Raw genomic sequence first — 144,179 nt, 5'->3', positions numbered from 1 at the left:
AATTAAATTAAATTTGATTTTTTATAAAGACAGGGTCATGCTACATTTCCCAGGCTGGTCTTGAACTCCAAGGCAAGGAATCATCATGCCTTGGCCTCCCAAAGTGCTGGGATTACAGGTATGAGCCACCATACCTGGCCTTCTATCTGTTTTAGAATCATGTATTTTAAAGCTTTTTTGGAATTCAAAGTATTTTTTAATGGAATATAATAAATGGTGGATTTATATGTGGATGCATTAAAAATAATAGAATATATACAAATGTGAATATCTAACTATGTGTGTGCATATATAACATTTTTTCTCCTTTTGCCATTCTTTTAAATATGTTTTTCTATGGCGAATATTAACTACATGTGTTAGAAAATAAGATCATTATCACCATCAAGAACGTTGGTGGGAAAGCTATGTTGTAAGGGCAGGAGGGTATTTTAAAGTCTCGCACACATGGCAGTTACTGAATGACACGTGGCACAGTGTCCTTGCCCTCTATATACTTACTAGTATTTGGCTTAAAGTATGTCCAGCTTCTTTCATTCATTGCCATTTTTTCTTCACAATGTCACTTTACTGATATTTTTAATTATAATTCAGTGTGCTGCTTAAACTACCACACAAGAGAAATTGTAAAATAGGGCAATATTTTTGTTTTACCATATACATTTACTTAGTTACATAAATAATTTAGTATACTGTGATGTAAGGCACAGGTAGAGAAAGATGTGAATATAGTAATTTGAATATGAAGTGTATATATGCATTAATAAACATGTTTTCATACAATTAAAAAAATACATATGCTTATCTGGACATCTAGACATTATCTAGGCATATACATTTTATGGTACAATGTCAGTTATTTTTATTATAAAATTATCTCCATTTAATGCAGTATTCAATATATTTTAAAGTATCATATGTATTACAGACGTATATTTGTACATGTATATGTTTATGTGTATGTATATATATATATTTTGTTTTTTTCCTAGATGTAAATGTAGTCTTAGTTTAAATCTGGAATATCTTGCTAGGCTGGTTCTTTTCTTTCCTACATATACGAACATGATATAATAAAACAGATCATCTTGTTGACATACCTTTTATTTTATTCAGAAATAAAAAATCATTTATTTACATTGCTCTAAAGACATTTATGAGTATTTCCATGTGATGTTATTTTAAACAGAGAACTTTTCTCATTGATTGTGATGAAAGCTATTGTCGATAACCTTTCATGGACTTGATTTAGTGTTATTGGCAATCGCAGAAATGTCAAGAAACACTGTGGTTCTGGAGACCTAACAAGGTGGTGATGGTATTTTATAACTGTGTGGTGTACACTTGAAATTTACTAAAAGAGAAGTATTTACTGAATTTACTAATTTGCTAAAAGAGAAGCATTTTAATCACCAAAAAATTAAGTGAGGTGATATATTAATTAGCTTGATTGCAATAATCATTTAACAAAATAGATGCATATCAAAACATGTTGTACACCTTAAATATCTATAATTTTTATTTGTCAATTATATGTCAGTAAAGTGAGAAATAAAAAAGCCACTTTGGTCACTTCTTTCACTTCTTATGCCAGATTGAGACAGTTTCTTCTATTTGGGTAATGAGTGCAAGGGAGGTCCTCTATAATTTTGTGAAGTAGAATTAGTTTGGAATGTTGGAAGATGAATTTCCTGCAGCTTCTTCAGTCACTTTTCTTCAAATCAAGGAGTAATTTTATTGAAGAAAGTCCAGGTTACCCAGAGCCAATTGATTACTGAAGAGTTCAAGAGGTGAACTCTTTTTCAGTCTGTCCTTTCCTAACAGCTTATTTGAAATCTAAATATTTTATATATATGTAGATGTTTTTTCCAGTTATAAGATCAATATGTTTCTATTACATAATATAATATGCAGTTGTCTCTCAGCATCCACTGGTTCTAGGATTCCCTACAGAGACCAAAATCCACCGTTGTTACAGTCCTCTTTATAAAATACTGGCAGCATATGTTTCCTTCTAGCAGCATGTGTTTAGAACAGTCTCACGCCTGTAATCCAGCACTTGGGGAAGCCGAGGTAGGCAGATCACGAGTCAGGAGTTCAAGACCAGACTGACCAACATGGTGAAACCCTGTCTCTACTAAAAATACAAAACTAAGCCAGGCGTGGTGGCATGCACCTGTAATCCCAGCTACTCGGGAGACTGAGGCAGGAGAATTGCTTGAACCCAGCAGGCAGAGGTTGCAGTGAGCTGAGATCGCATGACTGCACTCCAGCCTGGGCGATAGAGCGAGAGCCCCATCTCAAAAACGAAACAAAACAAAACAAAAAAACAGTCTATCCATTTTGTCTTTTTTATTTTAGTTTCTATTTTTAAATTTAATTTTTTATAAAGACAGTGTCATGCTATGTTGCCCAGGCTGGTAGTATTTGCATATAACCAACACACCTTCTCCTTTTAAATCATCTCTGGATAACTTATAATACTAAATATAAAGTATTATTTAGTTTTTATAGAGAATTTTTAAATTTTTATTGTTCTATTTTTTTAAATATTTTCTATCCACAGCTGGATGAATCCACAGAAGCAGAATCTGTGGATACAGAGGGCTGACTTTAATACATATAAGCCAAAAAAGAAACATGAAAGAAAAAAGAAAGATAAAAGAAGGAAAAATAATAAAACATACAGAGAAAAGGAGAGAAATCAAAAAGTCGAAACAAAAAGAGAGAGGAATAAGGAAATAGAGAAAACTGGGCAGAGGAGATGAGGAATAGAAGGAAGATGGAAGTTAGGAAAGATGGAAAATGGAAAGAAGTGAGGAAGAAAAATGAAGAGGAAGAGGGAAGGAAGGAAGGCAGGAAGAAAGGGAGGAAGGGAGGGAGGGAAACAGGAAGAAAGGGAGGGAGGGAAGGAAGGAAGTCTTTATACGTGTTATGCATTTAATAATACCATAACTTGTGCGTCTTTTTCCAAGTTCAATTTGTTTCCAGTCCAGTATGTGTTTCCTTACTCATGGATATTGAGCACAGAATGGGTTTTGTAATATGCAAATTTCTGCTATTTCACCCCAGTCATTTCCCCCAGTTTTTATTTTTGCTTGTTTATGTTTACAGTTTTTTTTTTTTTTAACTAGGATTTGTCTTCCTATAGAAAAATGGAGATTGTCAGTGGAGAGAAACAGAATAAGAGGCATAAATTAGAGGTTGAGGAGTTGCTATTACCTGTCTCAGTGCATCACCCAATGGATTTAAAGGGACACATGACTGAAACAGACCCCAGGTATTTGAGCCAGGAAGATGGACAGAAAGGATATAATCATATGCTTGTGTTTTTGTCTTTTAAAAAAATATTCTTTAGTTACTTTGAGGTGAAGACTCACTGGATAAGTTCCATTGTAGCTGTCAGGCAGAGATGTCATTTTCAACAATTTTGGAACTTGTGAGCGTACTTTGCAATAATTCTGACTTGCACTTCTGGCTATAGAAATTTCTAGGTTTAATATAAATATTCAGTACCCATTTCTGCCTCCTGCAGCTGTCAGCTTCAACTCATCTTTAAAAGTTTAACAACTTAGATTTGTATAGCACTTAACTGTTTTTAAGTCAATTTCAGGAATAAAATTTCATTTTGTTCTCAAACAACCTTCAGATGTCAACATTAATATCCTAATTTTAGAGAGAAAGGAACTCAAGTACACAGAGATGAACTGTTCTTTCCTGGGTTACCTGGACAGCCCCAGAAAGAAAGAAGGTTACAACTCAACGTTTCTACTGCCTGCATTAGTGAAATGAAGATGATTCTGTTTTCCTTTGCTTTTCATTTTATTTATTTATTTATTTATTTTTATTATTATACTTTAGGTTTTAGGGTACATGTGCACAATGTGCAGGTTTGTTAACATATGTATCCATGTGCCATGTTGATTTCCTGCACCCATTAACTCGTCATTTAGCATTAGGTATATCTCCTAATGCTGTCCCTCCCCCCTCCCCCAACCCCACAACAGTCCCCGGAGTGTGATGTTCCCCTTCCTGTGTCTGTGAGTTCTCATTGTTCAATTCCCACCTATGAGTGAGAACATGCGGTGTTTGGTTTTTTGTCCTTGCGATAGTTTGCTGAGAATGATGTTTTCCAATTTCATCCATGTCCCTACAAAGGACATGAACTCATCCTTTTTATGGCTGCATAGTATTCCATGGTGTATATGTGCCACATTTTCTTAATCCAGTCTATCGTTGTTGGACATTTGGGTTGGTTCCAACTCTTTGCTATTGTGAATAGTGCCGCAATAAACATACGTGTGCATGTGTCTTTATAGCAGCATGATTTATAGTCCTTTGGGTATATACCCAGTAATGGGATGGCTGGGTCAAATGGTATTTCTAGTTCTAGATCCCTGAGGAATCACCACACTGACTTCCACAATGGTTGAACTAGTTTACAGTCCCACCAACAGTGTAAAAGTGTTCCTATTTCTCCACATCCTCTCCAGCACCTGTTGTTTCCTGCTTTTTTAATGATGGCCATTCTAACTGGTGTGAGATGGTATCTCACTGTGGTTTTGATTTGCATTTCTCTGATGGCCAGTGATGATGAGCATTTCTTCATGTGTTTTTTGGCTGCATAAATGTCTTCTTTTGAGAAGTGTCTGTTCATGTCCTTTGCCCACTTTTTGATGGGGTTGTTTGTTTTTTTCTTGTAAATTTGTTTGAGTTCATTGTAGATTCTGGATATTAGCCCTTTGTCAGATGAGTAGGTTGCAAAAATTTTCTCCCATTCTGTAGGTTGCCTGTTCACTCTGATGGTAGTTTATTTTGCTGTGCAGAAGCTCTTTAGTTTAATTAGATCCCATTTGTCAATTTTGGCATTTGTTGCCATTGCTTTTGGTGTTTTAGACATGAAGTCCTTGAGCATCTGTAGGAGGAAATGGACGATCTGGCTAACCTCTCCTTTCCCTAGGCAATGCACTGGGTCTTCCTGTGTTTATCAATCCCATTCTAATTATGCCTGTAAGTGCCTTGAGTGGGAAGATTTTTTTTTTTTTTTCTCTGTCCTTCCACACAGAAGTGCTCAACTTCTAATAGCAACTTAGATTGTCAAGTGACTCTGGCCGTAAAAGGAACCTGGTAACAATCCCTCTGACATGCGTTAATACCTGAGTGTTATGGTTTGGCTGCGTCTCCACCCAAATCTCATCTCGAATTGTAATCCCCATGTGTCAAGGGAGAGGGCTTGGTGGGGGGTGATTGGATCATGGGGGGCGGTTTCTCCCATGCTGTTCTCGTGATAGTGAGTGAGTTCTCACGAGATCTGATGGTTTTATAAGGGGCTCTTCCCCTTTTGCAGTCTCTTAACTGTCGCCTTGGGAGGAAGGTACTTGCATCACCTTTGCCTTCCGCCATGATTGTAAGTTTCCTGAGAAACTTACAATCCTCCCCAGCCATGCTGAACTGTGAGTCAGTTAAACCCCTTCCTTTATAAATAACCTAGTCCTAGGTGTTTCTTCATAGCAGTGTGAGAACAGACTTAAGAGCTAAGATATCTAAGTGGTTAGAGAGATTTAGAAAGTCCCATCGCACTGAAATCAGTACCCATTTCATTTGATACTTTCCCATTTTTCACTCACTCATGCATTCATTTCCTTATTCAAATGTGTTTGCTGAGCTCCTGTTTCTTGCTATGTATAAACCACTGTTCCCAATCCAGCTAATGCATAGTGAAGTAGCACCCCAGATTTCAGGAACATTTGCCACCAAAGGACAGGGTTTTTTTTTTCCAAGATAAAATAAGACTGAAGAAAATAATGTTTAAAGATTCAGAGATAAGGGGGAAAATATATTATGTAACCCTTAACAATACTTGGAGGGTGGGAGACTCAGCTTGCAAGAAATGGTTGAATTCTCATTCCTATTTGTAAGACATCCCTGTATCATCCCTGTGGTTAAGGCTTTTGGGTGGTGAATGAATCAGACTTTCATATGCCTGGGTAGTTAGGCTGTTTTTGTTAAATGATTCATTAAACTCTGTAAATCCAGAAAGAAGAGCAAGTTAGAGGCAGTACAGTATTTCATGCATGCTTGTTAAGCTCTTTCTTCACATAATGAGCAGAGTTTCAAAACTTTTGACTACACTGCCACTAGCAATGAAATACTTTCCTGAGATAAGTGTGGTGCAGCTTCCTATTTCGAGAAGATATTTGCTGTGGAATAGAGAAAATGGGCGAGAGCCAAGTTACCACATGTGCTCCATTGTCTGCAATGAATTTGTGTTGAGCATCAAAAATTATTTCTTATCCTATTTTGACAACTTTACTGTTTCCTTTAACTCATCAAGTTGTAATTCATTATGACAAAAAGTTCAGCTCTTTAAAACATGTTTGCAAGAAACCTTAATGAAGTATGGTTTCTACTTATTAAAAAGAGAAAGTGCAAACACAGTTCTTAAATGTGCATGTACATTTGTGTGTGCTTCTGCTTTACATTAATCCCTGTGAAATATAGGATTAAGTTTACCATAGAAGTTACATTTTGAAAATAATGTTTTTGTGTCATACTTTAACATACATATAGATAATACTGACAGTAAAATGCAGGAACTAACAAATCATAGCATTACAAAATATAATTGAATTTGACTGGCTGTTGATAAATTGGAATTTCATAGATGGCTTTACCACTAATTTAATCTATGATCTTAGCAATATTAAGTAAAAATATGTCTGAATTTTTCTGTTAACAGGAAAGGCAAATTATACACTAACATAGGGATATTTCCATAGGTAATTTATTTCTTTTAATCAATTCACTGCAGTCTTCATTAAATCTGTAAGAAAATTACATCTTCAAATCTGTTTTTCATATTTATTACAGTGGCCCCACTTTATTCTTTAAAGAGATGTACATTATCTGCTACCATGGCCTATGAAATTAAAGCACATCAGAGAATAGAAAATGTGTTCTTACATTGGAAGACTTTGTCGGTTGCTATGGTGAATTGCTATGATTTTTATATTGTCTTGTCCTTTATTTTGAATATAGTTCTAACCTTTTCAGACCAGAAGCAGGTCTCAGTTACCTGTGACACAGTTTCCAGTTCTCTGCCACGCCCAAATGGCTCAAGCTGGTGGCCAGAGTTAAGAACTTCGGGCATCTCTCCCGCCTAGCAGGTGGGGGCTCCCACTTTCCCACTGCCTCCTTTAAAGGGACCATTCACACGTTTCCCCATGACCTTAAAGTGACCCACACCCTATTGCTTTACATATACACTGCTGGTTGCCACGCGTATTCTTTCTCTCTGTCTGCCTCTTCATTCTTGCATGAATGACTCGTTACTGCTCTCCTAACTCATTACACTCTCCTTTCCCAGAATCTGAAAGTAATAAATCCTTGAGCTCATTTTCTGCTGTGGTGGTGGGTTGATTTTGCACCTTCCATCCGAAGAAAAAGGGACTTCCCTAGCTGTGGAGAACACAAGGTCAGGCTCCTGGCACCAGAGGGAGAGCCAGGCAGGCATAAACTGCACACGGGTCAGACAAGAGCGATAAGGGCATCTGCTGGTATAATCAAGTTTCCCTTGTGAGTCACCTTCTGGTCGTGGGTGAGACAACCAGACATTAGGCCATCCACCAGGTAATAGAAAGAGCTGTGAAAGGCACACTGTAAACACGTGGATCCACCTCCCCTTCATTTCCTAGTAGGTCAGGGCTGCTGGTGGATGTGGTACTGAAACCCCAGTTTAGCTTAGGGCTCTCAAAATAGTTGCATTACTGGGAACTCCTCCTTACAATATGAACATTTAAGCTTTCTGTATTAGGTCTTAAATAGAAGTGAAAATATTTGATTTATATATAATTATTTAATTTCCATAATTCACCCTCTGAATTGAGATATTCTGCACTGGTGCAGGAACTTGTGGCTAATGTTAGAAAACCTGTTAATATTGTAATGATGTAGGAATAAAAAAACTATAATTGATTCTAAATTTAAAATATTAAATTTAAAGAAGGCTTTATGCCTTTTGCTTCCCATTTACAGAAATAAAATTTTAAAATATCTGAATGAGAGATGTAATCGTTAGTCAGTTTTCAGTATATTATTCTATGTAAGCAACCTAGAAATATTTCTGATTTCTTTTATAGTAATAATATTTGAAGTTTCTTCAGTTGCCAAGTATTTTCTAATTGAGATCTCTCTCTCTCCCCTCAACCCTAAAAACCTCTAACATTTTCTATGGGTAATTTCTATGTTTTACCTTTTCAATGTCTGGGGAAGAAGTTGGGATTCTCTTCACCTTTTTGTTAATGGTTAAAGATGTCAACATAATTTTTACTTGTCATTTTTAAAGCCTTTTTAAATACATGTTGGCACTACAGGTGATTGTCTAATTGCTGGCAGGCAGCTGGTCTGATGTCCAAAGCATTAGATTAGGGGTCAGGACACCTGATTCTCATTATGTGTAATACTATACACCTGTGTCCAGGACCAAATTGCTGCTATTCTCTGGGGATTATTTACCTCATCTGTAAAAAGTTTGGAAATAATTGATTATATCCTTTCTACTCCAAGATTGCATAATTTTTTCTAAGGAATACTACCCATTAGTATGACTATTGCTTCCTATAAAGGAGCTCTATGAGGAAAAAATTAGTGATTTTTTTTAAAAGCACATTACTTGCCAGATGTCCATGGAATTTGCCACATATTTCATACGTTGAGGCAAATTCTCTTAAAAGTGTAAGCTCTGAGACTTAATTACAGAAGGACAAAAAGAATAACATGGATCAATTTCACATAAAAATTCAAAGACCACAAATTTGAGCTCATGAAAAATAGGAAGGTGAATATGAGCAAAGCCATTTCTACCCATTGAAACTGTAAAATCAATAATATATGAACCATGGAAGCTTCCATTAAACTGATATGCAGATAAATCATATCCATCCACAAATGGTTTCAAAACATGGAATTCTGGCATCAAGAAACAATCTGATTATTTTAATCTCTCTAATGTTTTCTTTTATTACTTTTCCGTGCTTATGTTTTAAATGCCTGCTTTTATCTGAACAATGAAACTAGGGGTAGATTCCTTATATTTGCTTATTTAGATAGTGAAAATGAGTCAAAAGTGTATTACTATTAGGGAACAAATATTACTCTATTATTATTTACAAAAGCAGGTGAATCTAAAATTACCTTAAATTAAAAAAAAATTAAAACAATAAAGCAAGAGAAGCCTTTAATAGATTTCTGTGCAAAACACACTAATTCAGTTCTTAATACCATGTGGTTGCAAGCTATGTAGGGAAACTTAGACATGTATAAAGATTGATTCTAGCCTACTGCTTCCTCCCCTCCCACCCGCACCACCCAAAAAGTAGAGGCGATCTAATTTTTAACAAATTCCATATGTAGTATCTGCATATATAAATCAGAAGGCTTGAGGCTCTTGAGTATTAGGCAGCTGTTCCAATGGGTACACCCTCATCTTCTAAATCCTTCCACATAACCTCTAATTCCTACAGGTCACGGACGCTTTTCCTGCTTCTTCATTGAATGCTGGGCTTTCCCGTATCTCTTGACAGCACTGATGTTTTCAACAGTCTATTTTTTTTTCTGTTTTGTGATCATTTGCCCCTACTGGTCCCTGAAGGCTGCTTTCCTCCATCTTGACTTCTCAAGGCAGAGTCAACATGGATGAGTTTTTCACATATACACCAATTGATAACTCTTTGAGTAGAATGAGCCCACAGGATTACTAATCATAATGTAACCAACGCTCACTTTGCAGAATTGTTTTCAGGACCGAAAGTAAGCTTTATGTGCCCCTGTGATGTGGAGGTATGTTCTCTGAGGTTGAGCTTTATCTTTTGGGATTTTGAAAAACTTGTTTAGAGAGGCAACATAGTTTGTGAAACGGTGCCCTTCTATACTCCTTGAGTACCCTGGACCTGGGTCTCCACAAGTGTCATAATTCTTTTGAAACTCTTCTGCTTTAGGATACGTTGTTTGACCTGGTGGCATAAAACAATAAAGTAAATTTAGCAATGGCAAGGCTGTGTCTTTCTTGTTTAGATTACTGAATGTGCCATAGGTGCTCATTAAATAGTGAATGAATGCATATGAGCATGTGTATTTGTTTAGATTACTGAATGTGCCATAGGTGCTCATTAAATATGTGAATGAATGCATATGAGCATGTATGTATATGATGTACCATCACTCGTCTCTCTTTCCACAACTCTAGCTCTAATCCAGTTTCTAAAGCAATACCTTTCTAGCTCCAGGATTGCCTTAGGAAATCTGTGGCCTAGGAGTTTTAGTGCTTTGCACTTAGATCAAGAGGGAGTTAGAGTCCATATGTAATAAGACCTTCTATCCACCTACATCTGATTACAGACAACTTCTGATACCAAGCATTGATTAATCATAGTTTGTAACTGAAACCACACACCAGGTCACTAAAATTCAAAATTATAATCAAAGCTTCTTAATAAACCAAAGCTAAGTAAAAGTCATAAAAACTGTCAGAGGATAATTCTGTCTAGGTTGTATTCCCTACTTTTGTACATAGGGTCTTTTCAGATATTCCTGAAAAGCATGTCTCTAATTATTAAGGAAGCATATAGCCACAAGGACTTCCCATTTCATATATGAACAATCTGAACTTGTTAGGCAAAATTTTCTTTAAAGTAATCACAAAGGTTTTTAGGACAGAATCTTTATGACATTCTGAATCACCTGGAAATACACACACATGCTCCTTATAAACACATGTGCCCGTGCACAAACACACTTAAAACCTATCACACCTTAACATGTGACCCAATGTAATACAACCTTAAGAAATTTTTATTTAAGTTCTATAAAGCTAGGTGGGATATTTAAGTAGAAGTAAAAAATAGTATTGAATTCTAGATGCTATTATTCAGAACATGATTCCAGATAACCATTTCTCTTTAATGAGTCTCCCCATATCAGAAAATAATGAGCCTTTTTAGAACATTACGAAAAATCTTCACCCATCATTTTAGGATGGAAGGTCCTTCAGATACCAACAAAGTGCATTCAGAAAGGTGGGCTTAATTCTTCCCCTCTCCATTTTATTTTCTGATAAAGTTAAAATACCCTTGAGATCTAGCAAAGTGTTGAGCTGTGTTACATAAGAAGGATCCAGGGACATCTAACAGGTAACACTGATTGCTCTCTTACACCGTGCTAAGAATTTCTGTTAGCATGTGTTATCTGCCTTCTGTAGTTTAGGCAACTCAGGCATGGTGAGTTTAAGTGACTTAAACTCACCACTTGCTTAAACTCACCACTAGTTAAGTTCAGGTCAAACCCAGGCAGCCTTACTGGAACGCTGAACTCAGATGGCAGCAATCTGACTGGTGATTGCACTGAGAGACAATGCACATGGCATAAGAACAGCTCCTTTACACTCTCTTGATGAAGAAGAGCAGGTGGAATACTTCATGTACTTTAAATATTGATATCACTATAAGCAGCATTGACTTTGAGTTCAGAAAGCAATTGATGGGAATGCAGGCTCCTAGAAGTATAGCTGTCACACAGACTTAGGGTCTGAAAGCAGTTTTCTGGTTTACCTTTTGGTACACAAAAGTCCCTTCTCTGGTAAGGGACTGAACTTAATTGGAGTCTAAGATCTGGTAGAGAGAGCCATATTGATACTTACATGAATTCTAGAGTTTTGGTGAAAAAAAATCAAAGGTAAGTAAGTGCAAAATAAATAGTTTTTCAGGCATAAATATTCAAACATAAATATTATATGTCAGGTATAAATATACATATTAATATATGAATATATTATATATAATATAGTCAGATATAAATATGTAATCATCGTAGATTTAGACCCAAGGAGGACAACATAAAGAACATTACTCATTTCTTTGAGTTGCTGGGTATAGCTCAATGATGGTGGAATCTTGGGTACCAGAAGAAAATGCTGTTAAATGGGGGCACTTGAGTGGCAGCATGTCTGGGCCGTGCAGTCCAGGCTCTGTAACTGAACAAGGCTTATGAAAATGTCCCATATGTCACTCTCTGATAATATGAGATCAGAGAAACTTACCTATTCTTAAACTGATGAGGCTTTGACTGCGGTTGCCCAGTGGTCATGATTTGAGGCTGGAATTCAGTTCTAGTATAAAAGCAGTTCTCAATGTAAGGTTTGCAGAGAGCTAGGGCTGCTTGAGACCTTTTTAAGGTATTCTGGAAATAAAACCTATTTTCATAGTGATAATAATAATATTAAACTGTTAAGCTTTTCAGAAACTACATGACAAGTGATGTTGCAACAAATTGAATGCAGAGGCCTGTGTGAGAATCCAGCTGACGTTAAAGGATTTACCAAAACGTAAAATAATGACACACTCCACAATATGTATTTCTAAAAAATGTAGTTATGCATAAAAATGTTATTTATATTAAACATACTGATTTTTTATTTTAAATTAATCAATTTAAAGTGTCTTAGTTTCTAATATGGTAAATATTGATAACTATAACTCACATAAGAAAACTCTAGGAAGGGTTCTCAATAATTTTTAAGAGTACAAAGTGGCCCTGATACCTAAAATCTTGAGAATACTGAAATTTGAGAAGAGATCAGACCAAGTGTTTTTGCAGTAGTTCTTTGCTGTTTTTGTTTTATTTGTCTTTAGCCCTTTGTTGTGTTATTACTTCAGTATGTGGAAGCAACTTAAAAGTTGAGTGGCAGAAAGGACAACAGGAGATAATAAGAATAAATCTTTTTCAGTACTTTTTGATATTTAGCAAAGGATACCTTTGGCTGTAATGGCAATAAGAGTGAAGTGATAGTTGAACTTAGCAATGAATTTGCCTTCCAGAGAAAGGAAAAGGTAAATAATTTATTTACATATAAATAAGGTATTTTGGAAAATTTCTCTCTATAACTGTTAGATGTAAATAAACAAAGTGACAACTTATAAAACACATATAACTTTCAAATCATAGCACAGGTTGTTTTTCAAGGTCCCAGAAAAATGACTGTAGTAAAGTGAAGCATATTTTTTGCAGGTAGACATTAATGATATAATTAGTTAACCAAATACAGAATAAAGGACACCCTACATACATACTGACTGAAGCTAATACTAGATAAGAAACACCTTTAATGAGATTTAAATGAAAATTAATTTTGATGAAAGAATTACGTATGTAAACATAGGTAAATACTAATAAAACTTTGAGATTAGCCAATGTCTTACAAATTTGAACAATATGGCTATTTGCAGTTTTTCCTATTCCTGCATGTCTGAAGTCTTCGAGTTCTTATTTTGTGCATATGAAAGTTATCCTAAAATGCTCCTGGTAGCATGTTTGACACTTTACATTTTGTCTTTGAACATATACTGCCTCAAATTGTTAATACTTCTTTTGTCATTTATTTTACCAGAAGCATTTCACTATCTTGAACTCTCTTCTCTCCACAATATCACTCAATACTAAATTGATTATATTTTTAGCAATAATTTAATATGTAATTGTTGTAAACAAGAATCATGGCTTATACCATTTCGTGGTTGTATTTATGTGGTTGAGTACTTCATTTTCCAAATCATGGTGACTATTGAGATGATACCAGAAGTAAAAAATCACTATGGTTTGCAAGAGGTGGACAGTGGGGTTTATATCACCTGAATCACAATGAAAATGTATACATATTTTATAGCTTAAATATTTAGTATGAATGATAAACTTTTCTGAAATCCACTTTTGTTATGTTGAATCTTACCTTAAACTAGTTTAGAAATAAATAGCATTATCCAACTATTAATTAGAAAAAATATTTCCCAAACAAACATAACCATAGTTATCTCCAAAAATAATTTAGAAAATGTATGCAGCATTTTAAATAGAAAACTCCTTTTGCTTTGACATCTGGGAATAATGCAAAAGAGCAGATTGTCAAATCAGGCTTGAAAGAATAAGGTATCCTACTTAGAATTGAGCTCTACTAATAATTTGCACCATTCAGGTAATGACAAGGGGCACAGTGAAGTTGAAAGAGGCCCAAATCTATCAGCACAGTTCTTCAACTACTCTTCATTTCAAATCTTTGCCCTACATATTGCATATAAGTTTTTTCATGTCTGACGTCTCCAAATAATGCATGCAGTCACTTTACTTACACAGAAAGCAAATATTATATTATGAATTAGCACCATTTATAGTTACATAGTCTAGTTGATATTTTTTGGATGGCTCATTTAATCTTGTGAATGGGAGCTATCCCTCATAAATCCATAATTTTCAGGTTTCTTTACTATGAGCAGCTTAGACAGCCCAGGTATATCCTGTGAATAGTGTTCCATCAATAAGGACTCTCCCACAGCAAATACCATTGACTCACTGCCCAATAGTCTGTAATTAGTATATCTACAAGAGATTAAACTGTGATAACTTTATTTTTTTCTTTTCCAGAGTTATTATTTTGATAAAATGAGAGAGTGTTTATTATTATTATTATTTGAGACAGCATCTTGCTCTGTCACACATGCTGGAGTGCAGTGGCATGATCATAGCCCATGGCAGCCTTGACCTCCTGGGCTCAAGCAGTCCTCTCACCTCAGCCTCTTGAGTAGCTGGGACCAGAGGCACATGCCATTATGCCTGGCTAATTTTTAAATTATTCGTATAGACAGTCTCCTTATGTTTCCCAGACTGAGAGAGTATATTTTAAATTGTTACTAACCATCTCTTTCCTACTTCTATTAATTCTTAAATTGCTTAAGTTTTGATCAAATATTTAAATAGTCATAATAGTGTTAATGTGATTATTAGAAAGTCATACCCCAGATGTTTCCAAAATTCTCAAAGGTGATACACATTTTTTATCTGAGTAATAAATATTTGAGGCCAGACGTGGTGGCTCACGCCTGTAATCCCAGCACTTTGGGAGGCCAAGGTGGATGGATCACCTGAGGTCAGGAGTTCGAGACCAGCCTGGCCAACGTAGTGAAACCCTGTCTCTACTGAAAATACAAAAATTAGTTGGGCATGGTGACATGCACCTGTAATTCCATCTACTCGGGAGGCTGAGGTAGGAGAATCACTTGAACTGGGGAGGCAGAGGTTGCAATGAGCCGAGCTCACACCATTGCTCTCCAGCCTGGGCGACAGAGCCAGACTCCATCTTAAAAAAAAAAAAAAAAAAACTTAGAAAAATGTTCTTATTTACTTGATTGTGACAAGATTTTGGAATTTTGATGTAAAAGGTAAGAAAATTAAAGCTGAAGACCTTAAGCAATTTTCCAGGGTTTCACATGTGTTTAGTACAAATGCTTCTTTCACATATAAATCACAAGTCAGTATTTTGTTCTCTCTACTATTATATATCTTTACTTTGGTAAATCTTATTTGTAAAGTTAATTTTGACTTTATTTTCGGTTATTTATTTCTTCCCATTGAGTTGTGATATTACTAGATAATTTATTTTTTTCGCAGAGATGTACGTTCCATTTTGTAAGAAAAGTAAATTCATTGGCACAGGAAATTACAGAGAAAGCTGAACTTAAATGAGCATATAAGATCATCACAAAAAAATGATGCTATGAAACAACATTTTCATAATTGCACTTTGCCTAAATTTAGATTCAGATAGCTGTAAAATCTAATCTGAAATAATTCTGATATCTTTAATATAATTTATCATAAAGTACTGAGTGTTATTTTATAGAAAAATATTATTTTTTATAGATGAATAAGAATTGTATGAGAGGATATAAATGTTGAATTACCTTTATTGACATGACTGATGGCAAAATTTATCACTGAAGTCCTTAGAAATATTTGCCAATCCGCTTCTTTTATAATTGGGAATATTTATAAATAGATTAGGACATTGACAAATTACATGAACATCCATTGGTAAGAATAAACAAGGTAAAAGACATGAAAGTTTATATTTATAATTGAAATTTTTATGTTTATGTCTGTCACGCCATTCCTATCAAAGTGGTTGCCCCTTATACCAGAGAGAGAGAATAACTTTTATGTCTGAAATCCTGCTTATAAAGATTTTGAGCAAAGCATTTTGTGAAGATACCAAGAGCAGTTATCAAAATAGATACTGAAATTATTGTGACTGCAATGTGCCACTCAAAGATGCTGACCACTTAATTGCTTTTTATAGTGGAATGCAGTTTTTTAGAGTGAAAATAGAGATTGAATATTTTATTCATTCAACGTGAAGCATTTTTAAATTAACATCATAAAATTTATTGTTTGTTATTTAACCAGATCAAGATGAAAACACATTCAAACATCTTTTTTTCATTCTCAAAAACATTCTTTCTTAACGCTTACAATATCTTAAACATTTAAAGGGGATTGGACATGATCTCTGAGAGCTCTCTGAGGTGAAAGCTCTCTGAGAAAGACCTTTAAATTTTCACTGTATCTTTGCTTTTTAAACTATCATGATAATATTTTTTTAAAAAGTTCTAGGCCAGCCATTTCTGCCTGGCTTTCCATTTTGGCTTTCCAAAATAGAGAAAAAATAGAGAAATCCAGGTAGAGATATAGGGCAGTATGTGTAAATTCTTAGGCTTTGTCCATTGTGGTAACATTGCTTCACGGTCCCATGAAGCCTGTACCATTTGTATCCAAAATCATACATGCAAATACTGCATGTGTTTCCACTGAAGAAGCTGACCTCAGTTTTCTGTTAGTCCTTTAACTATATACACTAAGCAATGGTTTGTCTGGCTGCCCATCTATATTGCCCTTAGGAATATCATAGTCTATTGGCCATCACCATATATTCCTGTAAGGACCTGATGATTCCAGACTGACTGCCATTACAAATGTGTCACCCTCTGTGGTAATTACACCCACCTTGCGTCTGCTTATCTGGTATCTATTCATCCTACTGGCAATATAGAAACCCTCATTTTTTACCATCAGCTTCAAGCATTAGAAAAAGACAATCTATTGAGTTAGTAACAATGCCAGTTGCCTCTCACAAGCATATTTCTTAGACAAGCTCACAAGAGCCAGAGGAATCGAGACATTTAGGATTTTGTCCAGATATCCCTATTTCTAGCTTCGGTGTAGACATGGGGCATTTGCTGAGCCTGAAAATGTTGCCTTCCCTGAAATTTGATCACTTATATCATTGAGTTCTGTGCCTATTTTCTGTTATATCAGTTCTCCAGCTGCAGGTGACGAGGGTCTCTTAAATGCAGTCATGGAACCCTTTAAGCTTGTTTCAAGGTAATAATAAACTGGCTTGAATCTACTCTCTATAATGCATCAGCGGCATTCAGCAACAACTACCACCCAGTTTCATAGTCCTTATAGTTACTAGTTACTCATACCTCTCAAGTGTCAAAGATACTGCACATGTGAGTGCATCACCTTCAACACATATTATGCCCCAGTTCACCCAGTGTAGACCTTCTGCAGGATGGAGCCAGGTAGGATGTGATATGCCAATGTTCAACTAAGTTGCCAAATCCATATAGAATAGCTGCACCACACCCCGAACCTAGGGAGGTGAAAGCTGTCCCTCAGCTGTTGAGCCTGCTGAAATCCCTCTTCGTCAACATAGAACTGTCCAGGGTGGGTGCAGTATCTAACTCAAATGCTGTGGCCTCCAATTGTTCTCGTCTAGCTCTGCAGATTTTGTTGAACAAATGCCTCTCTGTTTGCCATAAGCTCTTTGGTCAATCTCCAGGAAGAATTGACCTGGAGGATTCTCTTTGCTAAGTTTGACTAATTAAATCGATTTCTCTGGAAGAGAGGTTTCCTTGAGCTCCTCATACCACCATTCTGCAAGTCCTGCCTGCCCAGGTCAGCGTTGATCCTTTTTTATGAACTTTGTGTGTCCATCATCCCTGCCAAGCTCCTGTGTGTTTTACTGCTACTTGGACCTGCAGCCTTCTTCAGGGGATAATTTCTGGCCACCAGAGCCCCCTTACTCATATGGAGAAGTCACAAGTGTCTAGGACTTTATGTCGTTTCTGTACTCCTGAGGAAGCCTGTAGCCAATAATTACTTATTTGGAGTGCAAACACGGTGCTCATTTGTCTTAACACAGAGCAAACTCAGGGGCATAATTTACATTCCAGAGCTCTCCACAGCATCAGGCAGATTTGGCTTCTCCTGCTTCCCTATCCTGTTTCTTATTCCCTTGCCACTACTTCCTGGGAGCATTTCCTTAATAAATCACTTGCACTTGAATTCTTGGCTCAAAATCTGCCACTGTGGGAACCTGAATTAAGACAAATATTTTTATAACATCCCCATGACTTTGCAAGAGCAGCACCTCACAGAAAGCAGTGAGTCCATAAAAGAAATGGGCTGAGACAGAAAAAGGACAGGACTCAGTATTAGAGTCTTAATAAAGAATTTCTCTTCAGGAGGTAATAAACAGCAAGGTAACAGAAATTTATTAAATGAGTCAACTGACTGTGTCAAGTTTGGGCTGCAGGAAATTCATTGTTGTGGAACAATGAAATGACAGCTTGCATTGTACATGATTTAAAAAGAGAATGGAGATGGGGCAGGGCTACACATACTGTGTTCAGTTCATTCTGGTTTATGTTCCTGGTCAGTAAGTGACAACAAAGGAATTCAGACAAGCTCTATTTCATGAACCTTCCCTAGAACTTTAGGAGAGTTATCTCAGTTATAAAGACTTGTCAGTTCCAGGAACATGGTAGCAGAGTAAGTCTCCGGATATTTAACTAACAATAAAAAGGAGAAAATTTTCCCTTCACTTCTATAAATGCTTATTTATTTTCTTTGTTAATGTACCAATTTAGTAGACTTTATCAATTAAAATGTGATCCTTCTCTATGTATGTGTGTGTATCATTCTAATGGAGGATTCTGCAAAAATATATGACATTTATTTTATAACAAAAAAATTTGTTATGAAAAAGGGCTTGAAAGGAATACTAACGTATTTTCAGGATGTAAGTGGGGAAGGGGCTTGGGCAGGACAATAGCCCATGGATCGAATACAAATAGATGGCCTAACGGATATTTTTACCCGTGGGGGGAGCAGGTGGGAGAGGAAGGTGAAGATAGGGCAACATAAGAAAGATTATAGGCCAGGCACAGTGGCTCACACCTGTAATCCCAGCACTTTGGGAGGCCGAGCTGGGTGGATCATGAGGTCATGAGTTCAAGACCAGCCTGGCCAACGTGGTGAAATGCCATCTCTACTAAAAATACAAAACAATTACCCAGATGTGATAGTGCACGCCTGTAATCCCAGCTACCTGGGAGGCTGAGGCAGGAGAATTGCTTGAACCTGGGAGGCGGAGGTTGCAGTGAGCAGTGAGCCAAGATTGTGCCATTGCACTCCAGCCTGGCGACAGAGTGAGACTTTGTCAAAAAAAAAAAAAAAAAAAGCTTTTATATTTTGTTGATTTTTTAAAAGTAATAAGCTTAGCAGAAGTTATCCTTTCATCCGCAAAAGCCTGGGAAGTACATACAGCACTCACAATTGTAACACAGAATAGAAATAATAAGCTAGTCTCTAATGTTCATGACCAGTTGCAACAAGAGCATTTTTCCAACTGGACAGTAGAAAGGAGATATAGTACTGTCTTATTTTAAAATGTTCATAAGTTGGATGTTAACTGTGAGTCTATCCTTGATGGCAAACTAAGAGCATAAATGTTGGGTAATTTTATATGAAGCAATATGTAAGTCTCTAATGCTAAAACACTATCTCAGATTCCAATAACAATGTTTCATTCTTGCCTGACTTTCTCCAGGTTATTGGGTTTCCCCAGGTATTGAGAAGATAACTTATAAGACACCCCAGGATTAAATTAATAAATTTAATTAACGTAATGCATCATTAACTCCCTTGTTAGTATGAGAAACTGGCATATTTCTCTCCTGTTATTACCAATTTCCTGAATTTGTGTGGGTTTGACCTAGTTTATAGTTGCTTAGTATTTGAGAATCATGGCATTTTTAATTCCATGTTGCCCTGCTAACTTTTGCAGTACTCAAATGCTACAATTCCCTGGGGATTTCACACTTATGCCTGGACCACAATACCAGGCAGTGGCGGTCTCAGCAATTAGTTGGCTTGCCTTTCTCACTCAGAAACCTGTGGTTCCCCCACCAATCAATCACTAGGGGAAGTAAACACATTTCTTATCACTGGCCACCATATCCTTTTCTATCCTCTTTTCTTGAAGTCTTTTCTTTTTTCCCTAGTGTCTCATACCCTATTTTTTTTTTTCAACCCAAGCATAGTATTCTTCTCACCCTCTGTGGAAACATTTTCTCTTCATCTAACCTATAGGATTGCCTCTGTTTGCATCTTCCAGAATACATCATTAGCTCTTCATTCTTTACTCCAAGGTTATAGAGGAAAGTGACAACGTGGCTTTAATTAATATGTTGCACCAGTTAGCTCGAGCGACACTGGAAGAGCAGTACATGATACGGATATGGTTTAGCTCTGTGCCCCCATCTAAATCTCATGTTGAATTATAATTCCCAGTGTTGGAGGAGGCATCTGGTGGGAGGTGATTGAATCATGGGGGCAGACTTCCTCCTGACTCATGATAAGAGTTCTCACGAGATCTGGCTGCTTGAAAAGTGTGTGGCACTTCCCCCTTCTTTCTCTCTGTCTCCTGCTCCCAGTATGTAAGACATGCTGGCTTCCCCTTTGCTGTCTGGCATGATTGTAAATTTCCTGAGGCCTCCTCAGCCACGCTTCCTGCACAGCCTGCAGAACTGTGAGTCACTTAAGTCTCCTGTCTTTATTACTTACCCAGTCTCAGGTAGCAGTGTGAGAATGCACTAATACAGATACCATGTTTGATGATGGCAAAAGGGAAGACGCTATGCAAGCCAGGCAAAGCCCTGCCCATGAGCTCACTCTAACTTAGTGTTATGTACATTTCCTGATAAACATAGTTTGTCATTAATCCACATCACTATAACTGTGAACAGTAGTTATAGTGGTATTTTATGTTTAGAATATATATATGCTTGTGTATGTATATTTATGATTCAAGTGACTGACTTGGAGTCTCTATACATTTTAATCAAATATATTATCAGTAATTTTCCATTATCTTTATTTCACTGTAATGTACTGAGTAAGTATTCTCCTCACGTCTTGATAAAAGTAGTTATATAACTGGATGGGCCCAAAAAGCAATTGTAATAAAGTTCTCATCTGGTTTCTTTACATGAAATTTAGTGGCCAGATTTTGGCAATGGTTTCTCTATTGTCACATATAAAACTTTTTCAGCAAATCTCATTATCCTTAAGCAGATGACACCATTGACCTTTTTATTAAAAATTCCAAAAAATGTGAATTTTGTAAAATCATTCCATCCTGGTTCTTCCCTGTCACTAGCCATTTTTCATCTTTTCTCCCTCTCTATCCTATTATTCTGATTCGATGTTAAATGTTTATGTTCTTCAGCTTTCTCTATTCTTGGCTTTTTTTTCCAGATATTCTTTCAGTTGAAGTGCCTTTTCCACTGGTTGTACAAAAAGAAAAATTACTGGCTGAAGTAACTGAAGAGTCCCGGGGTGACTTAGCTTCACTGCAGTACCAAAATGTGTTACCAAGATCCACTTTGGCTCTCTGCAGGGCTGACTCTGCCCTCCTGCCCTGCGTGGAGGCTTCATTTTTACACAAAATACGCCAGCAAGTGGGCAAGAACAGAGCCAAACTGCAAGTTTCTGGATGCAAACCTAGGGGAAAACCCAAGCTTCCCTCTCTGTAAAGCCCCAGTGGTATTTGACTGAAAAGAGTCATTCTAATTACTGTCTAGAGGATCCTAAGAATCAGTGGAGTGTGCTAACTAGCTTAGGTCGGCATTTGGCACTGACATTTTGGATAGGACAATTTCTTGTGCAATAATGTCTGGGCCTTTGGTGGTGCTTAACATCCCTCAATCTAGGGAAATAAATACCTGTAACATCCCCCTCAGAATGGAGAACTACCGGGTCAGACCCATCAGGGCCCTTAAATTAATAATTCTGAATTGGGTAGAATCCATCTGAATCAATGCTGTGGGCTCTGAATACAGGAGGATAGATTTCTGATAGGAAATGTATGTACTGTTTAAGGAAAAAGGTGTGAATTGTGGCTGCAGTGAACAGATGTCCATTGTAGTGTTTTTCAATTTCTATACCGCCTTCTCAGGTATTGTCATCCTTACGACTCTAACTCTCAATGGTCAGCTAACAGCAGGATTCATCTACTGAGATCTAAGCCGGTGTTTGCAAATAACCTCGTCTGATACTGCAGCCCCATGGGGTCTAGTCTTGAGCTTCTCATTTCCCCTTCATCCTAAGTCTGTTCTTCCACATTACCTCACTTTCCATTGCCTATTCCGTGGTTCAGCACATACTGTATCCCCTGCCACGTCACATTGATTATGTCTCCTAAATATTGTTATAACCCATTCTTTCCATTCAAATATTTTTGTAATGCCTTGAGTAACAAAAGAGAGTAACTTTATTATTGCAGAAATGATTTCTCTAACTCATTCTAGCATCTCCTTACTTGTCCAATACGTAACTGCCAGAATATTCTTTCAGATATTAAATATTATTGTTTCAGTACATTGATATTATTCAGTGATTTCTGATCCTTTGTTAGAGAGATTGAACTGTGACTGTTCAATTATAGTTAAACAATTATATGGCCTATGGATTAAATCTGCCCTACTGTTTGTTTTTTTGTAAATAAAGTTTTATTGGAAGGCACTCACGCACATTCATTTACACATCGCCTATGACAGCTTTCATGCTACAAGAGTTGAGTAGTTACCTTTTATAGATTAAATGTTTTGACAATTGCCCCATAGAATAAAATCCTAGTCTATTAGAATGCCATGCCCTCTAACATTTTGCTTCTATTATCGCATCCTCAGCCATCCATATCTTGAAAACCATCTTACTGTACTTCTAAATACCAGATTTGATTGGTTCATGGAACACAGCATGCTATTTCACTAGTTCTTTCCTTAACCCCTGCTGTCTTCTTCATTTGATCTAATTTCAAATCTTATCCAAATACAATTACACTTTATTTCAAAACATTCATCTCAGACATAACTTCTTCAGAAAGTCTTCTGTGATTCCAGGTAGATAAAATATTAATAATTTCATTTTTGTTTTACTTCTCTACATTAAACTTTATTTGATTATTACAATTATTTTTTGATTATAAATTCATTTTTTGCAATACCCTGTGAAACTTAAAAATAGGTGTTATGCATCATTAATATTGTTATCCCAAATCTCCAAAACATTCTCCTTTATATGGTAGAATCATAATAAATATTTCGCAAGTGTATAACTGAATCATTTTTAATTCTAAATTGGGGATACCAGATAAACATTATCCATACAATGGGCTTAACATAGCCTAATTTTGTTTGCATACATCTCATTGTATGCTGTGTTACCTGTGGAGTTTCTATGATTCATGATGTTAATAAAAACTAATGTAGCTCTAATATTAGTAAAGTTAGCTACCATTTAGTATGAAGAATTAAGTTTGATTTAGATAGGTAACGCGATGATGTTAAGGAGTTACTCTCATAGGTGGACACACATTCTCTTAGAAAGCCAGTACTGTTAGAGAGAGGTATGGTTGAAATGCTGTTAGGATTTTTGTAGCAGTTTCCTTAGCAATGCAAATACTGTCTATTGTAATTTACTAAAATAACAGCTAATGCTCATGGTTCGTTATTACAATGGTGATAATACCACTCTCTAACATTGTGACATGTTTTTTTGAAGGATGATATGATAGAAATCATATGATTTCTATGATTGCTTTAATTATAGAATACAAATTCTATAGTGTTTGAGTAATTCTATAATGTTTGAGTAACTCTTTGGCAGTCCCTGCCTCTGACTCCCCAACTTCTCACCACTACACCCTAGGATATACAAGGTTCAGTGTCACTCACTTTACTGAGCTTTTATTGATAAAGGCAGGGATGGTTTTGCCTTTATCTATGATCTATAAAAGCGACAAAGATTGATAATATTGATGTATTGTACCTCACCTCCACCATCTTGGTTAGATTATAATCAGTTTACTCATGGAGATAGCAGAAAGTTTTGTACTCTTGGAGACTGCACTTGGGAAGAATGACATTCTGGGTGCTTATGTTGCCCTTAACTCAGCTCTCCTCTTCCTCTGCCCACTCCCTTGGTCCAATCAATACAGATCCCTTTCTTACATGTCCGCTATCCCATGTTTGTTACTCTTGTGTAGTTTGGCTTGAAGACTAGGGACCTGGCCAAATTCCCATTCTGTTTCCTTGGGGCTCTGTCATCCTTAGAACAGGAGCACTTCTGTTTTCCAGTCGTTGTTTGGCAGACTGACTCCTATGCAGATATCTGTAGAATGTGTGCCACAGCTTCTGGAATTCAACATTAACATTCCACAAAAGTATGCCTTGTCTGGTCATTGAATCTTCGTTTTTAAAATATTGCTTAAATCATCATGAAACTTGTTAGATCAGTTAGCACCATGCACATCTGAATAGCTTAGCTCTCTTATTCTAATGGTATAGGCTGATCCATTCCCCAAACTGAGTTTGTAACATTTCCAGTTGGATCCCAGTGTCTTCTGATTGAACTCTGCTGGAGTATATTATGATACGCTTAAACCTAAGCTTGAGTATTGGAAATGGAGGGAAATGAAAAAGATGAGTAATATCCAGTTTTTCTCAGAAAATATTTTCGTCTTAATAGAAAAGGCAGTTTGGCCAGGCGTGGTGGCTCATGCCTGTAATCCCAGCACTTTGGGAGGCCGAGGCAGTCCGGTCACCTGAGTTCAGGAGTTTGAGACCAGCCTGGCCAACATGATGAAACCCCATCTCTACTAATAATCCAAAAAAAAAAAAGAAGCCAGGCGTGGTGGCACATGCCTGTAATCCCACCTACTAGGGAGGCTGAGGCAGGAGAATCTCTCGAACTGGGAGGCGGAGGTTGCAGTGAGCCAAGATAGTGCCATTTGCACTTCAGCCTGGGCGACAAGAGTGAAACTCTGTCTCAAAAACAAAACAAAACAGAAAAGGCAGTTAAAGGAAATGATTATATGCATTCTGTAGTGAACAGAATTGAGTGCTGAATGGAACTATACGTGAAAATACAGCACGAGTTTATACAAAAAAGTAATTACTTGTTACTAATGGGATCTAGGGAAATTTATCCTAGGCATGTGACTTGAAATTCAGAGTGAAAATAATTATATATACATATAATTACATGTTGATAATTAATGGAGAGACTTTCTGTTCTGAATAAATATCTTGTAAAAATGTACAGATATGAACATAATGTCAAAATCGTATTACACATTTGTCATATAAGATGTGTATGTTGAAATGAACTAATTAAGAATGGGTTAAATGCAGAAAAACAGGTGTAGAGAAATGGTGATTCATGCTAAGGCAGTATATGGTAATAGAGGCTTTAAGCTGAAGAAGGATATATTTCCTAGAGTGAATTTTTATTTCACAGCAGAAAAGTAGGTCGATAACATTTTTAATTTTAATGGCTCATGAATGTGGCAAAACTTTCAGATTCTGGGCATTAGAGCATTCCTCTTTGGTGATCTTAGTAAAAGTAGTCTTAAAAAAGATCTCTGAAAAAAAAAAGTAGCCTAAGGAGGTAATTGAACAAAATTTTTTTTAAAATTAACAACCATGATATATATGTATCTATTTCTCCTTTCAAAATTAGGCTTAGATTCTGCTGAGCTCTGAAACTGGCTTTCATCTCTAGGCAAGCATGGCAAGTTTTCTCTTGTTTGTTACTTTCTCAACTTTCCCCAAATTCCACCCAATGTACTATGTCAGTCTTTTCAAGAAACACACTAACATGATTTTGAAGAGATACTTATTGATTGGGCATATTTCAATTAGAAACCATTACTAGCAAATTTGTATTCAAGTATGATGCTACCTTAGGGGTTTGTAAGTGCTCAAGCGTTCCTCTTTGAAGCCAGTGATTTCCATATTTTTTATATTTCTTCAGTTTCATAGAAAGCAAAATAAGAAAGCGTCTCTCATGTGCATTATGACGTGGTGGAGTGAGTGTTCAAAACGTGTTAGTTTTACTCCCGTGGAAGACAGTGAATTCTGCCATTGCTGCCTCTGGTTACATGGGCTTGACTCCAAAATCCTATTCTTTCTAAGCACCACTTTGCAATCCGAAGACATAAAAGATGTCCTACCGGAACAGAAGAGCTGGTCCTATCCTCACTCTCTCCCTTCACTTAACGCTTTACTCTCCAAGTAAAGAGATATTTCCCTCAGGTTTAATGCATGTAGCTGCTGAGGTTGAGTTTTATTAACATATAAAAACCAGTTAGTCAAATCCCTCAAATGAGCAGACTTTAATTTTCCCTAGGCATTTTTTTAGGAAGCAAGTGTTTTCATTTGAAATGAAATTTATCACGGATTCTAACACTGTATGGAGAGCGTTGCAACTCCTAAGAGCCAAGTCGCTTTTAATCTGTTTTGTGGGCCCTCGGGATATCATGTATTTTCTAGAAAATAGCTTTACCATGGCACAGGTACTCACTACTTTCACAGGTGTTTTAGATTTTAAATAATTGTGTGTGTGTGTGTGTGTTTTTTAATATATATTAGTGGATTTGTATGTGCTGGAATACATCAAGGCTTTATTTCCCACTACTTGTGCCAATCCTTACTGAAGCCAATTAAAATGTTTGGCAATTGGCTTGTTCACTTAAATACTGATGAAACAGACTATACTGAGAAGGATATTGTTCACTATTCTTGGACCATGTATAAGAATTTCTTTATGACAATTGTTCACCCATGATCTATAAAATCGACAAAGATTGTTAATATTGATGTATCATAGAAGCCTACTGAGTCTTCAGAGGGAGTATGAGAGTCTTAGATCAAACATTTTGAGAAAAGAATGAAAATTAGTCTCTCTGGAAACATTGTCATCACTAATTGTTTAGTGTCATCTTTCCTTTTTAATTTTTCTAAAATCTGTTGAGCATCTACCATGTACCAGACAGTGTTCTGAACTTCAGGTTAAATAGTGAAAAAGCATACAAAATTTTCTACCCCATGCAGCTTATGGAACTCAAACACTCAGGGCCTGCTTGCAGCTTTAGAAAGAAATGCATATTTTCCTTGTAGTTACGACTCACAATTTCCAAACATTTAAAATGTAGTATCAGAATAACATAATGTATATCTGACTAGGTAATGCTACTAAAACAGAGACCAAAATGGTACCTAATTATAATGAGGAAACATATCATTAGTGATGGTGGCAACTAGTAATATAAAATTGAATAAATTTATTTTATCAAAATGCAACTTCAAAATTAAAAGCAGTCTGGGAAGTTATTTCGTTACAAATGTATTTTGAAAGTATTCAACAACAAATAGCAATTTGTTATTGAAAATCTTCTTATTCAGTATTAATAGGGACCTATGATATGAATAACCAAGCAAATTCAAGAAAGCATGATTAAAGTCCAAAAATAAACTTAATATAGTGAAGATTAAAGGGCACATTTAAATAGTTGATACTATCTGAAAAAGATAAAAGTTTTGCTTCCATGTCAGTTATAATATTGATGCAAGGGAGGCAATTTAATTCATATAATGACTAATAAGCATATTGTGTTACAAAAATATATTTGTGCATTCCTTGCAAGCTGAAGAAAGTAGCACTGTGAATATTTTTCCCTATTGGAATAAGCAGTTTCTATTCTGGATCTCTCATGAAGTGGTTATCTTCTGGAAAAAAAAATTAAATATTTGTGGGAATTATTTATCACGTAAAAAACTCTACATAAAGCATTAAAGTTTGAAAGAAAAATAGGACAGATAATTTAGTTCTAATTTTTGCCTTACTTTTGCATGTGTTGCTAAGCAAATCACTTAATCTCTTTGCATCCCAGTAGGTTAGCAGGTTGGAGAAAAGGAAAAAAAAAACAGGGTAAGGTGGTTTTCAGGGGTGGGTTTGAGGCACAGTTAGGTGCATTACAGAATATGTTAGAGAAACCTCAACAAGAAGTTGGGAACGGAGCAAAGAACCAAAGAAGGTGATGGATGAAGGCCAACAGTATTTTACGCAATACTAAACCAGAAATAAGGGATTAGGGTGAAAATTTAGGCAAGATAGGTAAGGATTTGAAAAGGAAGTAAGTGAGAAAATTAGAGATAAAATATAGACAGCTTAATAATTGACTATCAGATGGTATGGAGTAAGCTCTGAAACCCAAATACTGTGGCAGGGTTGATGATACCAGTGCGCTATATTGAAGGAATGTCCATCATAATCTTCAATAGAAAATATTTTGTCTCAGAATACCACAGAATTTGAAGTTCCACTATTTAACATTTATTTTGATTTCTGAAAGGTTTAGTTCTTCAAATTTCCCTAAATAAAACATAAGTAAACTAAGGACAACAAGCTCTTGTGGGGGTGAGATCCAAAAGGAAACACAGAGAAGTATCATACACTTAAAAAATAAATCCCTTATGTGCTTCTCCAGCTATCTAGTTAGCAGTCTCTTCATCAGTGCTGCCTTGGGTGACTTCGCTGAAGTTGCACTTGGTTCATGTTTCTTCGTGTAACCTGCATTCTTTAACCCTTTGTGTCTTTTGGGCTCCTATTACAGGTTCACTGAAAGTAACAATACTCATCACACATCTACCAAAGTAAAAGGCCACTAAATCCCCAGTCACCTTCTTTTTGTAACCTCCTCTTTCCAGCCATTGCTAAGCTGGGACAGTGGTTTATCATTCCGAGTAACTAAAAAAATTAAGAGGCTAGTATTCCACTGGTAAGGCACCATAGAGAACAAGGCATTCCCATTGAGATGGTTTGGCTCTGTGTCTCCACCCAAATCTCATCTCCAATTGTAATCCCCATGTGTTGAGGAAGGGACCTGGTTGGAGGATCATGGGGCAGTTTTCCCCATGCTGTTCTCCTAATAGTGAGGGAATTTTCACAAGATCTGATAGTTTAAAAGTGGCAGTTTAACTTGAGCTTGCTGGCTCTCTTGTTGCCTTGAGAAGAAGGTGCCTGCTTCCCCTTCGCCTTCTGCCATGATTGTAAGTGTCCACAGGCCTCCCCAGCCTTGTGGAACTGTGAGTCAGTTAAACCTCTTTCCTTCGTAAATTACCCAGTCCCAGGCAGTTCTTTATATCTGTGTGAGAACAGACTAAGGCACTGATTATGATTATGCCAACACAGAATGTGTTGATTTCATTTTACCATTTCTGTTGAACTGTTTTTGATTTCTGGAGAGCTAAAAGTCTGCCATTCAAAATGTATGATAATTAACTAACTAGCCACCCCTAGAATTTGTTCAAAGGTATATCCAGGTTTTGTGAGGCCTATAACTTATAAAATCTGGACAAAAATCCTTTAAAAATGCATATAACACAAGTGAAACTAAATTAGGTGCAAGTCCCTGGAAGGGGCCCATGCCATTGAAAGGCCCTGAAACTTAATCTTCATTAGCTTCAAGATAAGTCAGCCTCTATACATAATACAATTGGTCCTCACTTCTTAGTGAGCAAAGAAGGAATTTTAAGATCAGCAACTGGCTGGACTTAAAGCAGCAAAAGATGTCTAAGTTTGGCTCTGCCATCGGGCTCACTGATGGCTTTCACAGACTCTGAGGCTGAGGATGTTACAACTCAAATATCATCTAAAGAACAGATGAGGTCTAGAGAGCAGCAAATCCCAACTCTTTACTTTTTAATTTGACACTACCCAATGTCTGCATTGTAGTGTCTTTCATTTTTAAAGGTTCAGTCTTACTGGCATACAACACAGGCTAGATCTGCTTTCCAGTGGTTCAAAAATGGAAAACTTTTTGTGTCTGCATCTATTCTTACACTAAATATTTTAAACAGGCCCTTGTATCCTACTGTATCATTTGTCCAACTATTATTTAAGTGTCTGTTTGGGGTTGAATTGTGAATCCCAGAGATATGTTGAAATTGTAACCCCTAAAACCTCAGAATGTGACCTGATTTGGAAATAGGTTGTTGCAGATATAATTAGTTTAGTTAAGATGAGGTCATACTTGACTAAGGTGGGTCCTTAATCCACTATGACTGGTGACCTTATGAGAAAAGGAGAAAAAACAGAGACACGGGCACACAAGCAGAGAATGCTAGGTGGCATTCTCTGCTTGTGAGATTAGACAGCTGCAGCTACAAACCAAGGAATACCCAGAAGTGCCAAGGAACCACCAGGAGTTAGAAAGAGGCAAGGAAGATTTTCTGCTATAAGTTTCAGAGGGAGCATGGCCCTGCCAACATTTTGATGTCAGACTTCAAGCCTCCAGCACTATGACAGAATACATTTCTGTTGTTTTCATCTACCCAGGTTGTAGAACTTTTTATGGTAGCCTCTGGAAACTAATATGGCATCTAATCCCAATTATGGGGCCTCAGTGCTGGGCATACAGCAAAAAATGTGATGATATAAACCCTGTGCTTATGTAGTTAATCTATTGAGAGATATTGACTCTAAACATTATTTCTACCTACCTATCTATCTATCATCTATCATCTCTCTATCTCTATCCATCTATTTAACAAATGCAATAAGAGAGGGAATAATTCTTCAGATCCTACTTTATTTATCTCTAATGTGGGAAAATATCAAATAGGCAGGTCTTGTTCTGATTATTAAAAATGATAATGTATATATGAAACTCTCTTGGCAGCTAGAAAGAATACCAAATAATGGTTGGAAGGCAGTGCAGTGGCATTGAACGACTGGGGTAAGCCCAATGCTTTTGATCACAAATGACAGCAATCCAGCCAATATTTCTTTAAAGTAAAAAGAAAACAAAACAAACCCAGGAAATTTAATCAGAGGCTTGAGTAGCTCCATGAAGAGGAGCTGGCTCAGAAAAGTCATTTGTGGACAGTTGGGAAAAAATCATATATGAACATGTAACACATCAGTAGAATTATATGACTAAGAAATAGAAGTATATTTTGCCTGATGGGCAAAGAATGTTGCTCAGAAAAACAATATTCATGAAAGGCATGTCACTCTGGTCTCTCCACTTGCCCTTGAATCGAGGCTCTCCCACTTGCTGCTAGATCTTCGGCCAGTTAGTACTGTGAACCTCAGCCATTATTTTCCAAGCCGAGATAGATATCGCTATTCTGAAGAGTTTTTGTAAAGATTGATTTGGAAAATATCTATAAAACATATTTATTCATTAGAATAGTAACCAAATTGGTATTGTTTATCATGGCAAGCAGAAAATTCACAAATCCCATCCCTTACCTCTGTTCACTTCCTAATCCCATTATATTAGGCTACATGGGAAAGGGGAATTATCGTATCAGATGAGATTACAGTTGCTAACCAGCTGACCCAAAAATAAAAAATAGGGAGATTATTCTGAGTTATTCAGCTGGCCCCAAATAATCATGGGGATGCTTAAATGAGAAAAAGGGAAGTGGAAGAATCAGTGTCAGAGCAATTTGATGTAAGAAAGACGTGACTAGGCTTTGAAGATTGTGAAAGGACAGACCAAGAAATGAAAAAAGCAGGAAAAAGCAAGAAAACAGGTTCTCACCTGGAGCTTCCGGCTGTAAACGCTTTCCAGCTAAGATGTGCAGTGGGCTGAGTGAGACCAATTTTGAACTTCTGACTTCTAGAACTGTAAGATAATAAATATGTGCTCTTTTCAGCCACTGTATTTGAGGTAATTTGTTGCAGCAGCAATGGGAAACTAATAGAGTTATTTTAATCTTACTGAGAAATATAGGACACTTACTAGGATGCCCAAAGAAAGAGGCTATAGTAATGAAGAGGAAATACATGAAAATAAGTTCATGAAACTTACAAAAAATCTAAGGAAAATGTGGGCATATCATAGGTGATTGCAGTATGCTGTGATTGAGTGATTGACAAAGATAAAATGTTTTCCTAATTGGGACATTAAACTTACGAAAGAGTTCCTGGAAGAGTATAGGTGCTGAGGAGTTTCATGCATCTTGAGATTGTGTGATTTTTCTTACCTTGAGAAAAATTAGGGGGAAAATATAGAAACTGAAAGGAGTTCAGGTTGAATAGAGTTTAAATTCAAAGAGTTAAAAAAATGACAAGGGAGTAAGTCAGATAGGGAAGTACTATACTACAAGTACACTGTACTGCACATATAGTTTGACCCTATTTCCTCCTTTCCTGGCCCATCTTATCCATTTGATATGCTATACTATTATGATACTATTATAACATACCATATCACACCATGCTAGCAGCTGTAGAATAGTGTAGAAAAGCATTAGAATACTTTTGTGAGTCTTGGAACTCATAAGACTCTTGAGTCTAGCAACAAATAACTATTGAGTCTTATAAATAAATTTAATTATAATGATGAGTTAATCATTTGTGTTACCATGTGTAAGTTGGATAACTTCTAGAAACTATTTTTCTTTAACTGATAGAAGAGATAAAATACAAAATTATTTCTTCATGGTTTGTTTTGAAGACTAAATGAAATAATACAGTTCTTAGCACATAGTAATGAATAAATGTCACCATCATAATATAAATAATAATTATTACATTACTGCAATTACTATTATTATGACTATGGTTAGTATCAACTCAGAAAAGATTTTGAAAACCATTTTTAGAAGCTTGAGCTTTATCTTCAATGCAAAAAGGAACCAAAGAGGATTTTCCATGGAAAGAAAATGATCTGATTTGCATTCTACAATAATCACTTCAGAAATAACACAGAGGAAACATGAACACTGATCTATTCTCCCTCCCACTATACACTTAAACCACAGTGAATGAATACAAGGTATAAGCCCCATAGATGGAAAACAAGGAGAAAACACCCTAAGAAAAATACAATTTTGGAAAACAGCAAGACCAGTGCATGAGTAGGAACTGATTTTTCAAGGCAAAGTTGAAATCTAGATGTCTGTAATAAGGAAAACAAATAAGTCAGTCCGCATGTAATAGAACCTTTGAAATGCTCAGAACACTGAGGAAATGTGCTTCTCTACAACCAGATGTTCAGGGAGGAGCTGAAATGAAGAGAAGTTTCTACTCTTTCAGCCACCGCTGCGTTTCCCAAGTCCACCATAGCAAAAAGATGAGAGCCCTAAAGATTCTGGAAAAGTGGAAACAAGACCCAGCTGGGCTGGGAATGAAACACTGTACTGTAGAAGGAAGTTTGACTTATGCCTGCACTTAGACAGGAAAGCCTCTTTCCCCGCTGGACATCTAGAATTTGGGCAGCCAAGCTAGTTCTGTTCTGGTATGTGATTGGAGTGTTTCTCTCTGGGGAGTATTTCTTTTTATTTATTTATTTAGAGACGGAATCTCGCTTTTTCACCAGGCTGGAGTGCAGTGGCAGGATCTTGGCCCCTGAAACCTCCGACTCCCTGGTTCAAACCTGATTCTCCTGTCCCAGTCTCCTGAGTAGCTGGGATTACAGGCACTTGCCACCACGCCCAGGCAATTTTTGGATTTTTAGTAGAAACAGGGTTTCACCATGTTGGCCATGATAGTCTCAATCTCCTGACCTCGTGATCCACCCACCTCAGCCATCTAAAGTGCTGGGATTACAAGCGTGAGCCACTGCGCCCGGCCAGGGAGTATTTCTAATTTGGGGGGGAAAAAAACAACAACTATCATTGATTGTATCTTGTGCCCTTGGAAGAACCTGCCAATTCTGCCATTGTTACCTTATTGTGGGGCTAACACATGAATGCCTTATAACTAATTACTTCTTAGTGCCCTTTATTTTTTTTCTCGTTAGAATTTCCCACTCTTTACAACATTGTTTATATACATATAGGCCCCCTGAATGATTTTGTTTCCTAATGTGTCCCCAGTTCCTGGAATATTGCCTGACCCTATGTATTAGTTAGGGTTCTCTAGACAGATAGAGCTAATAGGAGACATATATATATATAAAGGGGATTTTATTAGGATAAACTCACACAATCACAAGGTGAGGTCCCGCAATAGGCTGTCTGCAAGCTGAAAAGCAAGGAAGCCAGTCTGAATCTCAAAACCTCAAAAGTAGGGAAGCGAATAGTGCAGCCTTCAGTCTATGGCTGAAGGCGTGAGATGCCCTGGCAAATCACTAGTGTAAGTTCAAGAGTCCAAAAGCTGAAGAACTTGGAGTCTGATGTTTGAGAGCAGGAAGCATCCAGCACGGGAGAAAGATGAAGGCGGGAAGACTCAGCAAGTCTGCTCTTTCCACGTTCCTCTGCCTGCTTTATTCTAGCCATGCTGGGGGCTGGTTAGATCATGCCCACCCAGATTGAGGGTGGGTCTGCCTCCCCCAGTCCACTGACTCAAATTTTAATCTCCTTTGGCAACACCCTCTCAGACACACCCAGGAACAATACTTTGCATCCTTCAATCCAATCAAGTTGACATTCAATATTAACCATCACACCCTGTATACATATATATGTAGGTATACACATATACATATATGTATGTACATGTATACTGTTTAAGTAAATATCGAAAAATAAACTTTTACTTTCCCATGTTGTATTTTCTTTACAGGCAAGTAGGGAGATCAAATCAAACAGACAGATAAATAGATCTCATATGATCAGAGGCAATACTTAAAAGGAAAACCAAATAATGAGAGAAAAGATACTGCATGTTACAAGAACGGATGCTATGAAAAAATCAAGTACTCGAAGAAAGAACTCTTGGAAATTATAAAGTATATAATTTTTTTTAAAAAATGAAAAGTGCTGAATGACAGTCTTGAAAATATAGCTTGGACATTAGAAATGATCATCAAATGATGGCGAATAGTAAACGAAATAACTGAATTAGCTCTGGAAGCCCAGTGTCTGAGTAAGAGAAATTTCAGAATAAAACCCCCAAACATAATAAAAATAAAGGAGACATTAATGAAAGGAAGTGAAGGAAGTCAGTGAAGTGAGTTAAGGAAGGAAGGGAAGAAAGAAGGATTCAGAACTAAATAATTTATCCAGATTGCATAGTGCCCGTGGATAGCTCAGCAAAATGAATGAAAATACTATACTTTCAGTAGACAACTTGAGGATTATTCATTTCCTTTGCTAAGACAAGGTAGATAAATAGCATCCTAAATGGGTGTGATTTGGTATTAAATAATGTCTTTCCTTGTTCATTCTTCTGACTGCTTATTTTTTGGTATGCTGTTTTGTTTTAATAATAGAAGAAAACTGAGCATGTTCTACTGTCAAGTCAATGAATCAAGACAGGAAGAACGTGAATATACCAAGAGAGAGTATCCATCACAAATTATTACATCACCATTAGCAACATGTCTGTTTTTTATTTTATCCATATTTGTTGTTACAATTCTGAAGGAGTTTTCCTGACTCTAATATGAAAAGAGAATAAAATTTTTGAAGGTCCTAAATTGAAATGTTTGCTTATACTCTTTTAATTTATCTTGTTTACATATCTAAAACAATCAACACATTTTAAGTAATTTGCCAATTTTTAATTGTAAATCAAATGTAATTAAAAATAAATAATTTGAAATTTGGATAGCTTGATTGTAATTGTAGAAGTTATACATACAACATAAATATTCTGTCATTAAATATTATCTAGTAATTTTCAGTAGAGACTATTACAAACTTAATAAAACCAATACTAAATGTTATAATGAACTAAGTTATTAATATATCTATCTGGTAGAGCATTTTAAAAAATTAATCTATTGAACCTGAACATGAAAATGCAGATGAATAGGGTCAGGCGCGGTGGCTCACGCTTGTAATCCCAGCACGTTGGGAGGCCGAGGCAGGCGGATCACGAGGTCAGGAGATCGAGACCATGGTGAAACCCTGTCTCTACTAAAAATACAAAAAATTAGCCGGGCGTGGTGGCGGGCGCCTGTAGTCCCAGCTACTCGGAAAGGCTGAGGCAGGAGAATGGCGTGAACCCGGGAGGCGGAGCTTGCAGTGAGCCGAGATTGCGCCACTGCACTCCAGCCTGGGTGACAGAGCAAGACTCTGTCTCAAAAAAAAGAAAATGCAGATGAATTTTTTTTCTGGTAGTGACTTACACTTGATATTTTATTTTGTTTAGTAATTGAATAGGGCTGAAAATGGAGAGTTCCCCTTCTTTACCGTAAATCAATGATCATCCTTCTTAAGTCATGTGGACTGATTAACACTCTAGACTGGAGATCCCAATTAGATATATAATTAAAAAATGATTCATTTTGAAAGATGCATAAGTAATTTTAATACATTCACTTTCAGTTTAAACAAATTGTAATGTTTAGTTACAAACATAACACCTGCATTACCATGTATATATTTTACCTTATCTCTTCACTAGTTACTCAAGAAAATGACACCTAATTTAAGAAAGGAATAATGGGCTATTATTTAAGATTGATATGAAAGTTAGTCAATCACACACTTGTCTTATTTAACTTTTTTATTTAATTCACCATCCTGGGTCCTACCAGAAGCTGATGAGCTAATTTTTTTGCTTCTGTGCTTATCAATGGGATTCCATTAAGTTAAATGGCTTTGCAAAGGAAAATCTATAAAGGAACAGCAAATCTACTGGACATGATAATGAAAGGGACTCTGAAAATAATGTTTTACATGAAAGCTACTCTAAAACAGTTCAATACTGGATCAATTAAGCTGTAGAAAATAATTCAGTTGGGATAATTGTGTTTTACTGAAAGTTTAAATGTTTGTTAAATAAAATAATTTATTCTGATTTGTGAAACATCAAATGATAAAGTTAATTATCATTAGTCCACTTTGTAAATCTGAGAATATTTACCCTAGAAGACTATGATAGCAAGGTTAGTAAGCTAAATAGTGATAATGCATGATTTAACATTTCTCTGTTACTTCATACATACTCTTTATTTTGCCATCCTTTCCTAATTAGGTTGGGTTTTGCTCCAATTAATTCTCATCACAGCCTTTTTTCCACTCAAATTAAAACTGAGTTTTAAGGACTTCTTTTCCAGCCATGCTGGTGTAACAAAGTCTGTGTTTACCTTCTTATCTTAAACAATTAGAAAGATTGACAAATTTTATGAATTAACACAACTTAAACATGAGACACCAGGCTGTGCATGTCTGAGATGCCCAAGAAAAGATAAAACAAGTGAGATAAAAATTTTCATCGTTCAAGATTGTTTCAAAAACACTCATTCTGAATCGTGGATCAGGGAGCAGAATCTAAACGAAAGACAATTTTCTTGCTGAGTCGAGGTGACAGAGTATAGAACTTAGAGAATCTGAAGAGGCTAGAAGTTTCAGAACAGAGTTTTTAAGAAGAGATAACTACCCAGAGCAATGGCCTTAGAACCTAAGGAAACCCTTTGAGTCTTTGCTAAATAATGAGAGCTATATGCATAAACTGAAAAAGCTAAGTGGTTGAACAAAGTATGCCCTCAAAACCCTAAACTGAGCAACTCTCAGAGTTCACATAGATACGGAAACTGTTCAGATTTCTAACAAGACCTTCAAAGATCCCTCAGAGCATTCAAGAAGGCCACAGGAAAAACAGTCTTTAGTAGTGGAGACAAACTCTATCTTACTAAAGGAGAAAACTAGGCTTGCACTAATAAAGTTTAAAAACAAGATATAAAAGGTTTTAGCTGAACCACAAGTAACAACAACCACAAAAAATCCATATACTCAGCGTTGGAAAACGCATAATTTTCAAGATGTAATAAAAATTCCTAGGTGTATACCATGTCAAGAAAAAAATCACATTTATAACAGTAATAAAGTAATAGAAGCAGCAGGGTAACAGACACATAGACCAATTGAATAGAATAAAGAGCCCAGAAATAAATCTATGCATCTACAGTCAATTGATTTTTAACAGAGTTTCCAAGAGCACACTTTGGGAAAGAATAGTCTCTTTAATAAATGGTTTCGGGACAAATGAATATCTAAATACAAAAAAAAAATTAGATTCTTATCTCACACCATATAAAAAATCAACTCGAAATAAACACTTAAATATAAGACATGTAAATGTAAAACTACTAGAAGAAAACATAGGAAAGCTCCATTACATTTGTGTGGGCAGTGATTTTTTTTTTTTTAATGTAAGCCTAAAAGCACAGGCAGCAAAAGCAAAGATAGACGAATTTAATTACATTAAACTTAAAAGCTTCTGCATAGCAAAGGAAACAGTCAACAGAATAAAGGGACAACCTATGGAATTGGTGAAAATATTTGCAAACAACACATCTAAGGCTTAATATCCAAAGTATATAAGAAACTCAAACAACTTGATGGAAAGAAACCAAATAACCTTATTAAAATATGGGCAAAGGATATGCATAGGCAATACTCTAAAGATGGCATACAGATGGCCAACAGGTATATGAAAAAATGCTCAACATTACTAGTCATCAGGAAATACAAATAAAAACCGTGGGATACCTGTTAGAACGGCTAACAACAAAAAGAAGAAAGATAACAGATGTTGGTGAGGATATGGAGAAAAGTTCACCCTTGTGTACTGTTGGTGGGATTGTGAATTAGTATGGCCATTTTGGAAAACAGTATAAAGGTTCCCAAAAAATCAAAAATAAAACTACCATAAAATTGGCAAACTCACTACTATGTATATATACAAAGGAAATAAAATCAATTATATAGATGAGATACCTGCGCTCCTGTGTTTATTGTAGCATTATTTACAATAGTGAAGATGTGGAATTGATCTATGTGTCCATCAATGGGTGAATGAAGAAAATATAGCTACACTCCCCCCCACACACACGCACATACTAAAATATTCAGTCTTCAAGGAAATTTTGTCATTTGCAACAAGGAACCTAGATGACATATGACATTATGTTAATAAAATAAGTTCTACTCAGAAAGACCAATACTGTATGATCTCACATGTGGAATATAAAAAAGTTGAACTCACAGAAGTAGAGAGTAGAGTGGTCGGTTACAGGAGCTAAGGGCAGGCAGGGGAGGAAATTGAGATGTTGGTCAAAGGATATGAAATTTCAGTTAGAACAAGTTGAAGAGATCTTTTATACAATAAGGAGATTATAGTTAATCATAATGTATTATATTATTGAAAATTGCCAAGAGAGTAGGTTTTAAACATTTCACCACATAAAAAAGAAAAATATGTGAAGTAATGCATATGTTAATTAGCTTGACTTAGCTATTTCACAGTGTAAGCCTATTTCAAAACAACATATACATGATAAGACTATACAATTATTGTTTGTCAGTTAAAATAACAGAAGAATATGTTAAGATAAAGAATGATACTGAAATGTAAAGAATATTTATTTTTTAATACCTAATAGATTTTATGCTAGATTAGAAATAGATTAATAAAGCTTTTACAAATTAGAATATAGAACTAAAAAATTACCTAAAATATAGGTAGATATTAAGATTAATTTAATATTAAATTTAAAATATTTATAAAATATAAATTTGAAGTCATTAAAATATAGGTTTGAGTTTGAAGTTATTAAAGAAAAATATAAAAGACAAGAAACAATATTTTGTCAACACTTCTGATCTATTGCATATGAATTGTAGTTCAAATAAATGCATTACTCTTGGAAACTCTCATCTGTCTCCTACAATGTCCGATTCTTTACCTATAGTAGGCCTTCAGAATGCATTAATATTTGTACAGTCTATAAACATAAAAGCCTGTTAAATAGACTCAAGTGTAAATAATATTTGTTTCTCATTTCTTTATTTCTATTTTTGTTTTATCTGTTTAGTTTCAGTCTTATAAGAAAGGAGAGAGGACATAAGGGTGAAACATGTTCTTGAAGATAATGGCTGTGTTTCAAAAATGATAGAAATTATGAATCTTGCTGTAAGCACCACAACAATCCACCAGAATAGTTAAAAAAAGTACCTATCTAGCAGAACATAATGAAAATATAGTATTCCAAAGTAAAAGGGAAACACAGTAAAAACAGTAAGAGAGAAAAGAAAGATTACTTACTGATAAGCCTTGGCTCTGTGTCCCCACTCAAATCTCATCTTGAATTGTAATCCCCATAATGCACACGTGTTGAGAGAGGGATCTGGTTGGAAGTGATTGGATCATGGAGGTGAGGTTCCCCCATGCTGTTCTCTTGCTAGTAAGTGAGTTCTCATGAGATCTCATGGTTTTATAAGTATTTGACAATTCCTCCTTCACACACTCTCTCTCCCTTGCCACCATGTTAGACATACTTGCTTCCCCTTCTGCCATGATTGTTAGTTTCCTGAGGCTTCCCCAGCCACATGAAACTTTGAGTCAATTCTACCTCTTTTCTTTATAAATTACTCAGTCTCAGAAAGTTCTTTATAGCAGTGTGAAAACGGACTAATCCACTTACAAAGAACAATTGTTAGATATGCAGCTGATTGCTAATCAACCATAATGAAAGTCATAAGACAATCAGAAAGTATTTTTTAAATGTTTTAAAATATGTAGCTTGGCTTAGGATTGTGTGAACAACAAACTAATATTTTTTAAGTGGTGGGTAATAAATAGACATGCTCATTCAAACATGAATTTCTGACATTGTTTTTAAATGATTGATGCTGTCACTTGGACACAATAAATAATTCCCTCTTCAATACTCCCAATTAATTATTATCACAACTATTATCAAGGCAAATCATAGTTTTTATTTTTTTTACAACACTCTACACTGAGCTTTGTGATATAATTACCATTCAATATCTTTTTTCCCTATCCCATTCAATTGTGATGTATTTATTAGAATCAGGACATTTTTAAAAGACCCCCCACCTTTTCTCCCATATTCCAAATAAAGGAGGTTTGATGCCTTCTTTCTCTTGATAGTTGCCCCTCAAACTCTAGATAACACCAATTTGAACTCCTGTAGGAAACACAGGCAACTACTTAGCCTGAGACACTATGTTTACCAGCTATTTAGTCTGTAGTCTATATTCACTAGATATTTCATGGGCAAAAAGCAATATATCAGGTAGTAGGAATACAGATATAACAATGCGTTTTAACTGAAGGATGAGAAGTCTTAAAGGTATAAAATAAACATTGAAAGCCTAAAAATGGTAGGTTTTATTACAGTCACCTAGAGCGTTATGCCAGGTGACTTTTCAGCCTTATGCCAGCCTTTTTTTTTCACGTGATCACACATTGAAAAATCCAGTGTAGAACCCACTGCTCTCATTCTTTGGATGACACTAGAGTAAAAATGTCTGCATATTCTGTTTCTGAGAGAAATTACAAATTGCAATCAATAGAGTAAAATGGCTAGCGGTAAGTACTCCAAGTCATGCAAGTCTTTTGCAAAGAGTGGACAAATACTATTTTCCTTAGCTATTAACTCAAGACAGAGGCAACTGCATTCATGAATTAATTCAACAGTGATTGAGAACGTATCATTATATTTCCAAGTTTGTGTAACTGAAAAGTACATTAATCAGTTATATTCAGGCTATAACAAACAAATTGTAAGTTGTCATTTATCTTGAAGATTGAATTAGGAGCCTGGAATTAAGGTAGAATCATATTTAACTTCAAAATCCAATCTGGGACGAAGAACAACTCTTTGTTTCAAAAAACCCACTCACAAAAAAAATTGTACCTGTGAAACATGCTTACGTGAGATTATCCTTTCAGGTAAATGGACATTTGGTGTGTTTGTGCAAGTGTACTTATTTATGTGTGTGTGTATGTGTGTGCCTATACATACATGCAGTTGTAGGCTAAATACTTCGAGTACAATCCTATGATTCTTTTCATTTGGTCAGTTCTTTATTTTTTAATAAGGGAGTAACTCAAATTACACTTCTTGAAGAACCGTAGCAATAGGCTAGACAACCAAATTCTGCTGGAGTATGGCTTGTCATTTGCAGAACACTTTGTCTTAGAATGCTAAGTTGTGTTGCTTTTTTGACATATTGCAAATGAACCTTGTTTCAAAGAGATGTATTATTCTTGGTAACTCCAGTCTCCCTACTAAAATCTCTAATTCTTTACATGTAGTAACCCTGCAAAAATGTTGTAAATACAAGCATAGTATATAAGCATAAAAGTATATGCTTATATGAAATATATGCTTATATGAAATAAATGAACCCACATGTTAAAAATAGGTATCTTTTTTGTTTGCTTATTTATATTATTGTTTTATTTTTATTTGTTTATAGTTATTTTTATTGTAGTAATTATAAGTGCTTTATTTTTCTCTCATTACATTGGACTTAGCACATTCCCTACATATGTAATTGAAAAACTATGACATTTATATAATCATATCTCCTTCTAAAGATAGAAGCTGACTTGCTTTGTCAATCTGGGTAACCAAGTGTGGTGCTTTTTATTATACAAAGTTTGGACTTCAAAATGTCAATATACAAAACTGATGTTTGCTAAATCTGTGATTAAACCCATTTCCTCTTAATTTTACTATATTTATATATTACTAATATTTAGCATATTACATATGTTCAGCGTGCAAAATTTTAAGTCCAGCATTTATTTTTCCATTTACAGTAGCGTGAATTATAAAAGCAGGTATGCTTTCCCCTTTCTAAAATCTTGTGACCTCTTCACCTGTATTATTTACTTGCATTTGGTGCTACTTAAACTTTGTTCAAATGTCTGTGTTGGTGATAACAAATTAACAAGAACTTAATGCTGTATTACAAATGAAGATGGACAAGAGAAATTCAAGAGTAAATCATCACCTGCATATCATTATTAGTAGTATTTCATTTATATAATAAAAGTGGAGAATTTATTTACTGTAGCTTTCTTATTTTGATAAGGAAACACATTTATGCCTACTTTTAAAAATAAGACATTAACAGCAATTCTTTCTCTGTGCCATGGTCAAACGATAAATTTTTCTCCTCTTTACAACATAGCATTTGGTTGAGAGATCAGCTATCAAGACAGGGATGACAAATTGATTGATGATGATCAAAACAGAGTGGAATCATACTTGTTCTTTGTGGTTCTGTGGCCACTTTGCTGATATCAGGCAAGTTTAGTAGTGTCAGAAAAATCAGCAAATAGAATTTGAGGCAAAAGCAGTGAAAGGAAAGGTGGGTAAAGAATGTGACATATTTGCCCTGGCACTTTTGGGACAATAACTACCTGGCAAGTTTAACCATGCTCAATCACAGTGACACAGAGGGAGGAATGGGATCTCAGCGCCAGGTGCTCACTCAAATTCAGATTCTGGAAGACATGACCCAGAAGAGCAGTACAACTTGTGAAATCTGCCACTTAGCAAGTAATATTTGGACAGCCAAATACCATGTATAATAGGTGAGAATAGGTTGTCAGTCCCTAGAACCTTGAGGGAAGTTACAAGGAAAAAGAAAGACAAGAACATTCACTATTAGTTTACTTTTGCCCAGGTTCCATGTGAACTCTCCTTGCCAAAAAGGTTTTCATAAAAATTATTCCATTTCACATGAACTGACTCACTTCTGAAACTAAACATTTATCTGTTCAGCATGCAGGAAATTACTTTAAATTTTAGGATACATAATCTTAAGAAATAAGGTAGAAATCACATTTATTAAAAATTTTTCTGAAATAAGAGTTTTACAGTGTTGTTTTATTTATTTTCTTTAGTCATTTTAGTAATCTTCCTGAAATTAAAAAAATTTCAAATGAGTAACTCCAATTTAAAAATTTTTCACAACAATAATATTGTAACCATTATTTAGAAATTTAGGTACTCATCCTATGGCTTATTTAGAAACTATATTTATAATTGACAGTTACCTATTTGTAAATACAGGTTTTTTATTGTACCAAATAAGTAGATAATTATAAATTACAAGATTTACTTAAAGTGTGAAATAGTGTTTTATAAAGAAAAATTTAACCTAGTCAATATAACTCCTGCCTTCCACAAAATACTTAAACCGGAACTATATACCAGTTACAAAACTTAAAATACAATCTGTAATTTAATTCTTTTTTTTTTGAGACGGAATTTCACTCTTGTTGCCCAGGCTGGAGTGCAATGGCCCAATCTCGGCTCACTGCAAACTCCACCTCCTGGGTTCAAGTGATTCTCCTGCCTCAGCCTCCCAAGCAGTTGGGATTACAAGCATGCACCACCACGCCTGGCTTATTTTTTTGTATTTTTAGTAGAGATGGGGTTCACCGTGTTGGCCAGATTGGTCTCGAACTCCTGACCTCAGGTGATCCACCTGCCTCAGCCTCCCAAAGTGCTGGTATTACAGGCGTGAGCCACCGCGCCAGCCCCTGTAATTTAATTATAAACACACACAAGCAGACACACACACACACATACACCCAGACTTTCCAGTTAAGCACACTCAAAAGGAAAATATAACCAACTGTAACCTGTCCACATAAAGATTATTATTAGCACACTAACTTAAAGGTTACAGGTAGATAGAAGAATATGTAGCTAATGATATAAATTTGGCTTTTTAAAAAATTAAAATGTATCATACTCTATATGATATAGGAAACCAGATATTTCTTCTAATATTTTGAATATTTCATAAGTTATTAAATATGCTACATAAAGATATGTGTACACAGTTGTATATCAGTATATTAGTTTGTAAACGTATTTTAAACGTATTTGTGGTTTTATTGATGTCGTCAATGTTTTTCGCTATATTAAAAAATAAATGATATGATTCTTGTTTTTAAAGATTTGTATTCATTAAAAATTAGTTGTATGGAAAAGAATTCCCAGAAGACATTTCTTTTTCTAACAGAAGGTTTATAAAACTTTAAACATTTTGGGACTGCTAAACCTCCCTTCGAAAATATTTTGCTACTTTTTACATTTTTATATACAGTGTACAAGAACTCAAATATCCCACACATTTGTCAATTCTGATTATATAATTTTAGAAACAAAATACACCACATCTATTTTGCTTGTTTTAACATCTAAGGAAAATATCTGAATGTTGTTTTAATTTGTATTTCCTTGGTACTATTAAGTTTTAATTTTGTTTCATAGTTTCAATGGCCACTTTTAGCATTCATTTTTTTTTTAATTGAAAGACTGTGTATCTTTTTTGTTTCATGGGGCGCGGGGGGCAGAGTCTCGCCCTGTCGCCCAGGCTGGAATGCAGTGGCACGATCTCTGCTCACTGCAACCTCGGCCTCCTGGGTTCAAGTGATTCTCCTCCTCCAGCCTCCTAAGCAGCTGGGATTACAGGTGCATGCCATCACTCCCAGCTAATTTTTTGTATCTTTAGTAGAGACGGGGTTTCACCATGTTGGCTAGGCTAGTCTCGAACTCCTGACCACATGATCCTCCTGCCTCAGCCTCCCAAAGTGCAGGGATTACAGGCGTGAGCCACCGTGCTTGGCCTATGTGTATCGTTTTTAATGAAGATTAAGTGTTATAATTGGAGCTTGGTTAGGAAAATGAAAGACGTCCGGAATATTTCGAATGTTGGAGGGCCTTTTCATTTTCAAAAGAAAGAGATTAAAGGAATTAGTCATGTGTAATGGAAATGTCCAAGGTAGGGCCCAGGTGCTGCTTAAATGATACAGTCAGGAATCTGCTATGCTTTGTTTTGCTTCTTTTTTTTAGTTTTTTAAGGGGGAATTGTGGGGGAGAAAGAGGTGTCATTTTGTAGCTCCAGGCTGGCTTCAAACTCCTGGTCTCAAGTGCCTCAGCCTCCTGAGCACCTGGAACTACAGGCATGCACCACCAAGCCAGGGGCGTTTTGTTTCTTAAGGAGGACATTTCTGGTGACGACAAAGACCACCTGCAGCCCCGGCACGATATTCATCCCATCTCTTACCAATTTTGTAGTAATTATATTTATCCTAACTCACGCACTTCCAGATCAAGTAGAAGAGTCTTTTCTAATACCTCTCCCCCACCACACACAGTGGTACATCATATATTTCAAATAGGGGTTGAATTCAATTGTACTTAAGTCCTTTTGTGTATGTGACATGGGTCACATACCAATCACTGAAGCAATCACTGTAGACTGAAGAAAGAGGGGTGGATCCTTAATGAACAACAACGTGCTATCTCTTATAACTTCATTTTTCGTAAAATTGTAGTTTTCACTATACTGTAAATACCAAAGTAGAATATAAACTACACATGCACCAGTGCACACACACTCGTGCGCATACACCCACACACATATTCTCCCAAATACGTTTTGTTAAAAAATAAGAGAATGAATGAATGTTTTACCACTATTTTACAAATAGTAAAAATATCAGGGGAAAAATACTGATATGTAAAATAATAGATATCTGCAATACAGACAAATCTAATAAAATTATGTGTATATTTTTATATGAAATAATCAGAGACTAAGTTACAATCTGACCTGCAGACATACATTTCACTTCTAAGGAACACACCATATTAATGTCCAAAACTCACATGATAAAATCCAGCTTTAGACCATTCATTTATTTTTTAATAGGTATAGTTATTGTACTATTTAGAAAATCAGTATTAAATTATCTCTTATTATTAGTTCGGTATTCACATATTCCTTTTATCATTTGGAGCTACAATAGTTAAGACCTACACTTAACTTTGCTTTCACTGTATGCCTTATTATCTATTCTCTCTAAATAAAATCTCCATTCCATGAAAATAGAAGACATTAAAAATAGTAAGATTTGGGGTTGTCTTGTTACCAAAATTCCAAAATACATATACCAGCAATGCTTTTGGAAATTAAAAAGGGAAAAGTTTATGGTTCATTTTAGGCAAATTACTAGAATAATATGCAAAATCTTGATATTGGCTAAGAATGTTTCAAAATCAAAAAGGACATTAATCCTGATTATGACAATACACTCAACATAATGTAAGCAATAAATAAAAACATATCTATACCTATTCCAATTTATTGAGAATAATGAACAAAAAACCCTTTAAAATTACCAGGGATAATATAGAGACAACTGACGGAGAAGTGATAAATTGGCATTAAACTTATCATCATAAAATAGATGTCACAAGAAGATAGAATTCTATATACACCTGTTAAAATTTATAATGAAAAATATATAAATTTTTAGAGAAATAAAGACTGATAGAATTTAGTATTTTTGGACCCTCATTGAGAAAACTGCATAAATATTTTGTTCTCTTGAAAGAAACAAGTAGAATAACAGAAACAAAAATAGTCTGGTAATAGGTAAAATATATTGGTAATTTAAATATATACTTCAAAAAACATTGCTTGGTTTAAATAATAAATTTAAAAAATAGGATTTCTGTAAAACCATCACAACTAAGACAGAGTAGTGCTATAATCATTGCTTAAAAGATTTTCAGGTATGTTTTCACTGAAATAATAGACATATAAAATAGATTTACACATAGGAAAACATTTTAATAGTTACATCAGAGAAGAAAGGAGATGAAAACTGATTCTCTGTATTATTTTATTTAATCTATGCATGCATACATATGTATGAAGAAGATAATATAATCATTCCAATTTGGGTGGTGGGCACATGTTTTCATTTAAACAATCTCTGTACTCTTTCTGTATACTTGTTAAAATACAGTTTTGAGACATTTTCACGTAAAAATAAAGTATCAAAAACGGTGAATAACATATTACCAGAGTTCCATTTTTATACTTCTCTTTTTATGTCTCAAGTTTGTATATTTTTTGTTTCTATATTTCTCAAGTTTTTATATTTCTTGTTTGTTCACAAGGAGTCTGTGGTGCCTTTGCAATATGTATATTTGCCTCAAACAAAATAATTAGAACAATTAAAAAATTATAAGTCAATATGGTTATGTAAACCATTATAGCATGTTATAAAATTCCACACAATTCATGACTAACTTCCTGTAATACTTCTATTTATATTTCAACTTTGTATTTTACTCTGATAAAAAAATAAGCTAGCAAGTAGGAATTAAAGGATGGAGCAGAATCAGTGTACTCAGGTGAGACAGTACATTTGCAGTCCTAGAGGATGGTCCTCAGTCTGTTGGATCTTGATCACAGCAGGCTTTTCATTAGCAACGGGATTTTCCAGAAGGCTGCGTTAGTAAGTTAGTGGCCTCTTTTCCTTGCTGTTCAATTAATCCAAATTTTACCCCTGGAAGTATAAACCTGTAGAGAAATTTTATGATTAAGACTTACAAAATCATCTTCAAAGCATTAGCGACCAAGATATCTGTACTTACCCTAGAATTTAATTGAACTGTTTTCAGTGAGCTAAAAAATAGTGTTTTTAATTTTCACTTTAATGTGTAATTATGGCCCAACATATACAGAAAGTTACCTGACATTAGTTACTAATACGTAACTATTGCAACCTTTTATACATAAAACACCTAACCGTTTTTTGAAATGCATATTATGTAAGAATAAGTCATCTATGTATACAAGGGTGTGGAGAGTATTAAAACAGTATCAGGGAAATAAATGCGAGACCATACATATAATTATTTGATTTTGTATTCGTTTGCTTTTCCAAAGTTTTTGTGTATTACCCTTAAAAAATATATGTATTCAGTCATTTTGAAAAGGTCATTTTCTCATTTGTTTATAGACAGGTGTCTTCATTGTTGCAAAATCTGTGAGTTGGGCAATAATTAAGGCAACAGCTGCACTTGAGACATGATGGGCAAGACGTAACAGCACTTGTTTTCCGAATAATTTGTCTTAGGAGAATGCCTATTGGTAACAATGCATGAGATAAATTGCACACTTTAGACCACCACACTTACATCCAATCCTCATAAACACTTTCTTAAAAATTATCTACCCGTTGTGTTGCTGAGGTGTGTTCAATTATATTTTAAATCTAAATAGATCTTCTGGATTGGCATTTAGAATAAGAGTTCTACTCCTGTCAGCATTTTATTTTATGAATTTGTAAACCAAAATGAAAATTCTAAGCCCTTTAGTTGACTGAATGGACCCCGCTCTCTATCAAGGGATTCCAAAGAAACCTGAAAAACTAGTTGGGGCCATTGATACAGGAGCTGAAAAGAAATTATTTAGGCAGTTAGTGAGGGTAAGAGAGTCCTCGGTAAGGCTTCCCTTTTAACAAAAAGCAGCCCCCACATCATTTCTTTTTTCTTTTTTTGTTATTATTATACTTTAGGTTTTAGGGTACATGTGCACAATGTGCAGGTTTGTTACATATGTATCCATGTGCCATGTTGATTTCCTGCACCCATTAACTCGTCATTTAGCATTAGGTATATCTCCTAATGCTGTCCCTCCCCTCTCCCCCAACCCCACAACAGTCCCCGGAGTGTGATGTTCCCCTTCCTGTGTCCATGGGTTCTCATTGTTCAATTCCCACCTATGAGTGAGAACATGCGGTGTTTGGTTTTTTGTCCTTGCGATAGTTTACTGAGAATGATGTTTTCCAATTTCATCCATGTCCCTACAAAGGATATGAACTCATCCTTTTTAATGGCTGCATAGTATTCCATGGTGTATATGTGCCACATTTTCTTAATCCAGTCTATCGTTGTTGGACATTTGGGTTGGTTCCAAGTCTTTGCTATTGTGAATAGTGCCGCAATAAACATACATGTGCATGTGTCTTTATAGCAGCATGATTTATAGTCCTTTGGGTAAATACCCAGTAATGGGATGGCTGGGTCAAATGGTATTTCTAGTTCTAGATCCCTGAGGAATCGCCACACTGACTTCCACAATGGTTGAACTAGTTTACAGTCCCACCAACAGTGTCAAAGTGTTCCTATTTCTCCACATCCTCTCCAGCACCTGTTGTTTTCTGATTTTTTTAATGATGGCCATTCTAACTGGTGTGAGATGGTATCTCACTGTGGTTTTGATTTGCATTTCTCTGATGGCCAGTGATGATGAGCATTTCTTCATGTGTTTTTTGGCTGCATAAATGTCTTCTTTTGAGAAGTGTCTGTTCATGTCCTTTGCCCACTTTTTGATGGGGTTGTTTGTTTTTTTCTTGTAAATTTGTTTGAGTTCATTGTAGATTCTGGATATTAGCCCTTTGTCAGATGAGTAGGTTGCAAAAATTTTCTCCCATTCTGTAGGTTGCCTGTTCACTCTGATGGTAGTTTATTTTGCTGTGCAGAAGCTCTTTAGTTTAATTAGATCCCATTTGTCAATTTTGGCATTTGTTGCCATTGCTTTTGGTGTTTTAGCCATGAAGTCCTTGCCCACGCCTATGTCCTGAATGGTATTGCCTAGGTTTTCTTGTAGGATTTTAATGGTTTTAGGTCTAACATTTAAGTCTTTAATCCATCTTGTATTAATTTTTGTATAAGGTGTAAGGAAGGGATCCAGTTTCAGCTTTCTACATATGGCTAGCCAGTTTTCCCAGCACCATTTAGTTAAATAGGGAATCCTTTCCCTTTCTTGTTTTTGTCAGGTTTGTCAAAGATCAGATAGTTGTAGATATGCGGCATCATTTCTGAGGGCTCTGTTCTGTTCCATTGATCTATGTCTCTGTTGTGGTACCAGTACCATCATTTCTTTTTTAATAAAGAGCAGCCTGTAAAAGTGAGCTGCAAACATATATGAGCAAGCTGGAAGCTTGCATAGGTAAATGCAAGCAGCTGTGCCAATAGGAAAAGGCTACCTTGGGGCCAGGCATGTTCAACATGAAGGTTCCTTCGTCCCTTTTCTTTGTTGTCATGTGTGCAGTAAAAAGGCAGGCAACATGGCGCCGGCCAGGTAGCGACTCCATCTGCATGATAAAAGATGAGAGTGGGATGGCCAACTTCACACACTATGCAAACATCACACCTGGTCTGATGAATGTCTCAGGCCCTCTGTAAATCAGAACTGCCTCCTCAAGCTCGTCTATAAAACCTTGTGCATTTCACCACAAAACCGGAAGACCCACTTGGGAGCCCCTGTGTCTCTGCAGGAGAGAGAGTTTTTCTCTTTTCTCTCACCTATTAAACCTCTGCTTTTAAACTCAGTCCTTGTGTGTCCACGTTCTTGATTTCCTTGGCATGAGATGACAAACCTCGGGTATTTACCCCAGACAAAGACGCCGCTTTACTATGACAGAAGATGGAGGTCAGATGTGCCTCATTTTACCCTTTCTCTTTTGGAGTTTACACACAACTGACCAGCATTAACATTCAGATAGAGATCGTAAGCCTGATGAAACAGTTTTGTAACAGTAAGATACCAAATTCCAACATGACTCTAGTATAACATCACATGACAGATAAAAGACATCAAAATATTTTACCCAAAAATATGTTTCTTTGCAATATTTTGAAATGGGCCTGTAAAGCTGTTTTTCTTGTTGTTGTTTTAAATGGGGGAAAGTTGCAACTGTAAAGAATCTCTATTAACATAACTAGATCTTCCCCTTTCAGCCTCTCCCAATCCTGAAGAGATTAACTGAGAATCTAGCAACTTTTAAAGGTCTGAATAGGGAATATTTGCCATCTATCATCTCTGAGGGTGGCCATCTATAAGACTTTACCTGTATAATAATAACCTTGGTCTCCAGGACCCTTTTTTATTTTTTGAAACAGTCTCACTCATTCACCCAGGCCGGAGTGGAGTGGCGTGATCTCCACTCTCCAAAATCTCTGCCTCCCTGGTGCAAGAGATTATCATGGCTCAGCCTCGTGAGTAGCTGAAATTACAGGCATGTGCAACCATACCCGGCTATTTTTTGTATTTTTACTAGAGACGGGGTTTCGTCACATTGGCCAAGCTGATCTCAAACTCCTGACCTCAGGTGATCCACCCACCTCGGCCTTCCTGAGTGCTGGAATTACAGGCGTGAGCCACCTTGCCAGGCCCAGGATCCTTTATCTTAACCCAAATACTTGTTTCTATTGATTCTAGGTCTTTAGATAATAGCTTAACCCTTTCGACTAATTGCCAATTTGAAAATCTTTGAATCCACCTATGACTAGTAAGCCCTCCCAACTTCGATTGTCTCACCTTTCCAGACTAAACCAATGTATTCCTCACACTGATGTCTTATGTCTCCTTAAAATGTATAAAACCAAGCTGTAACCCAGCCACCCTGGGCACATGTTCTCAGGACTTCTTGAGACTGTACCTCAGGCCATGGTCAGTCATATTTGCCTCTGAATAAACCTCTTTAAATATTTTGCAGAGTTTGGCTTTTTCCATTAACAAATTCTTAATTATATTATATTATAATAATTTTTATATTATAATAATAATTTGATGACGTTACCAAAATGAAGTTCAAGGAAAAAGACATGCCGCCTTCAATTTTGCTCTTTCTGTTTTAGAAAGTTTGAGTATTTTAACTTTCACGCGTGTCCGTGTGAAGAGATCACCAAACAGGCTTTGTGTGAGCAACAAGGCTGTTTATTTCACCTGGGTGCAGGCGGGCTGAGTCCTAAAAGAGAGTCAGTGAAGGGAGATAGAGGTGGGGCTGTTTTATAGGATTTGGGTAGGTAGTGGAAAATTACAGTCAGAGGGGGTTTTTCTCTGGCGGGCAGGAGTGGGGGTCACAAGGTGCTCAGTGGGGGAGATTTTGAACCAGGATGAGCCAGGAGAAGGAATTTCACAAGGTAATGTCATCAGTTAAGGCAGGAACAGGCCATTTTCACTTCTTTTGTCATTCTTCAGTTACTTCAGGCCATCTGGATGTACACATGCAGGCTTGGGCCCAGAGGCCTGACATTAACTATGTTGTGTGCTGTATTATCTTCAATTACTGAAGTGGTCTCATTGTCTGGGGTGATATTTGAGATTGGTTGTTTCATGGTCATGGAAAATTAGGACGTGGACACATAAATAATGACGTTCAGAGTAGAAGGTTGATGGGTGAAAGAAAGAGTATAGTTCTGTCTGTTGTAGAGAGAGGGGTCCTGAACAAATTTTCTGTTTTTGTGGTGAAATGTAGGGGGTTTTATAGATGAGCTTGAGGAAGTCGTGTCTGATTTGTAGAGGGCATAAAAGATGGATTGGACCACGTGTGTCATTTGTATAGGGTGTGAAAAGTTGGCCATCCCCACCCTAATCTTTTGTTATGTAGATGGGTTTTGGGTTTGGCTGGTGCCATGTTGTTTGTTTCTTTATCGTATATGCGGTAAGAAAGAGGGAAGATGGAGCCTCCATGTTGGATATGTCTGGCTCCTCCCAGGTAGCCCTTTTTTATTGCTGCGGTTGTCAGCATTCACCCGTGCAAGTTTCCAGGTTTCTTATCTGTGTTTGTTGTTTGTTCAGTCTGTTCTTTGTTAGAACAAAAAAATCATCATAATAATAATTTCTCGGGCTGCTTTTTGTTAAAAGGGAAGGCTTGGCAAGGACTCTTTTGCCCTCACTATCTTTTGCCCTCACTGAATATTTCTTTCTAACTCCTGTATCAGTACTTAAAAACACCAGAAATGAGCCTGGAAGCCTTAAAATCACAGATATTTTCTTGATATTCCCCCTTGTTGACAAGTAGAGTTTGTGATGCCTTTGCCATATGTATATTTGTCAGAGGAGTGTGAACCAGAGCAATGCCATCTTGAACAGGAGCTGGGTAAGATGAGACTGAGACCACCTGGGCTGCATTCCCAATTGGTTACAGCATTCTAACTTACAGGTTGACATAGGAAGTCAGCACAAAATACAAGTCATAAAGGCCTTGCTGATAAAACAGATTGCAGGACCTGGCCAAAACCCATGAAAACCAAGATGGTGATGAAAGTGACCCGTTTGTCCTCACGGCTACACTCCCATCAGCGCCATAACAGTTTACAAATGCCATGGCAATAACACGAAGTTACCTTATATGGTCTAAAAAGGGGAGGCATGAATAATCCACCCCTTGTTTAGCATATCAAAAAGAAGTAATTAAAAAATGGGCAACCAGCAGCCCTCAAGGCTGCTCTGTTTATGGAGTAGCCATTCTTTTATTCCTTTACTTTCTCAATAAACTTGCTTTCACTTACTTTATGGACTCACCCTGAATTCTTTCTTGCGTGAGATCCAAGAACCCTTTCTTGGGGTCTAGATCTGGACCCCTTTCCTGTAACATATTTGCATCAAACAATTAAATCATCAATATTATTTTGTAAACTAATGCGTTATATGTTATAAGATTCCACACAGTTCTTTACTACCTTTATAGAAATATAGTTCTTTTCTTGTATGTCCTTTATCAGACAAACATTTCAATCTAGGAAATCTAGAGTGAATTGAAATCCAGGGTCCTTTTGGCAGAAAAGATACAAAATATAAATTCTCATTTGGGTCCAAAGTTTATTAATGTATAACCCTGGGAGAAAAGAGTACATGAAGTAAAATTGAAGACAAATACAGTACATCTTTTGGGCATGCAACTATCAGTTGAGATCAACTGTGTGTCTTGTAGACACTATCAAGGTGGATTTGGGAAGGATACTCAAGTTTGTTTCTCCAAGTATAAGTCATGCAAGTTGAATGTTTTATGCCTTTTTAGTAAAACAGTGTTGGATTTCTCATGAGAATGTGAATGCCGACAGAGAAGCAGCTTTTAATTAAGAATATAAATAATAACATCCCTCAGGAGGGCTGTGGAAATAAGCCTCAGTGTCAGAATATTAACATTTTACTATTTTTTTCCTATTCAAAGTGTCCCTTACATCTTAATTCCTACATTGTAAGCCAAATTACTAAGGAAGCTGTTACAGGAGAGGGGTCCTGGTCAACACCCCAAGAGAGGGTTCTTGGATCTGGTGCAAAAAAAGAATTCAGGGCAAGTCCACAGAGTACAATGAAAGCAAGTTTACTAGGAAAGTAAAGGAATAGCAGAATGGCTACTCCATAGACAGAGCAGCCCTGAGGGCTGCTGGTTGCCCATTTTTATGGTTAATTCTTGATGATATGCTAAACAAGGGGTGGACTATTCATGCCTCCCCTTTTTAGACCATACAGGGTAACTGCCTGACATTGCCGTGGCATCTGTAAACTCTCATGGCACTGATGGGAGTGTAGCAGTGAGGACGACGAGAGGTGACTCTTGCAGCCATCTTGGTTTTGGTGGGTTTTGTCCAGCTGCTTTACTGCCACCTGTTTAATCAGCAAGGTCTTTATGACCTGTATCTTGTGCTGACCTCCTGTCTCATCCTGTGACTTAGGATACCTTAACCATCTGGGAATGCAGCCCAGTAGATTTCAGCCTTATTTTACCCGGTTCCTATTCAAGATGGAATTGCTCTGGTTCAAACGTCTGTGACAAAACTTCCCATGCTTTTTGGATCTGATATTTGAAAATAAAACAAATGTTTACTTCCTCGAATCATCATCTCCTTTGACTCCATTAATGTCTGAAGAATCTTTTAACTTCTAAAAATTCCCAGTTTTTATTTGTGGGGACCAAGGAGGTTTGCTGGAAAATCATTGGCATGAGGCAGATTGATTAAAAGGAAAAGAAGCACACAAATGTATTTAACGTGTATGCATGGGAGCCTTCAGAATGAACACTCCACATCCCCTCACCTCAGTAAAGTACAAAAGCTTATATGCCATCTATAGATTACAGAAAGAATGTGGGCTCAGAGAATGGCCCAAAACAGGTTTTACTGGCAAGAGGGTTATAAGAGGGAGAAAGGAAGAGGCTTGGCTAGCGAAAGTGGTCTTATTATGCAGATTAAACACCACAGGTAACAGCTCACAGAAGGAATAGATAGTGAATGTTTCTTTTCAGACTTGAAAAGTGTCAGTCTCACAGTTATTCTCACCTATATCTTGGAACAGATGTAAATTTCCTCCACAAAACACGGCATTCCAGGACCGCTCCAGTCTACTGGCCCTGCGGCAACCATTTCAAAATATGTCAAATATATTTTGGGATGAATTATTTTATTTCCTAATTCATAATAGAAGACACTCCCGATTTCTTCTTTTTAAATACTGAATCAGACTGGCATTCCTAGGAAGAGGCTTTAGTGGCCGCTCTTGTGGTAATGAATGTAGATTGTATCATCTTTCTTCTCCAGTCTGCATCCTGATGTGAATGGACTCAAAATGAGACCCTGGCTGAGACCAGGAGACTTCGGCAGCCACAGGGGTAGAGTGGGGCTGCAATTCTTGCATCTGATTTGCTGATTGAGACTCTGCCACCACTCAAAAGCTTTGTGGCTCAAGTTCTAGTAAGATACAGGGTCAACATTAAACAGTCTGCCTATGTGTATTAGTTTGTTAGGGCTACTGTAATAAAGTACCACAGACAAAAGCTTACACAACACAAATTCATTTTCTTACAATGCTGGGTTCCAGAAGGTCAAGGTTTTGGCAGGGTTGGTTTCTTCTGGGTCCTCTCTCCTTGACTGGTAGATGGTTGTCTTCTTCCTGTGTCTTCCCAAGGTATGTGCCTCCTAATTCCTCTTCTTGGAAGGACACTAGTTCTATTGGACTTGGGCCCACTTTAAGGATCTCATCGTTTTAACTTAATTTTCTCTTTATCTCCAAATGCAGTATTATTTTGAGGTATTGATACAGGAGCTAAAAAGAAAATATTTAGGCAGATAGGGAGGGTAAAAGAGTCTTCAGTGAGGTTTTTCTTTTAACGAAGAGCAGCCCCCCAATCATTTCTTTTCTAACAAAACACAGCCTGAAAAATCAAGCTGCCGGCATAGATAAGCAAGCTAAAACCTTGCGTAGATAAATACCAGCAGCTGTGCCAATAGAAAAAGGATACCTGGAAGCCAGGTATATTCAGCATGGAGATTCCCCCTTCCCTTTTCTTTGTCTCCATGTGTGCAGTAAAAAAGATTAGGGTGGGGCAGCCAGCTTCCTTGTGGGCTATGTAAATTGCACACTTGGTCCAACCAATCTTTGGGCCCTATGTAAATGAGACACCACCTCCTCAAGCTCATCTCTAAAACCTGTGCATTTCACCAGAAAACTGGAAGACCCAGTTGGACACGCCCGTCTCGCTGCAGGAGAGAGAGCTATTCTCTTTTCTCTTTCTTTTGCCTGTTAAACCTCTACTTTATTTATTTTTTTCTTTTTTTAGATGGTATTTCACTCTTGTCTGTCGCCCAGGCTGGAGTGCAGTGGTGTGATCTCGGCTCACTACAACTTCTGCCTCCCGGGTTCAAGTGATTCTCCTTCCTCAGCCTCCTGAGTAGCTGGGATTACAGGTGCCCACCCCCATGCCCTGCTAATTTTGTATTTTTAGTAGAGACAGGGTTTCACCATGTTGGCCAGGCTGGTCTTGAACTCCTGACCTCATGTGATCCACCCGCCTCGGCCTCCCAAAGTGCTGAGACTACAGGCGTGAGCCACTGAGCCGGCCTAAACCTCCACCCTGAAATTCACTTCTTGTGTGTCCACATCCTCGATTCCCTAGGTATGAGACAATGAACCTTGGGTATTTAGCCCAGACAACAATGCTGCTTCACTGTGGGCCGACAGGAGTTCAGCATATAAATTTCCCAGGATATAATTCAGCCCATAACACTATGAAGAAAGAATTTCATTCTAATTAGCCTCGTTGTTCGGGACATGTTTGGAATGTCCTGGCCTCTGACGTTATTATGTCCTATAATTCTTCATCATAGCTGACCAGGGCAAGAAATTCGCTTTCTAGCCTTGATGAGGCAAACCACCATGTTGAATGGCTTATGGAAGGGCCACATGGAAAATAACTGCAGGAGACTCCTTGGAACTGAGAGTGGTCCCTAGCCAGAGTCAGCAAATAAACGGCACCTTTCATCCCACAGCCTCAAGGAAAGGAATTCTGACAGCAATTTCAGTAAGTTTTAGAGCAGATCTTTCCCCGGTTGCGTCTCAATGTGAGAATGCAGCCTGGACGGCACATTGATCGCAGCCTGGTGGTATCTGGAGCCCACGGTCAAGTGATGCAGCACTGGGAGGGACTCCCTTCCTATGGAAACTGTGAGCCAGTCAATGTGTATTGTTAGAAGCTGCTAATATTTAAAATAATTTGTTACACAGAAATAGAAAATTAATATAGGAATTTTTTTAAGTCATACAGTAAATATCTCAAACCAGAAATAATCCAAAATAATTGTATATTTGCTTTGGAAATAGAGGTCTGTTATTGTTTCCTTGAAAATGGTTAGGTCTTCCAGGAATCTTAGAATTAATAAGGTCTTACAAACTGTCCTAAAACCCCAGTTAACAACTTAAATCTTTAGTGTCCCCCTCTGCTTGCTTATTTCACTAGGTTTGTGTGGATTTTATTATTTTCAATCTCCTCCTTCCTCCAGCTCTCTCTTCTTGACTTTTCTCCCTTTCTCTACCTCTCACTCTTCTCTGATTCCTTCTCTGTCTCTCTCTCTCTCTCTCTCTCTCAATATCTAGCTCTCAAACTAGGTAAAGCCTTACATGGAAGTAGTCGAAACAAATGCTTGTTTGTTGCTAAAGCAGGTTCTAAATAATGACCTGACAGCCGTATAAAATTGTGAAATATATACAGTATAATGCAGAATTTATACCAGCCAAGGGAGTAACAACGCAATTCATTTATTAGCAAATTTTCAAAGTATTTTTCCTCTGTTAAACTACAGTGAAAATAATGACCCTATTGATAAGAATAATTAGAAATGTAATTGATAATTGGTGAGTTAATTGATGAAAATATCCCTAGGGCAGATATTGAGTCAATCTTTTGCCCAAAGGTATGATGTATGAATGTTCTTTAACAAGTGAAATGAATAACACAACCTTAGGAGTATGTGTGTATATATAATATGTATATACACACACACACACAGAGGCATTTATGTATATGTGCATTTCTGTATTATATACCATTTTATGTTTACTTGAGTAGAGATTTGGCAACATATTTAGATTATAAAAATGTTGAGTGGGTCAAGGTCATTGCTTGGCCTGCCTCTAGTCAGAACTGAATTAACAACCTCTCAATATAAAGTGAGAATGATAGGCTGCCTGTCAGGGGTTGTGAGCAAGGTGATAAGACTGAGATGGTTAATCTGGATAAGATAAACCAGTTTTGTACTCTTGGAATTAATGATTTATGGTGGAGTAGTAGCTGTAAGAGAATGCAATGATAGTTTAAAACAGAGTGAAAGGAAGAAAAAATCCAAAACACTCTTGAAGAAAGAAAATAGGTAATAATACTATAAAATATAAATATAGTAATGTTTATGAGGAGGCTATGTCACAATATTTTGAAGTAAGAAAAATTGGGACACAATTACTATTATCTTTAATTGGTAATGTGTATTTTCTTAAAGTAGTCATCTTCCATTCATATAGACAGAAAAATATATAGAAAGTCTACAGTCTCTATGAAGAAATGTCACATTGTCTTCTCTCTGGAACATTTTTGGGGACATGAGAAAAACATTTTTTAATAAAAAAAGATTATTTAAAATTATTGACCAATAATATCCAACAAGAGTTCAAGAGTGAAATCTATTTTGCCATTAAAAATGATGGCAAAATTGCAGTTAACTTCTGCACCAACCTAATACATGCAGAAGACTTCCATATATAATTTGTCATATCCATTAAAATCAAAAGACTTTTTAAAAATAATATTTTGAAATGACTTAGATTTGCAGATGAGTGGTAAAAAAAATAGTACAGAGAATCCTTGTATTGTCATCTCAGCTTCTGTTAATGTTATTTTGGTAACCATAGTACACATATCAAAATGAAGAAGTCAATACTGTTACATTTTTAACTAAATCACAGACCTGATTTGAATTTCAGTAGATTTTTCATTAGTGTTCTTTCAATCCAAGATCCAACATAGGATACAAAGTTGCATTTTTCCTTCCTGTCTCCTTAATAAAGTGAAGATACATTGTTAATTTTCTGTGTGTTGGTTTTAGTCCTTCTTTGTGTTTCCTGACCTAGACACTTTTGAAGAATATTGACGTGGTATTTTATAGAATGTCCTTCAACAAGAATTGTCTGATGATTTCTCATGGATAGAATAGGGTTCTGGATTTTTTGGAAAATATGACAGATATGAGAACTTTTTATACAACATTTTATCAGGAAGTACAAAATATCAACTTTATTACTAATACGTTAAACATGATCACTTGGTTAAGGCGGTGTCTACTAGGTTTCTCCACTGTAAAGTTACTATTTTTCCTTTCCCATACACTGTTTGAAGCAACATGCTAAATCTAGGCCACTCTCAAAGGGAAAGGAATTAAGAACTACCTTCTGGAGAGAGGAAAATCCAGGAATTTGTGGGCCTTAGTAATTAATAAATATATATTTTTTTGGTGGGGGAAACTTAAGCTGTGCAAATATGCTCTTCTTCCTTTAAGTTTCACCTACTAGGAAAAACTGTATCTATTAAATTTCCTGCGGCATATTTTACTGCAATATTTTAATGATGATTTTCTATTTCCCTTGTTTGTTTTACATTTATTATTTAGAAATCTTTTTGTAGGAAAGATTTGTCCCTTATTTCCCATGTAATTACTAATATGTCATTTATTTCTATCAGTATGGACTCATGGGTATTTATTTTGTACTTTTAAGTTATAAGACTACAATATCATTATTTTGTTGATTTGAATTATTTCAGCTTTAGTCATTGTGAAATTTTTGTTTCATTTCTGAAAAAATAGTTTTTATTTTAAAAATTATGATAGGAAATGAAGTTGATATAGAGGGTGTAATAGACATACAGCCAATGGATACAATAAAGTTCAGCTTCTTAACCACGAAGAATGATTGCACTGATTAAATCACCACACGGGCTCAAACTAAGGTGCTGGTTTTAACTTTTTACAGCATAAACATACTCTTTTAATTAAGTGAAGCTTTTTTTTAAATATTAAAAATGTATACTGGTTCATCCTAGCTTTATTAATGAAATTTCTCAAGGTGGAACAAAATATCTGCCTGAGAAAAGCAAAATCCTGTATCCAAAATTCCTTGAATAGCCATGGTTTCAATCACGGTCTTTTTGGTGATAATTGTGGTGAAAACGAGAACATAAAGTTGATAATTAAGTAAAATTAATAAGAACTAAGTAACAATTAGGTAAATTAAGTAAGAATTAGTAAACATTCCTAAACAACAACATAAAGGTGACAAGTAAAATTAGTAAAAAAAGGATTGCGCCATGTTTTAGAAAATGATACAAAATCATGCAATCCAGTGATAAATTTACTTCTGATATTTTACTTAGGATCGTTGAGCAGTGAACTCTATAAGCCACATGCTTACATAAATCAAAATAGCTGAGTAAATCGGTTGTTTAACATATCAAATATATTTGACCTTCTTTTAAAAACTGAAGAACCTAGAAGGCAATTTTTTCAGGTTACCTTTCAGGTGAATTTGCAAGATTAACTGCCAGTAATTCAGAGGCTGCTTCTCTTATCATATATTGCCTAGTTCTTTCCATTGTGGAGCATTTCTAAGCTTTTCACTTTTAACTTAGCCTTTAAAATCTTGCTTTGGCACAAAATATATGATTTTATTATTTGATTATATTGTGAATTTAAAAATACTGTTCATAATCCCATAAATTATAATTCTTTTAATTGTAGCAGATTTAATGTTGACAAAGTTATAATACCAAGTATAGTTTTTTATTAAATAAATATAGTTTCAGAAGGATAAAATATACATTTAAAAATATAAGTGAATGTAAGATGAATTACATTAAGTTGTATTTATAAATGGCATATCAGAATTCGTGGGTTTATTTAATACCTTCAACAAATCTTGAGTATGTCTCATTTTCTTTTTGTTTTTGTTATAGGACCAGTGTTTACAATGCTTTGAATTTTATTTGAGATATTTGAAATTTTAAGTATACATTAGGAATAATTGATGGCACGATATGTAGAAAAGTAAATTGGAATTTGTTTTTCCTTTTTTTAATTTTTAGGAGTTTTTATAAAGTGTGATACTAGTGACAGCGAGCAAGCCTAACATTTATTTTCGAGTCTGATATTGAGATATCAACCATGCCTCATTGGTTCTTATTTTTCCAGCACTCGCTAAGTATCTAATACGATGTGACTGTTTCTTGAATAAATAAATGAATGGGATCCAGTGCTAGAACAGCAGTGATTGTTGTATGACTTTTAAAATATTTTGACTGCTTTATTTTCATGTTAAAATAATACGGGTATTCCCTGAACTATGTGAGTAGAGGCCAAAGTATAAAATGGAGTAGATTTTGTTGTTAAAGATATTTTATCACATTAAATGTCTCCTTAATATCTTTGAACATTTATGACCACTTTCTAGAAGTGGCTTCTTTAATATACATTGTCTGTCAGTTTGATATGGTCACACTCCCCTTATTACTTGTGGCAGAAAATGAGAACATTTAGTTTAACTTTTAAAGAAGATTTAGGATGAGATTTATTGAGCATTTAGTTGAAATGCTGAAGGAAAAGACAAGACTGGAGAACTCACTGTCAAATAAATACTTTGGCCTGAAGGTGACTCACCTCACTTCTCACAACCCATTGGCTGGAACAAATTGCATGTTTCCTATGAACCACAAGGTGACCATGATCCTCCTGTAACTTTAGACATGTTGAGAAATTGCTGTGGGAGGTCTGAGATACAAGATGAGACAGAATGTGAAAAAGATGAAACTTTGCCAAAAATTATTATTATTATTATTTTTTAATTTTTTTTATTTTTTATTTTTATTATACTTTAGGGTTTTAGGGTACATGTGAACAATGTGCAGGTTTGTTACATATGTATCCATGTGCCATGTTGATTTCCTGCACCCATTAACTCGTCATTTAGCATTAGGTGTATCTCCTAATGCTGTCCCTCCCCCCTCCCCCCACCCCACAACAGTCCCCAGAGTGTGATGTTCCCCTTCCTGTGTCCATGAGTTCTCATTGTTCAATTCCCACCTATGAGAGAGAACATGCGGTGTTTGGTTTTTTGTCCTTGCGATAGTTTACTGAGAATGATGTTTTCCAGTTTCATCCATGTCCCTACAAAGGACACGAACTCATCATTTTTTATGGCTGCATAGTATTCCATGGTGTATATGTGCCACATTTTCTTAATCCAGTCTATCGTTGTTGGACATTTGGGTTGGTTCCAACTCTTTGCTATTGTGAATAGTGCCGCAAAAAACATACGTGTGCATGTGTCTTTATAGCAGCATGATTTATAGTCCTTTGGGTATATACCCAGTAATGGGATGGCTGGGTCAAATGGTATTTCTAGTTCGAGATCCCTGAGGAATCGCCACACTGACTTCCACAATGGTTGAACTAGTTTACACTCCCACCAACAGTGTAAAAGTGTTCCTATTTCTCCACATCCTCTCCAGCACCTGTTGTTTCCTGATTTTTTAATGATGGCCATTCTAACTGGTGTGAGATGGTATCTCACTGTGGTTTTGATTTGCATTTCTCTGATGGCCAGTGATGATGAGCATTTCTTCATGTGTTTTCTGGCTGCATAAGTGTCTTCTTTTGAGAAGTGTCTGTTCATGTCCTCTGCCCACTTTTTGATGGGGTTGTTTGTTTTTTTCTTGTAAATTTGTTTGAGTTCATTGTAGATTCTGGATATTAGCCCTTTGTCAGATGAGTAGGTTGCAAAAATTTTCTCCCATTCTGTAGGTTGCCTGTTCATTCTGATGATAGTTTCTTTTGCTGTGCAGAAGCTCTTTAGTTCATCGCCAAGTCAATCCTAAGCCAAAAGAACAAAGCTGGAGGCATCACGCTACCTGACTTTAAACTATACTACAAGGCTACAGTAACCAAAACAGCATGGTACTGGTACCACAACAGAGACATAGATCAATGGAACAGAACAGAGCCCTCAGAAATGATGCCGCATAGCTACAACTATCTGATCTTTGACAAACCCGACAAAAACAAGAAATGGGGAAAGGATTCCCTATTTAATAAATGGTGCTGGGAAAACTGGCTAGCCATATGTAGAAAGCTGCAACTGGATCCCTTCCTTACACCTTATACAAAAATTAATTCAAGATGGATTAAAGACTTATACGTTAGACCTAAAACCATTAAAATCCTACAAGAAAACCTAGGCAATACCATTCAGGACATAGGCGTGGGCAAGGACTTCATGTCTAAAACACCAAAAGCAATCAAAAATTATTTTTGATAAATGCCTAACATGAATTAAAATATGTCAGTTGAACAAATTAAAATGGCTAGATTTCCATTTTTTTCTCTTTTATATGAATGGTAAAAATATTATGCCTTTATTGATGTCATTGTGCCTTTGTTGTTATGAGTTTTTTTAATTGGCTAAAAATGATCATCAAATAATATTTTTAAGATTTTTCAAATGTATTTTAAACTTACAGGAATCGTAAACCCATTTGAGATTAAAATACATATTTGAAGAAAACAATAAATGTTTTCAATGCATTCTCAACACAAGATCTCAACTAATGATTACACAATAATAGTAGTAATAGGAAGACAGACTGTTTCAAAATGGACATATCGGAAAGAAATACTATGTGCTATGACCAAACAGAAATACTATATGCTATGACCAAAGAGAAATACTATATGCTGTGACCAAAGGGTCTCCATCATACTGTGCAAGGAAAACAAAAAAACACATCATAAAATTATTGAGTTCAGAATATTTGTGTTCTTTTTTTTCTGACAAATGTGGATAATTTTTACCCTTCTTGGCTTGCAGGGTATTTTTTTTTTAAATATTGTAAGTTCTGGGTTACATGTGCAGAACATGCAGTTTTGTTACATAGGTATACACGTGTCATGATGGTTTGCTGCACCCATCAACCCATCATCTACATTAGGTAATTCTCCTAATGTTATCCCTCCACTACCCCCCAACCCTGCAACAGGTCCCCATGTGTGATGTTTGTTCTCCTCCCTATGTCCATGTGTTCTCATTGTTCAACTCCCACTTACGAGCGAGAACATGTGGTGTTTAGTTTTCTGTTCCTGTGTTAGTTTGCTGAGAATTATGGTTTCCAGCTTCATCCATGTCCCTGCAAAGGACATGAGCTCATCCTTTTTTATGGCTGCATAGTATTCCATGGTGTATATATGCCATATTTTCTTTATTCAGTCTATCATTGATGAGCATTTGGGTTGGTTTCAAGTCTTTGCTATTGTGAATAGTGCCGCAATAAACATACATGTGCATGTGTCTTTATTGTAGAATGATTTATAATCCTTTGGGTATGTGCCCAGTAATGGGATTGCTGGGTCAAATGGTATTTCTAGTTCTAGATCCCTGAGGAATCGCCACACTGTCTTCCACAATGGTTGAACTAATTTGCACTCCCTCCAACAGTGTGAAAGCATTCCTATTTTTCCACAACCTCTCCAGCATCTGTTGTTTCCTGACTTTTTAATGATCCCCATTCTAACTGGTGTGAGTTCTGGCCAGGGCAATCAGGCAAGAGAAAGCAATGAAGGGCATTGAAATAGGAAGAGAGGAAGTCAAATTGTATCTGTTTGCAGATGACATGATTTTATATTTAGAAAACCCAATCGTCTCAGCCCAAAATCCCCTTAAGCTGATAAGCAACTTCAGCAAAGTCTCAGGATACAAAATCAATGCACAAAAATCACAACCATTCCTATACACCAATAACAGACAAACAGCCAAATCATGAGTGAACTCCCATTCACAATTGCTTCAAAGAGAATAAAATACCTAGGAATCCAACTTACAAGGGATGTGAAGGACATCTTCAAGGAGAACTACAAACCACTGCTCAAGGAAATAAGAGAGGACACAAACAAATGGAAAAACATTTCATGCTCATGGATAGTAAGAATCAATATCATGAAAATGGCCTTACTGCCCAAAGTAATTTATAGATTCAATGCTATCCTCATCAAGCTACCACTGACTTTCTTCACAGAATTGGAAAAAAACTACATTTTTAAAACACTTATCTTTTTCACCTTCACTGAAATATAATTCATAGGTAATAAAATGATCTTATTTGAAGTGTACTATTTCATGAGTTTTACTGAGTGTATATCCTTGTATCAACCAACTCAGTGAAGACACAGGGCATTTCCTTCTTTCTTTTTAAAAATTTTGGCTTTTATTTTACATACAGGGGAATATTAGCAGGTTTGTTACATGGGTGTATTGCATCCAGGTAGTGATCATAGTGCCAAACAGGTAGTTTTAAGATATTCCATAGCCAGCCGGGCACAGTGGCTCACGCCTGTAATCCCAGCAGTTTGGGAAGCCAAGGCGGGCAAACCACTTGAGGTCAGGAGTTAGAGACCACCCTGGCCATCACGGCAAAACCCTGGTTTCTACTAAAAATACAAAAATTAGCCCGGCATGGTGGCGCACGCCTATAATTATAATCCCAGCTACTTGGGAGGCTGAGGTACAAGAATTGCTGGTACCCAGGAGGGAGAGGTTGCAGTGAGCCGAGATTGCGCCACTACACTCCAGCCTGGGTGACAGATAGAGATTCTGTCTCAAAAAAAAAAAAAAAAAAAGAAAAAAGAATGTACTCCATAGCCACTTTTTGTTTTTGTGTTTGGTCCATGTTCTATTTTGGGTAATCGTTTTTATAAAATGTGCACTAGTAGTAGGAAAATTATGGGAAAAAATAGAATATATTAAACAGAAACAAAACACAATGTACTTACATGAACATGAAAAATAAAAAGTAAATTCTTTCTCAGACAAGAATATGTTTACATATAAAATCAAGGCAAAAATAATAAATAGTAAATTCAAGCAGTTAAAAGGTAGCTGGGCTAATAAGTTTAGGATAGCTGATGTTTTGAGAACAAACAACTCCAAAATATCTGGAACTTAAAATAATTTTTAAAAATGCATTCACACAACATATCTGATGTGGACGACCATGGAGACTGGTCTCATTGCTGTTACTCCAGTATCCAGGCTAGCAAAGCTCTGCTGCCTGAGGATGCTAGCATCTGAAAAGCAAATGTAACAGGGTACCAATGTAGCAAACGAGACTTGCAAGTTAATACATTGGCTCTTAATCCTTTGCCACTTGGAAGTGGCAAAGCATAATTTTAATCAAATTTCACTAGCTAAGGCAAGCCATGTGGTCATACCTCTCTTCAATGTTGAAGGAAAATACGACTCTCTGACACAAGGAAAGGAGAACTAGAACGTTCTCGAAGCATAAATAATATCGACCACAGACACCCCAAAAGAGTTCTCAATATTTCATCTAATGGAGATCTTTATGGATGTAAACAATTGTCAAAAATGTACAATCACCAGTGCCTTTCTATACCCTATAAAAGATACATTGTAAGAACACTGAAATAATTAAAGTCAATACAAAAAAGAGATTTAAAATTCTCTATGAAATCCAAGAAGCTTGAGATTATATTTCTGGGAAATCTTTATTTTGTTAGTTTATATTTGAATTGTTCATTCTAATTATTAATACAAGAAAGAAAACAAACCATGAAAATAATACATGCAGATCAGGTATTTTGCAAGAGAATAGCACTAGTGATGTTTGATATTTATTTAATTGCATATATTGGTCATTTAGAATAACTACTTATGTTTTCTTTGTGTTTTTTTAAATTTTTTCAAGTGAAACACATGTTTGGTAGTACAATTAAAATCCAAACATGAATAAATAAGAAAACCATTGTTCAGTTAAACAATGTAAAATTAAATAATTAGTATCTAAATAATCTGCTGAAACCCTCAGGACATATGGTAGTGCTTGCCAATAAAGCTGACTGCATTTGATTTTTTTTTAGTCAAATAAATTATAGCTACATTAGTAACCTTGGAAATCTCTGCTCCTATTTAAATGCTGAAACAGTAGGATATTTGGACAGACTAAGTAATGCATTTTGGGAGAAAGAATTTGTACATTTTACTTTCTTGTAAGGTAGAGTAAGAATTTTTTGTTTTTCTTTCTTTTATTAAAAAAATTCTTGTAAAAAAAATCTCTTAACCATTCACTTTTATGCGATTAAATAATAATTCTAGGAAAACAGCTAAATCCTAGTCCAGAATCCTTTTGACAGCACATGTATACAAAGCTCCAAGTAACACATTATTTACATGAAATCAACTATTGTTAAGTTAGGGACCAGCTATTTTCTGAGTACCCTGTTACAATGTCTGCTAAGCCCTGGAGTTGCAAAGATAAATAAGTCACACTGTTTCTGCCATCAAGGAACCTGCATATAATGTATATAAAGTGGTAGGAAAGAGATAAACTAACACATAATTCTAACTTACTATCATAAGCCTGAAGAGTTATCCAGAATGGTCTTGGGACATTTTACTCTGAGGTATCACTTTCCCATTTATAAGAGGTGATATACCATCATTACAATCATGCCTTCCTCTATTTACTAACTTTGAGAAAACTGATTATTTATTTGTTTATTTATTTATCGAGACAGGGTCTTGCTCTGTCACCCAGGCTGGAGTGCAGTGGCGCAATCATGGCTCACTGCAGCCTCACGTGATGCTCCCAGCTCAGCCTTCCTAGTAGCTGGGATCACAGGCACATGCCACATCACCCAGCTAATTTTTCTATTTTTTATAGAGACAAGGTCTCCCTGTGTTGCACAGGCTGGTCTAGAACTCCTGAGCTCAAGGATCCCTCCTGTCTCGGCCTCCCAAAGTGCTGGGATTACAGGTCTGAGCCACCACATCCAGCCAAGAAAACTGATCTTAATTGGGGAAAATTTGTATTTTTCAATTCATGAAGGCATTCACCTATTACTTACATTTGTTTACATTCTTTCAGATTTGACCAACAAGGATACTCATATTATTCTTATTTAATAATACATATTTATATTTACATTTAGATGAATCTGTGGATAATCGTATAAAGCCCTTTTTGGTAAGATAGAATAATGACTCTTATAATTGCGAATGTTAATCACGTAGAGAAAGCAACCACTAATGAAGATGGATCAAGTCTGACCAATTTGTTTTGTGAAAACATATTTTTACATATATTTAGTTATTTAATGTAAAAAACTAATAATAGATTAAAACTACAATTTACTTGCTCTAGTCATTAAGTCACTTGAGAAAACAGAAGTATGGAATGAATGAATTACAAATAAAAACTGCAGACGGCTTGAATTTTAAATCTTGCTGATAGTTATCTGAAAATATTCAAGACAGCTGAACATAATATTTATATGGAGTTGTTTTAAAAAGTGAGTTTTATTAATTCATTCCCTGAGTTCATTCTGAGTCCAGGGTTATTCTAGTTGCATAGCTTTGTGTAAACTGTTTACCCTCTCCCACCCTAAACTATATCTTTAGAATATGGTAATAATAATAATAATAACTACTAGGTAGGGCAATTCTAAGAATGGAACAAAATCAAATATCTAAAGTGTTTGAACTATTGACCAATTCATAGAAATATCTCAATACATCTGAACTGTTAATAGTAATGACAATGATTACAAGGAAAGACTAATCACATCTCATGAAGATGAAAGTGGGCTTGCACAAACGCAACCAACAAGATCAATAAAGCCAGAAATCACTTTACGATTTTGATATGATTATCTCACTTTTTGACCCTGTGACTCGTTAGTATTCCAGAAGGATCTTTCTTTCTTTCTTTTTTTTTTTTTTTTTTTTGAGACAGAGTCTCGCTCTGTCGCCCAGGCTGGAGTGCAGTGGTGCGATCTCTTCTCACTGCAAGCTCCGCCTTCCGGGTTCACGGCATTCTCCTGCCTCAGCCTCCGGCATAGCTGGGACTACAGGCGCCCGCCACCGCACCCAGCTAATTTTTTGTATTTTTTTTTTTTTTTTTAGTACAGACAGGGTTTCACCGTGTTAGCCAGGATGGTCTCGATCTCCTGACGCCATGATCCGCCAGCCTCGGCCTCCCAAAGTGCTGGGATTACAGGCGTGAGCCACTGCGTCTGGCCGCAGAAGGATCTTTCAAAACAGGATTTGCTAATATTTATTTATGAAGGACCAAATTCTAAGATTAAACATTGCCTCACCTCAGATGATCAATAAAAGAGAGATCATACGGGAATATGTAAACAAACTTCCTGAACTAATCTAAAACAATCTCAGAGAATGGAGGTCCTTGAGAGCATTTTACTGTTTACAGTGGCAACAAAACTGATGGGCATCTCCCTCCCTCCCCCACTCCCTTCTTTCCTTCCTCCCTTCTTCTCTCCCTCCCTCCCTCCCTCTCCCCTTCTTTATTCCTTTCCCTCTCTCTCTTGTTCTTTTTCTTTCTTTTTATAATTAAGTCTAGAGTTGGCCCATCTCAATCATCAATGCAACATACAAACTTTCTGTTTAGGAATGTCTGTGTGTATATATTTGTGTGGGGTTCCTTCTGGAATAATGCTTCCTAATTTCCAGTGATACATTTTCTGAAACCTTTCTCTAAAAATATCTTACTTTTAAATATTTGAATATCTTTCATGACAGTGATCCCTCTTAAGCCTTTAAAATGGTTCTTAAATATGCCTTATACCCTTACGTTATAATAATTGTGAGTTAAGGGCAAACTTCATAGGTTAAAGTTTAGCCCTGCGTCTTATGAATTAACATAAATTATCAAAACTAATGAACCTTTGCTCTCAAATTATATTAGTTCCTTTTGAAATTGACAGAATCAATTTTTGATATTTTTATATATTAATCATTTACTTAATATACACAAATAATTAGAATGAAGCTTAAAACTCGACATAAATCCCATAGGAAGAAATTAATAATCAAATAAATCAGGGCAAGAAAGACTATTGATAGTTAAGTAATAAATCAAAGATAACATTAACAGAACAATACAAACAATATGAACCCATGTGATAATAGAAGAAGACAATGTTTGCCTCTAAGATTTCTGAGTGGCCGGATCAAAGAAAGGAATATAATGCTTTCCAATGGTTATTGTATCCATAAGATAAAAAGACAACAGATAATCCATTCTTGAGATTTAAGGATGGACGTGATGCAGGAGGATATGATCTTCTTTAAGAACCAAGTTTTCTCTTGCTATTATTATTTTAAATTTGATCATTTGCTACAATTTATAATAAGTGAATAAAGTGATTTAAAATTTGTAATAGTTCTAGAGATAATTCATACAATTATAAAGGCTGTGGTTCTTTTAAAATACATTTTTAGGTAAAAGATTCTAAGTATAAACTAATAAAGTTAATTGGAATTGATACAAATAAAAACTTTTAAGCTTTTTTTGATAATGTAGCAGGAAGATGTAAAACAGGCTTTTATGCCTTACTAACATAAATGGCAAATCATACTAACAAAAGTATACATTATAGTTCTTCATGGTGTATATAAGACACTGTGTATCTAATATGTTTACTACTTCTAAATAATTTGCCCCCAAATTACTGCTTCTTTATTTAAAATAAGAAAATAAATATTTTTGGAAAGTTATTTAAATATTATATCATTGGCTGTGTATGTGTTTAACTCCTAGTTTACATAGTCTGATACTGTTTTCTCAGTTATTAATAATGTTCCAAGTATATGTAGTTCTTATAATTTATAAGATGCTTTCTTTTATATTGCCTAATTATTTATAACATGATTGCATATATGTTAACCTATTAATTCCTCTAATTATAGTGTAGACATCCTGTGGTCAAGAATCACATCATATAGAGTCTTTGATGGGCGAGTATATTTGTAGGCACCCACCCATTCTCATGACATATTTTGTGGTCTAGTTCATGGGACAATAATCAGTGAAAATTACTGGAATTTTAAATATTTTCTGAGATAATTTATGGCCATCTTCTGTATATACTTACAGATCATATTATCAATACATTCTGCTGATTTTTGCTAACATTAGGAAAATGAGAGTTGTTTTCTCTACAAAGAAAGATCCTTTTCTGCCTCCGAACTTTTCAGACTTCTCAACTGTGATGGCACAGAAAACTTCCAATGAAAGATTAAGCTGGATTTGAAAACAACTGTGGCATGCTGGCTGAGGCTGCGACTCAAGTAATCTTAAGCTTCATATTTTATTACCATGAACATAATCTGGAACCGAAGAAGCAATCTCCCCTGTCTGAGTATTTGAATAGCTGCAGACACGGGTACCAGCCAACAACTTAATTATGGATTTAAAAAATTGGCATTAATCTTTTCTTTCCTGTATGTATTCGCTTGTAATGCCACAAGTCACAGTAAATTGCTCATTAAACTTCAAGCAATGCTATGTAATGCTTGCTACCATTTATAGGCAATGCTCTCCAAAGAACAATTAGATGGAGTATTTTGACACAGAACAATGGAGACAATTATTTCTGAAGTTTATTAATGCTAATTAGCATATGGCATCTAAGACAGCTGCTGATACTTCATTGCTAAATACTGAGGGACTAATTAGTGCTTGATGTTAATTAGCTTCTTCTCATGTGCATTGTCCTTAGATGCATATGCCCTGTCACCATCAGGCTATTAAAAATCTGGCCCTGCACTCTGCAAGAACATGAGGTGGCATTTAGGAGTTCTTTCAGAGTGTACGGCATTCTTTCCTAATACATATACCCTTAATAGATTCCATAGGAGCTTTAATAATCCACTCTTTGTTTAAAACCTTCTAGTAAATTGTAATTTTTTTCAATGCTAAAGAGAACTGTTTACTTTATCTTGTAATTTTTCATGTCCTGTCACAAGTGAATTCAAATGCTACAGATCACTGGCATAAAAATATTTTGGTTATAATTTATTTAATAATCAAACTGATTTTGGCTCTGCCTCTCTCTTTATATTTAATCTTTTATTTATCATTAAAATACATTATTAAACCAATAGGTCAAATATGCACACTTTCCCCATTAACTGATTTAATAACATTTTTAGTTTCTGGGTTTTTTTCTTCAATGACAGCCAAATACAGATTTTTTTTCTTTTAAAATCTGGACCAAGAATTTACCCATTAAAAACTCATCTTTTGAAGACAATGTGTAGGTTAAGCCAGTGATCTAGGAAGTGTTTTCATGTCAGTCTTAAAAACTTTTCAATGACACTCTTCGTTTACTTGCTTTTCTTCTGGTTTTGGTGGGTGGGTGACTCACATGATCAATTTGTCCACCAAATTTCTCTAACAGTCAGTATAACTTGTACACATGTTGGACATTTTTTTTTTCAGGCATAAACTTCCCTGTGATTAGTAAGTGAACTTAAAAGTTCAGTTTACAACATGAAGCTCTGTAAAGGGTGACCACAAATATGTAGTAGTCTGATATTCTAAAGATAATCTCTGGTTTAATGACACACAATGTTTTTATGGTGCTATATGTATACATTTTGAATCATTATTAACAATACTTAGAGTTAATAATAATTGTCCAAACATTTTTGCTCATAATTTTATAGCCTTGACATATTTTGGCACTTACGCAATTCGTATGAGAGCATGCCATTCAAAATAAAGGAATGAAACAAAGCTATCTGCAATGGAAATTGTAGAATCACCTGCCAAAGTAACAAACTGCAAAAAATAAGTATCTAATAGGCCAGAAAACATGCAAAAAGAGGGACAATAAAATAACAAATAATGAGGAAAAATAAATTTTAAATACACTTCATTCACATTTTAAAATGCCCGTTACAGCTTTCTAGATTGTAAAAACAAACAAAATGAAGTAGGAACCAAAATTTTATTTAAATGAGTTCCAAAATTGAGATGACTAAATCTCATTTAATTCCAACGTGTAGGGATTTCCCCGAGAGACAGGTTCGGTGTGTAGAAGATATGAATGCCATTTGATTTCTCATTAGGATGTTTGGAGTTAGGAAAACAAGGAATATGCCCATAAAAGAAGCTGTCTTTTTATTTTTCTTCCTCCACTTCCAGCTTTTCTTCATTATCATCTCATTTTTTATCATCTCATTACTTTCCTTCCAGCAGGTGAAGTTTTCAAACAAGTGAGACTTCGAGATCTATAATATGGTTTAGATTTGTGTCCCCACCCAAATCTCATGTAGAATTGTAATCCCCAGTATTAGAGGAGAGGCTTGGTGGGAGGTGAGGTGATTGGATCATGAGCTTAGATTTACCCCCTCACTGTTCTTGTAATAGTGGATGAGAGCTCATGAGATCTGATTGCTTACAGGTGTGGAGCACCTCCCGCTGAAGATCTGATTGCTTACAAGTGTGGAGCACCTCCCACTGAAGATCTGATTGCTTACAAGTGTGGAGCACCTCCCACTGAAGATCTGATTGCTTACAAGTGTGGAGCACCTCCCACTGAAGATCTGATTGCTTACAAGTGTGGAGCACCTCCCACTGAAGATCTGATTGCTTATAAGTGTGGAGCACCTCCCACTGCTCCCTCTTCCTCCTGCTCCAGCCATTCAAGACAAGCCTGCTTCCCCTTCACCTTCTGACATGATTGTAAGTTTCCTGAGGCCTCCCCAGCCATGCTTCTTGTACAGCCTGCAGAACTGTGAGTCAGCTAAAGCTCTTTTCATTATAAATTACCTGGTCCTAGGCATTTCTTTATAGCAATGTGAGAACTGTCTGATATGAGGTGAAATGTGAAAAGTATGTAACGTAAAAATTCACTTACTTTTTAAGAACTCTGAATGTTGCAATATCAAATGCATCAGGTAACCAACACAGTATAATGAAGCCCAAACTTGACTCCTAGTCTATTTATGGTACTGGGCCTCAAAGTCTCAGATTCCTTATCTGGAGAATGAGAATTTTTCTGCTCATACAACCAGTAATTAAGAGTGTGTTCTCTGACTGCCTTGCATTAAGGGGCTCTTCTTTCGAGGGGCTCTGTGGCCTTAGGAAATTATTTAATAGCTGCATGTCTCCACTTTTCCACCAGTAAAACTGGAGTGATAATTTTGCTGGCCTGTCTTGTACCAAAGACTCTAGAAAACAAAGGCTAGGGAAGTATTAAGCGACAAATACTTCAGTTTAGACATGCATATAATCATTTACCTATAACTCTGGGAACATCTTTCACTATATTGAGGGATTTATTCTTCTCAAAATTCTTGTAAGTCAGTGACCCCAAAGGTGAATTTTAGAAAAGACATTATAATGACTTTTTTATAGTCTCAGGACTATTAAATTAGTTTAATTAGCCTTAAATTTGCTTTATTACACTGTGTATCATTTGGGGTGGAGAATAGCAAATGTTATCTTAAGATATTCTGCCTGTGAGAGGCCTATAAAAAACAAACTCTCCTGTAGTTCATATTCAGATATAAACAGAGAAAATAACTATACCTGACCCAATTGGCTGATTTTTGAATAATTCACAGCTAAATCATTTTGCTTTAGAATACATTCCATTGTAAGTTATCCATCCCTTTGAGATGGAAATCATCTCCCAGCCTCCTGTGAGTTTTACAGCCCAGGAATGTCTTTCTCAAGTTCCTGGGAACTATCCCTTTGAAATACAATCAGCAAGAAAGATAATGTTCCTTTCTCCCAGGTTCTGTGGGAGGGTAGGAGCCTAACTCACCAATTATCACCAATTACCAAACACAGGTGGTCTAATTATATTTACCTACCTTCTCCATCCATCCCCTTATATTTTTACAGTAGCTCATTCTTGCTCTTGAAAGTTTTCCTGTCCTTTGATTCAATGAAATTCAATTCAATCCGTCTACCTTACATCATAAGCCTTCTTGAGTTCCTTGCCCGTTTAACTTTGTCCATTGTAATTCTTCTTTGACACCTTTAACACCCTTGAAATGCTGAAATGTTGATGAAATGTTGAAATGTTGATGAAAGCACTGTTGGAAACATCTATATTTTGTCTTTCAAATTTTTTTATTTCAAAAATGTATAAATATGTCTATACGTTAAATATTTTCAACTTTGTCAAGAATACAACTAAAAAGTATTCAATATGAGTGTAAGAAGTGTGAACCAAAAAGTGATACAGGTCTCAATCAATTTAGAAGTTTATTTTGCCAAGGTTAAGGATCGTGACTCATGACATAGCCTCAGGAGGTCCTGAGAACATGTGTCCAAGGTGGTTGAGTTACAGCTTGGTTTCGTGTGTTTTAGGGAGACATAAGACATAAGTCAGTACATGGGAGGTATACTTTGGTTCAGTCAGAACGGTGTGACAGTGTGAAGTGGGCTTTACAGGTCATAGGTGGATTCCAAGATTTTCTGATTGGCAACTAGTTTAAAGAGTTAAGTTACTATCTAAAGACCTGGAATCAATAAAAAGGAGTGTCTGGGTTAAGATAGGGGTTGTGGAGACCAAAGTTCTTATTATGCAGACGAGGTCTCCTAGGTAAAGGTTGCCCTTAAAGGCAACATGGCTAATGTTTCCCATTCATATCTTTGAAAAGTGTTAGACTCTCAGCTAATCTCTTTAGGATCAGAAAAAGACCTGGAAATGGAAGGAGATTCTCTAGAGAATGTTTCCCCATAAGGGACAGCTTTGCAGGGCCATTTCAAAATGTATCAAAAACATATTTTGGGGTAAAATACTTGTATTTCTTTCAGGGCCCTACTATATGTCATGTGATGGTATACTAGAGTCAGGTTGGAATTTGGTATCTTACTGCTTCAAAGAGTCAGTTCTGTCAGTCTGAGAATCTCTGTTTTAATGTTCATGCTGATCAGTTGTGGCAGAACTCCCAAGGGATGAGAGTATAATGGGGCATATCTGAGCCCCCACTTTCTGTCATGACCTATACTAGGGTTTCAGTTCTTGCTGGGTTCCCTTGGCCAAGAAGAGGGGCTGTTCATTCAGTTAGGGACTTAGAATTTTATTTTTGGTTTATAGAAGCTACCATGCTGTGCCCAATATGACTTAGATAATAATGGTTTTGTAAGACTGCTGTCACTTGTGATATGTATGGGTTTTGATTCGTAGTTATTAATGAAGTATGCCTTTAAGAGTGATTGCAAATATAAATGCAAAGTTTTGGTTTGCTTTGCCTTTGCTTTGTGGGGGAAAAAGGTAGGTGTTATTTTGCTTTAGGTTGATATTTCTTGTGCCACATAGTCACATTCGATTAAATAGCTCCTCCCTAAAATCTGTTCTAACCTTTGTACAGAGCTATTATCCTTCTGACAATTCCCAAAGGTTATAGCAATTAGAATATAATGTGTCTTTGCAACTAAAATTCAAAAGGTCTATTTTAATTATTACACTTTACCATAGATCAATAGCCCCCATTAAAATGATACTTTTTTTCTTTATACTGTCTCTGCTTTGACTACCCTTGTAGTGAGTTGCAAATCAGATATAGCTAAAAACTTATCTAATTATTTTCTTCTACTGAAACATCTAATTTAGCTAGGGGAGAAATAAAGAAGCTCACACTTTTTTTTTTTTTTAAGAGAAGAATATGGCCTCTGCCTGATAAAAGTAGATTAATGATTTTGATGAAGCAGCATTGCCAGGAATGGTGCAAATAGAAGCAATGGCCACTAAGGGCTTCCAGGATGCTATGACTACAACCATAGGTGCAGAGACTTGGTGACTTGTGCTTTTAAATGGCCAGAACAGGTTTTACCCTCTGCTATGCTATTGCTAGGCTTTTATTTTGTGTTCTTTCTCCACATAGAAATATATCTTTATAGCTGGATAGTAAAAGGAGATAAAATCTGTTCATGAATTTGGAGAAGGAAGTCATTGATACCTTTGTGAGGACTTCTAAGGCTATAAAGTAACTATTGAGAGGCAGTTTCATCTGCCATGGGTGGTCACTGGGTATTAACTCTTAACTAGTTTCATTTTATAACCATTAAATAACATATAACTGTTCTCACTGAAACTCTTTAAGATGAATCAGTTCTAGAAAAACTACAAATAAAACAAGTAAAATGTGGCAAGAGATGGTGAATATAAAGAGATCCAGTGACACATATTTTGTAAAAAAAAAAATTATCTGACACTCGTATTTCTATACACTATATGAAATAAATAATATTCCAAGATGATTCAGGCTTAAAATAAATCACTGATGCTATCAGACAATCTTGAGCTTATTCTGAAGCACCAAAATGATTAACCTAAGGCACAAAATAATTATTATGTTGCTGATTTATATAATCTTTGGTAATTTTTTTAAGTCCTTCAATTATGAAAGCTTTTAATCGTGATATTGTGAGCAGCAGCAGCAAAGATGCCATGTGTCTCTCTTCCACAGTGTCCTCAGCAACTGGATGTGTCCCACACATAGACTGTCCACAATAAATGTTCGGTGTATGAATGAATCAAAGGATTTTAATTATTTTAATAAAAAGGAATTCTAATTCTCAGTAGATGAATATATTCAAATAGATACATATGTTCATGCATATATATGATACAAGCATACATATGATACAGGCATACGTAGTATGAAATCTAGTAAAGCCATATTGCAACTGGTTGGTGTTTTTAAAGTAACTAAATTATAATTTATATAAAATATATTTTGTCATTTAATGATAGTTTAGAACTAGCTTAATGATGGGGTTTGGCTCTGTGTTCACACCCAAATCTCACCTTGAATTGTAATAATCCCCATGTATCAAGGCTGGGGCCAGGTGGAGATAGTTGAATGATGTGGGCAGTTTCTCCCATACTCTTCGTTCTCACGTGATCCAATGGTTTTATAAGGGGCTTCCCCATTTGTTCGGCACTCATTCTCTTTCTTGCCACCCTGTGAAAAGACACCTTCTGCCAGGATTGTAAGTTTCCTGAGGCTTCTCCAGCCATGCAGAACTGTGAGTCAATTAAACCCCTTTTCTTTATAAATTACCAAATCTCGGGTGTTTCTTTGTAGAGGCATGAGAACGGACTGATACACTGAAGTTTATAATACAAAATATTTTGAAGTTTATATAACCTGACTTATTGTTTATATGTAATTTATTGCTCAGTATTACTCTCTACCATTTTTATAATAAAAATAACCTAAGAAATATGTATAGTTTCTTCCTGTGTAGTTATAATAGACTTACAGTGTTGTGAAAGTAGCTGTATTCAATAACTGAATGGGGCTCTGTGAGTCTTTCTCTCTCGTTACCTGTCAGTTCATTACTAAACTACAGTAAATAAGACATTGCAGTAAATTGGGGCATTTAGAAAGAGTAATATGGAGATTCATTTTAATATTCCATACCTGTACATTATTGTGATGGTCTAGGTTAAAACAACTATTGTGATGATGATATTAAAATGCAGTTCAATCAGATAAACTGTAATATATAAATACTATACATTTCTTGTGTGTGGTTAAAATATATACTTATTTTGAAGAGTAGTTAACGATATTTTATTCATAAGTTTGGAAGAGGCCGGGCACGGTGGCTCACGCTTGTAATCCCAGCACTTTGGGAGGCTGAGGCGGGCGGATCACGAGGTCAGGAGATCGAGACCATGGTGAAACCCCGTCTCTACTAAAAATACAAAAAATTAGCCGGACGTGGTGGCGGGCGCCTGTAGTCCCAGCTACTCGGAGAGGCTGAGGCAGGAGAATGGCATGAACCCGGGAGGCAGAGCTTGCAGTGAGCCGAGATTGCGCCACTGCACTCCAGCCTGGGCGACAGAGCAAGACTCCGTCTCAAGGAAAAAAAAAAAAAAAAAAAAAAAAAAAGTTTGGAAGACTAAGGATATTTTATTCAGTAAGTTTGCAGTAAATACATAGCTTGAGCATGCAATTTTTTTAAATAAAGAATTTTTGAGCACATCATATTATCTCCACCCAAGATTACTTTGTTGGGGCTGAAACAGCAGTACCCCAATATGAAGCAGCCTCAGAAACAAAAGTTTCCCTCTGATCTCCTGAGGGGTCTCTTGTCTCTGGCCCCTCAGTCTTGCCTGAGTATAGCCTTAGAAATTAAAATCCCTGTTCCCCAAGATAGGTCATAGAAACCAGAGCCTCTTTGGCTCTGGTTTATAAGAATATTCCTCTAACTTCCCCTACATTTCAGTCTAAAAACAGGTCATAAAGGAATTATCTGAGCTACTTTGTTTGATTGCATATCATAAGATCCTCACCCCAGAGAGAGTCCCACCCGATACCCAGAAGAAGGAAACGCTGCACAGAGAGGCCAGGAAAATCCAAAGAGTAAGACCTTGCTGGGTTTCTCTACTCAGTCCATTAGCATTAGATCATACCATTTTGTCCAAGCATGATTCTACATAGCTGTCCATACTTCATTGAACCTAAACATAAAAATGTATAGTTTTACCTGTGTCTTTGGGTTTTCATTCTGAAGGCTCTGGTGTCATATACAGATATGATTAAATACATTTTCATGCTTTTTTTTCTCCTATTAATCTGCCTTTTTTTCAGTGAAACTTCTCCATAATATTTCATTATATAATTTTTGTGAAACATTCATTATAGTAAAAATCTTAGCCTTTGAAATCTGACTGCATGGCTTTGGAATTCAGAATCTTTCTACTTCAATATCCTATTTAATGTGTTCAAATTTTTGGTACTTTAGTACATTCAATGGTCTTTTAATCTGTCTGTCACCTACCTTTCTATTCCTATCTACCTACCTCTCTATTCATATTTGCCTATCAATCTCTTTATTATTTACCTCTCTATTGTCTATATCTATCTTCATTACCTACTTATATATCTATCTACCTATTTACCTACCTATCTACCTACCTATCATCATCATTATCATATATCTCTAGCAGTGTGGTCTCTTGATTTATATCCTATTTGCATTGCAGTAGACATTGAGGATGAAAGAGCCCCATTTAGGAATACTAGAAAATATATAAGCATTATAAACTCTGTTTTCACAATAGAATTCCCTGGCAGGGTTTTATTTATTTAACTATTTTCAGTGTGGATGTCAGTTCTTACATTAGCACAGGTAAGAAAGATTATTTGAGAATGGGATTTGTAGAACTGATAAGTTAAAGATCTCCAGAGAGCCACTTTCAAGTAGGGTATAATAGCTTTTAAGAGACTACTGATCTCCCTAAGCACCATTTAAAAATTGAGATATAATTAAAATTTTATCTATTTAAGGCACCAGAGTGTTGAAGGAGCAATAAGGAGTAGAATGGCTAAAATTCTGAAAAGAAGAGGACTTCAGAGAAGTTTGCTGATGATCTGTAGCTATTCTGATCTCTGGGAATATTTACTGGTTCTGAATTCAGGCTGAGAATCCACAGTTGGGGATGAGGAAATCAGAAGAAATCTGGGTGGTTGCCAAAGATTGTATAAAACACAAAACAAAATACAAAATGGATGGTGTAAGGGTACTAAAAACACAGCCAATATTTCCTTCAAGACATTGGTGGAGTTAGGAAGCTCTGCCTGGTAGGGGGCTAAAATCTTAAGCCAGAATTTTCTAAGAAGTAGTTTTCTGCTATCTTACAGTGCTGAGAAAGCAGAAATTAGAATTTGGATTATGGAAAAGGGCCATGTTGAATAAATCTGGCTATTTATAAAAGTCCAACAAATGCAACCTGGAAATAGGAGAGTTTCAGCCTTCCCAAAAGTACAGCTCTGTCAAAGTCAGCACAGTCCTTGTTTTGATAAAGGTGTTCAATCCCATTCTGACTAGCAGAAGAATGGGTGATCCTTTAAAGATGGTTAGTGTCATCTATCTTCTCTAGATTTTTATATACCATAGCTGACATTCAGTTGAAATTAAGAGAAATGCCAAGAAACAGGATTTTATGATTAAAAAACAAGAAGAAAGAAAAACAAGCAAAAAGTAGGAATTAGTACTCAGCTGTTTGAACTTATATTAATGGAATAAGTAGAAAATGACTTTAAAATATGTGTGATTAATTTGTTGTATGAAAGTGATTAAGAGGCTTTACAAATTCATGGGAAAACTGTATGCTATTTAAGAGGAAGATGTATATCATTTAAGACTAAAAATGCAAGGCCTGAAATGAGGTTTAACTACAGAATGAAATAGATTAGAAGTCAGGGTCATGAACTTAAAGACAAGGGAGTAGAAAAACATTCTAAGAGGCAAGTGAGACAATGTGAAAAGACTTAATATGTGTGGAGATAAAATGTAAGGATAAAAAAAAAGCATCAATATTTGAAGAAAATAAAGGCCAAGAAGCTATAAAAAACAATGAAACAATTGAAACCTGTATATCCAACAACTACTTCAAACCTCAATAAATATAAATAATGAGATAATTGCACCTAGAAACATCTTCTTAAAATTGCCAGAAACATAGGCAATAAAAAAATGTTCAGAGCAGCCAGGTAATATGATCTAATTTGGTCATTCAAAGCATCAACAATAGGAGTAGGGGCTGAGTACGCAATAGAAATAATGAAAGTCAGAATACGATTGAATTACGTCTTTCAATTGCTGAATGAAAATAAGCAACCTAGAATTCAACAGCAATAAAAATATCATTTAAAACAAAGGCCTAATATAGATTCTTCATATCCAGCTCTAAACAAGATGGAGTAGACATATTTTTCTTTATTCCTACTATTAAGTACAGCTAAAAGTCCTGGATATTATGCGTCAAACAGACATGATAATATTCTGAAAGATAAAAATAAGGCTGGCTGAAGACAGTTAAGTTCCTTCAGTTTTCTTTTGCTTTATATCTCCTAGACTAGATGCTGGAGGAGCTGGTAACCTGGACATGCCAACAGATACAGACAAAAAATACACCAAGGAAAGTCCACTTTCTCTAGCTAAAGTGCCAGTAAAGAATAGCCCAGAAACACAGAAAACATTGGACAATAGACTTACAACTCTAATCAAACATTATGGGGGAGAAATGGCCTACTCCCACCCCATCAGCAAAGGCTAAGTGGGAGGTTAGACTTTTACTCTCTCAGACTTTAATGAAGTACCCCTACCTGTTCCACTAGGCTGTTGTCACAGAAGGCTGAGTGGGAGATGAAACTTGGAATTATTTGACAAGAATTTTAAAGCAGCCATCATAAAAATAACTCAGTGAGCAAACTAAATACAAAATTTAAGAATAGTCTCGGCAAAAACACAAGACAAGGAAATAGAAAGCGTAAAGAACCAATTGGAAATTTTAGAAATGAAAAGTAATCAAAATTTAAAAAGGAAATCATATAGGGGCCAAACAGCAGAATGGAGACACAGAAAATAATCAATAAACTTAAAAATTAAAACAACAAAACCCCCATCAGAACAACAAAGAGAAACAGACCAAAAAACAAAACTGAAAACAATAAACAAATAACAGAAGTCAGACCCTCAGCTCTATGGCCCTGTGGAGCTGTGATAAAGATGTTTTAGATATGCACAAAGTGAGAGAATTTTGAATTTTACTCCAAAAAAAGAACCAAATTAGAGGAAAAAAAATTAAAAAGGAAGAAAGGCAAAATAAAAAAGACAAATAGTGTGTTTAAATTTGGCATTAGTAATTAATACGTTAAATAAAAATAGACTAAACACCCAGACTCAAATACAAAGACTTTCAGATTTCTTAGAAACCCAGCACTCAGTCATATGCAGTTGAAAAGAAACAAAAGTTAAAATATGTAAATATACAAATGGAAAGATATAAGGAGGAAAAGAGCAGAAAATTATAAGCCATGCAAACACTAATTAAGATGCTGACATTGATATATTATGAGAAAAGTAGACTTTAAGACAAAGTGTTCTGTCAAGGATCAAGAGTCATTTTATAATGACACAGTATAGATTTTTTTTCGGGAAGATGTAACAATCATAAACATATTTGTACGTAATAATAAACCTATAAAATACAGTGTGTAGGCTGGGAGTAGGGGCAAAGGACAGAGGTAAAGGGCAAAAACAGAAAAATTACGATAGATTTTGGATATTTAAACATTCCTCTCTCATTGAGTGGTAGATCACTAAAAAAAAAAAAAATGAATGAAGATACAGAAGAGTAGATCAACTCTATCCACAAATTTAACTGATTTGATAGTTGTTGAGTATTGCACCCAACAAGTGCAGAGTAAACATTTTTTCCCCAAAGTGGACACAGAAAATTCACAGATAGGCCGTATTATACAGCATGAAAAAACAAGTATCAAATGTCAAATCCGTAAAAGCATATAGAGTAAGACATCAAAAATCATCTGATATCTAGAAAAGTCTAATGTATTTAGAAGTTAAGCAATACACTTCTAAACAGCCTTGGGGAAAAAAATCATGAAAATATTTAAATATATATGAAAATATATTTGCTAATAAAAATATTGGGGGATGCAGCAAAAGTATTGTTAGGAGGAAAATTTATAGACTTAAATGCCAATATTAGAAAAAGAAGTTATTTGAAAGTCAGTCTTATGAGTAGATAAAAAGCTGGTGAATTAAACCTCAAAAAGTGTAAGACAAGAAATAATGAATAATTTACAAAAAGTTAATGACATAAAATACAAGCAAGCAATATAGAACATTTTCAAAGCCAAAATCTGGTTCTGTAAAATAATAATAAAATTGGTAAAACTTGGCAAGATTGAATAAAAAAAAGTTCCAACATTAAGAATGCAAAAAGTTGTAGGCCATAGATCTTAGAATTGTAAAAATATACTATATATAATATACAATTACATATTATATTATTAGATAGCATTATATAATTATGTGTATGATGAAATGTATTATGAACAACTTTGTGTTAAGTTCAGTAATAAGTGAAATTGTTTCCTTATAAAATTCAATTCAGAAATTGTTCCAAGAATAAATAGAAAATCTAAATAGAACTATATTTATTATGGGAATTGAATAATAAGTTAGCCTAACATCTATTAAACAATTGAAATTCATAGTCAAATACATTCCAAACATAAAAGGCCAAGCTTGAATAGCTTCACATAAATGTTTTGTCAAATTCTTAAAGAACAAATATTAGCAATCTTACAGAAACTTTTAAAAAATACAGAATGAGTAAATGCTTACCAACTCGTTTTGTAAGTCCAGCAACATCTATATACCAAAAACTGAAAAGGTTATTACAATTAAAAATTTCTAGAGTAATATCCCATTTTAATGTAATTGCGAAAATCTTTGGTGAAATGTTTGCAAATCTAGTCCATTAATATGTAAAAAGATGAAAATCATGACTGAGTAAAAATTATTGTGGATATGCACTTTAAAAAAATTAATATGAGGGCTGGGTGTGGTGGCTTATGTCTGTAATCCCGGCACTTTGGGAGGCTGAGGCAGGCAGATCTCAAGGTCAGGAGTTCGAGACCAGCCTGGCCAATATGGTGAAACCCCGTTTCTACTAAAAATACAAAAAAAATTAGCCGGGCGTGGTGGCACATGCCTGTAATCTCAGCTGCTCAGGAGGTTGAGGCAGGAGAATTGCTTGAACCTGGGAGGCAGAGGTTGCAGTGAGCCGAGATAGCACCACTGTACTCCGGCCTGGGCGACAGAGACTCCATGTTAAAAAAAAAAAAAATAATAATAATAATAGAAAGCAGAGTAATTAACAAAAGAAAAGGGGAATTCATATGATTAACTCAATAGATGCAGAATAAGCATGTAACAAAATTCTATATCTGTTGGTGATTTCATGTCTAAAAATTAGGAGCAGAATAAAATATCCTCATTCTTTTTAGGGTATTTAAAAACCCCTTTCATGGTTATTATACTTAATAATAGAATATTGAATGCTGTTCCCTATACATCCCCTAACATTAGGTGCTCTCAAATTTTATTCTACATTGAACTGGAATTCTTAGACATTAACATTATGCACATTCAATAAAGCAGAAAGATTGTGAAGGATAAAGTAAAACTCTATTTGTAGATGGCATTGGTATATATTGTTTTGTTTACAAATTTGGTAAATTATTAAAGTCAACAACATAAAAACAATTGCATTTATATATGGCATAAAACTTATGAGTACCATTTACATAAAGATAAATAATTAACTAGGAAACACCTAAAAAATAATGCTAAACTTATAAACTACCATGTACAAAAGCCCTGTTGAAAAAAATTTACAAATACCTAAGTATATTTATTTCACAACATAACAAAAATTGGTAGAGCAATATATCACATTCATGGGCTGAAAGAGTTAATATTGATATGAAGCCTTTCTCCCAAGATTATTCTACAGACGAAATGTTATTTTAACCTCAGTCACTGAAGACCTTTTGAACAAATTGCAATGGGATTCTATAATGTACATGCAAAAGCAAAGGCTCTGAAAAAACCAAAACATTAATGGGGGAAACAGCAAAATTAAAGGACTCATATTACCTGATTACAAGACCAAATCAAACTTTCTGTAATTAAGAAAATGCATATTAGTAAATAGAGACACAATGCAGATGTGGTTAAAGAATGGAGTCCTCCCATAGAGCCACACTGATACCTGTTAGTCAACTTTTCACCATATCATATAAACCCTGATCTGACTTCAATCTGAGGGTTACCTGGTATCAGGTGCACCTTAAGGTGCTCCAGCTGAATAAAGCTCTCAACAACCTCTATTTGAGTAACTTAAACACTTTGACAAATGTAAGCCAACTTCAACAGAAAGAGAACAAAACATATATGCTCATCTTGATACAAGCTGTATTTAGTAAAAGTCAACACCTATTCTTGAGAAAAGCTTTCAGCAAAATAGAAACATAAATGAACTTCCTTAATTTTATAAAGCTTAACTACCAAAAGCTTTGACAAATGTCATATTGGTGAATTACTGAAATCATCCACTGTCCCTCTCCACTATTTCAAGAATGAGATTTTTCAATATTATCAGGAGTGTCCTAGCTAATGAAGTGGGAGCTAAGTTATGAGGACGCAAAGGCAGAAGAATGATACAATGGACTTTGGGGACTTGGGGGAAAGGGTGGGAGGGCGTGAGGGATAAAAGACTACAAACTGGGTTCAGTGTATACTATAAAGGAGATGACGGCACCAACGTCTCACAGATCACTACTAAAGAACTCACTCATTTAACCAAATACCACCTGTTCCCCAAAAGCCTACAGAAATAAAATTTAAAAAGAAGAAATTAAAAAAAGAAAAGGCATAAAAAGTAAATTGAAAAAATAAAGCTTCCTCATTTACAATGATATTATTCTGTACAAAGAAGATATTTTTTCTTACGTGAAAAAAAAAAAAAATCAAACAAGACCGGCATGGTGGCTCATGCCTGTAATCCTAACATTTTGGAAGGCAGGTGGATCGCTTGAGTTCAGGAGCTTGAGACCAGCCTGGGCAACATGGCAAAAACCAGTCTCTACCAAAAATAAAAAAAGTAGCCAGGGATGGTGGTGTATGTCTGTGGTCCCAGTTATTTGGGACGCTGAGGTCGGAGAGATCACTTGAGCCTGGGAGGTGGAGGTTGCAGTGAGCCTCCGGGTGACAGACGCCATCAATGAAAAAAAAAAAACACAGAAAAATTCTTAAATAAGCACATTTAGCAATATATTAAATACGTAAGAAACATTTTAAAATAAATTATACTTGTTTAATATCATTTAGTATACAAAACATCAAAAACTGGAATTAAATTTAGGAAATATGTACAAGAAATTAAGGCTTAAAATTACAAATATTATTGAGAAAATTGTGATAAAACCTAGAAACCCAGAGATTGAGGAGATATAACTTGCTCCTAGGTTGGAAAAGTCAATATGTAGAAAGTATATATTCTTCAAAATAAGGTATTTAAATACAACCCAAGAAAAATTCTAGGAGGTACTTTTAGTGGAAATCTACAGGTTAGTCTCAAAAATTAAAATAGCAATACAAAGAGCAAGATAATTTAAAAAAGAACAAAGAAATAAGACTTTAATGTGTCCTATCATAACCTGTTTGAAAGCTGTAGTGATTAAGAGAGTGTGGTATTGGCTCAATGTAAACATTTCAGAAGCAGGAACACATTTGCATGGTCACCTAATTTATAAAAGCATCTCTATCACAATATAGAAACAGCTCTCATTTCAATAAATGATTCTGGGCTTGTTGAATATCTATCTGAACAACCGTGTGCAAAGATAAATTCTAAATTGATTTTAGAAATAACTGGAAAATTATAACAAGAAAGTTTTGGTAAAAAATATAAGAATATATATTTATGGGCTTGGCATAGGAGATTTATTAAATAGGACACAAAATACTACTACAATGGTAGACATGCTATATTATGCCTTATTAAAAACGTACAAATGTCTGTTAATCAAAAGATACCATGAATAGAGTGTAAGTGAAGCCACAGATTGGGAGAAAATAGTTGCAATACATCTTCTGGACTTGAATCTAGAATATATAAAGGATTCTTAAAAATTAAGTAAGAAAGCTAGAAATCACTTGTACAGGCACTACTTTAAAAATGATATCTAAGCATTCGATGATTATAAAAATACTTGCTCAACATCTTTAATCATCAATGATATATGCAAATCCTTAAACTACCTATTTGTTTAACATCCACCAGAAGCCTAAATGAAATAAAAACTACCAAGTGGTGGTGAAGGTTTTGAATAATTGGACGTCTAATCCAACACTGGTGGACATGCATGCAGGTATAAGCACGGTGGAAACCCATCGGGCAGTGTCTATTACACTTGATAATGTAGAAGCTCTATTCAGCAATTTAGCTTCTGTGTCTGTGCCCAATGGAAAGGCATGGATATTTCATTAGTCACTGGAATAGGTCCTATGAGGAAGCATCCAGGTGCTGATGATACCTTGATTTTGGACCCCAGTGCTGGTCACATGGGCATGCTCCCTTTGTGACAAATGCATTGAGTCTATAAATTTGTGTTTTTTCTGTACCTATGTGGACTTAAAATGCAAAATTGTGTTCTTATAAAAATCTGAAAAGAAAAATGCCAAATAAAATTCAAATATAAACAATAAACCAGTCCTAGTGAGTAGAAAGAAAGCTTGACTGGCAGGTAAAACATAATTCAGTGTTTTACTACTGTGGAACACATCAGCTAGGGTAAAAATCCATATTGATAAGTACAGTTTCTTTCAAGATGGGACATGGCAGCATCACCACCCGCTTGGCAACAAAAATAAATAGGTTCCATAAGGGGTCGCAACTCCTGGAGAAATAACAGGGGACTAACGGGTTTAGTTAATACATCTGAATGGTGGAGAAGAGCTTGGAAAAATTCTAAAGAATTATACATGAAATTATTTCATTCTTAGCTATAAAAAAGTCCTCCCAGTTCCATTGCCTTTTTATTTGCCATCCATGGACTTGATTTCTCATGTTGTGATATATGATACTATTATATTTCCTAACTGATATGAAACAAATTTACATAGACCTTCACATCCTTTTACCAGAATGATTTTAAAGGTAAATGTAAATAAAATATATGCCAAGGCAAGAGGATTGCTTGAGATCAGGAGTTTGAGACCAGCCTGGGCACCATAGCAAGACCCTATCGCTACAAAAATAAATTAGCTGCACATGGTGAGTCACACACACACAGAGATCATTCTTTTCTTTTTCTTGTACCTCATAATTCAAAATTTTATTCAGGATATTTTGTGTTAAAGGGGATTATAGATTAATGTAAATATTATTCACCCCAGGGGTAAAGAAGAAAAAATTTCCCTTCCTCTTTGAAGACATTAGTGGGGTGTGTGGACCCATCTAATATATAGTTGAGTTGATTCTTGGCTTTAATGCAGATTTATCACCAGCTTCAAATATATAAGATTAGGACACTGTTTTCATCAGGGCTTCGAATCTGAGCACCAGTAAAATCCCAGATTTCACACTTCCCAGTCTATTAGTCAGATTTCTCCATAGAAACAGAACCAAAAGGATGTATATGTAAGACCCTGGACTTATTACGAGATTTGGCTTACATGATTATGTATACAGAGAACTCTCACGACATACCATGTGCGAGCTGGAGACCCAAGAAGATCAGTGATGTCACTCATTCCAAGTCCAAAGGTCTGAGAATCAGGAGCCTTGAGGTTAAGCACATGAGAAGATGGAATGTCCCAGTTCAAGCAAAGAGAAAGAAAATACACCCTCCTCTCCCTTTTTGTTTTATTTAGTCCTTCAATAGATTGGATGCTGCCCACCCACGTTGATGAGGGTGAATCATCTTTGCTCAGTTTAGTGATTCAAATGCCAATCTTCTTCAGGAAACAGCCTCACAAACACACCCAGAAATAGTGTTTACCAGCTATCTGGGCACCCCTTATCCCAGTCAAGTTGACGCATCAAATTGACCATCAAATGCAGCCTGACAGTTCTTTTGCTCTTCATTCTCCTCTCAGTTTCTTAAATTCGGAGCTCTCTCTTTCTTGCTGTCTGCTCATGCACATGGCAAAGGCTCTTGTACCTGGGATATGGGGCAGAGGACTATGCTCAGCCTGTCAGCCCTGCCCCAGACTCTGGAGGTTGCACCCTTTGTTAACGCTGCATTGAAAAACCTGGCTGGTTGTGCAGACAGTCTTTGACTGTGACTCCTCAGGATTCTAATCTCTCACATCAGGCTATAACTGGCTATTACAAGTTTATTAAAAGTTACGCTAGGTTACCCTTACCCCCATCTGTTGAAGTTATTATTTTTTTCCTACTCCCATCATTTCAACAAAAAATAAAACAGTTGTGGAGCTCTTCTATCCTAGCAAAGCACTGACACTTTCTGAAATTCAGTTAAGATTCATTTTCAGCTGTATGATGAGTAGGAAAAATGTGATTTTTATAACTCATCCATCTTATTCTTGTTTAGGGTGGGTATGATGACCTCTTGTGATTTTATATCTTCACTGAAAGCAATGGACTGTTTTTGTTTTCTTGTTAAATTCAAAATCTGAAAGTTGCAGAATTATTAGCGTCTAGCAATTTTATTATATTCCATAATTTTAAACAGATACACAATGTAGAGTTGTTTTCCAATTTATAACTCTATTGCCATTCTTAAATATCTCTGCATTGAACAAATAATACGTGTAGTCACTCTTATTTCACATACAACTCAATTACTTGTGGTTGAGAGGCTGGTTACTACTGCATCTATTTTATACTATGGTTCATCACCTATGCCTGTCGGCATGTTTCTGAAATTGTGAAATAATGGGCTATGCAATGTGAAAACTTTAAGATAGCTGCAGGTGTTTGCTATAGTTTCATGAGTCTTCATTTGAAACTAAAATAGTCAGCATTCTGTTTTTTAAATCCTTGTTTGTGTACCCATAAACTACTGAAATTAGAGTCAAAAAATAAAGTATGAGTATTGAAATAGTTCAACTCTAACTTGATCCCTAGATAAATAAACACTCATTTCCTTTCAGTGAACAGCCAGTGCACTGAAAATAATTAGAGTCACTGTATTCTGCTTCCTTAGAAGAAAAGCTTTTGTTTTTCTGTTTTGTTTTTATGAGAATCTTAAATGGAACTTCGTTGACAGCTTATCCACTGATATGCTTCTACATGATTGTTTAAAGAGTGGTTACAGCAATTAGTGTCTTTTTTGTACACTTTGCAATTTGTGGGTAAATCTGTTTGCCTCACAGAATCTGGTATTTTGAATTTTTAGCCAAACAAATGTCAACACATTAAATTTTAAGCTTTTTATTTTGCCTTTGGAAAAGCCAACATTTTCAAATAATACCTTCATTAAAAGTATACTTTTCGCAGTTATCCTTTCATTATTTTGTCTTGGTTGCCTTACAGTTACAAGTTTTCTTTCCCCATCCTTATAATTGTTGCAACTAATTGTGGAGTTTCACAATTTTCAGCATATAGGAATGTAACTATAGGGTATTTTCCAAAGAAGACTCTCAGTTATGGACAACAAAATGGAATGAGTTATTTTTGCTTGTGCAAAATCTATCTTGTGTTATGTTTGCATAATAAAATGATTAAATGCTAATTTAGCCAAGGTACTTAATGCTCATTTCTGTAGCAATCAAAATTTCAGTAACATGGCAAAACAAAAGCTTATTTATTCCTCACATGGCAGTCAACGTAAGGACACCAGTCTCTGCCCAAAACAGTATCTCAAGGAAAGAAATTACTTCTGTCTTCTGGATTCTTTAGCTAACAGCACTAGTGTTATCCTGGGATGAACACAATGGCCTTTAGAACTATTGACTGCTTCTTCATAGAAGAGTCAAAGCTTTTTCTTTCACATTCGTTTGAACACATCTAGTTATATAATGATCCTACTTCCAAAGAAGCTTGGGAATTGAAGAGGACACTAATATTCATGAGTTTTTATAATTCCTCACACAAATGGGTAGCCAAGTCAGAAGTGAACGCTGAGAAGTCCCAGGGTATGGGGATGATTCTTTGACTTCCCTGAACACCGTTCTCAGAATCCATGTGGGCATAGCTAACATTTGTTAAACAGCTGCTATTTGTGAAAAGCCTCATTTCGTTTTCTGATTTGATCATTACAAGAAATCTCAATTTGGCATTGTGTTTTTCTTTTAAATTTGATAGATTAGAAAATTGGATATAAAAAGTGGCTTCCAAGCTATGTAACCAATGAATCCTAGACTGTGTAGAAGAACACACGTGTGTGTGTGTCTGTGTGTGTGTATGTGTGTGTGTGTGTTTGAATTTGTGTGCTTTTGTGAAGATTTCATGTTGCCTCTAAATATTGATGATGGAGGATTCTTTTCAGGTAATTCCATAAACATATTTTCATTATGGTTGTTAATTTTAGCAAGAGGTCTACACAAGAAACCTAGTACCCAAATTTAAAAGAAAATATACAACTTGACTTTTATCATACTCATATGTGACAGAGATCTACTGCCATGATTCATTTTGTTTTAACATTATCTATGGCTGAGAAAAAAGTTGTACAATGCTAGAAATACTCTAAAAATTTACATAAATTTTCATTCAAATTAGAGATTTTCCTGCGTTTTCTGGAATACTAGACAGGGCACAACAGCTATAAATTAACATATTTATTAACAATATAAATTTGCTGCTAATATAAGATAAGGATAAAAATGATTTTTCTTTTGTGACGTGTGTGCATAAATTTATTAGCAATATTGTTTTTTGCTAATTTTTGTTTTAAAATTATATTGATAGTAACGATTCAGAGTTACTATAAGTGAATGAGTAAAACTTTAAGTATAATCATTGTATTTAAATATAATATCGATGAAATAACATTAAAGAGAAAATGTACCACCTTCTCCTTTGTGCCACAAAATAAAGGAAATTATTTATTTCTTTGCATGTCAGTTTACATCAATAAAAATGTCATTGAGAGAGTTATAGCATATTTGTCTTTTCTACATTAAGCATTTATTAGTGCCTGATATAGGTTATTTTCTAACTTATTGAAGTGTTTGAATATAACTGGGCATTCTCCCTCTTTTCAGTTACCACAGGAAGCTCAGAACTGCCAGTCATTTCTTAAGCTCCAGCAATTGAGGTCATTGGTGACCTGAAGGAGACTAATTTCAGTGGAATGATGAGGAAGAAGTGTACTCAAACAGAGCTCAAGAGAGAATAGGAGGAAAGGCAATGTAGGCAGTGAGCCCAGATAACCTTTGAGCAGTAATTCTATATTTAAAACTGCAGCAGAAAGATGTAGTTTAAAAGAAAGATGGATTCCAAAAAGGGCTTTTTTTTTTTTTAAAGACAAGTAGAGAGTGTATCATTATTGCTGGAGGGGACGGTGGATCAATTCATCGTGCAACACCCTTGCTAAGGTAAGACTAGATGGAATGGAGCATACAGTGCGAGGATCCTCATTCTGTAGAAGCTGGGACCATGTTTCCAAATTACAAGAAGAGAAGGCAGAGGTGAAGTTGGATGAGAAGGAGTCGTGGAAGTGTGGTTTATTCGCATTGTTTCTATTTTCTGTATGAAATCGAAAGCTGAGAATGTCAAGAGCATAGAGATTTTGAAGTCTTGAGTAGAGAGAAAATATGAAATATACTTGTATGAAAGGAGATTGAATGGGATAGAGAAATTGGGTAGAATTAATGTATATCACCGAGAGTCTAATGCGATAGGTTAGAGGTTGTGGATTTAAAGTAAATTTGTATCTTGCTGTGTATTTTTCTCTAGGCACTTTTCGCTGTGAGAGTTCAGTGACAGAGAGAGAAAAGTTGGTCTTAAAGGGAGTTATGGTTTTGCTAGGAAATAGAATGGCAAAACTGGCAAGGGAGTGAAAAATATGCAAGGCAGGGACCCAGCAGCTGGACCATGCACTCTTCACTGGATTAAAAGGGAAGTAGGGTCATAGGACTGGGGAAGAACAGTGAAAAGATGGCAGGATGAATGGATTGCAGGTCTTGCTCAGATTAAAAGTTGCTGAAGTGAAGGTAGAAAGTGTTCACCTGAAAAAACTGGAAGTCAGAGTAGAATGCATTAAATTGTGATTATGAAGGCAACGTGGCTTTTAGAAATGACCAAGGTCTAGTGGGGGTCATGGTAGAGTGGAATGGGTGACAAATCAACCCCATCTAAGAGACCGTGGAATGGGAGGATTGCCTATCCAGTGTTGACATTTTAAAAGCTGAAAAGCAGTAGGAATAGAGGGAAAGAAACAGAACCAGAACATGGAATCTTCAAGGAAAGTGATGAAGCATTGGACTGATCTATTCAACAAGGAATAGTAGGTGATAGAATCTTACAGCTAAAATAAAAGCTAAAAGGTTTGAAGATAGAGGGAAGGAACATGGTCTGGAAGGAGGAATATGGAGTGAACATACATGGGAGCTAAAGAAGTGGATCTCAGAAAAATAGACAGTAGATTGGTGATTGCCAGAGGCTCAGAAGGGTAAGGGGGAGGGTGATGAAAAGAAGTTGATTAATAGTGGGTTATAAAACTTAGGTTTGACAAAGGAGATAAGACATGGTGTTCAATAGATCAGTAGGGTGACTATAGTTAACACAAATCTATTGTACATTTCAAAATAGTTGAAAGAGAATAATTTGAATGTTCCTAGCATAAAGAGAAGATAATGAAGGGGATGGATATCCTAATTACCTTGATTTAATGGGATGAATGTATCAAAATATCACATGTACATCCCTTATGTATAAATAATAGATAAAAAAAAGTAGAATGAGGACTGCACATACTATATCTCCAAGACAATGACTTCTGGGTCAGAGAAAATTCTGAAGAGAAGTTCAAGGGGGTGCAGAGTCCTTATAAGAGAGCCCAAGGGTCAGGGCAAGAAGAAAACTGAATGGAGGCTTGCAGGCATGGGGTATTTTTCTGATGAGGAATTGTGAGCTCCAGAGGGCACTCTGTGGGAAGGCTTCAGAAAGTGGTGTAGATGGAAAAAGATCATATACAATGAAACCCTGGAGCGTGAGAAAAGACTGGTGGCCCTGGGCTTCTTGTGGTGAAGGAAAAGAGAGAAATCCCCAATTCCAGTGGTCTAAATGCCTATGATGGTGAGTCTAGAGTGCTTTTTGTGGCTGGGGTTTCAGTAAAGACAGATGTGGCTCTAGAATTCTTAAAAAGTGAAACGATCAATCTTCTTGTCTTTCGTACCCAATGGACTCTGATTACAAGAGAGGCAAATACAGAATCATTGGTAATCAACCTTATTCCCCATCACCTTTCCTCTTCACATAGGAATCTGCAAGTTGTCACAGAACTTTAGGGTTAATTAACAGTTTAAATTGCTTGGTGTTTATATAACATTTAAAGATTCTTTTGATGGCAGGATGCATCTTTTATGACAGGTAAAAGATGGAACTCTTCTTCATTACATTCAGCTCCAAAGGACAGAAGGCTGCAGTGGCACCACACAGAGGTTGTCCCAGGAGCAGTTGACAGCAGGCTGGCGCTGCGGCGGCAGCTTATGCGTAGCGAGCCTTTGGGTGAGCTAGGTTTCCCAGCCTTCCTGTGGATTGGCTAATTTAAATCATTTTGCTGTCTTCAGTTGTCTGGTTCCTGGCCCTGGGGTGATTAGGGCTGATGCATAGTGGACCTGAAGGGCTAGAGCCCAATAAAGAACGTGGTTGAGGGTGTGAACTTTGCCGCTAAAGAAGGGAATGGAGCCTTTAGCCAGGACCTCAAAACTGGGTCAAGATAGCATTTAAGAAAATGTATTATGCCCAGCTAAGGCAATTGCCAATCAAGGAATTTAAGACACTTTCATCTTTAACTTGAATAACAGACATAGCTAAAACTGAGTTTTGATATGAATTAGACAGCATTATATATCTATTTGTACTATACAATCACATAGTTCCATTTAGATGAGAAATTGTGGAGCGACTATGCTTTTGCTAGTTTTTCTCAAGCTACATTGGCCCCTTTATAAGTGACATGGCATGCTGTTGGTCATGGATCAATATGCCCTGTTCTCTCCACAGGTTTCAGGTTAAGCACTAATGCATTCTAATAGTCAATTATTTTTTTAAGATGACTTCTCATCAAATTCTCACCATCAAATTTCTGAAGCAGAAATCCAACATGAGGAATTCCTTAGGGCAGATTTCAGTGCCAATCAAATGTTATCGGGAACCATCGTGAGTCACTCTTTCTACTAAGTGAGTGTCAAAAACTGACATCTTTGGCTTACTGTGAAAAGTTCCTGTATGTAATAGTTGTGAATTATAATTCATCAAAACTCATGCTTACAAGTTAAAATGTTCAAATAATATTTCATTTCAAATACAGTGTCTAACAGGTGTTCAAAGTGACACTTGAATACTGCTTTTTATGAGGCTCCGTAGATTGTGGCATCTGGTAATATATTATTCGTAATTTCAATTTCTCAGTGGCATACTTGCAAAGTATCTGAGTGACTGTCTTCAGATGAACACGGCCCTTGTGTCAAAATAAAAGTTCAGGCTCTAGAAAATTACAAGATTGTGAAGCTCTTTATACAAAACTAGGATCTGCCTGATTTTTTGCAATGCAAATAAAGGAAGCAATCTTAGTGTAATTCATCTGTGTTTGAAATCCTCTTGCACTGCAGTAAAGTGTTCTTTAATTGACTGGTAAATCATTCTATGATCAGGTTAGCAAATTTTTTTTCTCCTTTTTTCTGTGCTGACTCTGGGGAGCACTGGGCTGTTTTATGGTAACTATTGTTTTAGTCTTCTTTTCAAATGAACTGCTGTAACCCCTATATCAGATAAACAGGTCCAAAAGGAGAAGCGTTAAGTCCAGGTGTGATAATTCAAATACTCCTAGAATTAAGTAAATATAACACTCCTACCCCGGTATTACTGAATTTGAGACTTCTTATTAGCAACTGAAAGATTCAAGCTTTGTGAAAGTCTGCTTCTCCCAAGAGAAATTTGAACATAGCGTGTTTGCTAATAACTAGGTTGGGGTTTGCAGTGTTTCCTCAGACCAGGCCTGGGGCTACACTCTACCAACACAACAGCAAATCTGGCCAACTGTATAAAAACAAGCTGCAGTACAATGATAAAACAGTTCACAAAGATAGATTTTAAGTCTTCAAAAAATTCTTTTGTATTGTTTGGAAGTGATGGCTGATATCTGTATCATTTGGAAATTATGGTTGATATTTTTCTAAAGATCAAGGTAGGGGTAAAATCATGAAGTTTAATTTTGTTTAACTTCTCTTTCCATTTTCATCCTGTTCTTTCTTTATTGATACTTTTAACCATCACTCATTTAGGTTTCTCCCCTATGTGTCTTTCTAGAATGACTTTGTTCTCAACCCATCATGAATTAATTCTTCTGATTGTGGCATTAATTAAAAGCAGTCTTTTTGAAGATTGTGAAAATTCCCAAGCCTTCCAGGCCCAAAGAATTTTATCTTAGAGTACACCTTACAGGGATTTAAATTTGGGCACAGAAGCCCTCAAATCATATTATTTAAGCAACTTCTATTTGGCCTACCTGAAAGAGAAATTCAGATCTTCAGTTTGTGCTGTTCATTTTTTTCATTCCTCAACGTTAGCTCTGTTACCATGCACATAGCTGTTTCCAAATCCTTGAAAATTCATTTTTTCAAAACTACATTTAATATACTATAATTTTACCAAAGGAATCAGATCTGATGTACTTTATTGCTTAGTATTTCAAGCCCTTCACACCTTTTATATGCTGCTTCTGTAAAGTCATTCTCTTTGTTAATTTTATACTGACCATTTGAATAACTGCTGTGCTATGGGAGCTGTTGGTATGAATGAAGCATCATAAAATTTTATTGTATTTTTTATTGCATAACTGTTATACCAATAAACATATTGAAAGGAAACTATCGGTGTTTAACATGTAACAAATTCTCAGCATAATGTTATTTGAAACCTTCATTTAATGCATGACTAAACCTTGTTTCATAGATGCACTTGAGTTGAATGAGAACCAGCTCAATATTACTTATGGTAACAAAAATGCCTTAATAGAAGAGAGATGTCCAATGTATGATTTGTTCTCATATCTGTCATTGAAATGGAAATAATAGGTTCATGCATAAAAACAGAAGAAGGGAAAGCATAGCAGGGCTATAGAAATGTAATCACATTAAAATGCCTATTATTTTGATATTTTAAATAGATCATGTTAAGTTTATCTTTCCTCTGCCTGACACAATTCGCCAAAATAAGAAAGATAGCATTCGTATGGTTCAGAGGCCAGGATTAATTAGGCAATATCCTGAATGGCTCTGGGATCACTGCTCTCAGATAATTTTGATTGTTGATCTTTTGCAGTGGTAGTAAGTGCAGTGCAATTAAATGATTCATATCCCACATTTAAAAATCTTTACATTTCGTAGGATTGCGTATTGAGAGAGACATGGAGATTTAATCACACTGATCTCAATAATGCTAATGATAAATGGGAAAGTCACAGCCAAAGTGATACAGCCAATGGTTCTTCACCAAAGTAGATGTGATGCATATGCATTTACCTTTTATAAAATATTTCCTTTGCTACTCTCCATTTGACTGTTCCATACAAATATGTTTTAAAATTTGGAAGCACTGATTAATTTGAAGAAATTTGTGGAGCATTTTGAGGTGTTTGTATAAGTCTGACTGTATACATACATACATACACACATATATAAACAGAGAAAAGTGGAATCTGGAATATATGATCCAGGTTTTTTTGCATGTTTTTCTCTCTTTTCTGGAATGTGGAAATTTGTCTGGAGGTTTGACTAATGATCAAATATTCCAGATTTTTACTTACTGAGGAACACATAGAATCTCCAAAATCTTACCTGCATTCTTTGTGAGTAATGTGGTACAGTCTGCTTTGCTGTGGTTTGAGGAATGGAAACCTTGCAAAGAAAAAATATTCTGGATATCAAAGCCTGACTCAGAAGTCATAGGAGCAGTTCAAAAAAAAGGACTGCTTTGTATTTATGGCTAACTCAGTTTTTGGAAACATCTAGCTATTAATAAACATGGATGTTTTAAGGGATAGTGAATAACATCCCATTCCTTGTCTTCCCATCTAAGCCCAGAGCCTACTGGGTTGAAGATTTAAGAGTCAGGTAAGAGTCAAGCTCAAAATATCATCTATGGTAAAGATAAAGGTGGAAGATGTGGTTTGAATTTGATACGGTCACACAGATATTCTGATAATGCTTTCACTAATGTAAATTCATGCACCTAGTCACAGGAGAGCTACTACAGGGCCTTACCTGGCCTAATGTCCTCTGTATGAAGTAGCTGAGACTTCACTCAAAGGGTTTTGGTCTAAAACTTTAAATCAAATTTAATTTTTAAAACGTACAGTTTGTTTTTGTTGGAGAATAAAATGATGAGGCGTAAAGCTGACAATGAGAATCATTAGTATTTTGTAGAAAATCTAGAGGAAATAGAGATAAATCTCTGAAAACATACAGCCTTCCAAGACTGAATCAGGAAGAAATCAAAACCTTGAATAGAACAATATTGAGGTCTTAAATGGAATCAGTAATAAAAAATCCATCAATGACAAGAGACCTGGACCAGACAGATTCACAGCTGAAGTTTACCAGTTGTACAATGAAGAGCTAATACCAACCCTACTAAAACTATTCCCAAAATTTGGGAAGGGACTCCTCCATAACTCATTCTATGAAGCCAGCATCATTCTGATATCAAGGACTGGCAAAGACAGAACAAGAAAGAAAACCACAGGCCAATATTCCTGATGAATATAGATGTAATAATTCTCAACAGAAAACTAGAAAATCAAATCCAGCAGCACATCTAAAAGTTAATTTTCCCTGATCATGTAGCCTGTATTCTTGGGATGAAGAATTGTTCCAATATGTGCAAATCAATAAATGTGATTCATCACATAACAAAATTAAAAATCACACGATCATCTCAATAGACACAGAAAAAGTTTTTAATAAAATCTAACATCCCTTCATGATCAAAAACCCTCAAAAAATTAGGCATAAAAGGAGCATACCTCAAAATAATAAAAGCTATCTATTACAAATCCACAACTAACATCATACAGAACAGGCAGAGCTAGAAGCATTCCCCTTAACAACTGGAACAAGACAAAAATGCCCACTCTCACTACTCGTATTCAATGTAGTACTGGAAGTCCTAGCTAGACCAATCAGACAATAAAAGGAAATAAAAGACATTCAAATAAGTAAAGAAGATGTTAAATTATCTCTCTTCATTGATGATATGATTCTATACCTAGAAAACCTCCGACTCTGCAAAAGGCTCTAAAACTGAAAACAACTCCGGTAGTTTCAGGATACAAAATCAATATTCAAAAATTAGTAGCAATTCTATACACCAGTAATGGTCAAGCTGAGAGTTAAATCAAGAATGCAATACAATTTACAGTAGCCACAATGAAAAATAAAATACCTAGGAATACAACTAACCATGGAGGTAAAAGTTCTCTATAAGGAGAAATAAACACCCCTGAAAGAAATCAGAGATGGCACATGCAGTGGAAAAACATTCCATGCTCATGGATTCAAAGAATCAGTACTGTCAAAATGGCCATACTGCCTAAAGCAATGTAGAGATTCAGCATTATTCCTATCAAACTACCAATGTCATTTCTCATTTAAATGGAAAACACTATTCTAAAATTCATATGGAACCAAAAAAGAGCCTGAGTGACCAAAGCAATCCTAAGCAAAAACAACAAAACTGAAAATATCACACTACCTGACTTCAAACTATATTACAATGCTATAGTAACCAAAAAACATGGTGTTGGTACAAAAATAGACACATAGACCAATGGAGCAGCAGAGACAACTCAGAAATAAAGCTTCATGCCTACAACTATCTTATCTTCAACCAAGTTGACAAAAACAAGCAGTGAGGAAAAGACTCGCTATTCAATAAAAGGTGCTGAGATAACTGGCTAGCCATATGCAGAAGAATAAAACTAGACCCCTATCTTTCACCATATACAAAAATTAACTCAAAATGGATTTAAGACTTAATTGTAAGACTGAAAACTGTAAAAATCCTAGAAGAAAATCTAGGAAATACTACTCTCAACACTGGCTTTGGCAAATAATTTACGACTAATCTTGAAAAGCAAATGCAACAACAACAGAAAAATTGAAGGTGAGACCTAATTAAAGAACTTCTACACGGCAAAAGTAATTTTCAACAGATTAAAACAGATAACTACAGAATGGACAGAATATTTACAAACTATGCATCCATCAAAGGTCAAATATCCAGAACCTATAAAGAAGTTAAATAATTGAACAAGTGAAAAACAACCTCATTTAAATATAGGCAAAAGACATGAACAGACACTTCTCAAAAGAATACTTACAAATAGCCAAAACCCATGGAAAAATGATCAACAGCATGAATCATTAGAGAAATGCGAATCACAACTACAATGAGATACCATGTAACACCAGTCAGACTCTCTGTTATTAAAGAGCAAACAAATAACAGATGTTGACAGGGTTGTGGAGAAAAGGGAATGCTTATACAGTATTGGTAGTAATGTGAGTTAGTTCAGCCATTGTGAAAAGCAGTTTGGAGATTTCTTGGCAAACTTCAAACAGAATTACCATTTTATCCAGCAATCCCATTTTTGGGTAGATACCCAAAGGAATATAAATTGTTTTACCAAAAAGACACCTGCCCTCATGTGTTCATCGCAGCACTATTCACTATAGCAAAGACATGAAATCAATCTAGATGCCCATCAATGGTAGGTTGGACATAGGAAATGTGGTACATATACACCATGGAATACTATGAAGCTATAAAAGAAGGGAAAACCATGTCCTTTGCAGCAACATGGATGCAGCTGGAGGCCAGCATCCTAAGCAAATTAACACAGAAATAGACAAATAACACGTTCTCACTTCTAAGTGGGAGCTAAACATTAAGTGCACATGGATGTAAAGATAAGAACAATAGATATTGAATGCTACTAGAGTGGGAAGAAAGGGAAGGGGACGAGGGCTGAAAAACAACCTGTTAGGCACTGTGCTCACAAGCTGGGTGATGCGACGGTATCATTCATACCCCAAGCATCAGTGTTGTGAAATATACCCATGTAACAAACCTACACATGTACTGCCTGAACCTAAAATAAAAGCTGAAATTTAAAAACAAACCATTAGTACTTTTTATTCAAAATGCACTTTACAAAATAACAGATTATATCAATGTATTTTAATTTTAAGGGAATTTTTTTCCAATTTTACTTTAAAATATATTTGATTTAGGATGCAGAAGAAAATATTTTGTGTTGATATTATATATTTTCACTTTACAGCACCCACTAATTCTAAAAGTTTGCATTTCTTTCCTTGAATTTTCTGGGTGTATTATTTGCACACACTGATGTTTGTTTGTTTCTACTTGCCTATATCTCAACTGTTTGGCATACTTATGTTTATAATTTGCTGGTTAACTTTCTTCTTTGAGCACGTATCTTGAAATATTTCTATATATCTTAAGTGTGAAGAGAATAAAAATTAAATTTTAAAAGGTACCATATATTTTGATATTAAAGTTAATGTATTTTTCAGGAAATCAAAAAAGTTATTTTAGTCTCCTTATAATCTACATACTTTTCATTCTTTTATATGTTAAGATATTTTTATTCAGCTACATTTAAATATTTATTAGACATTTGCATCTATTTTTATATTTTATTAATGATATATAAGACCTTATTTCATCATAGAAGTTTTAAAATCCTCTACGTAAAGCCAAAACTGTGTTAAAAATTCCAAATACTAATATTTATTTTTAAGTTACAAATATAATCAATTATTGTACTGTCAAATTTCCATGAAAGTAAAAAAAAATCATATTGACTCTTTGAAGTCAATTGAAATTGAGAATAATTTTACATATCTTCATATCACATCTTTTAACATGTATTAATGTTAAAAATCATTAATATTTGGAAAAGAATATGTTTATAAATTAGAAAAATTATAATATTCAGATAAATGTTTTGGAAACTGCATCTTTATCTCATTTATACATTTGAGACCATATTCCTACTTACAGAGCTACTGTGAACCATGAGCCTTGAAAAACGTCACTTTTCCTAACTGCACTGTCACACATACAACACTCTAATGGAAAAGTTGCTCTCAGAAATCTTCACATAACATAAACCTGTTCTTATTTCAGATTTTGCATAAATTTTCTTTTCAGAAAAGCTAGTCTAACACCCATAGTAGGATTTTTTTTGCTTTTTTTTCTCTCCTTACTCTTATATTCTATTAGGAATATATTAAAGAAGAAGAGTATTAGATTTCTTAAAGTCTTACTTTATTACCTAGGATTTTTGAAAAGTAGTTACAATGTGACTAATATTTATGGAGCATGGGTTTATGTAAGATCCATAGGTCATTTAGTCTTCCCCTCCTGGGAAAGAATTACTACCTACACAGAAGGAGTAGGTGGAGGCGCAGGATTTGAGAGGAAAACTCAATCCTAGGTTCAACTGGCTTTGGGGCCTAGGCTCTTAGACACAGCATTGTCTGCTAACTGCAAAAGGAACACAGAACCAAGCAACATACACCTGTGAACTTTTTCCTTAAACGTTTGCTTTTTGGTTTTTGTTTTCCAAATTCACATATATTTATATATTTTTAATTGACTTTCTACCTTATATATTTATAAATATATTTATATTTATATGTATTGACATTCTAACTTATATATGTATAAATTTAGAACATCAATAAACATAAATATATTTTATATAAGGTAGAAAGTGTTGTTTTGATCTATGTGCACATTGTAGAAAGATTAAATTGTGCTAATGAACACACCCAGCACCTCACTTAGCAGTTTTTTGTGGTCAGAAAGTTTAAAATCTACTTTTAAGCAATTTTGAAATCCAAAGTGCGTTACTATTGTGTGTGGTTACCACGTTGTGCAATAGATCACTACAACTTAGTCCTTCTGTCTGAGTCTTTGTACACTTGGACTAACATCTTTATTTTCCCAATCCACTCCCCCATCCCAGCCTCTGGTAACCATCATTCTACATTCCTGTAAGTTTGACTTTTTGATTTTTGTGCTTTAATTTAAAAGAGTGATGGTTCTCATGTATTGAAATGATTTGGCAATATCTCTACTCATTTAATATTTTGTAAGTGAGCAGGGTAATGAAGTCATTTTAAATGTCCTTTTTAAATGTCCTTATTACAAGGAAAATGTTATATTGTCATTGACATTCCCACTTTCATTTATACCTTTAATATGACCAAGTAGTAAACTTTGCAAATGTTTTTGTAAATAATAACTACATTTGACTTTTGAATGTGGAAGAAAAATGTGCATTATTTTCTCCTGTTCAATGAACTTGTTAATTCTTAAACTTAACTTTGTAATAAAATATTTAGAATATGGTTGTTGCCCACATAGTTTTAATATTTATTATTTATTTATTGATCCACTGCTTCATTTTTGACACTCTATTGACAAAGAAAATTACTACTGATAAATACATAATACTTCACATACAGTTATTTGAATAGTACTTATCTTTCTTGGGACACAGTACCCACTGCTAGTTAACTATCCTGAAAATCTCTAATAAAGACACTATGAGTTTATTTTTAAAAATCACTCTAATCCAGAGATCTTTTTTAAAAAATACCTTATTTACAATATTTACATTTCAAAATTTTGTCACAATATTTAAATGGTAAAATGTTTTAAAATTTTGTAATATATTGCCTTGGAGAACAGATAGTAGATTGGTAGAGAGATGTGTAAGTAGAGATATATAGGTATACTCGATGAATGAGTGAATTATAACACTTTGCCACTAAACAGACATGACCATAATATTGACATCCTGGGTCCTAAATTTACCACCTGTGTGACTGATCACATCAGATTAATAACTTTCTTACAGGAATAGTGTATATTATAAAAATCAAGTAAATGTGCAAAGCCTTTAGGCTATGATTTTTTTTCCAGAGTAAGCATTATATACTTATTCTATAATATTGTACTATCATTACTAATTCAATTTCACAGAATTAATATGAGGATAAAGTAATATACTTTATACAAAAAGACTGAAGCCATGGCTGGCCCATAACACGTCCAACTTTGTTCCTCAAAACCCTTATCATTACCCTCCTCTGAGGGTGATTTACTTAGTAATTACAACATGTGGAATGAAAACTGTAAAATGTGCTTTGGAGACTCTCAGTAACAAAGATGTTACAATAATATTTACTATAGGAATAAAGACATTAAAATGACTTTTAGATGAAAAGGTAGACCTATCAGTGTGATAGGTCAAATTATACATGTAAAAACAATGCTGAATACAAGCACCGTATTTCCCAGGGAAGTCACTCGTTCCTCTTTGGCCGAAAGACAAGTTCAGAAAGTGGCTTACGGGGAGGGAGTGCTGTCCTCCACCATATTTCCCAGGATATCACTCCCTCCTCGAGACACTTCCTGAACCGGGCTTTTGGCATACTACGCCCTTCTTATCTTCTTCCCTGGCTGTTCTCTTCTTAATTTCCTTTGATGGTAATTTAGAGGCACCTACGATGTTGGAGTGTTCCCAGGCTCACTGGTCTGACCCATCTCAACCATTCCCTGGGTGAAATAATGTAGTCTAACGGCTTCAAAATCTCCGTGCTGAACATCCAAAGTTTATGCCTTCAGATTGCATCAACTTTCTGTTAAAAGTAGACTTCTGTACCCTATTCAGTTGCTGTTTCTTTTTATAATTCGAATGGTTATATTTAAATTTGAACGCTCGATCTTCCTGACCTTCCAAAATCTGGAACTTCCCTAGTTCATTCTGAATCTTTCCTCATTCGATAAATGGTAACTCGTTTCCAGACCTAAACTCTTCCAGACCTAACTGTTGCTCAGACCTAAACTCCTATCATTCGTGACTCATCTCTTCCTTTTATAAGCCATATGCAACCTATCGTTCAACTTGCTTTCAAAAAATATCCAGGACTGGCTAGTTTCATTCACTCTTCAATGTCAGCTCTGAGCCAAATCACCTTCGCTTACCATTTGGATGAATGCAGTGTCCAGCTGCCTAGTCTTTCTGCTTCTGCTCTTAACTCCCCATATATTTCCCAAAGAGCAGCCCAACTGGTTCTTTTAAAACAGAAGTCAGGCAGTGTCTGCCCCAAGTGTTCATAGCTTTTCTATTTCATTCAGAATAAAAATCAAGAATCTATGCCTACGCTGTACAACACAGCAGCCACTAACCACGTGTGACTACTGAGCACTTGAAATGTTTAGTCCAAATTGAGATGTGTTAAAAACTTAGTAAAGAAAAGAATATGAAGTATCTTACTGATTTTTGGAGTTTACACATGCCAAAATGATTTTTGCTATCCTATGTTTAATAAAATGTACTGTTAAAATTAATTTCATCTGTGTTTTTTTGTTTGTTTTTTAATGCGGCTGTCTGGCTATTTATTTGTTTACTCATTGAGACACAATTTCACTCTTGTTGCCCAGGCTGGAGGGCAATGGCACAATCCCGGCTCACTGCAACCTCCAACTCCTGGATTCAAGTGATTCTCCTGTCTCAGCCTCTGGAGTAGTTGAAATTACAGGCACCTGCCACCATGCCTGGCTAATTTTTTGTATTTTTAGTGGAGACGTGGTTTCCCCATGTTGGCCAGGCTGGCCTCGAACTCCTGACCTCAGGGGATCCGCCTGCCTCGGCCTCCCAAAGTGTTGAGAGTACAGGTGTGGGCCATCGCACCTGGCCCTGTATGGCATTTAAAATGATGCATGTGGCTCACCTGACATTTCTAGGAGACATCACTGCACTGACAGGCACTCAGACTCTTCTGTTTCCATTCTCCCACTTGCTTACTCTGGTCACACCGACCTCCTTGCTGCTCCTCAAACATTGCAGACTTTCAAGGTCTCTGAACTAGCCAGGGTCTAGCTGCTCCCTCAGACTAGGATTCATTTGCTGCCCATATTTTTTATAGTGTATTCCATCTGCATCTTCTGCTTCTTCAGAGTTTTGTTCAAATATCGCTTCCACGGTGAGGTCCTCCAAGGCTACCTCATTTAAAACTGCAAGTTTCATTTTTAATAGTTGTCTTTACTATAGGAAAATAAATTACAGATGCCATTTATCTGAACCAGTGTGTAAAAAAAAAATAGTATCAGAATGTTAGCTTGAATAAAAAGTCTATAATTAAGAATATCCTCATCTGAATTATTTAAGAATTAAGAATTATTCTAAAGAATTAAAAATTGCTAAGACTGTATGTATGTGTGTGTTTGTGTTTATACAGGTCTGCAGGTTTGTATTAGTTTCTGAAATTCAGGACTGTTGGTATTGTGGGATAGAGAATCCTTTGCTGTGGGAGGCTGTACTGCAGGATGTTCAGTTCTGTTCTTGGTCACCAGTACCCACCCCACTGAAACATCTAATAACGTCTCCAGCAATTGCTAGATGCTCCTTAGGGAGCAAAATTCTCTTGATAGAAACAGATTTGCATTTGAAACTGAGCTGCAGGCAGTATGGCCCTTTATTTCTAAATACTTCAGGATATAGCTCTTAAGATCAAGAACAGATTCAAATTTCAAATTTCAAATTCAGGACATTCGACCTTGGTATAATCCTATAGTAGAATACAGAGCCATTTTCAAATTTTATTCACTGTCCCAGTCATTTCCTCTTTATTTTTTCCTGATCCTGGATCCAACCAAAATAATGCTTTGTCTTTGCTCTTTGTTGTCATTCTCTTAAATCACTTTTAATTTGAAAAATTTCTTCAGTCTGTTTCAGGTTACGAATTTAATGACATCACTCATTAAATATAATATGAAAATTAGATATTGTGATATATGACAAGTAAATACTGTGTTTAATTTCTCATAATTGTGTGTAAATATGTGCTTTTATGACATTGTGTTTTAGAAAAAATATTTAAAATTTTTAAATGTTAATAAAGTATAAAATATGTACTTATATCACAATTGTGATATACAACATTTTATTTTATTATAAAAGTAATACACCTGGGTTGTGGAAAGTTTAAGTACACTAGCAGTTTTAATGAACAGCATAAAACTTCTCATAATTTCACAACTCAGCAATAATTAAATAATCATTGTTAATATTCCAGTCATTCAGGAGAGAGAGTACATAATGAAAATATTTCATACTTACATAATTGTAATACATTGCATACATCTATGAAAATTTATACTATTTTTTCTTTTATCCCCACTAAAATTAAACAAAAAACCTATTCTTATATAAAGACATATATCTTCCATCTAAGGATTTTATTTTATTTCTCTTTATAGTGGCAAAGGAAGTCATGGAAAACCTCTGGTAAAATTTAGGAAAAAAACTTGCTTTTTGCCCTTTTTATCTGCAAGAAAAGTTTGGCACCTTTGCAATAAAACAAGTAGAAAAAAGCAACTTCTTTTGAAAAAGTAGAAAACGATTTGCTTGATAGTTTCTGAATTATAGTACAGACATATGAAGAAAAATACATACTTCCTTAAAAATCCTGAAACTAAACAAGAAAAATGGCCATCTCAGGTTAAAATATATATAAGAAAAATGGGCTGTGAAGACACAGTTTAGCTCTCAAAAATAATGGAGACATTCTTGACTGTTGCTTATTTGATTAAGGTGGTGATGATAGAAATTATTTTAAGAATATTAATAAGATGATGGTGATAAAGAAATTCCTAATATACTGATTGTAAGTGTTAGGGGAGACTACATGTTTTTAGACATGTATTTTAGAAAAGTAAATCTAGGTTTTATCATTTTATCCTGGTCACTAATGTTAATTTCTGAATCAGTGCACAGTCAACTTGCCAGGTGTATAAAGGAAGCTGCTGATGAGGGCTATAAGGAAATCTAAATATAAAATCACCACGTTATCATATTGCTAATGGGTACCACTGAATAATTCAACACCAATAATAAGGAATAAAAATCTGTCTCATATTTCTGCATTATGATTCAAGGTGGTAATTTATTTCTAATAACTAAAGTCGGTGCATTTTTTTTTCTCTGAAAGATTTTTAAGCTAATGTTTTGCTTTTGCTTTATTCAATGTCTTGGGGAAAAATACAGAGAGGAAGAATGGGGTGGCAAGGGGAATGCAACTAGAGGATGAAGATTTATCAAATGGTTAATGCTCTGTGTCACTCAGTTTCAGGAAAGGGCTGTGGACTTCAGAAGGAGACAGTTTATTGTCAATTTCCTGTCATAGAAGCTGGGAAGTGAAAGAAAGTAACTCAAACAAAACATAACAGAGTTCTTAGATGTCATCACTGTTTCTACTTTTTTTTTTTTTTTTTTTTTTTGCTGCTGTTTGTTTCTGTGGATTTCTTTTATTTTTGCCTATAGCCAAGTTTAGAGTTGAGGAGAAAGAGGAAGCGGCATCATGGTAAAACCTTGCAAACCTATCATTTTAAAAGGATCCTTCTGAAAGCAAAATTATATTTTCAAGGTAGTATTTAGAGCTCTTTGAATGATTTGTCAGTTAAACTTTACTGTTGAAAATATAATTTTCATTATCTGTCTCATCAATATATGTGTATATATTTTTAAACTGTAAGCAGAATTTATAGGAAGCATTTTGAAAGATATTCCAATAAAGCAATAGCATAGTAATCACAAAGTGGCACATGGTACATAGTGGCTTGATAATGTTGATAGGTATCCATGGAATTTCATCAATATTTATTTTTTATAGGGAGCCTGTGTGGTCCTAGAGTATATACAGGGCATTTTGGATGAAAATACGTTGCACAGAATTTGGATTTAAATCAAAATATTGAACCTTATTTTTGAAAAATAAAAACGTGGATTTTTTTTCTCATAGAGTTTAGATGTTACATTCGTTTGCAAGGGCTGCTATAAAAGTAAAACTAAACTATGTGGTGTGAGCGACAGAAATTTATCGTCTCACCGTTTTGGAGGCTAAAAATAGAAGATCAGGGTGATGGCGGGGTTGGTTCCTTCTGAAGGTTGAGAGGGAGAATGTGTTCCACACCTCTCCTCTACCTTTTGATGGTTGCTGGGAATCTTTGTCATTCCTTGACTCAGATGTATCACTCCCATCTCCACCTTCATGTTTAAAGGGTATCTCCCCTCTGGATGTGTCTGTGTGCCCAAATTTCCTCTTTTTTTAAGGGCACAATCACATTGAATTGATTAGTGCCCCCCATAATAACTTCAGCTTAACTTAGTCATCTGCAAAAACATTGCTTCCAAATAAAATCATATTCACAGATAATGAGGATTAGGACTTCTACATATTTGGGGGACACACAGTTCAACTCTTAGCAGATGTTAAGGTATCAATGGTTCTCATTACAATTCTGGTCAAGTTGTTGTGAGTTTATACTTTGATAATTCTTCTCTGCCATAATCATTAAGTAAAAATAAGTTTTTTAATAAAAGTAAAATGACATAGCCACAGCCAGAAACAGGATAGCTATTTCTCTGTAGCACAAGAGATACCATGTAGGTGAAACGGTGAGATGAGAGACTAGGAGCCGACCTACTGCCGTTGACAGCAGGAGAAAAACAGAAATCGGAAGGCATGATTTCAACAGCAGATTAAATAGAGCTGAAGGGATCATGTTTTGGATTGCGGTGTTCATGGTATCACTGTAAATAAAACATTTAGTGTAATATCAGATAAAGAGATTAAATTTATTATACTTAATTTAATGTAATCAAATTAAAAATTTATTATATTTAATTTAATGTAATATAGTTAGATTTTATATGAGGTAATAAAAATCATATATTAAATTACATGTAGAGAATTCAAATTATATATATGAGATCAGAAGGAGGAAGTCTAAAATGCATATTATGGTAATTTAGAGGAAACTAAGATGGGGCCAGCACTATCTTAATAGCAGATAAAAATCATCTTAAAGAAAAGCATAGTTATTCAGATTGAAATTGTACAATGATTAGAAGGAAGCATTTTTAAAAATTCAAATTTAATATTCCCCTGAAATCATGCCCTCCTTCTTGTTTCTGTCTACACACATACAGGAGTCAATCCTTATTGACAATAGTTATGTTCTATGAAGTCTGACCTCTGCTTTAGAATGCACTTTCTCTTTGCACAGAGCTTCAAGGTAAGCCAGAAGTGAGTTATTAGGGCCTTCTCAATCTTTTTTGGGCATTCACACAGCCCTCCATATACACATGGCCTCCTCGATTCCCAAGAATAAAAGCCTACTATCATGCTTGCTTTGGCAGTGCACAGATCAAAAGCCTACTAGGGACATCTCATGCCCCAAATGTTCCTTTTAGATTCCTTTCCTTCCTTTCTTTCCTTCCTTCCTTTTCCTTCCTTCCTTTTCCTTCCTTCCTTTTCCTTCTTTTCCTTCCTTTCTTTTCCTTCCTTCCTTTTCCTTCCTTCCCTCCCTCCCTCCCTCCTTTCTGTGTTGTTCAGGTCACACTCTTCAGCTAGATTTGGGGGAGAAGTGGCCTCAGAAATGTTGGGCATGTGTGGCAGCACCTAAAACGTTATGGAAGCAGGGTGAGTCCCTGAGCATGAAGCAAAGGAGACATGTAAAGGAAAGAAAATCCAGTTAGTATCTGAAGGTGGAACAAAATCATTTAGTTCTAGCCACACAATCTGGTTTTACCCAGATTGAATAGTTATATGACTCAGGAATCAGAATGCAAAGGAATTAATAGGCAAGTAAAATGGCATCCTGGAATCTGTGAAAACTCATATTGATTGAATTTTAAGAACAAAAAAGGACCCTAGACATGTCGAAATTAACTATTCCAAGTCCCTCTGTGGTATTAATGACATCCTGTTAAAACAAAAACTTTCAGCAACACCACCTCAACATTATCCTTTTTTATTTTTGCATAATTTTAATTCATAGAATCTTTTTCTTTTATGAAAATATTTCTAACTAAAAACTTTCTGCACTTAAACGTTGAAGTAAATTTGTTCTCATCTATCAAAAGGCATATCTGTATCTAAATATAACCTAAATATATCTCTGTATCTATCTCTCTATAATTTTTTAAAAGTCAACTTGAAACAAAAGCAAAACAAAACAGTTTCTCTTATAGCTAAACACAAGGTTCAGCCAGTTTATGATGTTTGGAAAATTTAACCTATTTCCATTTAAAGTAAATATTCATAGGTAAAAACTTACTATTGCCATTTTGTTAATTGTTTTCTGTATGTTTTGTTCTTTTATTCCTTTCTTTTTGCTGCTTTTTGTAATTCGATGATTTTTTTCTGTAGTATTTTACTTTAATTCTTTCTCTTTACCTTTTGTGTATCCATTATACGTTTTTTGTGTGTGATTACCTTGAGCTTACATGAATCACGTTATAGTTATAAAAGTCCACTTTAAGCTGAAAACAACTTAACTTGCATACAAAAACTCTACGATTTTATTTGTTCTCACATGTTGTTATTAATGTAACAATTTACATATTTTTGTATTGTATAGCCATTACTTATTATATAGTTATTCATAGTATTTTTGTCTTTTATCTGTTATAGTAGAGCTAAAAGGGATTTGTACACTACTATTATAGTATTAGACTATTCTTTGTGTATATATTTACCTTAACCAGTGAGTTATGTGCTTTCTTGTGCTTTCATATTGTTATTTAGCATCCTTTTGATCCGACTTTAAGAACTCCCTTTAACATTTCTTATAAGGCAGATCTACTGATGATAAATGTCCTCAGCATCTGTTTATCAGGGAAAGTTTTTGCCTCTCCTTCATTTCCGTAGGATAGCTTAGCATGATGTAGCTTTCTTGGCTGGCAGTGTTCTGGATGTTTAATTTTGTTTTTTTCTTTCAGAAGGAGATTCCTTCCTTTTTGTTACAACAACAATCAGTGCATATAGGTCTATTGCAGTAGAGTACTTAAAACACTCGATTGTACATTTCTCTCTTCAGTTGTGAGCTCTAGATTTCCAGAAAACATAACTTTTTTTAGAATGCCCATGTGTATAGCAAATCAACAAATATTCAATGATCTATCAAATAAGCCCTCACAATGTTTGCTAAATCAATGATTTGATCCTTAAAAGACCTAGGAAAATTGTAGTTAAAAAATTTAAATGTTGACCAGGCCATCACTATGGCTCATGCCTGTTATCCCATTGCTTTGAGAAGCCAAGATGGGAGGATTGCTCAAGGCTAGGTGTTTGAGACCAGCTTAGGCAATATAATGAAATCCTATCTCTAAAAAAAAAAAAAAAAAAATTTTAAAACTTAGCCAAGCATTATGCTGTATGCCTATAGTCCTGGCTACTCCAGAGCCTGAGGCTGGAGGACTGCTTGAACCCAGAAGTTCAAGGTTACAGGTTACAGTGAGCTATGATAGCACCCTTGTACTCCAGTCTGGGCAATACTGTGGGACTCTGTAAGTTTTTTTTAAATTAAATTTTATTATATTCTCTGTGATAATTTAAATTTATACCATAGGACTAAAGGTATGTCTAAAGAGAAAAATCAGAGCAACTGTAATAACTGCATTTCATGTTTCAGATAAATTATATCACATTCTAAGCAAAAAATTTGAAGCGATAGAAAAAACCAAAATTTTTAAGAAGTTATGTATCCTGCCATATAATTATTTAAGCTAATTTTGCTTTCTATGTTTAAAAATATCTAGTTTTCTTGGAATACAGACTATATAATTATATCCTTTTGTTTTTTTTTGGAATTAAAGACTTGATTCCAGCTATCACTAGTACACTGTCATTACTAGTCAAAGTAGAAAATAATAAGTACTGGTAATAGAAGCGCTCACTGGATTGCCAAAGTCCTTTTGTGTTCAGGTAGAAAATACATGTTTGAATTTTGAGATGAAGCATTGCTAGGTATCAGATAGACAATTTTTTAAAAATTTAATGACTGAAAAGAAAAAGTATCTGAAGTTACGTGAAAACTTATCTATGAACTTTCCCTACATGGTTGTGAGAGTCTAAAAAAAATTAAAATAAAGATTATAAGTACATATGCACACACACACACAGATACTTAAAGGAATTGTGTCTGCTTATAAGGTTTGTATCTCTAAATAAGATAAATAATTGATGCTGTTTCAACTTCTGAATTTTTATTATAACACATTTAAACTTATTTTAAACTTGAATAATGCAAGAAAATAATGAGATCCCTATTCCGAGAGTATTATTATCTTTGGCTAATATGGGAAGAAAAGGTGATAGAGATAGAAGTGGGCAGTAACAGAGGTTTTATTACCATCTCCACACCCAACAACAAATACAAACATTTATTAAGTGCTATCTTCTTGATTTGTACTCTTAGACATCAGGAATAAGTGTATGAAAAACCAAAATGTGCTTTCCTCATAATCTCTGACCTTTGGAATTTTGATTTAATCAACTTGATTTCTAAATTGATTTTTAAATTATTATTACATGAAGACAAAGAGAAACAAAAAACAACTTCTGCTCCCATCTTCACTCCAATTATACATACTCCATATAAAACAATCACCACCAAATATTAATTGAAATGAGCTGAGAAATATATAAACAAGTGAAACATTAACAATAGGTGTTTCATATTTATACCTCGTCAAATTATTCTAAAGCTGCATTTGGAAGAATACATACATAGGAATACAAATAAAAAAAAAACCAAACACTTATGACCACAGATAATTCCACTTTTTTTGAGACAGAGTTTCCCTCTTGTTGCCCAGGCTGGAGTGCAATGGTGCAATCTCGGCTCACCGCAACCTCCGCCTCCTGCATTCAAGTGATTCTCCTGCTTCAGCCTCCCAAGTAGCTGGGATTACAGGCATGTGCTACCACACCCGGCTAATTTTGTATTTTTAGTAGAGATGGGTTTTTCTCATGTTGGTCAGGCTAGTATTGAACTCCCGACTTCAGGTGATCCACCTGCCTTGGCCTCCTAAAGTGCTGGGATTGCAGGCATGAGCCACCGTGCCCGGCCAATTACACGTTTTAATTTGTTTAATAACAGGACTTATTTTGTTGGGTTAGGGGTTTTTCTAGAGTTTCTGTTATGCTTATACTAAGTTAATTATTTTTGGAAGAAGAACATACTGTTGAAACTATGCTTATTTATCTTAATTTTTTTTTGGTTTTATTAGTATGATCTAATTTGAAGACAGTCTTTTTTTTTTTTTTTTTTGGAAGGAGAGTCTTGCTCTGTCTCTCAGGCTGGAGTGCAGTGGCACAATCTCAGCTCACTGCAACCTCCGCCTCCTGGGTTCAAGCAATTCTCTGCCTCAGCCTTCTGAGTAGCTGGGATTACAGGCGCCCACCACCACGCCCAGCTAATTTTCGTATTTTTAGTAGAGATGGGGTTTCACCATCTTGGCCAGACTGGTCTTGAACTCCTGACTTTGTGATCCACCCACCTCAGCCTCCCAAAGTGCTGGGATTACAGACATAAGCCACCGCGCCCAGCCGACAGTCTTTCTTTTATTAGTGAATTAGTACCACTATTTTGGCTCCCATATCTTGCTCTGTCTTATTTTTTAAATCTTCAGACAACCTTTTCAGAGATGGTGCATGAGAATTAAACTTTCTGCAATCTTGGATATATTTTTATATTTTCACTAGATAAAGGATTTGCAGCCTGTGATAATTGTTCTCAGTACTTTGAAGATATGTTTACACTATAGTATCTGTGCTGCTTCTGAGATGTTTAATACCAATATCGAAATTTTTCTTTGTAGATATCTATTTGTACTTCCCTGAAAATGACCGTTTTATAATCAATGATGTTCTAAAATTTCACAAGGAGGTATCTCGTTCAAATTCACTTTACACTCCGTAAAACCTTGAATTCTGAAGATGAATGCTCTACATTAACTCTGGGATATTTTCCTATTATTTTAATAAATTTTCTTCATTGTATTGTTTCTTTTCCATTTCTCAGCAATTCTTGTTAGATAATGAGACATCCAAAATTGATCATCAATATTATTTACCCTCTCATAATTTTCATCCTCTTTTTATCTCTATATTCTGAGAGATTTCTTTGATTTTATATTTCATATCTTCTTTTAATGTTTTAGTTTAAGCATACCCTTAATTTTCAAGAAATCTTTACTGTTTTCAGATTACATTTGTTTCATTACAGTCTGTGCTTATTTTATGGTTATCTTGAAGAATTTCCTAATTTGTTTTCTTTTTCCTCTGTGGTCTTGTTTAAGAGAGATTAAGCTTTTAATCTGACTCAATTGTTGTTTTTTTTTTTTTCATTTCCCATTCACATTTTTGAGTACATAGTAGATTGATTGAATATAGGCAGTTTTCATTTGTTTCCTTGCCTAATTGTGGGTATATTTTAAAACAATCTGTCCTTTGACCAGGAAGACTGAAAAAAGTGGGGTATGTTGACAAAGCCTTCAAGTAAGGGTTGCAAAAAGCAGATAGGTTTTGCTATACTAGGTGTTCAGGAAATACACAAGAATGAGAGGGAGGTGTAGCCACTGGCATCCTGGTTCCTTAGAGAATACTGTAATGAACTCCTCCAAATCCATTCTAAAGATTCCTCCAAATTCATTCTTTGACCTTGTGCCTCCTGGAGTCTCACTGAAGACCTGCGAGGCTGAATGGATTCCAGTTCCATTAAAGCTTTGGCCTGTACCAGACAGGTTCCTCTGTCTGGCTCATGGTTATGCTTATATTACTGGTAAGACGTAAAGACGTATGAAATCACATGAAATATCATAGATAACATGATAACTTTTTAAATACTTGTACAGCTATTATGAACACAATGGGCTGTTCTAAGGTGTGTGATTTGGATCTCAGAGTTTGTATAAATAGTGAAGCCCAAACCTTGATCAGATTCCAAGTCCTATGCCCTTCTAATGTAACAAACTGAAAGATAAATTCCTTTAACTAAGACAGAAATGGTAATGAGGAACATATAAACGGGCACATTTAACATGAATCAACCATGGTGCTAATTGAAAAATTAAGCGTACTTGATGTAACAACAGCTCAGGATTCTTCTGATGATCTAATTGCAAGAGCTTAACTTGAGTCAGTTCATATTCAAAACAGCAATGGAAATCTTTTCCTCACAATACACACACACACACACACGCGCGTGCGCACACACACACACATACACACATACACGAATGAGAGTGGTAGAATCAGCCTCAGGAATAGATACCAACGACTTGATCATCATCAAGGCTTTCTACCCAGCATGCCTGTTTCTCTCTGAATTCCTCTACAGACAGCGGGAAGCATGTTCACAGAGAACCTCCAGGCCTGCATCCACGCAACTTCTAAAAATGAGAAAAAGGAGCTTTTTTACTATGGTTCAATTTGCATATGGAAAGAACACCCTGCCCTTTCTTGGAAAAGAGTTTCTCACAGTCAGATCAATTACTGCCTTGAGTAGAATAACTCCAAGCAGATGGAGGTTCCGCTTTGAATCTCTCAGGTAGAGCAAAATAGACAGTAGAATCACCAAAGTCATTGGCAATGTAAGCAGGGTTGGAATTTGAACCTAGATTTTTTTCTTGGATGGTAGAGTCCAGTTCCTTAAAATCACTCATGTAGGCATAGTCATTGTGATGAACTCAATATCTGTGCCCTCCTCTCCCAATTAATATGCTGAAGCCTTAACATCCAAAGTGATGGTATTTGATGATGGGTTCTTTGAGAAGTAATTAGGGTTAGATGAATGAGGTCATGAAGGTGGGTACTGATCCAGTAGGACTGGAGTCCTTATTAAAGGAGACACCAGAGAGATTGTTCTCTTCCTCTCTCCACTTTGAGAGAACACAGCAAGACAGTGGCCATGTGTAAGCCAGGAAGAGAGGCCTCTCCAGATCTGACCATGCTGGCACCCTGATCTCAGACTTCCAGCCTCCGGAAATGTAAGAAAATAAGTCTCTGTTGTTTTAAGCCACACTGTCTATGGTATTTTATTATGGGGGCCAAAGCAGAGAAAGGTAGTCACAAAACATTGAGAATTAACGAGAACTTTACTTGACATTTAAATAAATTTTCCCATTTAACTAATGAGACTATAGCAAGGAGCAATTATGTAAATTTTCCCAAGTCACTGTAATAGATGGTTAACAGAACTGAAATTACATATCTAGCCCTCTGGTACATTTCCTGTGTCATAGTTCAACTAGAAATATTTAATAAGTCTATCCTTTCTAGAAACTGATATTTTATCCTGTATTAAATAATATTACCAATAATAACAGCTGATGTTTCATATTGGCTGTAAATTTGTGCCAGACAATAACACAATTATCTAAACTATCTCATTTAATTCTAATAATAACCCTGTGAGAGACACAATTTTTCCCATTTCACAGATGCCTTAAGATAATACATGAAAGATATTTATAATATTAGTATTAAATAAAACAGACCTTGGAGTTAAATAATGTTTTTACATGAGAAGAATATCCATTCAGGAATTGATGAGTTTTGTGACTCTCATATTTTTTTTTATTTTTTCAGCACCTAAGGTAGCCTGACATATAGCTGGTTTCTTAAAACTTCTGTATGAATGAATGAAGAAATGAATAAATCAATGAAGTAAATTATGAAAGCATGATACCAGACAATTGTAGGTTTTGCTTTTGGACATATTATATGTTTTATTTTATGCCACATCATCTATAAACAGAATCAAACAACAGCACTCCACTTATGAGTAGAAAATAAATCAAATCATTCTACATTTTTATGTTGAAGTCAGCCTTACTGCAGATGCTAGTTTCCAGTGTGACAATATACACTTTGTTTCATTAAATTTCACTTTTCCAAAACATTTCTAAATGTGCATGCTTGGGCTCAGCTCTAATAGCTCTTTGAACTGATAATAGCACTTTCTAGTATGTATATATATATATATTTTTTTCCCCATAATCTACACAAGAAAGAAAGCCAGATGAATCTTTTACTATTTCTCAAGGGTGATATGAGGAGTAGAAAAATGTAATAGTTCCCAAAACTCTTGACCCTGTTTTAATAAAAAAAAGATACATTTTTCCTTTTTATAAAAAAGGGATAAATTGCACATAAAATAAAGTTTACTATTTTAACTTTTTTTTAGTGTCAGTTCAGTGTCATTAAATACATTCACACTATTGTGCAAACATCACCACAACCCATCTCCAGGACTTTCTCATCTTCCCAGCTGAACTCCCTATCCACTAAATAACTCTCCATTCCCCAGGAAGGTACTTTTTAAAAGAAACCTAATTTGTGAGCCTGTAAAACTAAGGAAAATGAAATTACATGGTAATGAAGCAAATGTCAGTTCTAAATTCAACCTATCGATATATGTCATATGAAGAACCAACTGAAAATAAGTATTTTCAGTTTCAGCTTTCTACATATGGCTAGCCAGTTTTCCCAGCACCATTTATTAAATAGGGAATCCTTTCCTCATTTCTTGTTTTTGTCAGGTTTGTCAAAGATCAGATAGTTGTAGATATGCGGCATTATTTCTGAGGGCTCTGTTCTGTTCCATTGATCTATGTCTCTGTTGTGGTACCACTACCATGCTGTTTTGGTTACTGTAGCCTTGTAGTATAGTTTGAAGTCAGGTAGCATGATGCCTCCAACTTTGTTCTTTTGGCTTAGGATTGACTTGGCGATGCGGGCTCTTTTTTGGTTCCATATGAACTTTAAAGTAGTTTTTTCCAATTCTGTGAAGAAAGTCATTGGTAGCTTGATGGGGATGGCATTAAATCTATAAATGACCTTAGGCAGTATGGCCATTTTCATGATATTGATTCTTCCTACCCATGAGCATGGAATGTTCTTCCATTTGTTTGTATCCTCTTTTATTTCATTGAGCAGTGGTTTGTAGTTCTCCTTGAAGAGGTCCTTCACATCCCTTGCAAGTTGGATTCCTAGGTATTTTATTCTCTTTGAAGCAATTGTGAATGGGAGTTCACTCATGATTTGGCTCTCTGTTTGTCTGTGATTGGTGTACAAGAATGCTTGTGATTTTTGTACATTGATTTTGTATCCAGAGACTTGGATCCCTTCCTTATACCTTATACAAAAATTAATTCAAGATGGATTAAAGACTTAAATGTTAGACCTAAAACCATAAAAACCCTAGAAGAAAACCTAGGCAATACCATTCAGGACATAGGCATGGGCAAGGACTTCATGTCTAAAACACCAAAAGCAATGGCAACAAAAGCCAAAATTGACAAATGGGATCTAATTAAACTCAAGAGATTCTGCACAGCAAAAGAAACTACCATCAGAGTGAACAGGCAACCTACAGAATGGGAGAAAATTTTTGCAACCTACTCATCTGACAAAGGGCTAAAATCCAGAATCTACAACAAACTCAAACAAATTTACAAGAAAAAAACAAACAGCCCCATCAAAAAGTGGGCAAAGGACATGAACAGACACTTCTCAAAAGAAGACATTTAGGCAGCCAAAAAACACATGAAAAAATGCTCATCATCACTGGCCATCAGAGAAATGCAAATCAAAACCACAATGAGATACCATCTCACACCAGTTAGAATGGCCATCATTAAAAAGTCAGGAAACAACAGGTTCTGGAGAGGATGTGGAGAAATAGGAACACTTTGACACTGTTGGTGGGACTGTAAACTAGTTCAACCACTGTGGAAGTCAGTGTGGCGATTCCTCAGGGATCTAGAACTAGAAATACCATTTGACCCAGCCATCCCATTACTGGGTATATAACCAAAGGACTATAAATCATGCTGCTATAAAGACACATGCACACGTATGTTTATTGTGGCACTATTCACAATAGCAAAGACTTGGAACCAACCCAAATGTCCAACAACGATAGACTGGATTAAGAAAATGTGGCACATATATACCATGGAATACTATGCAGCCATAAAAAAAGATGAGTTCATGTCCTTTGTAGGGACATGGATGAAACTGGAAACCATCATTCTCAGTAAACTATCGCAAGGACAAAAAAACCAAACACTGCATGTTCTCACTCATAGGTGGGAATTGAACAATGAGAACACATGGACACAGGAAGGGGAACATCACACTCTGGGGACTGTTGTGGGGTTGGGGAAGGGGGGAGGGACAGCATTAGGAGATATACCTAATGCTAAATGACGAGTTAATGGGTGCAGGAAACCAACATGGCACATGGATACATATGTAACAAACCTGCACATTGTGCACATGTACCCTAAAACCTAAAGTATAATAATAATAAAAAAAATAAGTATTTTCCTTTTCATACTATAATTCCTGTATTGGATTTACTTTATTTCAATGCTTAAAAATTTTGTGTCTATGATTTTATCTGTTACAGGTAATCTGAGTAAAGAGCATTAGTACAAAAATCAAGAGCAGTTTTCAGGATACATAAGAGGAACATAGCTTATGATATAATTAAATATCTATTACATGCCATGGCCTGAATATTTATGTCTACCCAAAACTCACATGTTAAAATCCTAACCCCCAAGGTAATGGTATTAAGTGGGGGCCTTTGGGAAGTGATCACAGAAACATAATCCTATCCTCATAGGATTAGTCCCATATAAAAGAGGCCCACGGGATCTTGTTTGTCACCATGTGAGGACACAAGCAGAAGGTGCCTTCTATGAAACAGGAAACAGGTCCTTACCAGACACCAAATCTGCCTGCATTTTCATCTTAGACTTTCCACCCTCCAGAACTGTAAAATATTGTTCACAAGCCACCCAGTCTATCACATTTTGATATAGCAGCCCAAATTGACTAAGACATAATAGAAAAGTAAATAAAAGAAATAATGATGTATTATTCATACAGTGAAGGACACAGTGGTGTGGAAGGAGAACTACTCTCGATAATGGGAATGTACCTGACTAGAATAGAACTTCTTGGTAATAAAAGAGAGTTCAATAAATATGGTATAGCCTTGATTCTAGTAGGGAACATCTTAAAATTATGGAGTAAAAGATGATCTGGAAATAAATTGACTCTATTAAATAACTTTCTATCATGTGGTGTAAAACATATATATTTTTTTCAAGTACTATTAAAATATATAAAAGTTTTTAACTCAAATAATTTTCTATCATGTGATGAAAAGCATATATATATATATATATTCAAGTACTATTAAAATCTATGAAAGTTTTGGCCGAACGCTGTGGCTCACGCCTGTAATCCCAGCACTTTGGGAGGTCAAGGCGGGGGATCACGAGGTCAGGAATTTGAGACCAGACTGGCCAATATGGTCAAATCCCATCTCTACTAAAAACACAAAATTAGCGGGCATGGTGGCGCACACCTGTAGTCCCAGCTACTCGGGAGGCTGAGGCAAAAGAATCGCTTGAACCCAGGGGGCAGAGGTTGCAGTGAGCTGAGATTGAGCCACTGCACTCCAGCCAGGGTGACAGAGACTCTGTCTCAAAAAAAACAAAAAAAACAAAACAAGAAAACAAAACGCGTCCAGCCAAAACTTTTATATATTTTAATAGTACTTGAATATCCCTTATAACTTTTAAAATAAATACTCCTGTTTTTAGAAATGTGGTCAGATAACTCCATTAGCCAGTCAAGAAAATTCCCTGAACAAACCTGAAATTCAAAATTTAGATGATTAACTAGAATAAGGCATCATTTTGCATTGACTTTGCAATTACTACATACATGGAGTTGAAGTTTCTTTTTATTAATGCCTATTTCCACTTCACTAAAATGAAAAAAGAAATAAATGTTGATTTTGATTTATGCAGTGTCATGACCTATTTGGATAAACATTATTGAAATTATTGCCTTGAATTACTGAAAACCTCTTACAGCCTAGGCACTTTTTTTCCCTCTCTTTCTCTCTCTTTTTTTTTCTCCTGGGTTCCCCATCAAGCTCTTTTGCATTTCATTTAGGTAGTAAAAGCAGTTGAGCTGCATCATTTAGTAACTCTTATTTCACCCTCCATAAACTGCACTTTCTGCCTTCAAGGGTACAATAGCATAGCATTAGTAGTAGGCTTTTTAAAAAAATTTTTTTAGAAGATCTAAAATGTCTTAGGTTTGAAAACTAAACAAGTTGCCTGCAAATGTATTTTCTAGTGCATTTATTACATCTGCAGTAATAAATGTCCACATTTGGCAATTCTCATTAATAAAAGGTTTGTATAAGCCTATAAGACATTTAGATGAGTGAAAGGACTTTTTTCACATTATATGACTGACATCACTGTAAGTGATCCAGTATTAATATGCCCCAGGATTTAATGAGCTCCCTAAAAAAACTTGCAAAAGAAATAAATGTGTTTTGATTTATGAAGGTTCATATGGCCATTTTTATTAGCTTTCCAGCCTTGTGGTCAGATGTATTTTATGACGGGAACAAGCATTCACAATAACCTGCCATCTGTAACAGCGGGTTTAGCTTTTCTTTCTTTAGATACATAAACACTACAGTTAATACCCAGCCCTGGCAATGTAGTTGTTTCAAATATGGCTTTAGCCTGGCCCCTAAAGATAACCCATTATAAAATTTGCAAGGAGTATGTTCAATAAAACTGGGCTTGATTTTAGTGTTTCTCTGAATTTATATTACAAAAGAAAACAATCTTTGACCTCTGCTTTTTTAAAAAAAATATTTTCTGGGCTTCAGAATAGATTCGGTTCGATTTTGTAGTATCATGAGAAGTATATCGATTTTGTCATTTAATTACTCTTTTTATGAACAATAATATTCTCCTTTGTGCTTTCTTCAGCATACTGCTGCTTGATTATTTTTTGTTGTCCTGGGAAACTGGCAATCTTAAATATTTATTCAGCTCAAGTATTTCAAAGTGAAGTAAATACCTAAATTTACACACACACACACACACACACACACACACACACACACATATATAATTAATCTGAAAATAACTAGTCAATTTGCATTAGTTATTTGGGGGAAGAAATTCTGGATATTTAAACATTTATTTTGAATACATGGAAAACAATAAATCATACTGCTTTTTTGATATTTCTTGGAAGAAAGGAATTAATGCATGGACATATTAATTTTTAACTCAGACTTTTGAATTGTTTACCGAAACATAAAAAGAAATACTTTTTTTTTTTTTTTGTATAAAGAAACAAGCTTCTCTTCCCATTTTTGTTGAGGAAAATTTAAGAAAAAGATTCATATTAAAGTTTTTACTACCTCTCAGTTCTAGAAAAATCTCTGTATTCAGGAGTCTATGAAGCTACATGGTATATAAACTATAAAGGTATTCAGGGGATAATTTAGGAATAAATCATTTGAATAGAGTAAAAATTCTAATAATTGTTAATAGATAAAATAACTAAAAATATAAATTAAAAATGATGGTTTTAGGCTATTTTCTATAACTTAGATGACAATGATAGTGATTGCTAATATATCACATATGAAACATACATTTTCTAGTTTAATCTAGTGTCTGAATCCCTGGTGTAAAATTACTGAATTGGAATCAATTTCACTCTCCTCTACCATTCTTTCACCCATTGGAGTCCACTTAGGGAAAGAGAAACTCCCCTAGATATTTTTAAATCCAGGGAATTTTCATATATGAGTTGGTTATGAATGTGTTGGAAGGGCCAAAGGAGCAAAGGGAAAAAGGAGTTATTACCAAACATCATGAAGCTTCCAATGTTAGGATGGACGCCTGGTGCCCACACAGACCACTAATCTGCTAGAAAGTCTAGTATGTTGCTAGTCGAAGAGGATCTGCAATGAGCAGAAAACGAGGGGCCACTCTCCTGCTGAGCCTCCAGACCCCATCACTCACCTCTTTCAGTTACAGACACTGGCATCACAAGTAGCGGAAAAATATTTCCCTTCTTTCTCCTTCCATTTGCCTGATAAACCTCCCATTGACAAGCCCCCTTAGAAAGGCAGCTAAAAGGAATGTGTGGAGAGAGTTTTGTTATTGGTGGTGTGCTATTTTGTTTACTTGTTTGGTTTTGATTTTTGGTGGGTTTACAACCCCAATGAAACAGGAAACAAAAGTAGAGGGAGAACGTAAAGCCGACAGATGAGAGCCATAACTCAGAACAAACGGTGCTGTGCGTATCACAATGTCAGAAACATGGTCAGAGCATAAAAATCATGTTTAAATAAACAAATAAACGAAGGCCAATTGAAGGAGTGACTGGATACATAAACACTGAGGGCTGGGCATGGTGGTGGCTCGTGCTCGTAATTCCAGCTTCGTGAGCCGAGGCGGGGAGATCCCCTGAGCCCAGGAAGTTGAGGCTGCAGTCAGCCATGATTGCACCACTGCACTCCAGCCTGGGTGACAGAGGGAGACCCCGTCTGTAACTAACTAAATAAAAACAAAAGTGCCAAGGAAGAACTTTCTACCCCCAGTCCCAAGGTTACTAAAAAAAAACCGTGGAAAACAATGGATCCTATACTTATCCTTGTATAGGTGAAAAAGATAAAAATTCTGAATTAACTTTCCCAGTCAGTTAACAAAATGAAAAACAGACCTGTGTATAGCAGAATGATCTTTGATGCACCAAAATGCTGCCTATTAGTAAATTTAGCTCTGCATCCTGGTGTGCCATATAAAGAAAAGAGCACCGCCTGCCTTGGGCTCAGGACAAGTCGAGAACGCTCATGACCCTCACTTATGTCCTCTGGCTCTCACTGAGGTCCTCCTCCTGCATAACCTCACTTAATTCCATGACTTCTGCTACCATCAATATACACTGATTCTTACCATGTATCCCAATTAACTATCTGCTCAGTATACCCTACAGGATTTCAGAGATACCTTCCTTAAAAATCAGATCCCAATCTTTCGTGTACTGCTTAAACACGATTTAAGGAGGGTAGGCCAATATTCCATACCATGTCCTAAGAAAGTTGTTTACAATGATGACATGACTGAAAACTGTGTCCTCAAGTTCCGTCATACCTCCATTCCTTTGCATCACCTTTTACAGTGTTATATTGTAAATCAGGCTGCATTGTGACATTCTGGCATACATTTTTCTCTATCTGCAGACCACGAGCCTTGGTGGGCCTGATAGTCCTTTGCAGGTTGGGCACTGTGGCTGGCTTCAGTGGAGTCTTAGAGTTTATTGAATCAAGTCCCCATTGGTTTTGGGGATCTGTGAGATAAAAAGAATGGAGAATGAATACTGACGTTTCTCCCTAGCAGGGTCTGCAAGTGTGAACACCAGGCTTCGTGGCAGGAGCTTTCGAAATGACCCAAGAAAAGATTTCCAGAATGGGATTCATGCTTGAGCATTAAAGCTAGTAATTATTAGATTACAATGACTGTCTACAGATGTGTACTCCATTTGATACTGCTTTTGGAAAAATATTAACTAATCTATTCAAGTACTATGCATGATGATTCGGCATTCAAAATATTAAGACCCCGTGATAAAAGATTCATAATCAAGTGTTCAAACATAACTTCATGAAGACAGTGTCCTTTTATACTTCCAAGTGATGGAAATATTTACCTTTGTATTCAGCCGTATGTTTTATTCATAAATAAATTATGTATGTATAAATCACAAGGATATTTAGTTTCATAGCTCAATGTAAACTGGAAAACCAAAACAATATTCATAAAGAAAAACTAGTACATACCCAAGAAGTTCTTATCTCCAACTATAATTCTGTAACTAACGACTATTCTTACATTAGCCCTTGGCATTTAAATAGCATTGAAATGGGGAAACAATATGGAGAATGATGGAATTCAGAAATCGGTTTTGGCTTTGGGACATGAAAAGTTGCTATTAAAGACCCGTAATAATATTAGCTTAATAGGACCCCTCTGTTTTAATTTAAGTAAATGTTGTATTGACATGTAGTACTCACAGAAAAACTTCTATCAATTGTACCCAGGAGGCACCATGATTTTTCACCAAATTCATACATTCATGCAGCCAGCACCTGAATCAAGAAATGGAACTTTTTCTGTATGCCCTGAGGATCACTCATGGCTTTGGCTGTTTTCCATTTACTATCTACACCACAAAGTAAACACCATCCTGATTTGTAACATACTAGATGCATTGTTTCTTTTTTTTTTTGTTTTTCCTTGAGACAGAGTCTCACTCTGTCACCCAGGCTAGAGTGCAGTGGCGAGAATGTGGCTCACTGTAACCTCTGCCTCCTGGGTTCAAGCGATTCTCCTGCCTCAGCTTCCTGAGTAGCTGGGATTACACATGCACACCACCATGCCCAGCTAAGTTTTGTATTTTTTAGTAGAGACAGGGTTTCATCATGTTGGTTAGGCTGGTCTCGAACTCCTGACCTCTTGATCCTCCCACCTCGGCCAGCCAAAATGCTGGGATTACAGGAGTAAGCCACTGTGCCCAGCCAATAGATGCGTTTTTACAATTTTTAGTTTATATAAATGGAATCACACAGTGTCTAGCTTTCTTTGTTCAAAGTTTGTGAAAACCATCGATTCTGTTACATATAAGTGTAGCTAGTTTGTTATTGCTGAATAGTATTCCATTTAAGAATATCCTACTATTTAAATCATTCCACCATTGATGAATATCAGGGCGTTTTTCCTTTTCTTTCTGTTTTTCTGTTGACATGTTCGAAAATTACATGTAATGTTTGCACAACTTTGTGAACATACTAAAAAATGCTTAATCGTACACTCTCACTGGGTCAACCATGGTATCAGAATATATTTAACTGTTAAAAAATAGTAGTTGTAAAGATTTTCATCCATATCCCTTGTTTCATTTAGGTGGGGGTGCATACTCAAGAATAGAAATGAAGGCTCTCAGATATGTATAGGTCCAAATTGTTTTTGAAAATGGATATGCCAACTTAGCTATGCACCAGCAGTGCAAGAGCTCCACTTGTTCATATCTTCGTTGATAAACCATATTTACTGACTTTTCCATTTTAGACATTCTGGTGTGTGTTTTGATGGAATTTCATTTTGGTTTTAATTTGCATTTTCAAACACATAATTAAGATGGGTTCATTTTTATTTATTTATTGTCATATGGTTATATTCTTTGAAGTATCTCAAGTGGTAATGATTTAATAATTCTATATTATGTGTGATTATTGAATTAGTATCTTTTTCTTTTTTAGATACCTTTTTATTACATTAAGAAAGCTCCTTGAAATGACTACTTTGTTAATAGCGGTATTTCTGTTAAGAAAATACAATTTTTTCATTCTTCTTATGAATGTGATGAATTACATTAATTACTATTCAAATAGTTAAAACACCTGTCCATTATGGCAATATACTCCAATTCCTTATGGTAAATTACTGATTTTCTTTGTCACTGGACTTGATTTATTAATATTTCATTCAAAATTTTAACATCTATATCCATGAGTAAGGTTGGATGTACAGTTGGTTGTCATCATTGTTGTATGTTCTTTGTTACGATTTGATATTCAGTTTAAAATTGTGACATAAAATTAGTTAGGAAATAGTTCCCTCTTTTTCTATACTCTGCAAGAATTTGTAAAAATTGGTGATTTTTAAAAATATTTAGTAGAATTAATTGACAAAGTTGTTTGGGCTTCAAATTTTCATGGTAAGAAAGTTTTAAATAAGATTTCATTCACAGATAACAAATTACTTATAATTCTATTTGTTTCTTTGTTAATTTATGTTACGTTTTTCAAGACATTTGTCCATTTCATCTGCACTTTCAAAATACTGGTTCAAAGTTGATATTTTCTTAGTATCTATAGTGATGCTCTGTTTTTTGGGTAATCTTTCTATTTTGGATTTGAACAATATTGGTAAGGTTTACCAATTTAATATATGTTTTTAAAACTGTCCTGGACTTGCTTTTTGTTCTGTATTGTATGCTTTTTATTTTATTTTTTCTGCTTTTTATTATTTTGTTTTTACTGTTTGAAAGTTGTTCTCTTTTTCCCTTTGTAGCATCTTGAAATTAAATCTTAGATCACTGCTTTGAAGACTTTCTATCTTTGTCTACGAATTTCTCTCAAGAGATTTTTAAGGCTTTATTCAACTCCCCAACTCCAAAGCAATTCTTTAGCTACATTTAATGGGTTTCAATATATCATATTTTCATTATCTTTCAGGTCAAAATATCTTCTAATTTTATTTGTGACTCTTTTACAATTTTGTCCTATTATTTAGAAATAAGTTGCTTCATTTCCAAGCTGTTGGTGATTTTCTTTCTTTTTTAAAATTGATCTTTTTCTCACTGATGCCAAATAGTGTTCACCGAATGACTTCAATCCTTTGTAATTTAAGACTTGCTTTATACACCAACAAATGGCCAACTGTGGAAAATGTCATGCATGTTCTTGAAAATATGGACACTCACTTTTTTTTTTAAATAACTCTAGCTGTAATTGTTAAATGACACAATGCTAAAATAGATCTTGAAAGAGGCTGTTTAAAGTCTATATATACATTTTTTTCTTTTTTTATATTTCTTTTTTATTAATTTTTTTGCACACAAAACAATAAACATTTTCTAAAAATACATACAAACAAAAAGATGCATATCAAACATATTAGGAAGGTTGCACATGGGAAGACGGGGAATAGAAGTGGGGGGTGGGAATTAAAGAAAATAAATGAGAGGGACTTTGTATGGATCAATGATAATAACTCAATCCTCTATTTGACAAAGAAGAAGGAGAAGGAAGAGGAAGAAAAACAAAGTGGGATAAAGGATCAGAAAGGGAGGAAAATAGAAAAAATTAGAGTATGACTCCAGGGTAGACCTGTTTTGTTGTCGCTGGGTTGGTTGGTTGGTTTGTCTGTTGTATTTTTCATATGTTTCACCATGTTGGAAAGTTATTCTGATAATCATATAAATTAATTACATTTGGTTCTACATTTGTCAAGTTATTAGTTTCATACTATTATTTCTTCCTGTTTTTTGTTTGTTTGTTTGTTTTTGAGACGGAGGCTCGCTCTGTCGCCAGGCTGGAGTGCAGTGGTGCGGTCTCAGCTCACTGCAACCTTCGCCTCCCGGGTTCAAGCGATTCTCCTTCCCCAGCCTCCCGAGTAGCTGGGATTAAAGGCACATGCCACCACGCCCAGCTAATTTTCATATTTTTAGTAGAGACGGGTTTCACCATGTTGGCCAGGATGGTCTCAATCTCTGGACTTTGTGATCCACCTGCCTTGGCCTCCCGAAGTGCTGCGGTTACAGGCATGAGCCACCAGGCCTGGCCTCATATTATTATTTCTTACCGCTTATTTATTTTATCTATGTTTCTTGTGATATTTTTAATAATTGTTTCATTTTTCTGTTTTCTGATATATTAATTAAATGGGCATAAACATTTATTATTCTTTAAGTAATTACGAAATATATTATTGATTTCTTTAGCCCAGTCTTTCAGGGATGGACAATATTTTTATTATTTGTATCCACATTAAATTACTCTGCGTCTGGTAGCTTAGCTTAGAACTGTTTCAAATTTTTAAATGCTAGCTCACAAAGTTTATTACCTGAATCTTGTAGAGTTTATTCAAATTGACTGCTACCCCATTTAATTTCTTGCTTTAGAATTTTTTTGTTATTCTTGTTTATTTTAAATAAAAATTTTGTAAATAGTATAAAATCAGTTACAAATAACAGAAAACTATCCTTACTGCTTTAATCTGAAAGGTTAGTGATGGTGAGAGATGGGTCACAGAAACTGATGAATTTCTAGGCAGTTAATCTCTGATGGTCTCCTGTCTGTTATCTTTTTGAGTCAGGTTAATTTCTCAGCTTCTGTCTGCAGACTCACATACTTATACTCACCAGCATGCTGTGGCCAAAGTATATTGCAATGAAAATGAACAAAAATGGCCCAAAGTCCTTATGACATTTCAGGTCCAGTGCTCACCACAAGCTCATGAAATTGATGTTTGTAACCTTTGGTTGAGTCTCTGCTTGGCTCCAATGGCTCCTCAGTTCATTTTTGATATAATCAGCTATGACAGGAGGCCATATTCACCAGGTACATGCAGGATTATCAGGACTATGCAGAAGGGGTGTGTGATATTTCAGGATCTTGTAAGATATTGCGGAGAAGCAGTTAATGAGGACATTATATTTGTTTCTGTTAAACTTTATGTTATTTAAGATAGGATTATTTTCATACTATATAAAGGGTTTAGAATCTCTCACTTTGGGCTGTCATATGTTTACATTTATATATTTCAATATTATCAAACCCGTAAGTTTGATACTAAAATTGTCGTTAGTAATAAAATATCATTTAATAGAATGTAATTTATTATGCTCAACAAACAAGATTTTACTATCTATAGAAATGAGACTAAATATTAAAAACAATTGAACTTCTGGAGAAAGAGAGTAGGATGGTTACCAGAGGCTGAGAAAGGGTAGTGGGCAGATGTGGGGGAAGTGGGGATAGTGAATGGGTGAAAAATAATTGTTAGAACAAATAAGATCTAGTATTTGCTAGGACAACAGGATGACTATAGTCAATAATAACTTAATTGTATGTTTTAAAACAGGAGTATAATTGGATTGTTTGTGACACAAAGATAAACACTTGAAATAGTGGATACCCCATTTACCCTGATGTGATTATTACACATTGTATGCCTATATAAAAATATCTCCTATACCCATTAATATATACACCCAATATGTGCCCACAAAAATTTAAAAATAAAAAAGAAGTGTAAGATATATGAAAATGAATTCCTGGAATCATTTCAATACCCCTTGACTATGTTTCTTCTTTGAGGGCATTCACTTTAGTATCTTACATCTTGCTATTAATGTCATCCTATTAAGGGACTAGAAAAATTTATTTGATTTAATATAAATTGTGATATATGTAATATCCACCTATGAATAATAAGGATTAATAACATCACATTTATTAGGTACTTCTTATTCATATTCTTCTTTGGAACAGTAAGATTTATGTGAGAAATGACTGCATTTAGAGACATCTGAAATTTCTTACTTTTGTTCTAAATTAAACACACCTTGGACAGTCTATAACCTACAATATTCTAGGACAGACAGGTAGCTGCTAATCTATACATTCAGTCCATAAATCTAGACTTTGTTTATTCCTAATTTTAATCAGAAGAGCATTTCAAGGAAGATAATAAATAACATTACTATGATAATGTTTACTGATAGAACCTATTGTGTTAAACTAAATTATCATATGTGGTCATTCTTTAAAATAGGTAATTTAATTTTCCTTGTACCCAATTGTAATTTCTAAGTGGCTGTCCCTTGCTTCCAATGTTGGAAGATTCATCAGGTGAGTAAATTTTAATAAACATGATTAACACTTTTTCACAACTGCTTCTGATTAGGCTTATTTATATAAGCATATAAGCATCTAGGTTGAGTTTTGTGTTAACTACAAGTACTGGTCCCAAGCAAAAAAGTAAAGTAGGCAGAGTTTATTTACAGCATTTTACCACCTTACTTCGTAGATTCTTATGTACTTTTTAAAAATTTCTAACTTAAAAAGCTCAGTTCTCATTTACTTTTCTTTTCCTGGGCTCTCTCTGTAAGTTAGCTTCAGGGCAGTATAGAGTTAGACAGCATAGATGTAAGCTTAGTTTTACCAGGAAATAATTATTTAACTATTCTAAACTCAGGTTCCACAACTATGTAACCTTGGAAAAAGTTTTTCAGCTCTCTACTACCTTTTTAGAAAATGGGCATTATAATAATTTAAAAAACATAAGTTTATAATGGGAATTGAATGAGATAATGTGTATTAAGTTTTTAACATTGTTGCCTGGAATGAAATAATTATTCAATGAATGTCTATTGCTGTAATATTATGGTGAGTAAACCACTCTAACAAATAGCCTCAAGTATGTAGCTGCTCAAACACAAAATAAGTGTATTCTCTCAAATAACCGTTGTGACTGGATGTTATAGTTTTAAAAAGGGGGCTTGGCTACTTGCGGTTGACCACTAAATGCAGCAAATCAGCCTTTCTCCTTTTCTCCCCCACTATCTGAATTCTACACCTTTTCCTCCTTCGTCCTTTGATGATGATGGTTGTGATGATGATGATGATGATGATGATGGTGATGATGATGATGATGCCTCTTTGGAGGTATTATTATAATTGAATCTTTGGAGTTTCCCTTCCAGAATTCCATCTTCCTTGGAGCACTACTAATCTGATAATCCTGTCAAACTAAATTAGGCTTGCTTCATGATAGTGCTATGTCATTTGTTTCAGTTTTCATTTTTAAAATGAAGCTCAATTATTATGACATAAATGAGTAACAGATATGGCTGAACATCACCTGGGAAGTGCCAGCTGGAGAGACACTTAGAAGAGAAAGATGCTGCCCGGTCATATGGTATTAGCAGCTCCCTATCTGCCTGGCTCTATTTTAGTTCCACTTCTCCAGGACACCTATGCAACTGTTTAGTCATTCTTCTCTATTTTTTTTTAGATGATCATACTTTTAGGTTGGTGCAAAAGTAATTGCGATTTTTGCCATGATTTGCAAGTTTTAGTATACAATGGAGTGGAGATTTAAAGGAAATTTTAATGTGTTAATAAAGCTGTCAAAAGAATAGTCAGTAATTTATTCATTAGTTATTAATTTATTATTTATCTGAAAAAATAAAAACACTCAGAAAGAACCTCTGCAAGTTTTGCACTACCAAATCTGTTAAGCTACTGAACATTTACCCTAATATTCTGACTTCTCCATGTGACAGTGGATGAGTGCATTGTATTCCTACCTCAGGCCTTTTCCACACTGGAATCTGCCCCCCTCCTGAGGGACAGATGTGTTCAACTGCTCCTGAATCCCTTTTGTGCATGTGTCTTTGTAACATGAGATGGGAGGAGGGCTCTTTAGAGCACAGAGCTCAGAGCAAGGACCCTCTTGCCTAAATTTAAGGGAGGTACTGCCTGCATGATTATATTGTTTTCTCTTTACTGAATCATTTCCACCAGCATAGAAACTTGCTGTAATTAATTTCATCTTAACCCACAGAAAAAACAACTCTCCCTTTTCACCTAACTTCTAAGGTATGTTCTTCTTTGAATTTTCTCCTTCCTTAAGGGCTGATCCTTCTCAGCCTCGTTAGCTGCTTGCTAGACATATTCTGGCCCATTCTTTCATTTCAATCTATGTACGGTCGTGGTTTTTTCTGTCTTTCTGGAAAGGCCCACATAGCTCTTGATAACAGGAACAAGGGATGCACATCCTCTATATGCATGTGGCGAACGATCACTGAATCATTGGCTAAATCCCTGGTGCTCAAATATGAACCACCTCAAGATATTCTTAACTTTACTGATACCTAGATATGTTCTTCCGAAATTACACTTCATCAGTAGTGCTACTCAGCTGCTGCTAAAGATCCACAGATGATTCTAATTTACAGCAAATTCACAGGGTTGCGAGCCAGTGGATTCAATGTGAGATTTATACTCATAGCTAGTTTTGTGTATGATTGGTTAAATAAGTTAAGATGTTCTGAAAAGACTGTTCCTTAAAAAGAAAAACAGAAAACATTAAAACAGCAACAAAATACCTCACTATCCCACCAATTGGCTGGACCTCAAAATTTCTGTCATTAGTTGAAGGGAAGCCACCCTGAAGTTTCCTCATTCAAACAATCAGCAACAACTGCATTTTTTTTTTTTTTTTTACAAATTTACAAATTTTTGAAGAAGTAATTTGATTGGTCTAATATAGGTCAGATATTCATCCCTGTTCAATCAGCTATGAGTAGAAAATTGAACTCACTAAAACAGGCTCTTGTGTGCAACTGTCTAAGAAAACATTTATAATAAGTAGGCTTAATGGAAGCATCAAACACAAAATTTTAGAGGAACTGATTTCAGTTGGTTTATTACTTTAATGTACAAAAGAAAAATATATTTATGTTCTGTGTGGAATTTGTTTACATATGTTTAAACTTTGCATATGGTTTCACAGAAATTCCCTGATAGCATTCACTATTTTCAAGTTAAAAACTTTGGAAATAGTCATATTTCCTTAGATTAAAAGCCTATTATTCTCATTAATGAACTTAATCCACTGCAATGTATAGTCACATTGAAATAATTTATGATTCTAGAGTTTACAAATTTATATTTTTAGGTATAAGGTCCATCACAGTGTGTAGCATGAAAATCACATTTCATAAATGTTATTTCTCTTTGATCAAAGTTATGCAATTACCAATTCTTTAGGGCTACATTAAATCCTAAAGGTCCTGCTATTTCAGGACTCATTCAAATATATTTTAGTATGTTCTCTTTCTTATGTATTATTTACACAAGATAAAATTGAAGAAGTAGCAAATCAAATTCTAAATAAAGTCATTTCAGAAGTACAATGTGTACAGAATAATACTGTGTCAGCAATGTTTTCTTAGGCCATTGTTTCTTAATGAGAGAATAGAAAATATGAAAATAAATTTCAAAGAGCTGCTGTGTTTTAGAAACCATGCCATTGGCTTCCTTATTAAATGACAGCTGGAGTATTTGAAAGCTAACCAATGTTTGTTTTCAGGAATATGAGCTGACAGGAAAAATGCATATCACAAATATGGCTTGTATGATATTTTCTCTCATACCTAGAATAAAATTGGATAAAATAAGCCACATAGAAGTTTTTTTATTTCTAGCAATGAACCATACTCATGTTTCTCAGACAGAAAAACTATCTATTCCTTTGTCCAAAGGCAGAAAAATCTCACATTGAGACAGCTTATCCAAATTCCCTGTTACACTATTAGACTGGAATTAAAGTACTAAAACTTGAATAGAATTGGATGACCAGATGCTTAAGTGAATTGTTCTTCCTTAAGCAGCCTCATTTTAGCTCCTAACCAGTGTCTATAAATCGAAGTCATTTAAAGAAATATTTTAAATTATAATGTCCCCACAGTAATCTTTAAAAACTTAATTAAGCTTTTTAAGTTGGGAAACATAAATCTAACAGGAAAGTCATGCTAATGCATTTACTATCTATATACCGTTTATTCTGTCAGGCAATATTTATATGAGAGTTAAAAGTACTTCAGGGTAAAAGAGGACAGTATATACCATACAAGTGGCAAAGAGTACAAATATTTTAATTTTAAAATAATTTTGTGACATTAAACAGAATTTTTTTAAATAAAGCAGCACTGAAAAAATTTCTAAATTCTTTGTATGTGAAGTCCTCATTTAAATCATTTAATCACCATCTCTATCTGTTGGTAAATGATATTAAAGGGAAATATGTTTATAATAAAAGTTATTTGACCAGACCATCTAGAGATTTTCATTGGCTTTAAAAATATCTATTTTCAGAAACAGGTAACATGGCTACAATGAAAATTGTCACAGGTGTAATGGGCAGTTTCGGCATTTTCTGGAACAGTTAATATTTTCAAGTATAACCATATATTCTAGACCAAAACCTCATTTCAGAAGGATACAAATGTTTACAGGCAAATTTGTTGAAAATAAAAATATCGAAAAAAATAAAATGCTCACATGATCTTAAGCAACTGGTTAGAATTCGATGGGGAAAAAAAGACAATGGAATGAAATATAAACTAAAAATGTAAACAAATACAAGGAGCTCTAATCTTCAGTGTAGGTTATTTCACTAATAATAGGTCAGCAAAATGTCTTTATTTGTTAATGAAATAAAAGATTTGTTTCATATTTTGGAGATATTTTATTGCACCACTGGAAACAATTTCCAGTGTCAGTTAAAGAGTATTTCTTGTACTTTTATGCTCAAGATACAAAGTGGCGGTTGAACATGATTTAATATAGTCCTAAATTATAAAAATCAAACTCTATAATTTGAATTTCTTTTATTCTAGCAGTCCTAACAGGATAAAATTGATTTGTATAGCATGTCACTAAGCTGATCTCATTTCTCTGCATTTTATCCATTCTGCCAATCTAACATCTTTTAAGTGGGACATTTTATCCATTTACATTTAAGGTTAATTTGATCTGTTGAGGTTTTGTTCTTTATTAAAAATTTTTTTCTGACAGGATTATTTAAAAAGACCCATCTTCAAGTTCTGAGGTTCTTTCTTCTGATTCATCCACTCAATTATTGAAGATTTCTCATGTATTTTACAATTTCTTCAATAAATTTTTCATTTCTAGAACTTCTATGGGGGTGTGTGTGTGTTTCTTTTTCTTTTTAAAAATGTATCTGTCTGGCAAATTTCCCATTCATATTCTGAGTTGATTTTCTGATTTTTTTATATTGGTTTTCGGATTTCCCTTGCATCTCATTTAACTTCCTCAAAATCAATATTTTGAATTGTTTGACTGGCATTTGGAGGATTCCTTTTTGGTTAGGAACTATTGCTGGAGAAGTATTGTGTTCCTTTGAGGGTGTCATTTTACTTGCTTTTTCATGCTTCCTGTATCTTTGCATAGATTTCTGTATATCTAGAGCAACAATCACTTCTTATTTTTAAATTTACCTTTATTGATAGGTGTGGAATCTTTTTGTTGAAGACATGACTGTGATGTTGGTTTTGGGGGGCTGTGTGGCTTTGCATCTGATTGCACTCAGTGGTGCAGAATCTGTATGATTTCCTTGGCTATAAATAGCCTTAGTGATATCTGTGGCTTCCTTGGTATATTAGGGTACAGTTATTGGTGGAGAGGTGTGGTGAAGTCATGCTGGGGACTGAAATGCCTGATGGCTCCTGCAGGTTTCAGTGGTAGCAGTGGTGGGCTAAGCATGTCTATCCTTGTGATCTGGGGCAGCATATGCTAGTACCTGTACTGACATTTCCAGGCAGGCCAGTTCTTAGGCATTGGGGTGTCTTTCTCAGATGCTGGATGTAGTAGTGATGTATTGGGTGAGTGAGCAGGCCCTTGATTTCTTGGGCAGCTGGGATGGTGTGACTGATGGTGGGAGCTGTGGTAGTGAGATGCACTCCTGGTTCCCAAGTGCTGTGCTGTTATGTTGGGAGTGGTTGCAATGAGCTGTGTGGGCTGGCTTCCTGAGCAGTATGTAGCACTTGCAGGTAGAATCCAGGTGAGATGGTAGCATCAGGTAGCATCAGGAGGTTTATGTCTGGTGCTTGGAGAAATGCTTAGGTGCCTCAGGCAGTTGACTGGGCTATGGAACTCCCAGGAGCCTGGATCCCACACTATAATTATATTTTAAATGCATAGCTTGAATTTTATTGGTCTAGCCTCCTACTTTTCCATGAGCATGGATCCTATATTCCAGCTATAGTACTTATATATCCTGAATATTTCACAATATATGTACCTTCATGTCTTTGAGCAATCACAAAATCATTCATTATCATTTTTTTCTACTTGGCAAACACCATTTCCTTCTTTGAAACGTGTACCCAGTATTACTGTCTTTATCGAGCCTCTTTTAATCTATTCAAGAAAAATTGATCTCTTCTCCATTCCTTCAATGGTACGGCTTTACTTAGTCTCTATGACATTGCAATGCTCCAACTATGTTATATTTTCATTTGTTTTCATGATTCTAACTTCCAAAGAGCCAGTTTTTAAATTAATTTTTGAAATAGCATCCTTTCCTTAGGTACATGAATTGTCTTATGTAGTAGAAGATTATAATGACATTTGCATTTTTCTTTTTCTCATATTTCCTCCACATATTTTTTCCTGTGGTTTACTATAATACATGGCTGTTATGTTAAATATTTTCTCAAATGTTGAGTCACTCATATTTAGGAGTGAGTCCCTAGGAATGCTGACTGGAAAGTTTGATGCATGAGTAAGATTTGTTAAACAAGTTTCTCTGTAAGACCCCCAGTCATTTCGCTACAGAAACCTCATTGATCACTCGAGAGGGGACTGTTTTCTTCCGTAAAGTATTATCCAGTTTTCAGCTTGATCACTGTGCAAGGAAATGGATCTGAGACTCCAAACACCAAAGTGTAATTTTTCCTTAATCTCTATATTTCAATAAAGTGCCTCACTCATCCTCTTGTTATGCTTGCAGCCTCAAAATTGAGAGCCTCCCTGGCCAATTCACCCAAAGTACAATTTTTCCATTGGTCAGTGCAGGGAGGAGTAGACTTCCCATCTGACTGTACTTATGTGTAGGGAGGACTGGTGAGAGGTGGGAGGGAATAGACTTTGGAGACACCAAATTGGGTTGGGTGGCAGGAGGATGAGGGATGAAATACTACCTATTGGGTACAATATATGCTATTTGGGTGATGGGCACACTAAAAGCCCAGACTTCACTATTCTACAATATGTCCTTGTAACACAATTGTACTTGTATCCCTAAATCTATAAAAAAATTGAAAAGGAATTGGGGATAGAAATGCCCCAGACTCAGACTTGCAACCAATGTTCCCTTGTTTTAACTCTGTTTATCACTCTACACTCCAACTTTCCAATTTTTTCAAAGGTGACTAGCACTGTGAACTCTTATGCCTTTCTAGGCATTGGATATGAACATGTATTTGTTTCTGGCATCCTTTTTTGAGGATATTGTTCAGTTTTACCCATTATATAATTACCATTTTATCTAACATAGTTTTTTATTAAAGTGTTCGCCCTTGTGAACATTATTTTCGTTTATTAAAATATATTTAATGGTGTTTCCCAAAGGAGAGAAGATAAACACATGTGTTCATGTTGCTATGTTTTAGCTAAAAATTATTTAATTCAAATTCAACTAGCTTTTTATTTATTTTCCATTGTTGAGTTTGTTTCATGGTATTGGTGGTAGTGAACATAATCAGAATCCCAAAATATTTTAATTTGAGATTGGCTTGTCATTGACTTTGTGATGAAATAATATAGTAAAACCCAGTTATTATGCTAATATGAGAAAATGGAAAAATACCCAGAGTTGTCTGTTTAATATTTGTTTTTCAAAAAGTGCATGGTTTAAACAGTTAATTTAATCTTAACTGAAGCCCCAAATAAATGCAATGATATGGTTTGAATAGCTTGTATTATGTAAATGTTAGTATTTAATTTTGTTGATATTCAACTCCACTCTATGAAAACCTGGAAGGTAGGGGCTACAGCTAAGGACCTCAAGGTATGCATTAGTGTTAAGAAGAATGAAATGTATTAGTACAACATGTAGCTCATTCTTCTTTTAATTTGTTTTTTCTAACTAACCAAGTATGTTTTCCCAAGGAACAAAGTGTGCTCATAATTGTCAAACGCTTCTTTGCACCAGTTTACTTTGATTCTCCTGAATGGCATGGTAGGGAGGAAATTTGGGCATCAAGGATTCCGGTTCTGACATTGTCACTAAGAAACCTATCACTTCAAAAAAATTACTGATTTCTTTAAAGTTGTTATTGTGCAATGGAGGAAAGACAATCACTCCTTGCAGCCTTCATTGAGGAAAATGAATAAAATATACTTGAACCTTAAGTTCTAAGTAAAAAAATAAGGCTTTCTAATAACTTAGAGACGAACGTAAAATTTTGGAAACTTATTTCAAAGGTTTAAATAAATTTCTGACAGACTTTTTCATCCTTGATGGCAGTTTCTTTGTCGGAAAACTAGTTATGTCTCTTAGTTAAATAAAAGTAAAGCTATGGCCTACGAGTTTTTTTGTAACTCAGTGAATATGAAAGTTTTTTTATTTGGAGGAGGGAACACATGCACTGTGGCTTCAGTGGGCAGAGGATAAGAAAGTGAAGAGAGTGGCAGAACACCTGTCTTACATGCTTTGAACTCATATCCATTTCTGTCTTGCTATCTCCATAAGCATGTCCTGTATTCCTCTTAATATTAACATGACTACAGTTGAATTCCTGATACCACTTTCATACTAATACCTTGTTAATGTATTATTAGTTAATGGTATTAATGTAGTATTAGTTAATGGCAACTCCAATCCTTTATTTGCTTAGAGGGGAAAAATTTGAAATCATTCTTGATTTTTAACTTTTTTCACAAACTGCATATCCAGCCATTTCAACAATCTTCCTGGTTTTAGTTTCAACAGATACCCAAAATCAGACCACATTTTACCTCCTGCATTGCTCTTGCCTATTTGCAAACTACTGTCTTCTTTTACTTTCATTTGTGCAATTGCCTGCTAGCTTCTGCTGTTTCTACCTTGTCTCCTACGGTGTATTTCAAAATAGGAGCTGTCATGATGATAAAAAAGAAAAAGCACAGAGACTATAGAGTAGATTCTTTTTTCTCGGTTCCTCCCCAGTAGTCCAATTAGAACCCTGGAAATAACACAGAAGCATCCAAAGATTAAAACTGAAAGGTTGAAAGCTAAAGGGAATCGAATTAGGAACTCCAGGACTGGAAGAGCAGCATAACTACAGGGCATCCTATTACCTTCCTTTATGTGTCTTATGCTTTTTCCCAACATGGAAGGCAACCAGAGTTCAACATCTGCAGACTTCCTCCACAACTTAGCAAAAGAAGGCAGCCTAGGTGGGCTCATTTCTCCCCAGGATCAAACAGAAGTCCTCCCAACAACATCAGGGAAACATTGCAGCCCTGTGAATAAGCACTCTCTTCAACTGAGTTTAAAACTCCCCTTCCATGCTGAGAGATACCAGGCAGCTGGGATTTACCAGCAAGGGAGAGCCTTCTGGGGAACAAGCATCTGGCCAGGGAAGTCTCTTTGCAAGGGTCAGCTGGAAGCTCGCTTCCCCGACTGGAGACATCAGAGTGACTGCTGATGGGTATGAAGTTTCTTTGGGGGTGGAAAAATGATCTAAAATTAGCTTGTGGTGATGGTTGCACAACTCTGCCAATATACAAAAAGCCATTGAATTGCCACTGTAAATGAATGAAGCTTAGCGTATGTGAATTATAGCTCAATAAACCTGTTTAAAAACACACAATGACATATTATTAGCCTATCAAAATGGGTAAAAAACCAGTGATAACACCAAATGCTGCTGATAAATTGTGACTCATAAATTGACAGTGGGGATACAAAATGGTATAGCCACTCTGAAAACAGCTTGGCAGTTTCTTATAAAATTAAACATGCCTTTAACCATATAGTCAGACAACTGGACTCTTGGGCCTTATTCCAAAGGAATTAAAATTCATGTTCACACACATGTCTGTAAATGAATGTTCATAGCAGCTTTACTCATATAGTCCCAAACTAGAAACCACCCAGATATGCTGCAGTGAGTGAAGGATTAAACAAACAGGTGCATCCACATAACAGAATATTATTCATCAATACAAAGGAACAAACTACTGATACATGTAACAACTTGGATGGATCTCAAGAAAATTATGCTGAGTAAAAAAAATCCAGCCTGAAAAATTTACATTCTGTAAGATTCCATGTAAACAATATTTTTGAGGTGACAAAATGATATAAATGGAAAACAAATTAGTGGTTGCTGGGGTTGGGGAGAGGGATGGGTGAGGCACAACGAAGATTTGTGTTCTTATAAAGGGATAGTACAAGGAATCCTTGGGGTGATGAAACTGTTCTATATCTTGGTTGTAGTGCTGAATACCCAAATCTAAACATGTAATAACATTACACAGAATGACACACAGCAATACACTCACATGAATAAGTGCAATGAAACTAGGAAAATACAATAAGATCTGTGATTTTATGTGAGATATTATCCTGGTCATGATATTATACTATGGTTTTGCAGGACGTTAATATTGGAAGAACTGGAAAAGCGAATACCAGATCTCTCTGTACTGTTTCCTGCAACTGCATTTTTATCTATTATTATCTGAAAAGACAAAGTTTAATCTTAAAAAATAAGTCAAATCTAAGTTATTTTTTGGATGAAAAAGCCTGAAATGGTTTCCCATTTCACTTAGAATAAACAGCCATATCCTTGCAGTGACCTAACAGAGCCCTGTATGGTCTGGCTTTATCTTCGCTCATGTTCTACTAATCGCCTTCTTGTTCACACAAGTCCAACCACTGTGGGCTCTTTGCTATTGCTCAAACAAGTTAAATTTGCACAGCCTGTTATCTCTGATTGAAATGCTCTTCTTCCATATATTCACATAACTGTTTTCTAATTGAAGCCTAATAATCCAATCTCACTATTCAATATGAACTATGCAAAATCATAATATTTAAATTACAACTCCCCACTCCTTGTGTATAGGGCATGCCTGTGGGATTCTCTTGCCACCCTCATCCCCCTTGCTCAACCATTGCCATGGCAACCAACCATGTGCAGCTGTACACTAACAGCACTTCCCATTTGAACCTTTTTACTCTGGTGGTGGTTCTCCACTTCCTCATAAGATGCCAGCAGATCCCAACTCAACTGCACATGTGCAAGCTTGAATGTGCAGGACGTTACATCTCACGGACCACCCCTTGCAATGTGCGATGGGAGACAGTGGATGAGAATTCCCTTTCTCCATCCCGTATATGGACATAACTATTGAGAGGGCACCTGGCAGATAGGGTTGGATTTCTTTTCTTCAAGGTCTTACCCTTCCCATTCCTTGGACACACTTGCCAAAATAAGTGACTGCATGAAATCACTTCAACTGGTTATCCTTTCTTAGGTAAAAATGGCTAAGAAGTCCTAGATCTCTCAATCCTCATCCAGACCGAATTTTTTTTTTCCATTTTGCTTTTCATATTCTAACACTAGATATGATTGACTGGCTTTTCATTTCAACCTCCATCTGCTTTTCTCTGCTAGAATGCAAGTCCCATGAGAGTAGAGATTTTTGTTTTGTTCATCAGTATATCCTAAGTATTTACAAAAGTGCCTGACATTGGCTAGGCGCAGTGGCTCACGCCTGTAATCCTAGCACTTTGGGAGGCCAAGGCGGGCAGATCACAAAGTCAGGAGTTCAAGACCAGCCTGGCCAACATGGTGAAAACCCATCTGAAATAAAAATACAAAAATTAGTTGGGCACGGTGGTGCGTGCCTGTAGTCCCAGCTACTTGGGAGGCTGAAGCAGGCGAATTGTTTGAACCCAGGAGGCGGAGGTTGCAGTGAGTCTAGATTGCACCACTGCACTCCAGCCTGGGCAACAGGACAAGACTCTGTCTCCGGGAAAAAAAAAAAAAAAGTGCCTGACATCATGTGAATTTTACTTGTATTTGTTCAACAGAGTAACTAGATTCGAGCCTCTCATTTCTAAAGGAAGAGGACAGGTTTT

The sequence above is a fragment of the Nomascus leucogenys genome, chromosome 4, assembly GCF_006542625.1.
Source record: "Nomascus leucogenys isolate Asia chromosome 4, Asia_NLE_v1, whole genome shotgun sequence".
In the NCBI taxonomy this organism is placed as follows: Eukaryota; Metazoa; Chordata; class Mammalia; order Primates; family Hylobatidae; genus Nomascus; species Nomascus leucogenys.
Note: the sequence above shows the minus strand (reverse complement) of the source record.